This window comes from Ammospiza nelsoni, chromosome 21 (genome assembly GCF_027579445.1).
Source record: "Ammospiza nelsoni isolate bAmmNel1 chromosome 21, bAmmNel1.pri, whole genome shotgun sequence".
Taxonomy (NCBI): domain Eukaryota; kingdom Metazoa; phylum Chordata; class Aves; order Passeriformes; family Passerellidae; genus Ammospiza; species Ammospiza nelsoni.
Genome location: NC_080653.1, coordinates 1094965 through 1207806, shown reverse-complemented (window position 1 = coordinate 1207806; position 112842 = coordinate 1094965). Strand labels below are relative to the sequence as shown.

General features: G+C 55.5%; 6 protein-coding genes across 8 annotated transcripts; 4 read left to right on the top strand and 2 right to left on the bottom strand.

Moving 5' to 3' along the window:
• The first annotated feature begins 29660 nt into the window (after nucleotides 1–29660).
• METTL27 (methyltransferase like 27) lies at nucleotides 29661–32317 on the top strand. Its single transcript, XM_059486927.1, has 5 exons — nucleotides 29661–29825; nucleotides 29894–30022; nucleotides 30127–30262; nucleotides 30376–30468; nucleotides 30920–32317. The coding sequence occupies exons 1-5, from the start codon at nucleotides 29718–29720 to the stop codon at nucleotides 31156–31158; spliced, it is 705 nt and encodes a 234-aa protein (XP_059342910.1). The 5' UTR covers nucleotides 29661–29717; the 3' UTR covers nucleotides 31159–32317.
• Nucleotides 32318–32839: 522 nt separating this feature from the next.
• LOC132082657 (claudin-4-like) lies at nucleotides 32840–40595 on the bottom strand. Its single transcript, XM_059487023.1, has 2 exons — nucleotides 40569–40595; nucleotides 32840–33493 (listed from the first exon to the last, which is right to left on the bottom strand). Exon 2 carries the CDS (start codon nucleotides 33482–33484, stop codon nucleotides 32840–32842), a length of 645 nt encoding a protein of 214 aa, XP_059343006.1. The 5' UTR covers nucleotides 33485–33493; nucleotides 40569–40595.
• On the bottom strand, nucleotides 35761–37039 carry LOC132082632 (claudin-4-like). Its single transcript, XM_059486984.1, has one exon. The coding sequence runs from the start codon at nucleotides 37037–37039 to the stop codon at nucleotides 36410–36412; it is 630 nt and encodes a 209-aa protein (XP_059342967.1). The 3' UTR covers nucleotides 35761–36409.
• Nucleotides 40596–44439: 3844 nt separating the features above from the next.
• CLDN3 (claudin 3) lies at nucleotides 44440–45512 on the top strand. Its single transcript, XM_059486923.1, has one exon. The coding sequence runs from the start codon at nucleotides 44508–44510 to the stop codon at nucleotides 45150–45152; it is 645 nt and encodes a 214-aa protein (XP_059342906.1). The 5' UTR covers nucleotides 44440–44507; the 3' UTR covers nucleotides 45153–45512.
• A 782-nt stretch (nucleotides 45513–46294) lies between these two features.
• Nucleotides 46295–49243, top strand: ABHD11 (abhydrolase domain containing 11). The gene is made up of 6 exons (XM_059487070.1): nucleotides 46295–46375; nucleotides 47189–47324; nucleotides 47422–47595; nucleotides 48002–48172; nucleotides 48269–48450; nucleotides 48732–49243. Exons 1-6 carry the CDS (start codon nucleotides 46296–46298, stop codon nucleotides 48868–48870), a joined length of 882 nt encoding a protein of 293 aa, XP_059343053.1. The 5' UTR covers nucleotide 46295; the 3' UTR covers nucleotides 48871–49243.
• A 4210-nt stretch (nucleotides 49244–53453) lies between these two features.
• MTMR4 (myotubularin related protein 4) lies at nucleotides 53454–110005 on the top strand. 3 transcript variants are annotated; one of them, XM_059486899.1, is made up of 20 exons: nucleotides 53459–53498; nucleotides 68660–68749; nucleotides 73959–74037; nucleotides 84518–84607; nucleotides 87039–87155; nucleotides 87795–87877; nucleotides 88073–88239; nucleotides 90009–90105; nucleotides 95577–95690; nucleotides 100923–101119; nucleotides 101353–101481; nucleotides 102503–102614; nucleotides 103045–103240; nucleotides 103689–103874; nucleotides 104655–104825; nucleotides 104931–105085; nucleotides 105437–106649; nucleotides 106982–107092; nucleotides 107337–107425; nucleotides 107789–110005. In XM_059486899.1, the coding sequence occupies exons 3-20, from the start codon at nucleotides 74035–74037 to the stop codon at nucleotides 107964–107966; spliced, it is 3408 nt and encodes a 1135-aa protein (XP_059342882.1). In that variant the 5' UTR covers nucleotides 53459–53498; nucleotides 68660–68749; nucleotides 73959–74034; the 3' UTR covers nucleotides 107967–110005. The 3 variants fall into 3 exon arrangements, with proteins under 3 accessions (XP_059342881.1, XP_059342882.1, XP_059342880.1); XM_059486898.1 differs by lacking the exon at nucleotides 68660–68749 and having other exon boundaries at nucleotides 53454–53498; XM_059486897.1 differs by lacking the exons at nucleotides 53459–53498; nucleotides 68660–68749; nucleotides 73959–74037 and adding an exon at nucleotides 53938–54121.
• The last annotated feature ends 2837 nt before the right edge of the window (nucleotides 110006–112842 follow it).

Here is a 112842-nt window from a genome sequence, read left to right as displayed (position 1 = left end):
GGGACACCTCCCACTGTCCCAGGCTGCTCCAAGGCCCATCCAACCTGGCCTTGGACACTTCCAGGGATCCAGGGGCAGCCCCAGCTGCTCTGGGCACCCTGTGCCATGGCCTGCCCACCCTCACAGGATTTCTTCCCGACATCCAATCCCAACCTCTCCTCTTTGTCCTGTTTCTCTCTACCTGTGTTCAAGTCCCCCTCCCTCTATTGCGCTCTCCACGCAGGTGTGTTCCCGCTGGCTGCCGCCGCTCCCCAGCACATCCCGGAGCGATGCCCTGTCCCTGGTGCCGGCAGCGGCCGCCTGGCACCGCTGGGCAGTGTCCGTGGCTGCACTCACCGCCTCTCACCCGCTTCTGCAGCCGCCACAGCCGCAGCTTCAGAGCCTGCCCGCTCCTTCTGTGATCCAGACAGGCCCTGCTGCGAGGGAACAGGGGGTCAGGGGCCACGGCAACATCTGCAGGGAGGCGCAGCCCGTCCCGCACCCGAGGGGCTCCCCGCAGACCAGCAGCGCTTGGGGGTCAGGGGTGCCAGGGCCGTGGCCCGGCCCCACGCCGAGCCGGCCCCGAGCGCTCCCGGCAGCAGCGCACAGCTGGACACCGGCACCGGCACATCTGGAGCCGCTCCGGCGGGTCCAGGAGCTGCCCCCGGAGCGCACGGCAGCACAGGCAGGGCTGTCACTCTGCCAGGACAGGCTGGAGGCAGTGCGGGTGTCACTGCACCCCGCTAGAGCCACCCCAGGACATGCTGTGCCCACCCACTCCCTCAGAGAGAAGGCACACGAGGAGTGCCTGAGGTCACTTGGAATGTTCAGCTGGAGAAGAGGAGATTGAGGTCAGACCTCACCGGGTGCTGGAGCTTCCTCCCAGGGTGCAGCTCCAACCCCTGCTCCCTGTGAGCAGTGACAGCACCCAGAGAATGGCTGGAGCTGTGTCAGGGCTGGGTATCAGGTAAAAGTTCTTCCCCCAGAGGGTGCTGGCACTGTCCAGGCTGCCCAGGGAATGGGCACGGCCCCGAGGCTGGCAGAGCTCCAGGAGTGTTTGAACAGTGCTCCCAGGGATGCCCAGGGTGAGATTGTTGGGGTGTCAGTGCAGGACCAGGAACTGGACTGGATGATCCTTGGGGGTCCTTTCCCACTCGGGATAGTCTGTGATTCTCTGAAGCTTTGGTTCTATGACTCTTGCTCCAGACCCACAGGATCTCATCCCTTTTCCCCAGGGCTGCAGAGCCTGGCTGAGCAGCAGAGCAGGGCAGGGTGCCATAGGGATGCCATGGCAGCCCCTCAGGACAGAGGGAACAGGCTGCCAGCACTCCCTCTGTGCCCACAGGTGTCCTGGAGGAACAGATGGAAAGGGTGGGCAGGAACAAGGGGCACAGGCAGAATGAGTAGGGAGGAAGCAAGGCATGGGCACAGCTGGCTGGGAAAGGTCAGCCTGAGCAGCCCAGCTCTTGCTGGACCTCAGTGTTTGTTTCAGCCATCCCTCTGGACCTCAGGATGCTCCTCTCCTGCAGCCAGTGCACTTTTCATGAGATTCCTGCATAGTCCAAAGCCAGAAGCCAGGAAGATCCCAGGCAGGCTTTGGAGCATCTCCCGGAGATGGTGACCACAGGATGAGGGGCACCAGCGGAAGGAAGACAAGCCCCAGCCCCACTCCTGCCCAACAAATCCACCAGCAGCCCAGTGGAGAGTCTCAGCACAGCCCTTGTCTCCACCACCCCTCTTTAGGCACCCTGGCCTTTCCCCTTGCCAAGACCCCCGGCCAGGCAGGGTCTGCCCACAGCAGTCTCCACCAGAGGATGGAGCAGGTGGCACCTGGATGCTCTCCTGGAGCCTGGAGGGTCCATCAGCAGCTGTTGTCAGTGCCACATGCAGCACTTCTGTGTTAGACAGGCAAAGGCACCAGGTACACTGGAACAGGGCACAGACCCCAAGGTGAAACCAACCCCTCCCCTGCCCCTGAATTTTTCTCTCCAAGGAATGTCTGTCTGCTTTAAAGCAAAGGTTCTCCATCCAGGTGCTTTCCCCAAGCCACTTTGGGCAATTTCCATCCAGCTCCAGCCCAGGGAGGCTCCTGCCTGTGCACGTGTTGGAGTTTGTGCTGTTCACAGCTGGAGCATCTCCAGAGCATCTGCTGAGCACCAACCCCTCCCCAGCCAGGGGCGACCACCACTGCCCACCAACACTCTGGTGAGGGAAGGGGACAGAGGGAGTGGTGTCCCAGGGCTGGAGTCAAAAACATCACTAATGAAGCATCAGTAGCTCATCAGGGGAAAACGAGGCTGTTCCCAATTAGTTCAGATCTAGATTAGGCAAGAGAGGTGAGTAACAGCGTGGGCTGGACCCATGTAAAGTTGTTGGCTCAACTAAACTAAAAAATAAACTGGAAAAAGGAAGAAAAAAAAAAGAAAGAGAAGAAATACCACATTCAGGTCTGGTTTGTTTATTCAGAAATAGAGAAAATTAAAACATAAGTACTAGGACAAAATACGCCAGCTCTAAATTCTGCCTGAGATGATGATTTTATTAGCAAAGAATCTGGATCTCAAGTTATGTCTCAAAACAACACAAAACCAGATGCAGAGGTCAATACTCTCCTGCCTAATAACAATGCTTTCTGTGACATCCTTAAGAAAGAGATGGACTCATCAGCATTGTAAGAGACTTGTAAAACAAATTTGGAGAGCAAAACAACAGGATTTCACTCTTAGAGTCTGCAGTTCCAGTTGAGACAGATCATAATGGAAGCTCCATTCCAAACACAATCCCATGACATCATGAAGACTCAACAATTAACATCAGCTCATTCCCAAGTAGTTTGAAAAACGGAGGTGAAGTCATAACTCATCAGCTAAAGCCATCCCCTAAAGAAACCAGCAGTATTCTGAAAAAAGGGGGCTTGAAGTCTCAAACTAAAGCCATTTCCAAGGGGAATAATAGCAAAACTAGTAGGAAATAAAGTAGGTAGAGATAAGAGAAATGTCAAAAAAATAAAATTCTTGCAACAAAATCAAGTCCTGCGGAGAAAACTCTCTCGCTACCCACCAAGGAAAAGATATCCCGAAGGTCAGCAGGAGCAGAGCTCAACTTTCCAGGTCTGGAAGAGATTACCCAGCTCCAGAGAATAATGTGCACATGGCAATATGACAACAGCAACTGACAAAACCCTGGGAAAGTGGTGGAGTTACCATCCCCGGAAATGTTCCAAAAAACATGGGGATGTGGCACTGGGAGTGGTTAGTGGTGGCTTTGGCAGTGCTGGGGGAAAGGTTGGACTCAGTGATCTCAGAGAGCTTTTCCAACCTTAACAACTCTATGATTGTATGATTAAAAGGAGACACTCAAACAATAAAGCACAAAGACTGTCACAGAAAAGGTTAAGAAATCCTGCAAAATACCCCAAGTATGGGAGCACTGGGACCAGCTGGCATCTGTTATTTGTCTGAAAGTCTTCACTGCCCTCGTTTGTGTGCAAATCTCGAGTGTTTTGCATTTAATTGCAAAACATTCCAGGAAATCGTACAAGGGGGTTGCAAAGTAACACCCAGGAATAAAATGGGGACAGGGACATGAGACTGTGTGTCCATGGAGAGCAGTGGCTCTGTACAGGATGTACAACTGGACAACTCCATCATTGACCTGACGGGTGCGAGCGGCCCGTGAGCACTGTCAGCGGTGCTGCAGCTTGCTTTAACCCAAAACAGCAATTCCAACCCAAAACCACAGTCAGGACACAGCTCATAGCTGACAGAACATCTCCCAGGAGGACTCCTTGGCTTTGTGAGCTGTTGTCTGTCCTGGAGGAAAAGTTGATGAGATTCCACCACAAAAAAATGCCATTATCAGTTCCTGGCATTTGAGATCCCAGAGCAACACGCCACATACCAAGATACCAAGACCTTTTGGAGTTTGGAACAGACAAATATGGCACTAAAACCATGATAAAGGCTCCCAGAGGGAGTGGGAACAGAGTATCCAATGCCATGGGAAACCCTCTCTTATCTTTAAAGAAAGCTACAAGTACATGGCATTTGGCATTTTGGAGAGTGTTTATCAGCAATGCTGATGGCAGATAGAAGTTCTTTTAATTACTGAAAGACAAAAGTTTAAAAAACAGAGTTTTGACTTTGTACTCCCAGTCATGTTTAACATGCTCAGCTCTTCCACTCCAGCCCCTGTCCCAGGGGCCTGGCTTTGACAATGTCCTCTCTAACAGGAACACAAAACACACAGAAACCTTTTCCCACCTTAAAAATCCCCCCACTTTGCCTGGGGAGGGAAGGAGAGCCCAGAAGATGGGAGGTGACCCCTGTTCTGGAGGTACCAGGCAGCTGCAGGGCACTGATCTGTGCTTGGCACCTTTCAGATGCACCAAATTCAGGCCATGAGACCTGAACATGACTTGGACATCAGGGCCTGAGAGTGCTGTCCTTTGACCGTCGAGCCAGGAATGATCTCTTGGCATAAGCCCCTCTGTGGAAAGGCAGCCAGGCTTCCTACAGAGCAGAATCCAACCTCTGCTCTCTGCAATTAGTTCCAGTCATGGTCAGTGTTGAAATATGTGCTAATCCACACTTGAGCAGGCCTTGCTTTAACTCCCAGCCTTTGGGTCTCGTTATTTTAATTCCTCTGCTAAATAAAAGAGCTCCCAAGTACTTACTTGGTGTTTGGATTTTGTGAGGCTGATGCAATCTCGTGTCTGTCCCTCATCCATTCCTGATGTGTGAAGCAGGGAAATTTGAATGACAGCTAGTGGCTTTCTGAGGGAGCTTGTAAGGATTTGGGACAGGTCAGAAAGGGCTTGGAGCAACCTGGGCTAGTGGAAGGCGTCCCTGCCCATGGCAGGGGGTTGTAACAAGTTCATCTTTGTTCAGGCACCAGCTGTGGGTGAGGGTCCATAGTGACAGAGAGGGGTTTCATTGCAAAAACAGACTTTTTATCAGTTAGCTGGTTATCAGTTACATAGCTTTAAATCATAACAAATGTAATTCAACCAACCACCATACACCACAATGTGAACATGTAATGGTTATATAACTTGTTTTTCTACCCCTAATTCAATTTGCTCCTTCCCATAGTCCTTTTCTACTTAGCCAAAGTAACAAACCTGAGTCGGGATTTTACAAGGGCTTCCCTTGGTAAGGTTGTACCTATATGCAATACATCTTATGGTTCCTTCCAACCCAAACCATTCTGTGCTTCTGTAGTTTTTAATTTTTTTTTAATTGGGCAAATATGTGTCAGGAAATAAGCTCTACTTGTTTCTCTTCGTATCCATAAAATTACTTCAGGGCATGATGTGAAAAAAGCTTTCATTGGTGCCCACAGCTTTATAGAAGAGATGATCCTGAAGGGAATCCATTACTCAGACCTCCATTATCCCAGTTAAAATACTGACCCAGCAGGAGACATCCCCTTGGAGCTTTGTGCATGGAACAGGACAGCCCCGTGAGTTCCCTATCACCTCTGATGCACCATCCTGCTTCTTCCACCCAGCCCAGCCTCCTGGATCCAGCTGCTGCCTCCTGCTCCTCTGTGCGTGGTCCCTCGTGCCTTTTGCATCACAGGAGCCACTTGTACCCCAGGGATGGTCACAGCACTCGGGGCCAGGCTCTCTCTCTTCCCAGGACTCTGGTGCCAGTCTCCACTCCAGATCTGTGCATGCATCACTGCTTTTGCAGAGGGGGTTTCCAGGATAAACAGTTGGGATGAGCTCATGGAAATCTGGGGCTTGTTCAGCCTGGTTAACGACCCCTGGCACGAGCCGGGCACTGGGAACCCCTCGGGGACAGGGTGGGCTGGGGGAGGCTGGGGGGCACAGGGGCTGTGCAGGTGACCGGGCAGAGGGGCTGGCAGGGCTGCACGTCCTGTTCTCTAGCCCAATTAACAGCACCTCGGAGAATGAGGTCATTGAAGTGGCCAGACAGTCTGGGAAAACACTTTCACAGCTCCAGGAGGATTTCCTTTTTCCTCTTTTCAATTGTTCCTCTGTGCTGCCTCCCTCTGCTCCCCCCTCTCCATCCATGTCCTCAGGCCTCCTTTGCACTCGGGCAGAGGCGGCTGCTGGATGCTGCTCACGCTGCTCCCCTGGGCAGGCAGGAGGGGAAGGGCCCTGCACAAGGGCCACCAAGCTGCTGGGGGACCCTGGCTGCTGCAGGGGGCTCTGCTCTGCCTTTGCTGGCACGTGGCTGTGGGAAGGAGGGGGCCACAGAGCTGCTCCTGGAAGCCTCTGGCCAGCCCCAAGCCTGTCTCACTCCATGGTGGGTGACAGGGATTGCAGCTCTGTCCTTTTCCTCCTCTTGGTCACCTTTGGGACAGTGAAGTCTGCTCAGCATGGCAGGCAGGAGAACCTCTATATTTTGCCACCAAAAATATGGAAGTCTTTGAAGATGGAAGTCTTCAGAGTAAGTCTTTATCCAGAAACATCTCTTGCACCAGCTTTTGCCAGGACTGCAATGAGGTTCCCTTTGCTTCCCCACTGTAGCTCTAGACTTGTCTCTGCAGGTCCACCCGTGAGTCCCTCCTGAAGTCACCTCAGGAATCCTGTGACCACAGTTGCTGTTGTCCCCTCGGACCACACTCATCCTCCAGGCTCTCCACACACAGTGGGAGTGCCATCCTCCCCAGCCCCAGCCCAGCCCTGAGTCCTCCCTGCTTCACCAAAAGCTCCTGGGAGAGTTACTGTCCCGTGTGACAGTGGCCACCATGTCCCCCATCACACAGGGCATGTCCCTGCCCTGGGCAGGCGATGGGCAATGCAGGACCAGCCGGGAAGGGAAGTCCCTGGAGGACGTAAATTTATCTCACTCCCAGGAGAGAAATGGGCTGTTGGGAAGGAGGGAGGAAGGGTCAGGGTGTGAGAGATGGACTGGGTTGCAGAGCAGTACAGCAAGGCTGCCCACATCCCAAAGAAAGTTCCCTTTGCCCCAGCAGACCCGGATTGGGCACTTGGAAAGAAACCCTGCCTGATCCATCACAAACTTGTCCCTCAGGTTTAGGGCATGACACAGCACCCACAAAGTGTGGGCTGGCTGGTTTTGGGCACGGGAAGGACAATGTTTAGAGAGGCTGTGTGCCTGTGGCTTTCTCATGGATCAGTCTGGCTTTGGGGCACATCTTCCTTCAGACATTTAAGGGGAACATTGGTTGAGCAAGACACCAAATGAGAGGCAAGCTCAGGACTTGGTGTCTGACCCTGACCCTGGGCAGAGAATGCTCTGACACTCCTGGGCCAGGCTGCCCCTGGAGGGGGTTTGGGCCTGCAGGAAAATCCACTCCCCACAGTCACCAACTGATGCTCCACGAGCCATCCAGGGGAGGAAGGTCTCCAAATACGCTTTTCCAGAGGAGCTGCCAGACTCGTCCGTGGCTCCACCATGGCCCCAGGCTGTTGCACTCCCCAGCCACCGCTGCCTTATCCTTTCAGTGCTGCAGTGTTTATTCCTGTCAGCACCCACCATCCCTCCTGGCTTTGCAAACTGCTCCCATGTGCAGCATCACCCTCCCTGGCCTTCTCCACGCTCAGAGCAAGAATTCCAGAGGGACTTTGCCAGGCTGCCGTAGACATGACCTCAGGCCAATGTGCAACTTGCTCCAGAGGTGCCTGTTTTCCTCTGTGGGGAATCCACAGACCAGGGATACACAAACCCATCTGATATGTTCAAAGAATTACTGAGCATCTGCAAGGAGAGGGAAAGAAAAACAAACACATGGATAAAAGGATTCCTAGCACATGACAAAGAGGAAAGAAAAGGAGACAGGGATGAATAAGGCCACCCAGACAGGTCCCAGGCATTTCTGGGAGCCCACCATTTCCTTGATGAGAGGGACCTCAGCTCAAACCGTCCCTGCCTGCTTGTCCCCTTTGTTCCTCCTGCTGGGAACATGCAGTCAGATGGGACACATGGTGCAACTTCACAGAATCATGGAATGGTTTTGGTTGGAAGAACCACAAAGGTCAACCTATTTTACCCCCTGCCATGGGCAGGGACACTTTCTACTCTCCCAGGTTGCTCCAAGCCCTGTTAAACCTGGCCTTGGATGCTTCCAGGGATGAGGCATCACCAGTGAAGAGCTCCTTTCTGGAAAGCAGGGACATGGCTCCTTAACTCCCAACCTCTGCCCTGACCACTTGGAGCAGCTCATGGATCTGCAGTTCTAAAATGTGCCCCTTCTGCATCCACCCTGAGCAATTCCACTTAGTTTTCTTTGCATGAAACACGGCCCAGGGCAGGCTTTTCCTGCTCTCCTTGGCATCAATTACATCAGTCCTCCAGGGCTCACTCCAGAATTCAGACATTCAGAAGTCTTCTACATCATGTTAGTCAGCTCCTTTTCCCCGCCCCAATATCAAGCACATGGTTTCATCCATCAAAAAACCAATGTGGGCAACCTGTGATCTTCCAGAATAACCAGAGGAGCTGCAGCTTTCACTCTGCCCAAGGGGAGGATGCTGAGACCAGCTCAGATCCTGCAGGAGATGTTCAGAACTGGTTACACACTCCATGCTGCAATGCTGAGTGGCCAGGCAGGGATGACACCCAGTTCCTGGGCTGTGGTCCCCAGGAAGAAGCAGGGAAGGGCCTACTGGTCTCCAGGAAAGCCGTGTTTGGCAGCCTGAGGTCCTGCTTGCCCTGGTGGATCTCCCGCTGCAGCTCTGTCTTTCCAGGGAGCAGAAACCCTGCTGAGGGAGGGATGGCTTGAGGGGCATCACCTGCCCTCAGGTGTCCTTATCCCTGGGGTCTGAAGCCACTGCTGTTTGCTGCTGTGAGGTCAGGCCAGCAGAGAGAGACGTCTGGCTCACAGGAGAGAGGGATGAGGGAGGATGATCTGCTCGGTGCCCAAGACTGAGCCAGCAGGAAGCTCTCAGGACTGGTTTTCACTCTGGGTGTGATGAGACAAGGAGGTGCAGTTGGGATGGATGGGAACCAGCAGGGAAATGGAGCTCTCCAGGGAAGAGAGAGAAGCAGACCTTTCCATGGCTTCAGCCTCTGGACAAACCACAACAGGCCTGAGAAGTGTCTGCTTGGGATCCTGCTTGGACAGATGGGATTACAGGACCAGCACAGGAATTAAATTGCAGGACCAGTGCAGGCATTAAAACAGGAAGGGAGCAGCACCAGAGACTCTGGGACATGTGGAGAGCTCAGATGCCCATGTGCCATCCCAGGCTAATGTCCTGATCCAGATCCAGGCTCATGTCCATGCAAAGTTCCCCACACCCAGTTCCCTAGGTCCAGGTCTCTGCCCGTGTCCAGATCCATGCCCAGATCCCTGCCCAGTTCCCTATGCCCAGGTCCATGCCCATGTCCAGCTACTTCGACCTCACAAAGGTGAGGCCACCCAGGGCCCTCTCCTGGGAGGGAGAGCAGGAGGAGGAATCCTGCCCTGAATTGCCAGCACAGGGCACCCCAAGCACCCAGCCCTGGCTGGAATCAGGGCACAGCTGGCACAGGACAGGGAGTGAAGCTCAGGGGCTCTTGCTGGGCTCCACAAACATTCTTGCTGCTGAGTCCCAGGCTGAGCTCCGGGGTCAGCAAGTGCCAGGACCATTAATAGTGCAGTGACAGTGTTTAAATTGGAGCTGCCACCAGTGCAGACACAATAACTCCTGGTGCCTGAGGAACTGATTAGCAACGGCCCCGGGCTGCATTTTCCATCACCCTCTGCAGAGCTGGGGGGAGAAAGGGTGACAAGTGGACCCCTGGGACTTTGGTCCACGCTGCCATCACCAGGCTCTTCCCTGAGGCTGTGCCCTGTCCCATCTCCCTCATGTCCAGCTGCTGGAGCCCCTTGTGCAGAGCTCCAGGGCTGCACTGACACTTATTGTCGAGTGTTTACTGTCATTGCCGGGGAGACATTAGTTCAGATTATGTCAAAACAAAGTTATTCCAAGCTCAATCCTAGAGAAAAATATTATTGTAAGCACTGATTGGCGAGGGGCAGCATGTCCACCGCCAGCAGTCCCAAAGCCCAGGGGGTGGGGGGAGATAGGATCTTTGTTTTCCAGCCAGGCTCCCAGCCAAGAGCAGCCAAAGCCGAGGTAGAAGAGAGATGTTGTGAGGCAGCCAGGAATTCAGGTCAAAGCTTCATTTTCTCCAGAAAAAAAAAATCCTTTAAACTGTAAGGAGAAAGTCTTGTTCCAGCCCCAGCCTTGGCCAGAGAGTGTATGTGCCATATTGTCCAGGAATTGAATGTAAGGAATCCAGATATGCCATGTTATCCAAGAATCACATGTAGGAAATCCAGGAGTGACTTGTTATCTAGGAATCACATGCTGGGAAGCCAGACACAGCCTGTTAGACAGTGATTGTATGCAAGGAATCCAGATGTGGCACATCAGCTGGGGCTGGATGCAAGGAATCCAGATGTGCTATGTTATCCCAGAGCTGCAGGGAGGGGTGAGAAACAGGCAAACACACAGAGGCTGCACCCACTTTGGGAGTGCAGGTACCCAGCAGAGCCTGGCTTTAGCTCAGGAACAGAAGAAAAGCCAAAAGCAGGCTCAAAACCAAGGGCTGCAGTTGGGGACAGGTCAGGGACAAGCCCACAAGGTGGGGGACCTGGTGGCCAGCGAGGAGCAGGGCAGGGAGGACCTGGCTGGAGGTGGAGGTGGGCCAGGGATCAGCTCTGGGGACAGGTGTCAGCAGGGACAGGGTCATGGGGTGAGTGGCCTTTGTCACCCGTGCTGGACAATGGTCCCAGGGCCACCAAGAGAGGGCCAGGAGGCACCCTGAGCTGGCAGAGGGAAGGGGATGCACCAAGGGGAAGAGGACAAGATGTAAGGGTATAAATGAGCCCAAAGAGGTGCAAATAAGGACAGCAAAATGCAAACAAAGTCTCAGGAGAAATTCCCAGACCGTGAGATAGAGTGGGCAGTGGACACCTCTCCCGAGGCTGGAAGGGGATGGATGGGATCTGTGGAGCAGCTCCCTGGGGAGCTGCAGGGGACGGAGCTGGGAGCCCCAGCTGGGCAGGGGCCCAGGGCTGCAGCCTGAACCCCGGGGAGCTCAGCCTCAGAGGCTGTCACCGAGGCCACCCGGGGGCCTGAACCAAGCACAGCTCCCTCATCCAGGGACAAGGGCAGGTGGGGAGCTGCCTCCATGGGTGAGCCAGCACGGGTGCCACCACCCCCAGGAACCCTTCACAAACCTGGGACGTGCTGGGAGGAAAGGAATCTTCCCCAACACTTGTCCCCTGGGGTGCTCCTGCTTTGGAACTCTTCAGAGACACAATCCCTTCCAATGCCACCAGGACATCTCCCCACGAGCTGGGCAGAGCTCAGGGCAGCTGGTACCATCTCCTGGCACTCGAGGCTCCTCTGGTCCCGTCCCCAAGGGATAGAGGAAATAGGGAATGGGGAATGGGGAATGGGTCCATGACCCCAATGCTGGGGTGATTCAGTGCCAGCCTGAGATCCAGTGCTGTAGATCCAATGCCCATGATCCAAAGCTTCCCATAAAGTGTGCCCTGGGGCTCAGGTGCACTGTTCTGACACATCTCTTCCCCTCCAGGATGTGGTTTCTCATCTGGTCTCCTCTCAGGGTCTATTTTCATCCTGCCCATTGAAGGAGTGCCACGGAAACAAAGCTCTGGAGGGTTCTGGGGACCGGCCAAAGCATGAGCTGTGCAAATGGCACCAGGCAGAATGCCCGGCATTATTCCAGCATGGAAATGGCCTCTTCAGAGCCCCCACCACTTCCCCAGAGCCCCTGCAGGAAGAGGCACCCAGAGGGTGGCAGTGGGACATGCCCCAGCCACAGGGGTGTACAGAATCAGCATGTCCTCCCTTGGGTTTGGAGAGATGGAGCAGAGGAGGAGGGAGTGGGCAGTGGTGGGACTGCAAGGGTGCCCCCAGGCAGAAGGGCAGCAAACATCCAACTTCATCCTGGGTGTCCTGGGAAAAGATCCTGATCCTGCCCATGCCATCCTCTGGGTGACCCCGGGCAGGTGGGAGAACATTTCTCACACACAAAGTGAGCTCCTTCTGCAGACACACAGGTGGTGTCAGTGCCACCAGCTCTACCCTCGTCCCCTGCATCGTCCACCCCCCGTCTGCATGGTCACCCTTGGTGGCTGAGATCGCTATCCCAACCTCCATTCCCCTGCATCACCTTGTCCATCTCCTGCACCATATCCAGTGCTCACCACCGTGCTGGTTTCATGGTCCTCTGTGGGTGACCTGTGGTCTGAGCAGCTCTTTGCTGCTGGACATGGAACTGGACCCACTTTCCTGTGAGGACTCTGCTCTTTCCTCAGTTTGGTGCCCCCAAACTACCAAAGAGGAAAGCCCTGACAGAAGGGGGCAGTCCAGGGATGGGGATCAGGCTCTGCTCACAGGGAACAGGGACAGGACAAGAGGAAATGGCCTCAGGCTGTGCCAGGTGAGGGTCAGGCTGGATGCTGGGGAAAACTTCTTCACAGAAACAGTGATTGAACATTGGAACTGCCCAGGGCAGTGGGGGAGTCACCACCCCTGAAGGGGTTTGACAGATGTGTCAGTGTGACACTTGGGGACATGGGTTATGGTGGCCTTAGCAGCACTTGGGGAATGATTGGACTTGTGATCTCAGAGGGCTTTTCCAACCTGAGTGATTCAGTGATTCTGAGATTTTAAGCAGCCATACACGCTCCTGCTGGTTCTCCACAAGGGCCACAAAGGAATGGGAAGAACACTTTGATTTGGTCTTTGCCAGCAAAGCTTACCTGGGGAATTTCTCCTACAAACTTGGCCCAGAGCCTGACTCACAGAAAAACCTTGTGCAGCAGAGCTCCAGGCAGCGGTGGATCTTCCGAGGATCCAGAATCTCCTCCAGTGCCTGGTGACTCTCGAAGAATGGGGAACTGCAGCTTGTTTCGAGGCTGAGTCTGTCTAAATTAGATTTGCAGCCAGCGGGCCGTGTGTGCATTTGTCAACACTCCCCAAAGTGTCCCACACCAGGAAATATCTTTATGTGCAAGTACCTATAAAAACAGTGACATCACCACCCAGGCTCCTCAGAGCAATGGGGACCAACCACGCCCTGCATCCTGCAGCCCATTCCCAGCCCCTGGGAGCAGGGTCTGGGATGAGTGGACAGCCCTGTCCGGCTGCACAGACCCCCTGGGCCACCCCTGCCCCTCCTGGGCCATCGAGCCCTGGCTCATGGCAGGTGTCCCAGCACTGTCCTGTCTTTCCAGGACTTGTTCAATGTCAGTGTCAGCATGTCAGGGACTCTTCAGCAGCTCATTCCCAGCTCCAGAGTATCAGTGAACCGGGCCTGTTGGTCTGTGGTTGCACAGCCTCCCTTGTTACAGATGTAATTGCTTTACCCTGGTCTCCCTCATTACAGATTTAATTACTTTACCCAGCCAGGATTGAACGTGTCTGCTTTGACCCAGCACAGGGTGGAGTCGTTTGTTGAACACTGCTAGGATTAGGCCCCATTTGTTTTACGCAAAACTGGGATTTGGGGTTGGCTTCACTTGGGTGTCCTAAATATATGTTCTCAAAGGCCATCAGCCAGTGACAGCTCACTGATTTCTCTCCCCTCCTACCACCAGCAGTTCTGTACATTGCTGGAGGCCTCGCTGTTCCTCATCTCCCTGGCGTGCTCCTCCTTCTCCAGCCCATGCACAGGACCCTTGGGTTTTGACACCTACCAGGCTCTCAGCAGAAACCTTCTTTCTGTTGGAGTTGTCTCCTCCAGGACAGATGGAAGTGTCCCATGGGCCAGATGGACTCTGCTTGACTTGCCAGCCCTGGGTTTTCCATCACCACTCCTGCAGCCTTTTCCTGCCTCTGTCCACAATCTGCTGCAGCCACTCCCGGCTGGACAGAGACTCTGGGGGCTCTGCTGGGTCTGAGGCAGATCCCTCCCGAGGCCTTCACCAGCTGCCATCGTCCTGCTGTCCCAGGATGTGCCACCAACATCTCCTTTCCCATCCGATGGCCGCTCAGCTCCACACCACATCCTCCTCACCATGTGACACTGCCTGTCAGCATGAGTCACCCTCCAGAAATCATGGCAGAGGCAGAAGGATGAGGAAGAGGGGAAGGCACGCTGCCCTCTCCAAGGCAGCAAAACAAAGCCAACACTTTGGCCTTCGTTCAGTTCCTTGCTTCTTCCCCAGATGCTGGCCAGGCCCCTGCCTGGTTCCCACCTGCTGCAGCCCTTGGGCAGCCTGGTCCTCCCGCTGCAGCTGCAGCCACCACACTGACATGTCCAAACCGCCTCTGACAGCTTCCTCTCTGGGAAAATTATTTTGGGCTATGAAATCATGGCTTTTGGGGCACTGTTGAGATGTCCTTGAACGAGTCCCAGTTTTTGCTAACACCTCCCACTCTAAATTTACAGTCCCAGTCAGTCACGCCAGCAATTGTTTCGAATTTTAGCAAATTGACCTTTCAGATGTCCAAATAAACACTCTGTTCATTGATGGCCGAGACGGGCACAGCCGTGGTGCTCCCTGGTGCCTATAGATTCCCCCATCCTGAGCCCAGGAATTCACCTGTCACCAGCAGAGCCCCTCACTCCCTACCCTGACACTGCCCAGAGCTCTGTGCAAGGCCAGTTCTTGTCTGATTTGTAGAGACTTTGGGGAAGTTGTGCTGCTGACTGCACATCACAGCCCTAAAACTCTCTACCCAGCATCTCCAGGGAATGACTTTGCCTCCTAGAGCCTTTCCGGCAAGCTGCAACCCTGTTTCACCTAAACAGCCCTGTCTAATGAGAGAAGGGCTGCCTGCAGGGCTGTCTGTGGGATCCAGGACCATCAGCGATGTGTCAGCTCCTGTCCTGCCCCTGGGCTGAGCCCCTGCGCCTCCCTGGGCCGCTGCTGCCCGGGGTCACAGTGCTCACCCAGCCTCTCTTTGGGCTGTTCTGTTCTTGAACAGCCCTTCCTGGCAACAGCATTTCATTCATTCTTCATCCCATTCTCCCTCCTTGTGAGGCACTTAAAAACTTTACCTTTGAGGCTGGGCTTTTTTATTCATTATTCATCTCAGAACCCTTCACCACATTTTTGGCAGCCTTGTGGCCCCAGTGCCTCCCAGCCACCTTCATTCCTGAGGCTGATTTGTTTGCCGAAACTCACGCTGTTTCTGACCATAGTTTCACTGGACTCAGCTGCCGCTACATTTGCAACAAGCGTTGGGCAACAGCTCGAGCAGACTTCATGTTTCTAAACCCAGCTATTTTTGGGACTCGTGCATGGCGCTGCCGTGGCTGAGGTCACCATTTACCTCATGCACACACTGGACACACCTCTGCTCCTTCCTATGTAGAGGAGCACCTATGTAGAGGAGATGCTGTGGGACCCAGGCCCTGGCAGGCAGAGCCAGGGCCAGAGGACAAGGTCACCAGGGCTGTCCAGGCAGCAGAGGTGTCCGGGGGGCTCGTGGATCCCGACAGATGCCGGTGCCAAGCTGAGCCCCCCATGGATGCTCTGCTCCAGGTGCCCACGGTACCCCGGCAAGGAGCAGCCCCGGGCACCGCACGGGATCTCGGCGGTGCCGCCAGGGCCGGTGACTCATGGAGTGGGAACAGGCAGTTCCGCGGGACCGGGGAGCCCGGGGAGACAACAACAGTCTGAGATTAATTCCACCAAGCGGCCAGGGAGAAAACAAACCCGAGGAATGTTTATTCTTTTTCCTTTGTGGCAGGGAAATAAAGCCTGATTGTCTCTCGCCTGGAAACGCTGGCACCCCGGCTCCTCCGCGGAGATGGCTGCGCAGCTGGGCCCTCCCAGCCCTGAGTCAGGGACGGGGATTTAGGGAGCGCCCGAATCCCTGGGCCGGAGCCCGCTGGGAGAGGTCACAGCGAGCTGGGGGCACCTGCCACAGCCGGGGACACCTGGGCTCCCCTCCCGGCCAGCACAGCCCCGGGCTGCGAGCGATGCACACCCACACACACGCACACACACACACACACACACACCTACACACACAGACACCTACACACACACACACACACCCACACACACCCACACACACGCACACACACACACACACGCACACACACACACACACACACACACACACACGCACACACACACACCCACACACACACACATGCACACACACACACAGACACACACACACACACAGACACACACACACACACACACACACACACCTACACACACACACACACACCCACACACACACACACACCCACACACACACACATGCACACACACAACCATACACACACCCACACACACACCCCCACACACACACACACACACCCACACACACACCCACACCCACACACACCCACACACACACACACAACCATACACACACACACACCCACCCACACACACACGCGCACACACACACCCACCCACACACACACCCACACAGCCACACACACCCATACACACACACCCACACACACACACACCCACCCCCACACACACCCACACCCACACACACACACACACGCACACACACCCACACCCACACACACACACACACACGCACACGCACACACCCACACACACACACACACACACACACACGCACACACCCACACACACACACACACACGCACGCACGCACACACGCACACAGGCACACACACGCACACAGGCACACACGCACACACACACACACACACCTACACACACACACACACACCTACACACACACACACACCCACACCCACACCCACACACGCACACACACACACACACACACGCACGCACACACGCACACACCCACACCCACACACACACACACACCTACACACACACACACACACACACACACCTACACACACACACACACACGCACACACACACACACACACACACACACAGGTGCAGGCACACACACACACACACACACACACACCTACACACACACACACACACACACACACCTACACACACACACACACACACCTACACACACAGGCACACACGCACACACACACACGCGCACACACACACACACACACACACACACACACACCGAAGGGAGCCGCCACCCCCTCCCCAGAGCTGTGTGTCCCCTCCCCGTGCGGATGCATCAGTGGCAGAGCAGGGCTGGGACCTGCTCTGAGGCCTCTCGTGTTGGGCCCACACCTTGCACAGCGGCTGTGCTCTGCCCTGACATTCTCCCCCAGAACCCCACCCTGCCCTCCCCGGCATCTCCAAACCCCCTCCTGGCTCCAGAGAGGCCAGGCCAGGTAACACTTGGGGTCTCATTGGTCAGAGAACACCCAGGCCAGCCCAGACCCTCCGTAAGAGCAGCCAGCAGTGCAGGAGTGAGATGGGTGAGATGTCAGAGACCATGAGGACCAGGACACACCCAGCACTGTGCCAGTCACCCCACAGAGAGCACAACCCCAAAACCCAACACACAGCCCATCCAGATGCTCTCTTGTTCCTCCAACACTCCGCTCCCGAGAGCTGCCAAAAACGTGGGGACCACGCTCCCCAGCCTCCCGGGCGGCTGCTCCCGACAGAACCAGCACTGAACCATTCCCAGGGCTGCTCCCTCTCCTGGGAGCCGGAGCACCAGCCCTGAGCCTGGGGATGGGGCAGGGCACGGCAAGGGCAGCAGTGGAGCAGCAGCTCCTCAGCATTGCAGCACATCCCGAGCAGCCTGAGCCGAGCCACGCTGGGAGAGCCGGGATGGGCTCCCCCGAAGGAGGAGCTGGAGCCACTAAAAGTGGGTGGCAGGAAGGGGGAGCCACAAAGCTCCCAGGTGAGGGGACAAGGGACTGTGAGCCCCCCAGCAGCCTGAGGGCTCCCAGGGGTGGGCAGGGGTGAGGGGGCACTGCGGGCAGTGCCAGCCATGCCCCCACTGCAGCCACCCCCAGCTCATGTTTCCCACATGTCTGGCAGGGGCCCTGCTCTTTGATCCCGCCTTGCAAGATTTTCCAGCTTTGACCTCAGTCCCACTGCAGAACACGCAGCCTCTGCAGGCTCGGGAGGGCTGGAGCCCATCCCGCTCCCTGCCCTGTCTCACAGGGCCCAGCCCTCTACAAATCAAGAATGTTTATTTAATTTTATTTTTTTTAATGAAACAAAACCCCCCTCACATGCAGTTAGGGAAGCCCTGAGACAACAAACAAACATGAGTGTGATACTGAGCTTCAAAAGGGCAGGAAGAACCAGTCTGTGCCTCATAAAATAATGAGTATTAGGAAAAGATCCTTAAATACCACAGATAAAAAAAGCAAAAGCATCTGGCACAGACCATTTGCAAAGAACATCTCTTGCCTGAGAAACTTAATTGTTTTGTCAGGAAGAATTACTGGAAGAGGCCAATTAGAGCTGGATTTCAGTTCAGTGCCTGGCCTGATGGCCCCAAAGATTAGCACCCACACGCATCCCAGTGTCCCAAGCAGTGTCCCACCAGCTCTGGAGCAATGCCTGGGAACTGCCAGGGACACAGGGATGTGTCCTGGTTTGTGTAACCAGCAGCCATCCTAGGAGGGGTCAGGGTCCATTCCCAAACCCTGGGGACCCTGGAGCCAGAGGGGCTGGGCTGCTGCTGAGCAGGGAGATGTGAGAGCAGCCAAGTGAATCCCTGGAATCCTGGGATCCCAAGGCTGGTCTGTGGGGAACATCCTCTGAAGGGTCTGAGAAATCAGACTGAGGGGATTGACCCTGAGACCAGGAGAGGACAGTGAGGGAAGAGGAGTCCTCACCACGGTGGGCAGTGGGACCATCCCAGGGGCACCGGGCACCGTGTCTGGGTCAGTCCTGGCACTGGGGAGAGGATGTGCAGCTCCATCAGCTCCAGGAGCCAGGACCATCCTGGTGCCAGGCAGGGTGCCAGACCAGACCAGGGTCACATTCCAGGGAAATGTCCCAGCTCCAACCAGAGCCTGCAGTGAGCAGCTCAGAGCTCAGGGAGGTCAAGGTCCCAGGGTAAAGCCATTCTTCATCTTGTGCCCTCCTCTTCTGCAAACCTCCTTCATGATTTGGACCTTCTTTTACAGCCCTGCTTGGTGTCATCTCCCAGAGCCTCCAGCCCCTCAGGGACTGCCACAAACACGGCTGTGCTCCATCAGAACATTCCAGAATGCCTGAGGTGGGCCAGGCCCTGCAGAGCTGTCTGGTCCAGCCCCGCTCCCCCAGCACAGCAGCTCCAAGGCGATGATGATGATGATGATGATGATGACGATGATGATGATCCCTGGGGCCAGTCAAGTTCTGAACATACCCAAGAGCAAAGCCCCACCAACTTCTCCATTCCCACATTTTGTGACTGTCATGGGGGGAAACATTCCTTCAGGAGAAATTGAGGGGTTCCCTGTGCTGCCAGCCACAGCTGTCACACTGGCTGCTGGGACACTCAGGTTCAGGACTGCAGGTGCTTCCAGAACCTCTGCCCTGCAGTGCCTGGGGCTCAGGGCCAAGGGGAGTGCAGAGCTCAGCAAGGGCAGCATGGCAAGTTGGAGAGGGCAGAGGCAGGGAATGCTTTGGAACAGCCCTAATGGAGACATCCATTCACTCACAGGGACCCCAAGCATGAGTGAAACCAGGCCCTGGGGGAGAGATAATAGCACAATTACAGCCAAACTGGAATCCAGACCGTGGCTTGCCTGCTCTTGCTGGGGAAAAAAAGATGAAAAAATAACAAAGTACCTTTCACAAACACCAGGTCCTGCCTGCTGCACACAGCCCTGGGGAGCTGGTCTGTGGCAGCAGCCAGGGGCACGGGGTTGTGCCCACAACTGGATGGGGCTGGAGGCACTCAGGGTGGTTTGTGGGGTCCTTATGGCTCCTGCCAGCCTGGGGTGGATCCCACAGACTGGGGAGACAGGCCCTGGGGTCCCACACATCCCAGCACAGCCTGGGACAGGATGAGATGCTATTGCAGCCACGGAGCCCTGGCCAGATCCTCCCTGGTGCTTCCCAGCTCTGGCCTCTGGAGGGGAGCTGAGGCAATTCCCTCTCTTGGGCTGTGTCCCACAAGTGCAGAGATCCCTGCCTGAGCAGGAGGCTGAAGGCCCAGCCAGGAGGGAACAGGACACCAAGCCCCTGTCACTGGGTGCTGGCAGGAGGGGATCTGGAGGCATGGGGAGAAACACCGTGTCCCACACCCCACCCTCAGCCTCACAGCACCCAGGGACACAGCCCTGCCTCCAGCCTGGCTTGGCCTTCCCATGGGATGTCTGGGCATGAGGAAACCACTGCTCCCACCAATACCAGATCAAAATACCAGCAAACCCAGTGGCCATCATGTCTCCAGTGCTTGCCTTGCCCCCACTGCCGTGTCCATCCCACACCAGCTGAGGGCAGCAGGGACGGGCCCAGGGATGGCAAATCCCCCCAGGAACCGTGGAACAGGAGAGGAGCAGAGCAGCTGCTGGGCTGTGCTGCCCTCAGCTGCACATCTGGGGGTTCAGGCTCTCAGGACCTGCTCTGGGCCCTGCAGCCCCAGCTCAGCCCATGCAGCACAGCCTGGCACAGCCTGGCACAGCCTGGCACAGCCTGGCAGCCCCTCCGCAGGGCAGGACCCAACACACCAGCCTGGGAACGGGGCAGCAGGGGCTGCCAGTTTGGGATTATGGAGTGTAATCCTGGGATGTTGGACCCCGGCACTCTCATCATGAGACAGAAAACATAACAAATCCCTGGGAACGAGGGGTCCCTCCTGAGCCCAGACCCCGCTGGCAGCACTGGTGGGAGCTGCCCCTCTCTGCCAAGGCCAGGGCAGCTCCAGGGGGCACAGGCAGCCCCAGAGAGCCCCAGTGCCTCTCTCCAGGAGCACAGCATCCCAGGATGTGCCTGTCAGCAGCAGGAATGCAGGCTATAAATCACTGGGGCTGTGATGGGAGCTGGCTGCAGGCCAGGGCCGTGGCAGCCCCTCGTGCTCCCCTTGCCAAAGGGAACAGGCAGGGCACGGGGTGCTGGCGGCGCTGCCACCACACGCAATCCGTCTGCAATGCTGCAGCCTGGATCTGGATCAGAAAGGGCCAAAGGCTGGATGATTTAATTTTTTCATTTTTCCTTGCAGTACAGCAGGAAATAGCTGGGATAGTTACATACCTGGCGAGATGGCCGAGGAGCCAGGGGCCAAGAAACACAGAGGATCTGGCATGGCCCAGAGCATCTGTGCTGCACACAGAGCCTGCAGGCACCTGGGGCTGGGGGGTCTGCACACCTGGGAGGTCACAGCAAGGACCCGCAAGGCTCCAGGAACTGGTAGAGAGTGACACCAGCATGACCTGGGTGGCTGAGAAGCACAGAATCATGGAATGGTTTGGGTTGGAAGAGACATCAGAGCCCATCCAGGGACACCTCCCACTGTCCCAGGCTGCTCCCAGCCCTGTCCAGCCTGGCCTTGGGCACTGCCAGGGATCCAGGGGCTGCTCTGGGCACCCTGTGCCAGGGCCTGCCCACCCTCACAGGGAATAATTCCTAATTCCCAATATCCCATCCATCCCTGGCCTCTGAGTCATTCCCTGTGTCCTGGCATAGAAATCTTCTCTGACACTGGTAATTTGTGCCATCTTGACCCCCAAATCCTTGTTCTACCAGCAGAGCAATTGTCCTTCCCTTGCTGAGGCTGATCAGACCAGTTTCCTCCTGATCCTGGTCCTGATCCTGATCCTGCTCCTCCTTTCCAGCCTCTGTGGGGCTTCTCCAGCCCCTGCTCTCCACCAGGATCAGCCTGATTTTCCTCTTAAGGCATCTCCCTTAATGAGGTGGGTTGTGGGAGTGACTTTTTAAAAAATATCATTTCTTCAACAAGTCAGGCCCACTTTGAGTTGGTCCTTCAAGGTTTCTCACATGGCTGTGGATTCCAGGGTGTTGAGGATTGTGGGAACCACACCTGCACATACATTATAACAGCCCCAGGAAAGTCATGGTCCTGTGAAACAGCACCAAACCCCTTCCTGCAGTCAAGGGTCAGACCCATGTCCTTCCCAGCTGCCTTTCCAAGTGCTGGAGGAGGAGGTTCCCTGCCTTGCCCTGTTCTGAGAGAGTGGGGGAGCAGTGCCCAGAGCTCCCCTGCACTTCACCCCCAACAGCAGAAACCCAGCACCCACACAGGGTGACACAGCCTCAAATACTTTCCCAGCTTAGAGCAATTTTCATGGGCATCCTGAGCCAGAGCTGAGCCTTTGGCTGTGATAATCCTTGAGGTATTTTTCTTCCATGAACTCGAGCTGAACCCACCCTCTGAACACACGCGAGCTCCTAGTTTAATTGTTACTTGAGATAATCCACAGATGAGATTTCTTCAGATAGTGTTCAAAGTGCCATAAGACAAAAGTCCATCACCAGGCTTTTGGAAATGTGGGACTTACCCAGACTCCCTGTGCCTCCAGCCCAGCCTAGGCTGAGCTCAGCCCTGTGAGAGAGAGGACTTTACCTGCACTCCCCACTCAGCGTAGAAAAGGAAGGTGACCAAGCAGCCACCCCAGACCCAGGCATGGTCACACCTCCCCAGAACCACAGGGACCGCCCTGGGTCAGCAGGATCACCCTGGGTCACCTTCCCTTCCCTCTGGACCCTGGGAAGTCCATCAGCCACCCCAGCAGGCCGTGCTGCCTGTGCTCACACACTCCTGTTACCCTGTCTCGAATGATTTAAAGTTGTTTCCGCTGTCTGGGCTCCCCCTCCTTGTTCTTGAGATAATTCCCAAGATTTCCATTTTGCTGGATTCCTGGCCTCTCCCTGAACTTACTCCCTTGACTCTGTTTCTGCAGGAGCAGGACCCTCCCTGACCCAGGAGCTCCAGCGCCGCCTTTGCTGCTCTGCCTCCTCCAAGAGCCCCTGCACAGCCCCTGCAGCTGCACTGTCCCTGCACAGCCCCTGCAGCTGCACTGTCCCTGCACAGCCCCTGCACTGTCCCTGCACAGCCCCTGCTCTGTCCCTGCACAGCCCCTGCAGCTGCACTGTCCCTGCACAGCCCCTGCACTGTCCCTGCACAGCCCCTGCAGCTGCACTGTCCCTGCACAGCCCCTGCACTGTCCCTGCACAGCCCCGGCACTGTCCCTGCACAGCCCCTGCAGCTGCACTGTCCCTGCACAGCCCCCTGCTCTGTCCCTGCACAGCCCCTGCAGCTGCACTGTCCCTGCACAGCCCCTGCAGCTGCTCTGTCCCTGCACAGCCCCCTGCTCTGTCCCTGCACAGCCCCCTGCACTGTCCCTGCACAGCCCCTGCTCTGTCCCTGCACAGTCCCTGCACTGTCCCTGCACAGCCCCTGCAGCTGCTCTGTCCCTGCACAGCCCCCTGCACTGTCCCTGCACAGCCCCCTGCAGCTGCACTGTCCCTGCACAGCCCCTGCAGCTGCACTGTCCCTTCAGAGACACCCAGCACCAGCCTGCCCAGCCAGGCGTCAGCACAGGCTGGGGAGCGCTCAGAGCAGCAGCTCCAGCCACCAAACCCAAGGATGCAATCCTCCAGCAAAGCTGAAATGCTCAGCACAGGGAGGGCAAGCCTCAACAGCCAGCAGCAATTGGCTGGCATCACTTCCAAAACAAGCACAGATGCCATCAGGCTCTAGGATGGATGAACTCAGGGGTAGAGCGCAAGTTGGTCTTTAGGGTCACTTCCAACCCAAACCTTTCTGGGATTCTAGGAACACTCAGTCCATGGTCATCATCACCCAGCCCACTGACACCTTCCCACTCCATTCACTCCAAATCCCTTGGGTAACTTCTCAGCTTGCTTTCCCTGCCTGGGTGACACGGTCCAAGTCTGGTGATTTGGTTCCAGCTGGAATTGGCAAAGCTCAGCTCAGGTTCAGCTTAGCTCAAGAAGATGAAAATGGTTTGACCTCTTTGGCTTCACTCCCACAGGGGCTCCCCCTCAACTCCTCATTTGGGCAGGAAGGATGGGCAGGGGATGAAGCGGCATAGCGATTCACCATCTCTCCTGCCAATGGCAATCTGTTGGGCCCACATCACAGCTGGGGTTCAGGGATGTCCCTGAGAAAGGAAAGACTGGTCTCCAGGAAATACTACCAGAGCCTGAGGATAAAACAAATAGCAGCAATTGGGCACAGCAGCCCATCCTCCTTCCTGAATATCTATAGAGTTGGAAGTTGGTGGAGGAAGTTACAAACTGCTTTTTAGGATTCAGATACCCAAACACCACCTCAGCCCTTGTGCAGACAGAGGTGAGGTGGCTTGACATCACCAAAGGTCCAGAAGTGTTTTAGGATCATCAGGATGAGCCCGACAGGTAAGGTCCAGACTGCCCTGGGATCACCGACATCCCTTGCAGAGCAGCCAGCTTTCCCGAAACCACTGAGTCATCTTTTACAAGTCACAAGAAATCCTTTGTTTATTTCTAGCCACTAATCCATCCACTCATTAATTCCTGCTCCAGTGAAAGTCTGTACCTTATTGCTGGGCTGGGCTTCACCGCAACTTCCACCTCTGACACCTCACCCGCCCTGTCCCTCGTTCTTCCCAGAAGGTGGCAGTCACTGCCCACGGTGCAGGGACAAAAGAGGGGAGTCCTGGGGAGGAGATCCGGAGCGGGGCCCAGGAGTGCTCTGGGCAGCCAGGCTGGTGGCAGGGCAGGTGTCCGGGGGTATCTGGGAACATGGTGGGGTGGGCTTGCATCGAGCCAGGGACTGAGGGGCAGCCACGCCTGGAATGGCAGGAGTGGCAGGGATGTGACCAGTGAGTCACGTTGTGTCCCAGGGTGGAAACAGAGAGCTCCTGGGGTGGACCTGAGGACACTGAGTCACAAGGGTGCTATTCCACGAAGGACTCTGAGTCAGGAGGGTGCTGTTCCACAAAGGTGATGAGTTCCAGAGGTGCTGTCCCAGGAGGGACACTGAGTCACTGGCCTGAGGTGTGCCAAGGTGTCGGTGATGTCATTCCCACTGCCTGTGGGAATGGGAACAGGGAGGCAGCACCCAGGGAAACTCAGCTGGCTGCAGGAAGGGCTGTGAGGGACAGGAGGTGATGGGGTGTGACAGAGAAACGGGGGACGTGGGGTGCATGGAACCTGAGGTCTCTGGGTGTCTTGGGTATAGTCAGGATGGGAAGTCCCCAGTCAGGGGAAAGGAGCCGGTGACAATGGAGACAAGAGGGAACAAGGGGGAAGGGGAACAAGGAGTGAAGTCCATGGGCTGGGGGTGTGGATGTGGTTTGTGGGGCTGCTCAGAGGTGAGGAAGAGGCTGAGCTCAGCTATGAACTGCAGCCAGAGCACACAACTGTGAATGAAGCCACTGGCATTTGGGATGGGGATGAGGAGAAATGGGAATGTCACCAGTGTGGGAGCACCATGCCCCTATGAACGTGTGGAGCCGAGGGGCAGAGGGGGTGTGGAGCTCTGTGCAGCAGGAGCACAAAGGGAGGGTGGAGTCCATACGCTGGGAGTTCGGGGAAAAGGAGCATGAAGGATTTGGGACGCAAGAAGGATGAAAGCACCGCGCACTGGGGCGCGGGAGGGAGGGCAGCACGGCCCGCTGGGGCTGCAGGGAGGATGGGATGCAGGCGACACACGTGCAGGGGCTGGCACTGATGCAGGAGCAGGGGAGCGCTCTGATGCAGCCAGGGAGCGCTCCCAGCATGGCACGGATGGCCTCTGCTGCTGGCCCCGGGCACCGGCCATGGCCAGGGCCCTGCGGGTGACAGTCACACTCGGGGAATGGCCGGGACAGCCACACTCGGGAACAGCCGGGACAGCCACACTCGGGAACAGCCGGGACAGCCACACTCACCCAGGTCACTCAGGGAATGGCCGGGTCCCCGCGGGTCGGGGACAGCGTGGCCCACTGGAGGCAGCACAGCCCTTCCAGCTCCTAGAATGAGTTCCGTGAGCCGCTCCTGCCGCGCCACCCACCCCGATCGCCACCCAGCTCTGCTGTTTGTCACCTCCTTGTCACCTGCCCGGAGCCGTGCGGGCCGTGGGACCAGGGCAGGAGGGTTGGTGACAGCAGCCCCGGGCACCAGCAGTCCCAGCCACGCCGAGATTGCAGACTCAGAAGTCGGGCAGGAGCCCAGGGACCCAGGCGAGCTCATGTGTCTGAGTGGGGCCCTGGAACACCGCGGGGATGGGGGTGAGGGGAGGAGCGGGCAGATTGCAGTCACATTTGGATGCTGGGAAAGGAAAATGCTCCTTTTTCTAAGGATGTGAGTGCAGAGCAATCCCACCCAGGGTGTGTGAAGCCCCACCAGCCACCCTGGCCCTGTCCTGCTGTCTGTCACCCCCTCGGCCATGGGGAGATCACAGAATCACTAAGGCTGGAAAAAGCCCTCCGAGACCATCGAGTCCAACCATTCTCCCAGCACTGCCAAGGCCACCACTGCCCCATGTCCCCAAGTGCCACGTGCACAGGGCTGTTAAACCCCTCCAGGGCTGGGGACTCCACCCTGCCCTGGGCAGCTGTGCCAGGGCCTGACTGCCCTTTCTGTGAAGAAGTATTTCCTAATTTCCAACCTGATCCTCCCTCCTCCCTCTGTCTCCCCATGGGGGCTCTCCAGATCCCACCTGGCTGTCACCCCACAGGGTTTTCCTTCCCTGCTCTGCCCAATTCTGCACCCAGCAGAGCATTCCACCTCCACCTTGTGTGGCTCAAGTGCCCCATGGGATGGTTGTCCATGCTTTCCCAGCTCAGGAAATGCAGCAGACAGCTCAGAGGACCATGAAGGGCCCTTTCCCAGAGCTGGAAATGTCTTGGGATGCCCTGAAGCCATTCCCTGGTGCTGGTAGGCTCCTGCACCACCAAGAAACTGCAGTCAGGACCGATGCACAGAGGATGCAGCTCATGACCGTGACAGCCTCCAGTGACAGTTACCATGACTGTCCCCAAAGTCCTCTGAGCCAGAAGCTGCCAAGTCCACGGTTGTCCCCCTGCAAGCATCTGTCCCTTGCCCCGGGAACACCCACACCACAGCCGGACCCAGGAGCTGTGTGGGCCACCCAGGAAGTCTCTGAGGCACACAAGGCCACGGGGCTGAGCATTCTGTCACTCCAGCCTGATGAAGAAGCTTAGGGATATTCCAACATTATTGGGATGTCCAGGGGGACAGCATCAGTCCCACCCCAAGGGCCAAGGATGTGCCAGGGCTGCCCTGCACAGGCCCTGGGCCATGCAAGCCCACCTGCCCACGGTACCAATGCCACCACACTTCACCTGGGCATCCAGGAAGCCTCAGAGGGGGGACCTGCAGGCAGGTTTGGTGCCAGGTGACATTGCCCACCCTGGAGATGCCTGGCCCAAATGCAGCACAGGCCTGGCCTTTGCCAACTCCTGTCCCAGCTCAGTGGCAGCTTTGGAGGTGAGGGCCCCACCTAAGCTATGCTTCCACCCCTACAGCAACTCCTTGGGGAGGGAGGGCAGGAGAGGCCCCAGCAGAGATCTGTGGGCTCGGGGGGCTCAGCCCCTGCCTTGGGGGCACACGTTCCCCCAGGTCCCTTCGAGGGGCAGTGGGGACACTCCATCAGGGCAGCTGAGCTGAGCTCCAGTGTCCCAGCACCCCATCAGGGCACAGAGAGAGCCGTGTTCCCTGGCAGGGGACAAGGACAGCGCCCCAAGGAACTGCACCATCAGAGAGGAACGTCCTGTGACCCAGTGGGAGCCCGCCAGCACCAGGCCACATGTCAGGACAAAGTCCAGCCTCACACCGGCACCGGCCATGGGACGCTCCAGCCTGCCAACACCTGCTGCCACCTCTGTCCCCTGCCCAAGCAGGGATGGCCCAGGCCATCCCACGCTGGCAACAGGCCCTGTGCAGACCCCAGCAGGGCCATGCTGGGCCCCAGCCAGCCCAGAGTTGTGGGGGTGGCACGGGGTGCAGGTGTTTGCACAGCTGTGCTGTGACAGAGCCAGCCAGCCACGGCAAGGGGATGGAGAAAGCACCGGCAGATTCGGGGCTGATCTGTACAGGTCAAGGCTGCAGAAGGTGAGGCCCAGTGGGCCCTGGGGCCAGCAGAGCAGGGACAGGGGGTGCTGGAGGTGCATTCTGGCACTGCTTCCTCGAGGGAAGTTCACTTAGTGGTGGCAACCATGGCGAGACTGAGAGAGTCCTTGCTGGAGGCCACAGCCCTCCTAAGGACGCCAAGCACGAGGGACAGGACTGGGCCCACGCTAGTGGCAGCAGGGGGGACAAAATGCCCATGGACAGTGGCAGGAGCTGTCACAGCACCGCAGCCCCAGCCCGGGAGCCATCCCTGTGCCTGGGGTGGGTGGCACGGTCGCTGCTGTCCCGGGCCGAGCCCTGGGCGCCCCCAGCCCCGCGCTGCGCTCTGCGGCTCCGCCAGGAACCCCGAGCGCGGCCGCGCCGGTCCGTGCCGCGGGCGGAGGGCTCCCTCTCGAGGGTCCCGGCCAGCACTGACCGACCGACCGCGGGCTGAGCCGGCCCCGCCTGTGACACCGACAGGGCCCCAGGGAGGGACACAGGAGGTGACGAGGCCACCGGCGCGGCCTCGGAGCGGCCACCGGCTCCGTCAGGGCACCGCATTTTCTTCCCGTCATTAATTAGCAGCTGAATCCGTCACTAATTAGCGGTTGGATCCGTCTGTTTCGCTCTGGGAACAGCCGGAGGCGACGGGCACAGCTGTGGCTTGTCCCAGAGCTTGTCCCTCGGCCTCGCTGCGACACCAAAGGTTAACGGGGACTCCCGCAGTGACCTCGCCCTTGGAGGGATAACGCAGCTGGGTACGGAACCTCACAAACGTTGGGCACCTGCATCAGGCACTCCGGAGAACTGTGACCTGGAGGTGACATCCTGCCCCCGCCGTGCATCGCGCGGGGTCTCAGGGCTGTTCTTGCTCTGAGCCAAACCCCAACCTCACCCAGGTCACACACTGATGTCACCCCACGAGCTGCAAGGAGCCGGCCGCCATCATCAACCCAGCTCCCCGCTCCTCGCAGGAGCCAGCCCGCGCCTCTCCCTCCCCGCCACGGCCCGCTCCCGGCCCCTGTCCCCTGTCCCCACGGGGCAGCGCACCATGACCCCCGGCCCGAGGGGCGGCACGGACAAGCAGCAGCTGCCCGACAGTGCGTGGCCTCCTCCCCGGGGGCAGTCCCGGGTTGTCACTGCCGCACACGGTGCGACACGGCGGGCGCGGGGGGCCGCCACGCTGGGTGACGGTCGGAGTGGAGGAAGGAGATGCGGAGGCAGGATGGAGAACAGCGCAGCGCTGGGGCCGTGTGGGGCTGGGGCCAGGGCCCGGGCAGGAGGTGACCTGTCCAGGACACTGTCCCCGCGCCTGGGACACGAGTGACGCAATGGGCACTGACCCCTGCAGGTGACAGCAGCAGGAACAGGGGACACTGCTGGAGACAGGCGCCCTGGGGGCCCCGGTGCCGCTCCCCGCGGGGATTCGGTGTCACGGCCCTAGGGTATTTAGGTCACCATTGCTGGACTTGGCCAGCCCCCCAGGATATCTGACGCCTCCCTGGGCCATTGGTCACCACTCGGACATTTGGTCAGGTCTCAGGACACCGGGTCCTTCCCCCCCCCCGTTGCCCAGCGCACTTGGTCGCTCCCAACGCCCCGAGGGGCAGCTCCGGCTGCCAATGGAGCGCGGGGGCGTGGCCGGGGCGGGCGCCCCCAACCAATTGGCCGGGGCGGGGTCGCGTGTTCTGTGGGGCGGTCCTGGGCGGGGTCATTGTGGAACCTCGCTTGGGGGCGTGTCCTGGGCGAGCGGAGAAGCCAATGAGGCACTGCGGGCGCGTCGCGAGCGGGGGGCGGGGCCAAGTGCTTTAGGGGCGTGTCCGGGGCGGAGCCTCCGTCTCAATGGTGGCGGGGGCGGGCCCGGCGCGGGTCAGTCGGCCCGGACGGTACCGGGCGGTACCGGGATGGGGCTGCCGACGGCCGTGCGGGACCGCGTGGCTGCGGTGCACCGGGGCTCGGCGCTGCCCGAACGGCTGCGGCTCTACGACGGCTGGGCCGCCCTCTACGAGCAGGTACCGGGGACACAGAGGGAACGGGAACGGGGCCGTGGGTGTCCCCGCTGACCGCCGTGTCCCCGCAGGATGTGGCGGCTCTGGAGTACCGGGCACCGTATCTCGCCGCCGCCTCGCTCGCCTTCGCCTTCCCCGCGCCGCGTGCGGAGGCGCGGCTGCTCGACGTGGCCTGTGGCACCGGGCTCGTAGCGCGAGAGGTACCGGTGGCACGGGCCGGGGCTAACGGAACGGGACAGGGCGGGACGGGCTGGGGGTAACGGGACGGGGCGGGGCGGGGGTGACGGTGCCTGTGTCCCCGCAGCTGCACCGGCGCGGGTTTCGCTGCGTGGACGGCGTGGACGGCAGCGCGGGGATGATGGAGCGGGCGCGGAGCACCGGGCTCTACCAGGAGCTGCGGCTCTGCGTCCTGGGCAGGGAGCCGCTGCCCGCGCCCGCAGGTAACGGGAGGGGGCGGACCCCGGGACCCCTCGGTGACACCCACGGGTGACGGGCCGGCACCGGGCGGGGGAGCCCCGGAGGGTCCCCCCGGTGATGCCCCGTGTCCTCGCAGAGCACTACGACGCCGTGACGGTGGTGGGGGCCCTGGGCGAGGGCCAGGTGCCGAGCACGGTGCTGCCGGAGCTGCTGCGGGTCACCAAGCCGGGTAAGGAGGGGCCGCTTCCCCTCCGCGCCGGGACCCCCGGCGTGCTGGGATGGGACACCGAGCCCCGGTGGATGCGGGACCCCCGCCGGGCTGGGATGGGACACCGAGCCCCGGTGGATGTGGGTCCCTTGCTGACCACTGGGCCCGTGGCACAGCTGGAACACGGCCTTGTCCCTGCTGCATGCATGGGCGATTCACGGGGTCTCTGACCCTGCCCGCTGCCAGGGCTGGGCAGTGGGACAGGTGGCAGTGAAGGTGCTGGTGTGTGACAGCTGTGCTCAGGCGGGACATCCTGCCCATGCCCTGCCGGCCCCTATGCTGCCCATCTCTGCCTGCTGTCCTGCCTGTCCCCTGTCCGCTGCCCCGTCCGTGCCCGCTGACTCCGGGCAGGCTCTCGGTGCCTCCCCGTGTCCCCGCTCCGTGTCAGTGTTACCTGTCTCCTGTCCCGCAGGCGGCTTCCTGTGCCTGACGACGAGGAGCAACCCCTCGAACCTGCGGTACAAGGCGGAGCTGGAGGCCGCGCTGGGGCAGCTGGAGCAGAGAGGAGCCTGGCAGAAGCTGCAGGCCCAGGAAGTGGAGTACTGGGAGAGGGCCACCTCCGAGGAGGAGAGCACCCAGGGCACTGGCTACATCTCTGGGGTGGTCTACATCTACCAGAAGTGCCCTGTTCCCAACCTCGAGGAGGGCTGAGAGCTAGCATGGCTCTGGAGGGGGGGTGAGCACTTGACCCTTTGTAAAACAGAGCCCAGTGGCCCCCTCCTGCAGCACAGCAGCTGCTGGGGGCGGCAATATTCTGGGGGAATTTCCCCATTCCCTTCCTTGGTTCCTTCTCACCGAGGTCTGGGCTTGGTTGGGGCCCTCGTCTGCTGCACCGCACAGGGAGGGTCTCTGGATTCACCAGCGTCTCCTGGGTGCCACCTTTAGCTCTGACATTTAGGTATTGACCCCAACACCTCACCGTTCACCATGACATCTCACAGACCCACATGGCTGTTCTGAGGCATGTCCAGTCTGGGATTTCTTCCCACTTTCTCCATCTCAGCACTCATGGTCAAATCTGGATCCTTCTCCATCTCCTACCCCCAGAGTCTTTAGCTGGGGACTGCTGGAGGTGGGTCCCCGCTGCTGTGTCCTGTGGCCTCTCCTCCTCCCTAGGGACCAAGCCAGCCCTGAGGTGCAGGAGCCTCCATGTCCAGAGTCAAAGCAGCAACGCCAAGGTGACTCCCAGCTGGAGAGGCTTTCCAAGTGCCACATCTGCCTTGCATCCCACAACAGCTGCTTGAATCTCATTTTCCCACAGCTTTGTAGTTAATGTTCAGGGAGGGGAAATGAGTCTGGAAGGGATTTGGGGAGCTGGCAGCTGCTCCCCACCCAGGAGCCATCCAGCACTGCCTGCCCAGCCTGTTCCCCCAGCCCCTTGCTGGGCTGCCTTCACAATTCCTCCTCCACTGCTCCCTTGGGAAGTTTTTTACCCAAATCTCTTCCTGGAATATTTGTTTGTTTTGTTTTTTTTTCATTTTTCCCTTCCCTCAGACCTGTTCCTGCTTATCCTGTTCCTATGTTCCTGGAGAAGAGGTTGCATCCTTCCCCTCAGGAGCTGTTCTCAGTGTGAGGCAATGGCTGTGTCTGTCCCTGTTCCTCACCCAGGGCATCCCACATCTTCCACACTCACCCTCTCCATGGCTCTTGTCACCCTTCTGCTTTGTCCCCCATGTTCTGGGGTCCCTGTGCCCATCAGTCCTGCTGCTCCCTCCCCATTTGTCTCCAGCACTGTTCCCTGGGCAGCTGGGGGTTGTGGCTGTGCCCAGCCCTGCACTTGCCTGTTCAATAAAGCTCTGTCCCTGCTGTCTGTTGGCTGTGTGTTGTTCCCAGAGCAGTGGGAATGTGCCCCCTCCAGGGTGGGTGGCCAGGAGCTTGGGAGGGGGGATTCAGCCTTTCTCTGGGGTTCCCTCCCAGTCCATGGGGGCTCAGAGCACCTGGTGTCCCCCTGTGCCTCTCTTAGCTCAGCATCCTCTCCCTGCCTCTGTTTCCTGCTGCAAGGAATACCAGGAGCTGCCTGACTGCTGCTGATCCCCCTGGGAAGATGGGGATGTTGTAGGTGCTGGAGCACAGCAGCTGGCAGGGCACAGCACCCCCAGGACGCGTCACCATCCTCCCCACACCGCGCTGTTCAAAATGAGCCCAGGCAGCCTTGGTGGCACCAGGATGTTTATAGTCCCTGCCCTGGGGAAGGGCACATGTGGGGACCGTGCTGGGAGTGAGCCAGCGTGGGGATGGGCAGGGGGAGGCAGTGCAGGGGCAGGGTGTGGCACGGGGATGCAGGACAGGGACAGTGGTGCTCTGCCTTGGGCTGGCACCTGGGCACAGTGGCTCACACATAGTCCTTCATGGCATAGCCCATTGGGCCGCAGGTTTTCACTGCCCTGTACTTCTTGGGGTAGGGGTCCTGCTGGGACTGGGATCCTGAGCAGCACAGGACGCCCCCACCGAAGAGCTGCAGGGCACTGGAGGCCCAGCCGATGTAGAGGGCAGCCCCCAGCTCTCTCTTGAGGGCCTCAGGCACCATGGGGTTGTAGAAGTTGCTGACGATGCTGTTGGCAGACCAGGAGACAGGGATGAGCAGCATGATGCTGGCCATGATGAAGATGACGCCTGCCACCGCAGAGATCCTGCTCTTGGTGCCGCTGTCGTCCACGCAGCGGGTGCAGTCGGCTCCCGAGAGGGCGATGAAGAAGGCAAGGCAGGCCACGAAGATGGAGGTGACCACCAGGGCACGAGCAGCTTGCAGGTCAGAGGTGAGCTCCAGCAGGGAGTCGTAGGCCTTGCACTGCATCTGCCCTGTGCTCTCATAGACACAGTTCATCCACAACCCTTCCCAGAACACCTGGGCCACCACGATGTTGGAGCCGATGAAGGCCGTCACCTTCCACATAGGCAGGGCACAGGTGAGGATGGAGCCCAGCCAGCCCAGGGCGGCCATCATCAGTCCTCCCGTCTGCATCGTCATCATCGCCATCAAGAGCTCCTGCAGGGACAGGCACGGGTGTCACAGGCACAGCCCACAGCCAGGGACAGCGTGGGCTTCGTCTGGTATGCCCTGCTCCCCCCCAGGATGGGAATGGCTGCAGGACAGCATGGGGGACACGGGGACTTAAAGGGCACGGGGACACGAGTGGCATGGGGCGGTGCTGCAGGACAGGATGGGGACACATGTGGCACTGAGGAGCCAGGCCCCAAGCAGGAGCCCCCGTGTGTCACACTGGCCCCTACACTGTCCCCACAGTGCAGCACAGCCTCTGTCATCCCCCCTTTCCTGGCCATGGCAAGAGTCAGGGAAGGCATGGCTTATGGGGGGCAGGATGGGGGGCTAGGTGGGCCCATCCCCCAGTGCTGCAGAGTGCAAACCCCCCACCTCACACCCATCCCATGGCCTGCCCTGGTGCCCACCCCCTGGTGCCCACCCCATGTCCCACTCCAGCACGGGTGCTCAGCCTCCCCGGCCACAAGCCTCGTGACAGGGGCACAGGGAAGGGCACAGGGCACGGCAGGGAAAGCAGCCCCCCACAGCACTCAGCACTGCCTGCTCCCGTTCTGGCTTTGCCCTCACAGCCATCCCACAGTGCCCTTTGGACCCAGGATCTCCTCTCCAGGAGAAAAGGGAAACGGATCAGAGCTGAGCTCTGCCCCGATCCCAGCTCTGGGGCTCAGACCTTCTGTGATACCATCCCAGAGAAGCCCCAGGAGCAGCCCCAAGAGGGCAAACCCTGGTGAGGAGCTACAGGGTCACCACAGATGGCATCCCTGGGAGAGGGGTGGCTGGTGTAGGGACACATGCTGGGCATACTGGCAGCTCCACCATGACCATGTGTGACTGCTGTGGCCCTGGCTCAGCCCACATCCAGCTCAGCCCCTCACGGAGCAGAGTTCACCCCTGGGTGCCGTGCCGTGCTTGGCACGTGGGACCAGCCGGGGTTTTATGGCCCCGAGCTCAGCGGGTATCGGTTGTGCCTGGCACACCCTGCGGCTCCTGCCAGAGGTTTCACCATCATTTCCCCTGTCTCGGTTTTGGTTTCTCCAGCCTCTCCTCTCCTGCTGTATCCGCACTCCTTACCCCAGCACCTTTTATCCCTCAGGAGCCTGATGGACACTCAACACTGGCCTTGGCATCCCCCGGGCCATGAAAGACCCTTTGGGCCAAAACCACGGCCCCTTCCCCCGTGCTGCAGGCAGGCAGGGGCCGGGGTGGTGGGCAGCATCCCAGGCACCCTTCCCCAGCCAGCGGGACCTGGCCACACGAGACATCCCAAACAGGGCCCACGAGCGCCTGCAGGGGGACAAGTGGTGCCTCCACGGATCCCCGGGGATGCTCGGCAGAGCCTTGAGCTCACATTCCCACCTGCCCACTGGCACCACAGGGTTACAGGCATGTTTTCCACCATTCCCGCGCCCGTGAAGGGACTGAGGAGCTGGAAGCCTTCTAGCTCTCAGATCCAGAAGAGATACCCAGAGCTAGGCGGGGTCACCCCCGTCCCCCAAACCCCAAGGAAGGAAGGAAGGAAGGAAGGAAAGGAAGGAAAGGAAGGAAAGGAAGGAAAGGAAGGGAAGGAAGGAAAGGAAGGAAAGGAAGGAAAGGAAGGAAAGGAAGGAAAGGAAGGAAGGAAAGGAAGGGAAGGAAAGGAAGGAAGGCAGAGCAGAGCAGAGCAGCGCTTGCCGTGCAGGAAGCGAGATAGGCAAAGCAGCGGGCGCTGCCCACGCCGGCCTGGGGCTCGGGGATGGCACCGGGGCCAGCGCGCCCCGACCCGGACCCGCCCCAGCCGGCGCCCGCCGCCTTCTGCCGGCTCGGGTGGGGAGATCGCGGCGGGACAGGCGTGGGACAGCCCTGCGCCCCGTCCGGCGCCGCCAAGGCTCTGTGCCGCTGTCACCCTCGGGCGGCCCGGGAGGGGAACGGGGAGGGGACGCCAGGGCTGGAACAGGCGGCGGGGATCTCAGGAGACTGCGAAGAACAGATCTGGGTGATCTCTCAGGAGAGCCCAGGGCACAGGAGCACCGGGCTGTCCCACCACCGAGGCGGGTGTTGAGAGCGCAAAGAACACGAGGCACAGCGGGGTGAGAGCAGCTGCCGTTTAATGCGGGAAGGCTGAACACGGGCAGGGGTACCGTGAGACTGCGCTCCCGCCCCGGGCGCCCCACGCTGGGGCCATGGATGGGGTCGGGTCCGGGGGACGCCCCCCACCATGCGGGGGCACAGCCCCGCTCCCGCCCCGCCTCCCCGACCGGTTTTCCCAGCCCGGCTGCTGCCGTCCCACTCCCAGGATAATGATGCCCCCGCCCTGGGGAGCTGCCGCGAGAAATCACACTCTGTACGGCCGCTCCGAGCCCCGAAAGTAGGTCAAAGTCATAATTTAGAGAGCAGGCAGGTGACAGCCCCTGTCACCCCTCAAGACCCTGCCGGGGTTTGCAGAACCACTACGTCCCTGTGACCACGCGGGACAGGTTCGCGGTCCCTATCAGCACCGACACCGCCACCCACCCCGAGGGACAGACACGTCCCGGGGAGCTCCACGCGGGGAAAGAGAGCCCCGTGCCACCCGTGGGACGGGCTCCTGGGAGCTGTGTCACCCCACGGCACACCCCGATACCGGGAGCCAGCTAATGCTCGAGGGGGAGATCAGGTGATGTCTCGGAGAAGATGCCTCAGCTGGGCGCTCCGGGGGGAGCAGAGCCCCCACCGCGGACAGCCAGGACAGGATCTCCTTGTCCCCTGTCTCAACCGAGATTAGAGAATCGGCTGCAACCCCGGTGGAACAAAGGCGGCTCTGTCTGCCTTCCCTCGCACCGCCCCGGCGCCCGGCCAGCCCCAGCCCGGCCGGGGAGGTTTTGCGTGTCCTGGGAGGTCCCTGCGCCCTGGAGCGGCCGGGGGTCCAGGCAGGCGCGGCGGCTCCTACACGTAGTTGCTGGCTGGCAAGGAGCGAGCAGCCGTGAACTTGGCGGAGTAGGGCTTCTCCCCGCGGGGGGGGCAGGTGCAGCACAGGATCCCCCCCCCAAGCAGCAGCAGCGCCGAGGCCGCCCAGCCCACGTAGAGGGACGAGCCCAGGTCCCGCTTCTGCGAGTCAGAGACCAGCGGGTTGTAGAAGTCCTGGATGATGCTGTTGGCTGACCACGAGATGGGGATGAGGATGAGGATACCGGCGACGATGAAGATGATGCCGGAGAAGATCATGACCTTGGCTTTGGCGGTGTCATCCTCCACACAATTGGTGCATTTGCCGCCGGTGACGGCCAGCAGGGTGCCCAGGATGGCCAGGACGATGGCCACCACCACCATGGCACGGGCAGCTTGCAGGTCCTGCGGCAGGGCCAGCATGGAGTCGTACACCTTGCACTGCATCTGCCCCGTGCTCTGCACCACGCAGCTCATCCAGAGCCCTTCCCAGATGATCTGCGCCACCACGATGTTGTTCCCCACGAAGGCCGTCTCCCGCCACATGGGCAGCGCGCAGCACAGGATGGAGGCCAGCCAGCCGATGACAGAGAGGGCGATGCCCAGCACCTGCATCCCCATGGAGGCCATCGCTCGCCGCCCGTTCCCCGCCCGCCTCCCGCCGCGCAGTGCCGGCTGCCGGGACCATGGCAGGCATTTTATGCCTTTGCCGAGGGAGGAGCGCCGCCGCAGCCGCCGGCCTGCCGCCGGCACCGGACGGAGGGGTAGAACCAGTTTCCCGGGATTCTTCCACTTGTATTTCTCCCTGCAGTGATGACACTTAATATCCCGGTTGCTCCCACGGAGGAGGATGCAGGGGATTGGAACCAGGCCACCCAGGTGCAGGAGTGCATCCCATTGCTGTGGGCAGGCAGGACATCATGCCCAGGGCAGCACTGGGATGCTAAAGGGGAAGAGCCAGTGTCTAGGCACCAGGGTATCTCTGCCATCTCTGCCAGAACCCTCTGCTCCTTCACTTGGATGGGGTCCCTTCAGGCCTTCATGCCTCAACTTCCCTCCAGCTCATAGGCCAGCCTCTGGCCCCCCATGGCCCCATGCCGGGGGAGGAGCACATTGTTCCCTCTGGCTGCTGGGCTCCATGCCCGGCAGGACACAAGCGGCTCTTGTTTGCTCCTTGGCATCCATACCAGCACTTGCAGCCCTCCATTAGGCCTCGGGCAGGAGGTGCCACCGCCCACACCCACAAACCGGTTGGAGCGGCTGCCATTTCCCCACAAAGGAGAGACGGCACTGCCTGGGGCTACAGGGGGCAGACCCCAAACCCAGCTCACCTGTGCCCCAGTGCCAAGCCAGGGTTCACACAGCCACCCTCAGCCCCAGCTCTGCCCGTGTCCCACTGCCTGCGTGGTGGGGTTGGGTGGGTTGGGGCTACAAGGGGCAAATGCAGCCTCGAGCTGTCCCAGAGCCATACCCACTGATCCCACTGATCACATCCAGAGCCACACCCACTGATCCCAGTGCTGATGCCAGTACCAATACCAATACTGATGCCATGCTGATGCCAATACCAATGCCAACACTGATGCCATGCTGATGCTGACCTGTCCTCTTTAAATGCATGACTCCCACACGGGCTCCCTCCCTACTCCCTGCAAGCCCCTGTGCAGGCACAGCACAACACCAGACAGATGGCACAGACAGACGGACGGACATTGCACTGTTTCATCACCCTAGCTTAATCCTGGGCCCCAGGAAAAGATAAGAGGCAGTGCAATAATCTTAGTTTTCCTGAGCACTGGGTTACCATCACGATTCAATCATTTGTTCTTATTGCTTGGTGTGACGGACTCTGGAGCTGCTACTGCTCGTGCCAGGATGTCCCTGGGCATCATGTCCCAGTGTGGTGGGACAAGCCTGGTGGCCCATGCACTGTGGTGCCAGGAGGATGCCTGGGGACACCCACGTCTCACAGCAGACCCCAGCCTAGGGAGATGACCATAGTCCTGCCTGCCTGACCTGTGCCAGAGGAGCTGCCCAGGCTCCGTCCCTCTGTCCTGCTGGAACGCCCGCATTGTTCACATACCAGAGGGTCTACCCTGCGGCCAGAACCTTGTGGGCAAGGGCTCCCTTTAATCTACAAGGTTCCGGAGCATCCCCGCCGGGGCCAGACTCTGCCTGAGGCTTTCACCTCCCAGCCAGCTGCTGTAACCACCGCAGTGTTTGGGCTTGGAGAGAGGCACACGCCCGGGCGCGCGTGTGTGCGTGTGTGTGTGTGTGTGTGTGTGTGTGTGTGTGTGTGGCTCCCAGCGGCACGGTGTCCCCGCAGGCACGTGGGGACATGTCTCTGGGCTGGGGACAAATGGCAAGGTGGGGACAGGGACGGAGCATCAAAGCTTGAGCTGCTCATGCTCCCCCTCGGAGGCAGAGCAGGCGCCAGCACGGCATCTGACAGCCAATTACTGTAATTAATGCTGGAACGTGACATATATTCCACCTGGCAGTTGCCACGCAGGGGCAGCCCCTGTGCCCTTCCCCACATTCCCAAGTGACACACCCACCCGGACAGCACTGCTGGCCCCGTGTCCCCAGCACTGCCGGACAGACAGACACCAGCTTGGCATGGAGGAGCAGCAGCCGACCCCAGAGCCCTGAGGATGGTGGTGCAGCACAGGTGGGACCACCAAGTGCCTCAGGACATGCCATCCAGGACAACCACTCCACAGACACCAGCCCCACACGGACACCAGCCCCACAGCCCTATCCCAATGCTCATTGCCAGTGCATCCTGCAGGACCCCAGTCCCAGATTTTCCCAAGTGTCACCTGCAAGAACCCATGGCACAGGCACACGTCCTGGTGGGACCACAGCCCACTTGCCCAGCAGGAAGCTCCTCCACCCCAAAACAGGCTGCTCAACACACTCAACCCATCCTGAGCCTTCACCACCCAGCACCTGCCCCAGCATCCAGACAGCCGTGGATGCCCTGCCCCAAATGCAGTGGGATTTGCAGGACATGCAGGAGCCTGGGTTCCCATCCCTGTTACGCTGCACTAACAGGGTTTGTGAGGGCAGAGCTCCCGTTCTGGCACATCCATCAGGAAAACCTTCTGACACTTTTCCTGTATTCACCAGCATGGGGACACACTACAGCCCCTCAGCTGGGCAGTGAGGCCATTCCCAGGCAGGAAGGTGACATTAAACACAGTGCCACCACAATGCCAGGCACTGCTGGGTGCACAGCAGAGGCTGTGTCACCCTGGCCTTGCTCAATGTAGAGGATACCCCGCAGAGAGAGGGCTCGGGGCATGAATCTCCTGCCAAAAATGTCTTGGGGATACCTCCACCAAGGACATGAGTGTCAGTCCCACCTCACATAGCCCACACCACTGAGCCGAGAGCCCCTCATTCCCCAGGACCCACACATGGACCCACCAACCTGGCTACCTCAAGGTCCCAAAGAGGCAGGTGAGACTTGCCAGCAAATGATGATCCACCGGGATCTCTGGCTTCACATCTGCCAAGCAAGGCACGGCCAACAACCCTCCCACTCAGGCTGTGAGGAGCGGGGCAGCTTCTCCCCGCTGGAGGCTGAGGATTAGTTACCGACAGCCCAGAGACTGAATGTTCCCAAAAAACATCCTTGCCCAACATAAATCCCTCCGACCCACTCAAAAATGCACAGTCAGGTTGTTTGTCGCTGGGGGAAAGCAAAGTCTTATCGGGAGGGGAGCCGCACGCCGGACCTGTGGGGTCCCTGCAGGGAGAGAAGGGACCTTCGGCCTGAAGTCGCTCTGAAAGTCAAAACTCTGTCCAGTTTCTATGCAACAAGTGGCTCCCGACAGGGAAAACGCCCCTAAGCGCTGCCAGGGTGGTTGGCGAAGGGATGGGGGAGATGATGGATCAGGAAGGGGTCACGGCGGTGCAATGGGGGTGTCCCCACCGGCGACGCTCGGAGGAAGCGGGATGTCACGGCAAAGCCCTGGGGAACACGGTCGGATCTGTCGGGGTGGGGATGCCGGGGCACGGTCCAGCATCCCGCAGCGAACCCCCCGACACATCCCACCGGTCCGTGTCCCCGCCGCCCCCAGCCCCGAGTGCCGCAGCCGCCTCCCCGCCCCGCCGCAGACAGAGCTGCCATTGATGCTCGGAGCCGCCTCACCTGCTCCCGCCGCGCCGAAGGGGCTCCAACAATGGGCTGCCTGTGTGCCCTGGCCGGGGCAGAGCCAGCAGCCCCGCGCCTGAAATATAAGCAGCCGAGGCGGCATTTAGCGCCCCGGCCCCGCTGCCCCGGGGGAAAAGCGCCGGCATTCCCGACCGCAGCGGCGGGAACACCCCGGCCCCGCCGCACACGTGAGCGGGACGCGGCCCCGCGGCCCCGGGGCGGTTTCTGCCGTCACCTCCCGCGCACCCCCGGGTGCTGCGGGTGCGGGGATGGGGGATGCTGCAGTGGGTGCCCCCCTGTCAGCGCAGGTGTCCTTCCATTGAGGCCACCAAACCGGTGATGCTGCCGTGACCTTTGAGTCTGACATTTGTTCGGGGTCTCTGCATCACAGCGGAGAAAACCTGTTCCCGTGTCACCACAGAGTTCTTGCAGCCACCACACTTTGTCCCCATCCCGAGAGACTTGGATACTCCTCATCCCTCCCCAGCTGTGTGGAAGTGCAGAGGGACTGCGCTGGGGAGGGAGATGCAGTGCTTGGGATGGGGGTGCTCTCAGGAATCCCCCAGGGACGCTGGTCCTGCTCAGCTCCTCAGTAAACACCAGTGAGCTGGTTTGCTCACCACAAGAATGTGCCCTGCCGGGGGTGGCCAGCACCCCGAAACCCCGGTGATTTGCCCCTTCCTCCGTCGTGAGTCAGGCGGCGGCAGCTGCCCCAGGCCGGCACGACAGCGGGCACAGCCTGTACTTTGGGCAATTTGGGATGACAAAGTGGGGACGCCGTATGTGGGGCTCTGATTGCAGGCTCGGGGGCTGTGGTGTTTCACTGCCCTGTCCCACCCCAGCTCTGCCCCAGTAGCTCCTATCCCATACACCTGCCTTGAGTATCCCACTCTTCCCCTGCCCCACAGCCCTACCTAGAATATCTTCCCTGTCCCATATCCCTATCCAGAGGTATCCCTCTCTCCTATCTCCCACTCCTATGTGGGTTATCTTCCCTGCCCCATGCCCTGCTATTGAGTATTCCCATTGTTCCACAGACTTGGGGGTATAGCCCTGCCCCTATTTCTGTGCCCCACAGCCCTGTCTGGGGTGCCAACCCCCCTTCCTTATACCCCAGCCCTGCCTGGGGTCCCCTCCTGGCCCAGAGCCCTGCCAGGGGAACCCTGCCCACAGCCTCATGTGCACTGGGGCAGGGTGTGTGTGAGTGCACCTGTACCACTGCCTGTTCACCTCTGCTTCTGTGTCAGTGTCTGTCTGTGTGAGTCTGAGTCTGTCTGTGTGTGTGTCTCTGAATCTATGTGTCTGTGAGTCTGTCTGTGAATCTGTCCGTGTGTCTGTCTGTCTCCACGTGTCTGTGTGTCCGAGTCTGCCGCTGTGTGTCTGTGTGTCTATGTGTCCATATGTTTCTGTGCGCAGCTGCATGCCGGGGCGCTGCTGCCAGCAGAGGGTGTGTGTGTGCGTGTGCCTGAACCTGTGTGTGTGTGTGTGTGTGTGTGTGTCTGTGTGTGTGTGTGTGTATGTGTGTCTGTGTCTGTGTGTGTGTGCCTGCACCTGTGTGTGTGTGTGTGTGTGTGTGTGTGTGTGTGCCTGCACCTGTTTGTTTGTGGTGTGTGTGTGTGTGCTTGTGTGTGTGCCTGCACCTGTGTGTGTGCCTGAACCTCTGTGTGTGTGTATGTGTGCCTGCACCTGTGTGTTTGTGGTGTGTGTGTGTGTTTGTGTGTGTGTGTTTGTCTGTGTTTGTAGTGTCTGTGTGTGTGTGTTCACCTATGCACCTGTGTTGGTGTGTCTCTGCCTGTACGTGTCTCTGCCTGCACCCGTGTCTCTGTGTGCCTGTACCTGTCTGTGTGCCTGTACCTGTGTCTGTACCTGTCTGTGTGTCTGTGTGTGTGTGTGTGTGCCTGTACCTGTCTGTGTGTCTGTACCTGTGTGTCTGTGTGTGTGTCTGTATCTGTCTGTGTGTCTGTCTGTGTGTGTGTCTGTATCTGTCTGTGTGTCTGTCTGTGTGTGTGTCTGTACCTGTGTGTCTGTGTGTGTGTCTGTATCTGTCTGTCTGTGTGTCTGTACCTGTCTGTGTGTCTGTGTGTGTGTGCCTGTACCTGTCTGTGTGTCTGTACCTGTGTGTCTGTGTGTGTCTGTATCTGTCTGTGTGTCTGTACCTGTCTGTGTGTGTCTGTACCTGTCTGTGTGTCTGTCTGTGTGTGTCCAGCTGCCCATGTGCGCACTCCCGCCCCCCATGGCTGCAGACCCTCCCCTGCCTGCACCCATGGGCCCCTGGGCAGCCCGGCCCCCTGTGCTGGCCGCTGGCAGCCCGGCCCTGTGGCAGCCCTGCACCGAGCACACCCAGTCCGGGGTGCCCCCGAGGGCCGGGACCCCCAGTGCCCCCAGCAAGGGCACGGAACCCTGGGGGCTGCTTGCACGGGCTGGGTCTGCCCCGGGTACCCCCGGCTGGCTGTGGGGATTTTGGTGTCCTCGAGGGGGTGATCACAGTACAGTGGGGTGGCACAAGCTCACCCAGCCAAGTATAGGATATTTTTGGGATGCCGTGGTTGGCAGAGGCTGGAAATGGGGGTATTGGGGTGTCACAGTGTGGTGGAGGTCAGACATGGGGTGCTGCACCGGGCTGGAGGTCAAGCTGGGTGGATATGGGGTGCTGGGGTGACAAGGGGTGACAACAGCTGACCCAGGCATATATTGGGTATCAGGGTGCTGTGGGGTGACCCCGCTGGCTATGGGGTTCAGGGTGCTGCAGGGCAATAGAAGGTGACCCACCAGATACTGGGTATCAGAGCACTGTGTGGCACCCACACACACCCCTCTGGCTATGGGGTGTTGGCATACTCTGGGGGCACCCAACCCCAAGCCCTCTGGCTGTGGGACATCAGGGCACTGTGGGGCACAGCCAGGCATTGCAGGGTTCCCCCCATCCCAACTGCACGGCGCCAGCTGCCAGCATCCCACCGCGCTCTTGAGTAGTTAATAAGTTGTAGAGGAGATTTTTGGAGCAGGCAGGGAACAGGTAGGAGCAAGCCTGTGTCCAGCAACCACATTCCTGGGGGAGGGGGACTGGAAGCACTGGCACTACCCCCAGAATGCAAGGCTGGGGGGGGAAACATGCACCGCACAGCCATGGGGCTGTTGCTGTCAGGTCTGAAGGGATTGCTCATGCCTTGGGATATTTTTCCCTTTGCTGGGTGCCAGCTCAGGTTGTCAGGGTGATGCTGCTGGGCTGGTTACGTGCATTATCTGCTTCCTTCAAGGTCACAAGACTTGTGCAGGATGAGTAAAGATATTTATCAGTCAGTCAGAGGATCTCTGACTGTGCTCCAGTAGGGTGGGAACAGGAGGGGCCAGGCTGAAGGGATTCCTGCAGGGCCAGGAGCACCCACAGGTCCCCTGGAATGGTGACACAAACTCACGGCATGGCGGAGGGGTTGCACTTTGCACGGTGATGCAAAGGTGCCCAACGCTCACCGAACCCCAGTTAAACGTGAGCACTGACAACACTACAGAAATCAAACCCTGACCTGCCACATTTCCTCCAGGGGGGAAAGGTGAACCCTTGGGATTTCCAGGTTCACCAGACAGGGTTTGGTGGAAATGAGCACGGTGGTAGTGCTTCCTGATACCCATCGGCCGAAACCAGGTGATGGCCGTGGCAGGTGGCGTTTCTCCTCCTCCCGCCCTTCTCTGGTTACCCGGCGCCATCTCTGCAAACAAAGGGGAGGGTGTGGGACACAGGTGACGGTGACGGAGGAGCAGAGAGGAGCGTCCAGCAGCCAGCACCGAAACCCCACCCCGGGGCCAGCCCATATAAATAGCACTGCGCACAGGTGTAAGCCGATCCCCCGGCTGCGAGCGGCGGCGGGTGGTGGCGACGGTCTCGGTCCGTGGGTTCTTCTCCGCCATCGCCTGGAGCGCGTCACTGAACCGTCCACCATGTCGATGGGGCTGGAGATCGGCGGCGTGGCCTTGTCCGTGCTGGGTTGGTTGTGCAGCATCATCTGCTGCGCGTTGCCCATGTGGAAGGTGTCGGCCTTCATCGGCAACAACATCGTGACGGCCCAGATCATCTGGGAAGGGCTGTGGATGAACTGCGTGGTGCAGAGCACGGGGCAGATGCAGTGCAAGGTCTACGACTCCATGCTGGCGCTCCCTCAGGACCTGCAAGCCGCCCGCGCCCTGCTGGTGGTGGCCATCATCTTGGCCGTGCTGGGCTTAATGGTGGCCATCGTGGGCGCCCAGTGCACCCGCTGCGTGGAGGACGAGAGCACCAAAGCCAAGATCACCATCGTCTCCGGTGTCATTTTCCTCCTCTCTGGCGTCTTGACCCTCATCCCTGTCTGCTGGTCGGCCAACACCATCATCCGGGATTTCTACAACCCACTGGTGATCGAAGCGCAGAAGCGGGAGCTGGGCACCTCGCTCTACGTGGGCTGGGCGGCCTCCGCACTCCTGCTGCTGGGGGGGGGCCTGCTCTGCTGCTCCTGCCCCCCCAAAGACGACAGGTACCCCACAAGCAAGGTGGCCTACTCCGCCCCACGCTCCGCCGTCACCAGCTACGACAAGAGGAACTATGTCTGAGCCCCCCCAGGGTCCCCCGGCCCCCCTCGATATCCCCCACCCCACCCATCCACCCTGGGACCCTCATCGCCCTCCGTGGGGCCCGGGGGCGGCAGCGCCGGGGCGGGGGGGGGCGCGAAGGAGGGGACGGGGACGGCTGCGGGGTCAGGGCCGGGCTGTGTAAATAGAGACAGTTTCGGTTAAACACGAGGCAGTTTCGGGTCGGCGGGAGAAGAGGCACTCGGCGAGGTCCTGCCATGCCGGTGGGGCGGGATGAGGACGGGATGGGGACGGGGCCCTCTGCTGTGTCCCCCCATCGCTGCTGGCCCGGCACCGTCTGTCCCTGTTACGCGTGGTCTGTACCGGTTACATTTGTCAATAAACGTGTCCTGTTTTGGTACCCGAGTGTCCTTGAGGTGTGCGGCACGATCGAGGTGGGCACGGGGAGGGGGAACACGGCGGCCCAGCCCCCCAAGGCACCTGCTACGGCGGCACTCGAGTGGCACCGGGCCGGGGACAGAGGGCTCGGCCGCAGCGCGCCGGGCGTCCCCGCTCGGGGTGGAGACCCGTTGTCCCCCCGCATTCCAGGGGCAGCTCTCCGGGAACGGTCGGGGCGGGAAGCAGCGGAGGAGCCGCTGGATGCCGCAGGGACACTCCCTGCCCGCAGTCCAAAGTCTGGGGCCGCCGGGGGGGCCGCGAGGCGCTTCCCTCGCCCGGGAGCCGCGCTGGGGCGAGGCCGCCCTGCTCGGCCGCTCCCTCCCGCCCGCCGCCACGCTCCGGCGGCCAGGGACAAAGGGGCAGGAGCCGCCGCAGGAGCGCGGGGCCGGTCCTGGGGAAAGCGAGGCCGGGGGCGGTGAGTGCGGGGCCGAGCCCACCGGTCCCGCTGTGCCTCCGGGCGACAGCGGGCGGAAGGGCCGTGCGGAAGCGCCGCCGCCCGCAGGGACCCGCCCCGCCCGGCTCACTTTCCCCGAGCCCCAACCCCCGTGCCCGCTGCCCGCTCCGGGGCCCGCGGGAGCAGCAGCGGGAGCGGCCCCGCCGTGACCCTCCCCGTGTGCGCGCTGCCGCCGTTCTGCCGCGAGGGGGCGCCCGCCGCCAGCGGGGCGGGGCGACTCGAGCACGTCGCGTCACGGCCCGCGCGCCGCCGCCGCCGCCGCCGCCGCCATGATGCTCCGCCGGCTGCTCCGCGTCCCCGCCCCGCCGCCCCTCCCGCAGCCCGCCGCCGCTGCCGCCCGCTCCGTGGCCACGTAAGGGCCCGGCTGCGCGCGGGGCGGGACGGGGGCGGCGGGAGCGGTCCCGGGAAGGGTCCCGAGGGGGGATCCCGCGAGCAGGGGCGTGGCCGCCACAAGGGAGCTGGCCACGCCTCCCTCAAACCACGCCCCTTGCACCCCTTTCCCCACACGGGTGGTGGACGGGTTTGGCCCCTCCCCTGGCCACGCCCCCTTCCCTGCCTGCCCTTGGCCCAGCCTGGGCCGCGCTCTCAGTCCCAGCGGGCCAGGCTGTGCGGGGCCCAGAGGGTCCCCGGTGGCACCTCCGTGCTCAGGCAGGGCCATCCCCGAGCACAGGGCACAGCATTGTGTGCACAGGGCTCTGCAGGATCCCCAGTGCTGAGGGAGACTCCAGCCCCTCCCTGGGCAGCCTGCTCAGGGCTGGGCACTGCCCAGGGCACAAGTTGTGCCTCCTGGGCAGGGGCAGTGCTGGGCTCAGGCCCTGCCCGTGGCTCTGGTGCCGCTGCTGGGCCTGGAGCAGAGCCTGGGCCCTGCTCTGCCCCTCCCTGCACACAGGGACAGCCAGGCCTGAGGGCCCCTCTCAGCTGGGGCTCCTCTCCAGCCTGAGCAGCCCCGGCTCCCTCAGCCTTTGCTGGGCACAGAGATGCTCCAGGCCCTCCTCATCCTCACAGCCTGAGCTGGCCCCGCTCCAGGAGCTCTGTGTCTCCCTTTTCCTGAGGAGCCCCGGGCTCGACACAACACTCCAAATGTGCCTCACCAAGGCTGGGCAGAGGGGCAAGGCTCACTTCCCCCCTGCACCTCTGGCCATACCCCATTCCTGTCTCCCTGCAGTGCAGTGCCCCTGACCCACGTGGAGGTGGAAGGTCACAAGGATCGGCCACCCCTCGTCCTGCTCCACGGGCTCTTTGGTAGCCACAGCAACTTCCAGACGGTGGCCAAGACACTGGCACGCCGTGGTAGCGGCAAGGTGAGACCCAGGGCGTGGGGGGAGGCACAGCACACAGGGAGGGGTCAGGGTCATGTTGGGCAGTGCCTGGGCTCACACGCTGCTCTTGCCCAGGCAGGTGCTGACAGTGGACGCCCGGAACCACGGCAGCAGCCCCCACAGCCCCGTGATGACATATGAAGCGATGAGCCTGGACGTGCAGCACCTCCTGAGCCGCCTGGGCATCACCAAGTGCATCCTCGTGGGACACAGCATGGGGGGCAAGACAGCCATGACGCTGGCCTTGCAGCGGGTCAGCAGGCACGGGGCTGGGAGTGGGGTCACAGGCTCAGGAAGTTCCAGCGGGGGCTGTAGGAAGGGGATAGCACCTTCTGAGACTGTTCACCGGGGCTGGCTTTGCCCCCAGCTCCACAGGGACTTGTCTGTTTTAGGTGGGTGGTGTAAGCCTGGCTGCAGGAACAGGAGCAAATCTATGTCCACCAGGCCATGCTTGCCCTGTCCCTCCAGCACTGATTGTGAGGGAGCTTGGAGATCTGTGCTGAGGACAGCTCTGGGAAGGGCACATGGAGGTCTCTACTGAGACAGGAGGGAGCAAAGAGCCTCCAGGGAATCTGACTGGGAGTGGAGCCCTGTGCCTGCTCTCATTGGGGAGATCTTGGAAGATCCTGGCATCTGATCTCCCCTGCTTGTGTCTCCAGCCAGACCTGGTGGAGCGCCTCATCTCCGTAGACGTTGGTCCTGCCCCAACAGCCCCCGTGTCCGAGTTCTCTGCCTACATCTCGGCCATGAAGGAGGTGAAGGTCCCGGCGGGGCTGTCCCGCTCGGCAGCACGCCAGCTGGCCGATGACCAGCTGCAGCCCGTGGTCAAGGTAGGACATCCCATGGGAGATGGGGAGGATGGAGGGTGTCAGGACATCCTGTTTTGTTGCTCTTACTGAAGAGTGCATGATCCCCTTCCATGGCAGCTCCCACAGCTGAGACAGTTCCTCCTCACCAACCTGGTGGAGGTGGAGGGCTGCTACGTGTGGCGGGTGAACCTGGAGGCCATTTCCCGGCACCTGGCAGATCTCATGAACTTCCCTGTGTTCCAAAAGCCATATCCTGGTCCTGCACTCTTCTTGGGAGGGTCCGACTCGCCCTATATCAGGTGAGACTGGATAGAAGCGGTTCCAGGTCTGTGGTTTGACCTTTTGTGCTCTTTGCAGCTGCCAAGAGTGGGAGGAGCCCGTGGGATGAGGAAGGTTCTGAGCAAGGGCTGTTGCTCCAGCAGCCAGTGACACCGACACACTGGAGCAAGGGGGAACCTGGGGACCTCCTGGGCTTTCCCAGCAGGAAAGGAGTCATATCTGGGATCATCCTCTGCTTGGGGAGGGTGAGGGAAGACACCAGGAGGGACCTCTGGTCATGGCATGTTCCCTTGTCCTGCAGCTCCAGAGACTACCCAGAGATCGAACGTCTCTTCCCCAAGGCAGAGATCCAGTACATTAAAGGTGCAGGCCACATAGTCCATCAGGATAAATTTGAAGAATTCATCACTGCTGTCCTCAATTTCCTGCCACAGCTGTAGCACTGGGGACCAGGGTTTGTGCAAGGACCATGTGGGTCCCGAGGAGTTCTGGACAGTGATGCAGGGCTCAGGCTCTGAGGATGGGCTCAGCTGGGACTGGCTGCCCTCACTGCAGTCTGATCCTGCCTGCAAGACCTTCTCCCATCCTGATTCTCCTGCAGCCAGAGCAGAGAGGTACCTGCATCCTGCTGAGATCTCCTGCCACCTCTCAGGGAGATGGGGTACCAGTGGCTCAGGACTGTCCTGCCTGCACAGGGGTGTCAGGCACACGGAGGGGCAGGAGAGCTCTCTTGTTTTCCTGCTGCCAGACCCTCCCATGGATCTGGCTGTGACTTTGCAGAATGTGCAATAAAGCTGAATCCATGCCAAGGCAGAGCAGGGGTTGGATGTGGCCATGGTGGGCAGGGCATGTGTGGGGGGCATAGGAGGGGGTTCTCAGTTGGCAGCAGGGATGCTGGTGGGAGTTGACAGCTGGACTGGGCCCTAATGGGACAAGCTGTGGGAGCAGTGCACGTGAGACACAGGTTTGAAGATCTTTCTTGGCTTCCAGGGGAAATTGCAACTTTGCTCTATGCCTGGGGGAGTGTGAAGATTGGGGAGTGAGGGAATCTGCCTCCTGAGCAAGGAGCATGTTTGCCCAGGCTGTCCCAAAGGCAGGTGTTGTTTCATCCCTGTGCTCCCGACAATTTCTCCCCTCCCACCTGCTGTGCATCCCCCTGAGGCAGCATAACAGCCACCCACCATGGGCTGGAGGCAGAGGAGCAGGGTGTCTGCTGCAAAAATCCCTTTATTGGACAGCTGGTAAAGCCAGGGACAGGGCAGAAGTGACCATGGGGGTGACAAATTATCTCTGTCACAACTGGAGACACACTAACCATCTCTGCTCCAGAGCCAGGTGTCTGCTGCTCCCTGGGATGAGTCTGCTTAATTTGGGCTTGTTTGGAGGCCCCAAAAGGGAGGGAGGGCAGAAGACTGAGGATGCTTTATTCCAGGTCTGGCTGTAGTTGCCTAGCAGAGCAGACACCAGGGACTGCTTTGGAGATTTGCTGTGTTTCTGCAGAGCTGTTCTTGTCCCTCTCCCTCTCCTCTCCGGAACTGGGCTGCATTGGCCTTGAGTTTTCTACTATATTACTCTCAAATTCAAACACTTTTGCTCTCTATGTATTACTTTTTTCCTGTGAAGAATGTCAGACCAATAAGCTCCAGAGTCACAAGCTACTGAAATGAGGTCCTTGGGTGCCACCAGCCAGCTGGGGGTGGGGTCTGGCCCCAGCTATCAGCACACAAGACCTTTGGACTAAGCCACAATCTCTGGAGCCCAGGATCTGTGGGGGATTTCTCCCCACTCCTTCCTGCTGGCCAGGTACCAGGTTTGGGGCACAGACAGAAGGCAGCTACAAGGTGCAAGGTGAAGTGTCCCACCATGGCAGGAGATCAGTGGCCTGAGCAGAGGTAGAGCTTTCTAGAGGTAGAGCTACATTGTAGTCCATCCTTGTGATGGCATCTGCTGAGGGAGCATAGGGAAGCATTGTTGGACCTGGGGTGAGAGAGACAGCAGGGAGAAATGAGAGCAGCTCTGTTCTGCATGGGAAGGGCACAGGGAATTCAAGAGACATCCCAGGGGCACGTCCAGGCATCTGTCTGGTGGCACAAGGGATGCCATGGGCTGCACCAGCTCACTGGGCTCTGTGCCTGCCAAGTGTCAGGCTGCTGATGCCTCCAGAGATGCAAAACCAGAGCCCTTGCTGACAGCCTGCTCCCAAGGAGCCTGCCAAGAACAGACCTGTCCTGGCCGAGCTCTGCTCCAAGCAGGATGTCTGATCCTTGGCACAGCTGCAGTGAACCACAAACGCCACCTTTAGGATGACCTCTATGTGGCTGTTGCAGGCATGGCTTCAAAATTGCTCTGTCAGGCATTGGGTAGAAAAAGAGCCTGTTGGTGACCTGAGGGACACGGGATCTGGGGTGACAGATGTCCAGTGTGACTTCACTGGCGTCCCTCACTGCAACAGTGACTAATGCTGGGTGCCAGACCGGGACACTGGGGCACCTTCTCCAAGATCATTCTATTTGGCCCATCTGGCCAACAGCATGGAAATAGGACAGGGCATCCTAGGGAAGACACAAGTGATGTGAATATTTTCTTCAAACTTCTGCTTTCCTGTTCTCCCAGCAGCCACGATGGCCTGGAGCCATCTGAGACCCAGCAGGAGAAGCCAATTTGCACCGCAATGGTTCGCGGGAGAGATGGAATTGGCAGGAGAGGGAGAGCAGCAGGGCCGGGGAGGGTGGGATGGGGTGGGAGCCCCGCCTGCAGGGAGGGCGGTCACACAGCTCTGGCCCTGGTGCTGCTGCAGGGACGTGCGGGTGTCCTGAACTGCCGTCTGCCCTGCTCGTGGGGCTCCCTGCAGGAAAGGCTGGAATCAGTGACCTCAAAGATCTTTTCCAGTCTCATTTATTCCGTGATCTCCTGCCCTGCTCCTTGGTCGGCAGACCCCTCCTCCCCTCAGCCATGCCTGCTCCATCAGGGGGCTGGGCTGTGCTCCTGCCCTCCTCTCACCCGCTCTGCCCGCAGCATGCGGGCTCCTTCTGTCCCTGATGCCGCAGTACTCACTCAGGGGGTACTGCTGGATCCAGTGCTGGCCCTGGACGCCAGCGGGGGCTAAGGGGGCACCTCAGTGTTAGGAAAGGCACAGCAGAGGGCCCTGCAAGCAGAAAGCCCCTCTGTTACACTGGGAAGTGCCTGCAGCTAGAGGGGCTGATGCAGGGCAGGGCCCCTTGGGGGCTCCTGTTCAGGCCCAGGGAGGACAGCCACCCCCCAGAGCTCTGTCATCACAGGGTGGCACAGGGGTCTCGGGGCTGTGATACCCAACTGGCCCTTGCCTTTGAGCCTCAGGCACTCCCCAGGGCTGCTCCCGCATCTCACTGGAGGCTCTGGCCAGGAGCAGACCACAGCCCTTCATCTCTCACCTGAGCCAGCTCACACCCAGCTGCTCCAGCATCCTGAGGCTGTCACTGAAGATCTGGCTGGCCTTGGTGCCCTTTCTGGAGCACAGTGTTTGAAGAGCCAAGCCTTAACCACGTGCATCTTGCATTGATCCTGAACCTCTTCCACCTGACCGAGGCTCAGAACCCCTTGGGTCAGCAGGTTGTCCAGCATCCCACAGATCAGTGGGTTGCTCACATGCTCCACAAACTCTTTCTGCACATTCTGGAGCAGCTCCTCTTCAGGATGGCACCATCTGCCCCACACCATAGCTCCAGCTGCCCCACCACCTAGCTCCCTCCAGGTGCTGCCTCCTCCCTATCACCTCTCTACCTGCTCCACCGGCCCTATTGCCAACCCAGGGTGCTGCTCCCTTCTTCATTTTCCAGCCCAGAGGCTTTTCCTGCCATCAATCACCTCCCCCTTTTCCCACACAGTTTTCCCGGGGAAATTGCCCAAAGCAATGCATTTGCAAAGATTCAACATCTGCAGGACAAGGAGGCAGAGGTGCTTTTGCACCTCCCAGAGGCAGGCCCGGGACAGCCCCACTCACAGCTGGCACCAGGCAGGGATGGTTGTTCTCTGTCGAGGACCAACATCCCTTTGTCCACATCCCCAAACCCTCCAGATCCGTCTGAGGCTCATCTTTTCCAGAGGCTGCAGAGACACCGCCTCCGGCAGCAGCACCCGGTGCTGGGAGCGCTGGAACAGTGCCCAGAGAGCCCGTGGGGTCTCCCTCTCTGGAGACATTCCAAACGCACCCAGACGCGTTCCTGTCACCGCTCTGGGTGACTCTGCGTGGGCAGCGGGGTTGGGCTGGGTGATCTCCACAGGGCCCTTCCCGTTTCAGCTACTCTGTGATGCTGCCCGCGGGTCCTGGAAGGTAAAACTCGGGCTGTAGGAAGCCTGAGATTGCTCCCTGACCGCAGGCAGGCTGGGGATGTGAACGGCACAAGTAACGACACAGATCGGGAAACGCAGAGACGAGGCGAGGGGCAGAGGCCACCCAGCCCCGGGGGAAGCACAGCCAGGTAGAGAGAAGCAGCAGCTGCCCGAGGCTGAGTGGGGCCATAGAGAGGGGGGGCCTCACGATATCTTGACTATTCGGGGGCTTCCACAGAACGCGAGGCCTGGCCCGGAGGCAGCGAACCCGCACCACCCTGCCCCGGCCGAGGCACCGATGCTGTTCCCTGGGCGCTGCAGGCACCGAGGGGCTGAGGGCTCCGCCAAGCTCCGGGAGCCCGCGGGGGCTGAGGGGGACCCTGGCAGCGGGCGGTCACGTGACGGGCCGGCCCAGCCACCCCCATTCCCGCCGCCCGCCCACCCCGTCTGAGGAGCTGCGCCGCGCGGCCGCCGATTGGCTACGGCGGGACGCGCTGTGATTTCTCATTGGCCGTCGGGCGGCGGGCACCGCCCCCTCTCGTGTCACGGGATAGGCCTGGCGGGAGTGTGGGTAGGCGTGGCCTGGCGGCTGGTGGCGCTGGGCGGGGACGCGTTCTCTCTGCTGATTGGTCGATGGCGCCGGCGGTGCCTGGCACTGATTGGTCGGGCAGCGCGGGCGGGCGGGGGGGGCCGGGCGGGAGCTGCACGCGGCAGAGGCGGGAGCGGCGCGGCCGGAGCCGGGCGGGACCCGCCGGGACAGGTGAGGCCGGGGCTGTCCGGGACTCTCCGCCCCCGCTCCCGCTCCCCTCCCGCCGCCCTGGCGCCCAGCGCCGCTCCTCGGGCCGCCGCCCGCCGCGGCCCCGCTCCTTCTCCCCGCCGCCCGGTGAGCGCGGCCTCCCCGGGGCCTGTCCGTGAGGGGCGGCACCGCCCGGTGGCAGCAGCGCTGAGGCAGCGGCCCTGCGGGCCGGGCTGCACCGAGCTTCCGTGGTGCCGCCGGCGGGCGGAGGCGGGGTCACAGTCAGACCGAGGACCGGGCCGCGGAGCTCCCGCTGGGGCCGGCCCTGCCCGCTCCGGCCCTGCCGCGGGGCCTGAGCCCTTCCCGGGCCGGGGCTGCGGGCGCGGCTCGCCCGCCTCTCCCGTCCCCCCGCGCTGGGGCCGTGCAGAGCCCGCCTGGCAGTGCCTGCGGGTGGGAGATTCCTGTGCCGCAGAGATCCGGAGTAGCGGCTCGGAGCCGGTTCTGTTTCGCGTGCGGTGGGGTTTGCTCGGTGCCCCCCTGGAGGCCACGCACGGCCGCGTTCGGAGCAGGTGCCTCCCCTCCGTGCTGGTTCTGTGCTGGTGTGGAACTGTGGCTGGCTGAAGTTTGGTGTGGAGATGGTGATGCAGGTTTGACATTTATTTAGAACCTCCTCAGCTAACTGTATTGTAAACATTGCTTTCCCTAAAACAGCTAATGTGATGCCTTTGGGATTTCCTGCTGAATTAACTGGTGGAATGAGCTCAAAATAATCCATTGTAAAATGAGGGTCCTAGGACATTATTGGGCATGTTATGTTAACTGTCTCTAAAGATCCTGATGGTGATTTCGGCAATGACTTGAAGGAAGCTGACAGGTAAAAGCTGAGAAACTGCATGAGCAACTCAGAGTTCTGAGTAAAAAGGGGGAAATGAGAATCTGACACTTTGGCCTGGTTAGTTTGGCACTGAACTTTGGGGAGACCACATATGTTTTACCAGAGAAAGTAAAGAAGTAGACTCTTCAGGAAGAGTCTGAAATGGGAGCAGAGAAGCAAGGGAGGGAGAAGTGGGATCTGTCCTGGGAAGCAGGAATTTTTGCCTGGGTTCATGAATGTATTGAACACAGGGAGCTAGGCTGGAGGGGGTCTTTGGTACCTCATGAGGAGGAGGAGAGGGAGTGTTAACTCAGATCCCACAAAAAAGCTGGTGCAAAAGCTGCTGTGCTCAGCTTTGGTGGCTGTGTGTAGTTCAAAGCTGGTGGAAAGCTGGGCAGAGTTTGGACATGTATGAGGTGGGAATAAAGGTGAAAAAAGCTGCTGTGTGGTGCTGAGAGAGCTCCATCTGCATTCTCCAGCAAGAACTTGAGACAAGATCTGGCCAGTCTGCATCTGCTTGTGGAGAACAGAGGCTGGAGACTGGGAATTCAGTCTGGCTGGTCAGGGTATGTACATGGAATCCAAAATCTTTAGGTGATTGAGATGCAAGCCTGAGCACAAACTTCCCTAAGTCATGATGACTTTGTATTTGCTGCCAGCTTTTACATGGAGGCTCCATGTTTTTCTTTATTTTAATAAAAGCAGCTGGGCTCACAGTCCCAGGAGTTTGGGGGCTGCTCTGCTTGGGAGTCTGTGAGGTGGCTGTGGTGTCCTTAAGGGTGTTTGTTGGAAGATGGACATCTAAGTAAACTGGAAAATAAATGTAAACGTTTCACTTATACATTTCTAGGAACATCTGAGTTCCCCTTTTCTTTGCTGCATTCTCAGGAATCTGTTTATCTGGCTGTGACTGCTATTTAATTTTTTTGAGAGAGCCTTGACTGGGACAATTTCCTCAGAGGAACCCAAACTGCTGTGTGTTTTGCGGCAGGGTCCATCCCATCTGTCTCAACAACAGTGTCATTTACCTGTCAGATTTGGTTGTAACAAGCTAAAAGGAAAAAAAAACAAACCCAAAACCCAAATCAAGGGAAGCTTTAGGGACAGATCTTGCCACAGAGACTTTGGAGAATGCTGCTGTGCTGGCTTTTTATTATGATCTCAATCTGCCAAATATGCACTGGCCTGCTTTTGTTTTTTGTTTACATGGGGCTTCTCAAAGTGTCCCTTGTGGCAGTGCTGGGGAGCACAGGGCTGATGTGAGCAGCCTTTCCTCAGCCTGGTGCCCGTGTCTCGCTGGGCTCTGCTCACCTGGAGGAGGTGCCAGGCCTGGGGGCCTCCAGTCTGCCCTGTTGGTGAGGATTGCTCTAGGAATTGGGCCCTCTCCTCCAAGAGATGTTGTTTTAGTCTGTGCTGTTTGAGACAGAGCTATTTCCATCCCTCTTTGCTGTCTCCAGTTTGTTTCAGAGGCTGCTGTCAGTGGAGGGAGAGGGTTGTTCTCAGCAATACTTTGGTAGGTGAGGAAAAAGGAGGGTAGAGAGAACTGAGATTGTTTTGTGGTGTGTGTGGTTGCACTGAGTGTGTGCAGTGGTGTTGGAAATGACTGAGCATTGTTTCACAGGAAAATCCAGCAGTGTCATCTAACCAAGGTTATTTTTATGAGAGAGAAATGTGAACAGGAGGAAAGAAATCAGTGTTGCATACTTGCACATCATACTCAACTTTCCAGGACATGCTCCCACAAGGAATTAATAATTATCAAAGAGTTATGAAAGCTGATACCATTCCCTTCCAAGGCAGCTCCAGCCAGCCAGTTTCCCGTGTGTTTTTGGATTTCTAGTGGTCTCTTACTGTGAGACTTGTCGCTCTTTGCAGAACTAGATCAGGGCCCTTTTTAGATAATGATGAATGGAGATGGGAGCTATTTAAAAAATTACTTTGCTCTCAGCAAATTAGCATAACACTTTAATCCCTGCTCATAATCACTGCCTGTTCTTCAGGAGGATGCTGGGGCTGTGATGGAGCAGGGAGGAATTTTGTCTGCTCACTTGGAGCACGCTCTGGGCCGGTGTAATCGCTTCCCTCCTGTTCCTCCCTGACATTCCCGCAGTTCCACACACTCCCAACAGCCCCAAAGGGCAGGATTTCCCTCCGGAGAGATCAGCTGATTACCTTATAAATAGCAAATGCCTGCTCAGGCCTACTTTCCAGGGTGGTTTGGTGCCTGTTCTGTCCAAAGCAGTGAGTACAACTGCATCTGCACGTTGTGGCCCAGAGCTGAATCCAAGGAAAGGGGGATGGTGAATTCCCACGTGGAAGGAACTGCCCTGGTGCAAGGTGCTTTGGCTTTGCAGCCAGAGCCTCAGAGGGGGACTGACAGGGAGGCTCTGGCAGCAGCAGTGCTGCTGGATGTGCTGGCACAGCTCTAGAAACCGGCTGTTTTCTGGGAGTGTGAGCCGAAATGGATCTGAGACATGGTCAGTGGCTGAATCGTGTTTGAAATGAGCCTGTGCTCCTGCCAGGACACCTGTGCTGCTACTGGGGCGCCCTTGTATCAGTCTGAGCTCTTGGAGTCCTCTTTGAGCTGCGCACATTCCCCCTTACCTATTTCCTTCCAACTTTCTTCTCTTTCTCTCTAGTTTAGTCAGTGCTGGGCTGCTGAGACATTCTGACACACATGCTGAGGTTTGATGTGCAGCCTCTGGTCCCTCTGACATACCTAGTTTGCCTCTTCCCAGTGGGGTGGGCATGGTTTTCATGGGGTGTGTTTGCAATGTCCTTGTGCAGTGATCTGTGTGTGGTGGGTCTGGGAGCAGCCTGAGGTGACTTTCCACACAGAGGTGACTTCAGTGGGACAGAGCACCAGCAGAACTAATCGGACAGTTCCCGCTTTTAACAGCAGTAAGGCCTTTGTTGTTACTTATTACTTTGTATTGCTGTTTTTCAGCTGGGAGATGCCCTCAAATTTCTTCTTCAAGCGGGAGAAGCCTGCCCCAGGGCCTATCCCAAGAGAGGAGAGTTATGTGTCAGTATATTCTGTTTCAACATGTATCAAGTTTCTGGCCTCAGAGTTTTCCTTTTATGTTGTGAGCTTTTTAGGCTCTTTATTCCCTTTAGTCTCTGGTGGAGAGCATTCCTCATCTCCCTTCCCTCGTGGATCCTGTTGCTTCACTTCTAGGTGGAGTGTTTGCTCAGCAGCTGTGAGATAGAGCTGATCCCAGGCACTGCACACCCAGGATGGTCGGCTGACCCGGCCATGCAGGACAGAGTTCTGCTTTTGCCAACATTATTCCCTGGGGGACAGAAACACTGTGCTGTCTCTGGCAGGGGTGTGGGTCTGATCCTGCCACAGAGATAGGCACAGCACTGACAGGAGGGATGGCAGTTAGGATTATGGATTTCCTAAGCCTTGGGAATGGGGTTTGCTAGAAATAAGATAGGTGGGAATGTTCTGATAAAAAAGGACAGGCGACATGTTGGGTACCTCTGTCTGAGATGGAGCAAGAGCCAAATCTGGCTACTCTTGCTGAGGCTGCTGACCACTGCCAGCTCCTCCCTGCTTCAGAGGAGCCTGTGCCTGCAGCAGGGACAGAGGTAGACATGGCTCACAACTTATCTGCTCGGGGGCAAAGTCTTGTAGCTGAACTTAAGCCCAGAATTGCAGTGGGGTATTCTCTGGAGCTCAGCTTTCTGCCATTTCATGCTGTCAGAACAGCACTGGCTGGGAAGTGGAGTCCTTGTTCCTTTTCCAACTTGACCGGTTCTTCACTGCAAAATGGAATTGTGGAATTGTTCTCAGAACGTGCTTGGACTTGGCACTGCCTGTGAGTGACAGCTTTATGGTAAGGACCTTCAGAGCATTTCTGTTCTACAGTCAGTTCAATTGCTTGGGCTCTGCCAGCCTTTCCCTGCTGGTCCCTGCTGAAGCTGGGGATCGCTCCAAGCCAGCGAGGGTTGCAGTTTGCATTGTTCCTTCTGGAAACTTCAGAGGGTTTTGTTGGTTTGTTTTATTCTAGAAACTTGTTGAAGAAGATAGCTTCCCCCGAGTGGATGAGTGCCTTGTGGCAATCCAGCATGAATCTATTCAGTTGTCTCTGTTGTTTCAACTGTGCTGCCTGGATTTGCAATAATTTTTTTTTTTTTTCAATCTTTCAAAGGACTCAGCAGAAGTCTCCTTATAGCAGGAGCATGACTGGCACACAGCACTCAGGGACAGCAGTGTGAGCCAGGTGGGATCAGTTTCACTGTTCTAATGGGAACGAGAGCAGTGCTGTCCTGTTTAGTGTCTCATTTATGGGGTCCTACACCCAGTTTGGAGAAGGTCTCAGTGAGGGTGCCCTGGGAGAGCATGGCAGGCTGCCAGCCTGGAGCCTGGCTCATGCCCATGCTTCCTGCAGCTCAGCTTGGCTGCCAGCACCACCTGGCAGCTTCACTGCAGGTGCCTTGTGACCTGGGGTGCTCAGGAGGATGTGAGGAGCCCTGAAGTTGCTTCTCACCCCAGTCAGCATCGTTTGGGCTTGTATTCACTTCTGCTTTCCAGCCAGACAGCACCCCCTTCCTGCTCCCCCAGGTCAGGCCTGCAGCTGTGCCCATGCCAGAGGCACTTCTGCCTTCCTTCCCAAATGGCAGACTGAACTTCCCAAAGGCTAAAATGTTCTGTTCCTGCTGAAAACTTTGGAGCAAGCCCATGGCATCTGGACACAGGCCAAAAAGCCTGTGCTGCCCTGGAGTTCAGGCTTGGGGGAGTAGAAATGAGTCTCTTCAGGCACAGGGCCCAGGGACACTGAGGTTGGATGTGGGATGGAGCAGCCTGTATGTGCCAGGACAGTGTGTGTGCTGGGATGGGAGAAGGACAGCTGTGAAGTATTTGGAGGTTTGGTGGGAAGAAACACAGCGAAGTGGGAGTTGGTGAGCTCCTCTGGAAACACTAGAGACTTGTTTTTCAGGCTGCTTTGTGTGCCACTGAGGATGCTGTGTCTGTGGTACATTCCCAGTGACCTGGGGTATTAAACTTCCCTCTGGCTGTGCTGAAGTACAGTTCATGGTTTGTGTCCTCTTGTCAACTTTCCTGTGCCCTTGGGTAGGTCTGGACCCTTTTCAGCCATACATTCCCTCTCCAGTGCTGCTTCAGGGTTTCTTACAGCCCGAGACCTACATCCCCTCTATGTGGGATTTGTTTCCTTTGATGCCAGAGTCCAGTGCTGCTTTATTTTTTAAAAGCTGTGGCCCTTGTGACTTGGGGAAGTGCTGCTGACTTCTGGTGTGATGTCTGTCTGTCTGTGCTCCAGGGCAGCCATTTCCTCCAATCCCAATGGACTGCGTGGCTGCAGAGGGATTAACTCTGGCTCTTCTTTCTGGGGTATCAGCTTTTCCTTCTGTGTGTTTGGATCCTTTGTGCTCCTAAACAATGTGCCTGGTTCTTCTCAGTCCTCTGCAAGTATCTGTCTCACCTGCACTGGGCTTTTCATTACCTGGAGGGAAGATCTGCTGCTCCTGGAAAGTGCCAGTGCTTAATATTTTGTTATCAGGAAGTCTTGGCTTGTGCTTTTCATATCCACTCCTTCACCAGAAGGGGTAACTTCTCTAAGAAGAGAAGGTTCCTTGTGTCTACACCCTTCTCTAACAAACAGGTGATGTCTTGAGGCCGTGGAAGTGTGTGCAAACCCAGCCAGGGGCAGTGGGTGCAGTGAGAGGGAGTCTGGGCAATGAGAATTCTCATCTTGCTTGTAGCAAGGAAACATCTCCTCTAGACCTGGTTTCCACTGAGTGCCAGGGGCTCTGCCTGTTGCCCCTTTCCCTTCTGCAGAAAGAGGGAATAACACCATGTGCAGGAGCAGGGATAAGTTGAGGTCAGCAGTGGCTCTTCCCAAAGAAGCTGTAACCTAGCTGAGCTGATTGGTAAGCAGCTGATTGGGAATTTTGGTACTGATGCCAACTCTGACACTGCCAGCCTCGGTTGATGCTACAGCTCACACAGTACAGTGCCTTTATAAAGTAATTTTGTTACTATGTTGAGGGAGCTTTATCATACCCAGGATAACCATTTCCTTCCTCTTTGCACTCCAGCTCCCTCACTGCTGCCCTGCTCAGGGCCTTGCTGCCTCTCAACTGAGGTGAAATTGCATTGGCCTCTGAATGTTTGTTATTGCTGTGCCCTGAGCATTTGTGTTTGGAAACAGCTGCCTGGGAAGAGAAAGTCCCTTGATTTCCAAGGAGAACTGCTGGTTTGTGCTGTGAAGTCCCTGTTTGCTAGGGGATGTTGAACCTGTGGTGCATCCTAAAGGGCACATAATGACAAGAATAGAGGATCTTTTCTTTAGAACTGCTGTGGTGAGGGAAGGGGCTGTGGGAGACTCCCAGGCACTGGAGGGGGGTGCAGAAATCCCCAAGGGTGAGTCCCAGGCATTCCCTGCATCTTTGCTGGATTGCACCATCCCTCAGGGCCGTGGCAGTGGTCCCTTCAGCAGAGCTGTTGCTGCAGCAGCTTTGCTTTGTGACAGCTCCACTTCTGCTCCTCCTGCACCTGGGATCCTTGGAGTGGTTGTCCACCGTGCCCGGTGAGGACAACGGGGGTTGTTTGGGGCAGCGTCTTTCAAAGGGGTGACCTGGGCACAGTTCATCTCTGCCATAAACCTTCTACGGGGATGCTGGCTGTTTCTGTGTGATGTGGTGATACTGGGGATTATCACCCTGGAAGAGCAGATCCTTTGTCTCCCACAGCTGATTGGGAGCACAAAGAACTGTGTTGGAGAGGAGCTTTGCTGCTTGCTGGAGGTGAGGAATGAGTCTTGGTGCAGGAAGGGATAATTAGTAGAGCTGCCTCAGGCTGAGATTTGATGGATGTATGGAGGAGCAGGGGCTGCACAGAAACCTCTGCAGGACTTTGAGACAATACATGATTAGAAGAACTGAATGAATGGGCCTGAAGAATTGGTCACGTCCTTTCTGGTGCCTCTGGCTGACTCATACCCCTGAGTGTTCCTCAGGGAGCCAGTGGCTCCCAGCATCCAAGGTACTGTGCTTGTTACAGGGCAGCCTGGAGCCATATTGCAGGCAGCTGCCAGAGGGAATGCCACGGTAACGGCAGGCAGCCAGCACAGGCTGGAGGCAGATCCATGGGAAGTGGATGCCAGGGCTGGATGTGCCAGTGAGAGACTCATATCCCTCCCTGCTGTCCTTTGCACTTCCTTGGGCTGCCTCGAGGTTATATCTTCCTTACCCTGTTCTTTGCTCTTTCCCCTTTCTGGAATTGTAGAGTTAATCTGTCAGGGCTCTCCAGGGAGTGCCACTCTTCCCAGCATGCCAGTGAGCAGATGGATCCCTCTCTGCTGTCTCATGTCTGCATTTCCAAACCAAAGTGGGTAGCTAAGCACCTTTGGATCTGGCTAAGATGATCCTAGACAGAGCCGGTTTTGTTCAGCAAGGAGATCAAATTGAGATTATTTTTTAATGTGAAGCTCTTGAATGCAGAGGTTCTGTGCAGATTTAGGTCATTAGGAAACTCTGCAGAAAGCTTTTGTTGCCATTGCTAAATGAGGCAAAAGAGGAAGTAAAAGTGGTTCTGTGCTGTGAAGTGGATTAATAGTTTTGTTTTATAATAAACTACAGACTTATGGACAAGTGAATCCCCCACCTCCCTTTCTCTTTGTTCCACTGTGTTGTTCCTTCTTCAATAGGTGTTTTTACTAGAGGAATTCCCAGAAGCATGAGAGGAACTGTTCTTCCTGTGAGCTTGTCTTTTATTGAAATACAAGAGGAAGTTCCTTAGACTTCTGTGAAAAGGTTCAATAGGCCTCATGGCAGAGGAAGTCACATTTTCAGCATGTTTTACTAATGACAAAGCACTCAAAACCAAAGCTGGAATGAGCAGCCAGTTCCTCCTTGGAATTCCCTGGGGAGCAGCAGCCCAGTGGGTAGGATCCCACTGCCCCTGTGCTGCCACTCCTGTTCCTCCCTACAGCAAAGGCTTCATACTGGAGCAATAGGAGCTGGGATGTTTCACTGAGTGCTGCAGCCCCAGCTTTCCATTCTGCCTGTTCTCCAGAAGCTGTGGGGCTGGAGCCCAGGATGCAGCATGGGCTGGAGTCCAAACACAGTGCTGGGGAAAGCCTGGATTCAGCTGGAATTGCTGATAGAGCTGCCACTGGGGTTGGTGACTGTGGGGTTCCATCAGTGCATGTCAGTGATGCACTGTCAGGAGGAAGGGAACTGTGTTTGGGCAAAGATGATGAAAATCCCAGTGCTTCCTGAGATTTGTCTTTGGGTTAGATAAAGTCTGATGCATTGCAGTCTTGTCCTAAACCTTGTAGAGGTAGGAATTTGATCCTTAATGAGTTTTATTATAGTCAATTATGAAGGGGAAGAAATCTGAGGCTCTGTTCCCTCTGTGAGTTGCAGCAGATGAGACTAAATCCTCTGGTCCTCTCAGTACTGAGCTCAGCATGTGGCCACCTTCAATCCTCATGCTGCTGGAAGCAGGGAAGGGACAGGACAGCGTGTGTGAATTTGAGCAGCTCTTGCTGCTAGATAAGCTGGGCACTTGCTATATATATCAAATTGCCTTCTCTTCCCCTGTATCAATTGGCTGGGGATTTCCCTTTCTGTGAGTGCCTGTGGAGCAGCCGGCGTGGCCAGGGCTGTTTTTAGAAGCAGTTAAGCTCGTGCTTAGAGAGAGCACGAGATGGGAGCACTTAAGCTCAGCTGAACTTGCTGACCTGCCTACATCCTTTGAGGTGAGGTTATTAATGAAAGCAGGTCAGTGTGCAAGGCACTACCTCCATGGGATTTGACATTGCTGAAGTGCACACCAGTTTTGAAAGGCTCCAGATACTTGGAAATTGAAGACCAAAGGCTCTGATTTAACCTTCTTAAACTTTGGGGGCTTGGGGTGGGAAAGGGGAGTTGTTAAACACCAGGTGAGGTTTTGCTTGGTTTTGGGAGGGATGCCACCTCCAGAAAAGCTTCATGAAGGCCAAGTTTCCGAGTTTGAGCTCATTGTCTGGTTGTGAAGAGCAGCTGTGGCAACACAAAACCCTGAGAGGGTTCCTTGGGAAGGAGGATGTTCAGGCTGTAGACATAACAAACCACCAGGAGACAGTGCCTGCAAACTCAGGGTTTCCATGGGAGCAAACAGCTCTGACCATGCTCAGGTTGGACATGCAATTGAAAGTGAGCTCTTAGCTTATTAATAACTCTCAAGGGTTTTCATCTCTTCTTGTGGTCTTCTGTAGCTTGATGGTAGAAGCCCTGAGCAGATGTTCATTGCTCTGTTTGAGAGGTTCTTCCTGTGATGGCACAATTATTGCAAGTTTTGGGGAGCAACTGGCTTTCCCCCAGGAGTGGGGAGGGGTGTTCGGCAGAGCTGTGTGTTCCCAGCCACGTTTCAAGGGTCAAGTGCTGCAGGGCCTGGCACAGGATCCTCCTAGTCCCTTGTGAGGAGGCTGCTGGGGAAACTGGGCTTGGTCTGGGTGAGTCAAGAGAATAAATCCTGATGCTTCCTTGTCCTCTCAGACCTGCTGATGGTTTCGGTCACAGCTTTTTCACATATGTGTTTATGTGGGTTACTAAAAGATGCTTCATTTTATTGCTATGGAAGAAAACTACCCTTGGAGAACACAGGCTTTCCTAGAAATTTTGCCTGTGGTGAATGGTGGCACTGGAGCTCTGGCCTGGGGTCTGCCTCCAGCCAGCAACATGAGCTTCCAGAGCTGAGGAGCCTCAGCCGGACCTGAGTGTGGCTGTCACAGGACTGTGAATCACAGCAGTGTTATTGTGATCACCTGCAGTAAAAGCAGGATTTTCTGCTTTCAGACACTTTCTATTGACTGTCCCAGGGGAGATTCCAGATCCTTGCAGGCAGGCACCACATTGAATGCCAGAGGTGTCCTGACTGCCCTTTACCTGGTTCCCCCCATCCATCCTGTCCTCTGGCTGCAGGAACCTGCCTCAGAAACCTTAGGACTCCTAAAGTAATGCCACATGGGTGTGTTTATGCACATGTATAAAATAATAATAGTTACATTTGTTGTAATAATAACAGGGCTGACATTGTGTTGCTGCTGTTTGGTTGAAATTATTTTAAAGTACCCACATGTTGATTGCCAGGGTGTTGGACATGGGTGCTTGGAAAAGCCCTGAGCTTGGCTGGGAAAACCTGTAGTGGGGTAGGGAGGGAAAGTGGCACGCTTCAGGACTTTGTCTTTGGATTTCAGAGCCTTTTGGTGTGTTTGGTCACATATCTCAGGTTTTTTCTGCAGTCACAAAGATTGCCTTTCAGAAAAAACTGTGGCTGTTAGAGACTCCCCAGGCTGATGGGAGTTAAAGGTGAATTGTCCGTGTGCATAATGAGAACGGAGTGTTTGCATAAAGACCAGTTTAGACTGCACTTCTCTGGCCTGGCGACTTGGGATGTGACCTCGGCAGTGCAGGCACCGTTTCCTTGAAGCTGTTGCCGCTTCCTTGCTGAGGCTGAGCTGCAGTCGGTGCCCGGTGTGGAGGGAGGGCCAGGCTAGCGTGAGGGGGAGCCCGGCCTGCACATCCCTCCCTGCCGAGCCGCAGGACGCCGGGAGCAGGGGGAGTCAGTGCAGGGAGGGCCAGGGCAGCGTGAGGGGGAGCCCCGGCTGCCACATCCCTGCGTGTGGGCCTGCACATCCTTCCCTGCCGAGCCACAGGACGCCGGTAGCAGGGGGAGCCAGAGCACGGTGTGCAGGGAGGGCCAGGGCAGCGTGAGGGGGGGCCCGGCCTGCCCATCCCTCCCTCCCTGCCGAGCCGCAGGACGCCGGGAGCAGGGGCCTGGATGGCAGCTGCGATGGGTCCGGCTGCACTGCTTTGGGTAGGGACCAGGCAATTGTTTGCACTTGAATAAAGCCTTGAAATGTCCCAACTGCTTTTTTAAAGAAAAGCAAACAAAGCTGGAGAACAACAGGCTGGAATTACAGGGAACTTTGAAAATGTTTGCCAAAGCTGTGCTTCCTGTCTCTGTCAGTCCCTTGGTTATGGAGTTCAGCTTGGGGCCTTGGCTTTTAATTCCTTCTCTGGCAGCTTGGGATGGAAGGCCTGTAGGGTGGGCATGGCACGGGGGCAGCAGCGCTCTCTCGGTCCGCGGCTCCTCCAGTGCCCCCGTGGAAAAGGCCGAGGGCTCTGTCCCTGTGTGCGGTGCCTGGGGCCAGCTGGGATGGGAAGGGAAGGGAAGGGATCCGTGCGGGGATGGCAGCGCCTCCGCCAGGCTCTGCTCCTTCCGAGCCCGACGCGGAGCTGGCAGGGGACCGTGCCCGGTGTGCTGCTGCCACCTGGTGCCACCGGCTGCCCCAGCCCCGGGAGGAGAGGGGAGATGAGCTGCGAAACTCCTGCTCCTGCCTCTGCTTCCTTCACCGTCATTGCGGTCCCCTTGAAACTCCGATCTCACTGTCATTAATGCAAACAGCAGAGTCAGCTGGCAAGCAGGCTGCTGAAATTAATTATGCTTAAAACCATTGCAGAGATGGATAGCAGTGCTCGTTTGCTGGCAGAGTGCTGGGCTCTGTTCTCTTCCCTCATTATCCCATACACCTTGATGGCATCTGGGTGACCCTGCTGGACCCTGCAGCTGGGGTCTGTCAGAATCTGCCTGGGCACCCCCATCTCACAGACTCACATAATGCAAGGTTTGAAAAGGACCTTAAAGATAATTTTGTTCCATCTTGCACATGGTATAAACTGTTTTCTGGCTCGTGTGTGTATCCATCTCTCCTGAATCCTGGCTGAGCAAGATGTGGCAGAGGAAAAGATGGGGCAGACAAAATGCTGCTGGGAACATGGTCCTGGAGCTTGGATGCACCATAAGGATCTCCCCCTCCCCGGTTCCTTCACTCTTCTGCAAAACAAGTTGTCATTACACTGCTTTGACAGTGTCCCCCAGCTAAGCTGTCCCCTGAGCCTGACACAGAGTTGGCTGGCAGGTCTTGGCTCCAGGTGTATCCCTGGCCCAGCCTATCGAGTTCAGCATTTTTTAAATTTTAGTGGTGTTTTCCTCCTCTAAGATCTAGTCTTGTTTGCCTGTTTCCCCCTCCAGCTCTTTCCACACCCTCTTCTACATTCCTGCATCTTTCCTTCCAAAGCTTCCACTGTTCTTCTATCCTCAGCAGTTCTCAGTCCTACACTGTTCAGCAGCACAAATGCCAAAACTGCCTGTACCCCCGTGCTGCTCCTGCTCCAGTGGTGCCTGCCCAGCTCAGTGACCGCTGTTCCCACCAGCAACTCTGCCCCAGGGTCTGCATTGTTCTTCCCAAGCTCTGTGATTTTCAGCTACCTCATGTGTTTCCATTTCCAAAATGACTCCTGTTCATTCTCCCTTTTGGCAGTGGTGCATCCATGGCAGCTCTGGGGTCCAGGCCTGCCTACAGCTGTGCAGGCTCAGAGCTCCTGGCAGAGCTGCTCTGGGTTTCACTAAACCAGAACTTTGCTTTTATTGTGCATTAAGTCTGTGGCTGCTCCAGGCACCTCTCTGATTTCTCCAACCTTCTTTCCCCTTCTTTTTTACTGCAGAGGACCTTATTTCTTTAGAGGGGGAAGGACAAAATATGGTGTCAGCATTCCGTCCTGCCTCTCTGCATTCCTCCTGGCACTCTGCTCTTTTCCCTGCACCAGGCACAAGTTCTCCTCTGGTTTGTCCTCTGATCTCTGCCCTTGTGCTGTCTGTTCCTCCCTGTTGCACTATTCTTCTTGCCCCCTTGCTCGGTTTCTCAGCTGCCTCTGAATCCTTCTCCATGCTGTGTAGCTTCTCCCCTGTTAAAAGCAAAGCTCACCTTTGCTCCTGCTCACCTCCTATGCCTATTTTTTTTCCCCACTTCTATGATAAGTCTCTTGGACACAGCCCAGTCAAAGTGAAGTCCCTCATCTCCTCAGCTGGAACTGCTGCTGCAGAACCCTGAGCTTGGCTAAATCTCCATGTTATTCTCCCCACCTTCACCATTTGGGAGATTTGACTCCATGGCAGTTGTGCTCCTGAAATCCTGAACTCGCTCTGCCCATTCTCTCCTTTGCTCTGCTGCTCTTCCTTGGGGATTTGCTGTCCCAGCAGGGCTCTGGTTTCTGTCCTGTTGCCCTGTGTAACCTTATCCTCACACATCTCCTGCCCTGCTTTGCAGCTGGCACAGGCATATTCTGTCCCTGTGTGCCTGGCTGTCAGCTACAGGCCTGGATAATCTGTCCCTGTGTTCCCTGTGTCCCTCTGTGGCTGAGCCCAGCCTCCAGCATCCTCCCTGTGCAGCTGTGTGTGCTTGCCCTGGGCATGGGCATGAGGAGCAGCCCAGCACTGGCCACATGTGGGTGTTTTTGAGGGCTTTTCTCCTGCAGGATGGTGCTGTGCAGTCAGGAGCATTCCTGGCTATGGCACCTTTCCCTGAACCCTGCAGTCCTGCAGAGAGCTGATTTATGTGTCCTGGCCTGACCTCTTGGGAACAATTCCATGTTTGAAACCTGGATGTTCCCCCTTGGAATGCAACTGAAGCCTCAGTAGCCTTCAGGAAGTCATGATTAGTTTGAAATAGGAAGAAAAATGCTTTCAGGGTATTTTAATCATGACCTGACTCCTGGCTTGGACGACCAGGAAGAGTTTGCAAGTTGTGACCTTCTCCTGGTGGCTGTGGGTGAGGTGGGTGGGATGTGGTTGTGTGCCATGGGCTGAGTGAGGCAGTGGCCTTGCCTTGCTCTGTGTTGGCCTGAGGTCATGCCCTGGAGCTCAGGATGGGCCATGCAGGGTAATGGCAGGTGGCCTTGTCCCCTGGGGTGATTCCTCTTGTCCTCCCCACATCTCCCAGGTAGGATAACTTTGAACATGAGAGTCAGTCAGTGAGCCCAAGTCACTGATCCTGGGAACAGGTGGGTGCTTGGGGTGTGCCACTATGGGCAGCTCTGCTTACCCAGAGCCTGTGGAGATTCGTGTATTCAGACCTGGATTAAACCAGCTATTTCATGGAGTTTTAAACACTCCAAGCAATAAAAAGGACAACTTTTCCCATAAGCTTGATGGAATTGATTCCATTCTGAAACTTCATCTACCAGCAATTGGATTGAGACCTGTACTTGTCAGCAGGACCAATACTTAGCATAAACACTGCAGTATATTGAAGAATTCTTTTATTTTATTATCATTGGGTTTTTAAGCTGCGTAGGTGAGTTGGTTTTGCTTTGGATCAGTATATGGCATTGTTCTTCGTGCTCCAAGTGCGCTGGCTGAGCTCTTGCAGTTGTAGCCATGGTCCCAGCAGTGCTGGGGACAGAAGTGCCACCCATCAGTCCCCTCTCTCATCACTGCTATTATATATTTTTGCAGTGGGCTTTTTGCCAGTTCCTGCTGAGCAGCTCATGTGGGGATGCCTGTGAGATCCGCTGATCTGGACTTCCAGCAGCCCTTCATCCATGGGTAATTCTTCATCCTGGAATTCAGCCCTTCCCCCTGGTTAGACCATATATTATAATCCCTCCATGCTGCAGAGCAATCTGAATACTTTGGCAACTTGTCACCATCATCTGGTAGTGCTGTGACATTGGGGGGCTCTGGTAGCCCAATCTTTTCTTTTTAATAGTTGTTCAGCAGTAAGAGTTTTGTTGTTGAAGAGCAGCTGGTCATGGCCATCATTAGAAACAACCTTCTTAGCTGTGATTTTGTTTAAAATAACAAAGACCACCCCATAAGATCTGCTTTGCGTGTAACTGTGGGGTCTGACAATTACATTTTTAGCCTCTAATTAGTGGGAGGCTTGAGATGGCTGTTTCTGTTTCACTTGGGATCACAGTAAGGCTAATAGGTTTCCTGGTTTTTCCCTTCTAACGCCCCCTGTTTAATATTGGACTTGTTCTTCCCCTTTAAGTGTACCAGGACCAACTCTACCATTTTAGCTGAAATTAAAGCAAAAATCTCTGCCTGGGGCAGATGCTGAGTGCACAGAGCTCTGCTCCAACTGCAAACAATGGCTGGAGTTTTATGAGCAATTAAAATTGAGTCTCCTAGCAGGGAGTGAGGAGCTGCCAGGGGCCACCCAGCTCGCCTGGGGCACCCATGGCACTCCTGCAACCAGGAAGCCTTAGCCAGCTCTTGCTCCCTTTCCCAGCTTCCCACAGCTCCATGTGTGTCCTGTGGGTCCCTCCCTCCTCCCCACAGGACCCTCTTGGTGCTGTGCTGGCAGTGATGGCAGGGAGCTGTTCCTCAATATTCTGTGTTCCCCACACTTGTTCATCCCACTGTGCTAGAGGCAGGACTTTCAGCTTTTTCCAAAGGTTCCTATAAATTCTCAGCACTGTGCTTTCGTTGCAGCTCCGTGAGACCTGAGGGATAGGAAGTGATTCTCCTGGGTTTTGACAGCCCAGTTGTTTGTGGGGATTGCTGCAATTCCCAGTTCCTGTCACATCCTGGCTTGGACTGCAGCTGAGAGGGGACCTGGGTGCTGCAGGCCAGAGCTGCAGTTTGGAAAGGAGCAGTCCTTTCCTGGTGTGTGTGTGACAGTCTGGCCTGGGATGAGGGCTGAGCATCCTGGAGGATGCAGGCAGAGCTTGGTGGTCCTGGCCAGGTTCTTCCAGCAGCATCTTCCACCTGCAGGGAACGGGGCCAGAGGTTTCCACACTGCTCCAGTCCCTCCCTCTCTGTTTCTCAGCAGGAGGGCCAAAGGTCCCTGGAGGCAGCAGAGTGGTTGCATAAGGAAGTGTGGTGTGAGTCACGCGAGCAGCAGAGCAAATGAAGAGTTTACAAGTGTTCTCAACTCTGACACGGCTTTGTTATCTGAGGGTTTGTCTCCGAGACTGAGAGTTCCAGAGGAGGTTACAAGCTATAAAAATGCTCAAGAGAAATTAATTATTTTCTCTACTTCCCGCAGCCCAGCTGTGTCAGGTGGCATCACCTTACCAGCCCCACCAGCAGCACCAGTGCCTCCCTCCGGTGAGCTGTGGGGAGGGCAGGCAGCTGCTGGCCCCATGCTCTGCCTGTAACTGCACAGCAGCAGAAAAGCCTGAGCCTCTGGGCTTTGGGGTGACTCAACATGAAAAAACTCGACATGACCTATTGGTGTGCCAGTGACAGGACAAGGAGGAATGGGCTCAAACTGAAAGAGGAAATTTAGGTTCGATGTATTGGGAAGGAATTCTTCTCTGTGAGTGTGAGCAGGCCTGGCACAGGGTGCCCAGAGAGGCTGTGGCTGCCCCTGGATCCCTGGAAGTGTCCAAGGCCAGGCAGGATGGGGCTTGGAGCAGCCTGGTCTTGCCCATGGCAGGAGCTGGAACAAGATGACCTTTAAGGTCCCTGTTAACCAAAAGCATTTTGTGATTAAGTGATTCTATCTGTGTGTGAAAGGTCATTGTTCTCTTTTATCTTCTTTTTAGTGCCATCCTTTTTGTCTTGGCTTTCTCTGTCCCTGGTCCCTTCTTCATTTAATTCTGTAGCATCAGCCTCCACCTTGGCATAGCAGGTGGCCATCCCCAGCCCATCCCATCACCAGGATTTTAAGGAGAGCTTCTATCCTGGATTTTAGGGTAATCCAGCCTCTTGCATGCGAGGCAGCTCCTTGAGCAGGTGCCAAACCTGACTTCCACAGGAGAGGTTGGTGAGTGCAGCCCAGAGAGGTGTTGGACACCATTGCTGGGTGCAGAGCTAGCACCTCTCTCCCAAGGGCTGGAGACCCTGGCTAGAGGCCACAGGCGCAGAGCCAGCAGCCAGTGGGACACAGCAGCCTGTGAAAGGAAGATGGCCATGGCCAGCCCTGAAACAGAGGGATGCCTTTGAGATCCAGCACAGGAGCACCTGGAACTGCACAAGTGCTGGAGCAAGACTGCCTGGTGGCCTGGGCTGGGTGTCATTCGGGTTGAAGGCTAGAGGCTCCCCAGAGGTTCCAGCAGCACTTGGATTTTTGTGCTATCTCCTGGCTTTTGCTCGCATCATTAATCCTCAGGAACCCCTTCAGCTCTGCCCCTGCTCCCAAGGAGGAGGAAGGCCCTGGGGACACAGGAGCAGCAGCATTCCAGCAGGCTGAGCTCATGGGGCCAGGAGTCCTGCTGCCATGGATTGCCTTCCTCTTGGGCAGCTGGCTGTCCAGAGAGCTGGGGGATGGCAGTGAGGAGGAGCCTCCTCAGTCGTGACCAGCCTCAGTTTCAGTTTCTGGTCATTACTCACTTGTACGAGGAAGGAGCTGAGAAACTGCCCTGGCCATTAGCAATGATTGCATGCATTGGTCCAAAGCACACTGCAGGAACAGTACTCCTGTTGTTCAGTGTTGGCAATAATTCAAGTATCTTCAGATGTAGTGAAAAAAAGCATATTTAACATTTTTCTTTCTTTCTTACCTACAAACTGATTGTGCTTCTCACTTCACTTGCAAGTCACTGGCTGGCAGTGACTCTCCTGGTACCTCCTGCTGGAGGCTCTTTCCTCTGTCAAGTCTGATATGTGAGATTATTTGCTAAGTAGTGGGAAAAAAGCCTTTATAGTTCTAAAGAGCCAGACTGATCTGGGTTTGAAGGGTGATAGTGCACTGCTTGGTTTTTTCTGTTTTCATAGGAAATTTGATTCCCAATGTGTGGGAATCACAGTTTCATTGTTTCCTGGAACTTGGTGATCTGCTTTTAAATGTAAGGTAATGTGACAGAATGGTTTGGGTTGGAAGGGACCTTGCTTACCATCTTGTTCTACCCCCTGCCATGGCAGGGACACCTCCCACTGTCCCAGGCTGCTCCCAACATCCAACCTGGCCTTGGGCACTGCCAGGGATCCAGGGGCAGCCACAGCTGCTCTGGGCACCCTGTGCCAGGGCCTGCCCACCCTCACAGGGAACAATTCCTGATTCCCAACATCCCATCCTGGCAGTGGGAAACCATTCCCTGTGTCCTGTCCCTCCATGCCTTGTTCAGCTCTCCTGGAGCCTCCTCAGGCTCTGCAAGGGGTTCTGAGCTCTCCCTGCCTGGCTCCAGTCCTGGAGCAGCTCCATGGCCCCAGAAAGATAAGAATCAAATGCAGAGATCTATTGCACAAGACTGGAGTCCCTTCTGACCTGCCATGCCTTTCTGCTGTCCTTTCCTGTCAAGCGCATGGTGGGATGTGAGAGATGATCTGAAAGGCCAAGGATAACAATTCCAGCCTGGCACTGCAGGGTGGGAGCAGCTGCCTCACTGTGGGAATCACATCTCAGCAATGACTCCTCCATGCTGGCATTCAGCTTGGCCTTCTGATGTGTGTTTGACACCCGTCAAACCTGACTGAATTATGGGCTGGGAAGGAAATCCCTGAGCAAAGGAAAGCCTTGGGCAGGTATTCAGGGCTCTTCTGTAGCCAACACAATTCCTGAGTGGTGGAAGGAGGGGGATTCCCAGCTGGGATGTGTTGTGTGAGATGTTTAGATAATCTCCAATTGCACATTTCTTGGCATTTGTATTTCACCTGAGGAGGAGAAAGGTTAAAATTAATGGTGGCAAAATTTATGGAAGACTTTGAGCATTCCAGGAGTTCTGACGTGCTACAGGGAACTGGCAGAAGTCAGGTTGGGTTGGTGAGCTCTGAGCCATCCTTAACCCACACTGAAATACTGAAGATCCTGTTTAAAATGTTGTATTTAAAAACATTGGGACACACACATGCAGATTTCTGTGCTGTTTCACAGAATCCCAGAATGGTTTGGGTGGGAAGGGGCCTAAAGCCCATCCCACCCCCTGCCATGGGCAGGGACACCTTCCACTATCCCAGGTTGCTCCAAGCCCCATCCAGCCTGGCCTTGGGCACTGCCAGGGATGGGGGCAGTGGGAGGCTGCTCAGGCACAGGAGTACCCAGGGCTCAGCCCATCCCTGGTCCCAGCGTTTTATTGTAGATAATTCCATCCCCTCTGGGGGGCTGAAGAGCAAAACAGAGGCAAAATGTGGGCAGATGAGAGAGATGTTGGATCAGTCTCCAACTGATCTTGGAGACACCTGAAAGCTTTGAGGAAGGGTCTCTTCCTCCATGGAGTTCCCAGGATCACTTGTGGGAACTGTTGGAAAAGATCTTGGAGCAGGACCTTGTTCAAGTCTTGCTGCTTGGCTTTCCTCTTCCTACAGATGGCCCCCTGTGACCTCCCTCAAGCAGGGCAAAGCTGGCAGAAGGACTTGCTGGTTTTTCCTGGTACTTGGGGTGCTTGCATCCTGCCCCACCTCCCAGGCAGGACCCAATGGGTTTTAGAGGTGTTTTCCTCCCAGGACCACAGTGATCTTCTCCAAACACTCAAGTTCCCTGTGAAGGATCTTCCCCAGGTCCTTGAACCACAATGACCAAGCCTGTCTTCCTTCAGCTCCCTCCTGTGTTTCCCCCAAAGTGGGGGCTTTGTGCTTGGGGGGCACAGGCTCTTGTAGGCTTATGTGACAAGTCCTGGGTGCTGTGTGAGTGAGTGACCAAAAGGATTTGGTGGCTCCCCCTGATGCTGAATCTGGTTTCCAGCAGCTCCTGGAAAGGGCACAAAGCAGAGGTTGGCAGGGATAGGGAGAGACTGGGCACTGGCCTCGGGGGGCTTGATTTTTTTTCCCCTCTGTGTTCACACTGAAGTACCATTCCTGTAAATTAAATTTCTTAACTAAATTCGTGTAAGCTAAACTTCTGCTCTGGGTTGTCTCCTCTTTGGTGCAGGTGAGGCTGTTGCTGTGGAAGAACAAGAAGAGACTGAGCTGTGATTGAACCAGGAGGGTTTGGACGGTGTCTGAGGATGGTGAGTCCATGTCCTATTTCATCTCTACAGGATGGACATTGAGGAGTGGGAAGGGCCTGGAGCCCCAGGAGCAGCTGAGGGAGCTGGGCAGGGGCTCAGCCTGGAGCAAAGGAGGCTCAGGGGGCCCTTGTGGCTCTGCACAGCTCCTGCCAGGAGGGCACAGCCGGGGGGTCGGGCTGTGCTCCAGGGAACAGGGACAGGAGCAGAGGGAACGGCCTCAGGCTGGGCCAGGGCAGCTCAGGGGGGAATTTGGGGGAAATTTCTCACTGGAAGGGTTGTCCAGCCCTGGCACAGCTGCCCAGGGCAGTGTCAGTGTCTCTGACTGGAGGGGTTTAACAGCCCTGTGCATGTGGCACTTGAGGACATGGGGCACTGGTGGCCTTGGCAGTGCTTTGGGGATGGTTGGACTCACTGATCTTAGAGAGCTTTTCCAGCCTTAATGATTTCATGGATCTGGTCTGCCTCTGTCCTCTCTGGGTGGCCTTGTTCTTTGTGTGTCCAAATCTTGTACTGCTGCTAAATGTAGGAGAAGAAATACAAGAATGGGCAAGATGAGTGCAACAGTATCGTGTATTATATACAATAATATAATAGAGGGGATTTATCACTGTCATCAAGATGCTGTTAACAGGAAAAATTTATTCCTAAATCTCTTATTGGAATATACTGGGGAAAAAAAGTAAGACTGAAACCCCCTTCTGTCTCCCTGTACTACTGACATAGTCATCCAGTTTTTGTGGCTTACTGATTTATTTTTCCTTTAAAACTTACTGCTGGGGTTTCTCATTGTGTTCCTCTGTCGCCTCTCAGTGAAGGATTTCACACCATGTTAATAACAGCTCTGGTGCCACCAAAGAAGCAGAAATTTCACAAGAATTAGTCACAGAAAAATGTGGTAGCAAAGAATCTGAACCACAGCCAAAGCAGCCAGATTGCTGATAAACTTGGATAAAGGGCCTCTAATACCACCAGCAAGAAATAACCCAAAATACAAGGGATCTGCTGGGAGGAAAAAGCTGGAGACTGGGAATGCTGAAAGATGTGCTGGGAGTGTCCTGAGGAGGGTGGTTTGAAGAGGGGTGATCTGCTTGTGGGCTGTGGGTGGGCAGAGCCTGGACTTGCTGCAGTGACACAGACCAGCACCAGCTTCGTGTTGATATGGGGTGCTGAGGAGAACTGCAGAGACAGACAAAGGGCTGGAAATTCACACTGAGGACATGAAAATTTAGGTTAAACACATTAGAAAAAAAAAATAGATAAAAATCTGGCAGAGTGCTTGAGGAAATGGTGACGTGTCCTGAGGGATTGTCCGCGATGTATTTTGTTAACAACTGGAATAGGAAAGGAAACGTGCTCTCTGCCTGAGTTAAGCTCTCAGCTCTAGTAGCTACACACTCAGCATTTTTGCTGCAGCCCCTGTGCTCATGCTCCCTGGTGCTGCCTCAAGATCTCCTGTGCTTCTGCTGGGAGAGCTGATCCCCACACTGCAGGGTGAGGAACTTCGTCTGGGCTGGGGAGGTGAAAGTCCTCATCTGTCAGAACCTGAGAAAGGCCTCACACTTCAGCTTGGAGCTGCCCTGGTGTCACCTTGGAGACCTGAAACCCAATGTGAGGTGAGAGGGATGCAGGTGTAACCAGATATGAATGAAAAAAGGGGAATAAACACATGGAAAATGCATCAGAAATCTCCCCAGGAAACACGGAGAGGCCAGACCGAGTGCCCTGAGGGGCAAGGCTGGTCAGACACCTGAGTGACAGGGCCCAGTGAATGCTGCAGGGGTTTGTGACTCAGCTGTGTGCCCTCACCTGGCAGGACCTGCAGCTCAGGGACTTGGTAATGCAGAAACTATTTATTGATGTTTTATGAGCCCTTGGTAGGTTTTCCTTCCATGAAATCATCAGGCTTTTAAAAACCAGGTGAATATTTTCAGCTGTGTCAGAGTTGTGCTGCCGAGCACCTCTTGCTTTGTTTTGGAACCAGCCCCGTGTTGTTTTGACTGGTTTTGTATTGGGAATAACAATAAAGTGTTGTGCTGCCTGTGAGCATCTCCTCCCCTTTTGCAGATCTCCACACATTCCCCATAGACATCTGAAGAGCCTTTTAAATTCATTGTAGCAAAGCCATCTTTAGTTCTCATCACCCCTCCCTTGACCTGTGGTTTTTTGGGGTTTTTTTGGGGTTTGGAGTTTTCTGGGGACAGGGGTTGGGTTTGATTTGCTCGATTGGATTTTTGTTGTTTTTCTTGTTGGTTTTTTGTTGGGTTTTTTTGTTTGGTTTTTTGAGTGCAGAGACTGGAATTTTGGATTTACTAAAACATGAAAGTTTTGCTTTTCCCTGAACTCCTTTCTTGTGTCTGGACACACCTTACCCTGACCTGGCCCTGCCCACCCTTAGGTGTAATCATTGTTTGATTTCTTCTGCATGAGAGGGTTTCCTTATGTCATGGTTTGTGTCATGGTTTGACCCTGGCACAATGCCAGTGCCCCCATGAGAATACCTTCTCCCTGGTGTCTGCTGTGAGATGTGACCAGGAATAAGCAAAGCAGGCTCCTACTTAGAAATAAAGAAAACTTTATTAACTAAATTACAAGAAAAGAAAAAAAAAACCACAAGGAAAATTAAAACCTTATTAAAATCTGAACACCTGTTGGTGGCCACAGCATATCCAAAAACAAAACCTACTTCCTGTCAATGTCTCAAACCATGACACCTTATCAGTACCCTAAGATAACTTTACAGTTTCAAAGGATCTTCTGAGAAGGTTGGTTTTGTTTTTTTAAATATTTCATTAAAATGCCCCTGTGATTTTTTGAAAATTATTTTTTCATTTTGGAAAAAATAAACCAACCACCAAAAGCCCCTCCCATTTCACCCACTGTTTTGGGAAGAGACCATGGGCTTTTTGTCTCCCATGGCAAGGGAGAGAAAGCGACTTGTAATTGCAAGCTGTAGAAATAAGCACTTACCTTCAGCCCCTTACCTGAGCTTCTGCCAGCAGCTGAAGGCAGAGAGCTGATGGAAACTCCTGAGAGCCTCCTTGGAGTCCCTCTGTGACCTCTCCAGGGGGCTGTGGCTCCTCAGTCAGTCCACACTGAGTGCTGCCTTAATTCCCTGTGCTCAGGGCAGGCTGAGGGCCACAGCACCAGGGTCCTGTGGTTAGCAAGGGCAGGCCCAGAAGCTTTGCCCTTACTCAGCAGCACCCCAGATGTGCCTCACCACCTGTTCTTCCCTTTCTGCTGCTCCACATTCGTGGTCTAGTGTTAACAGCTTGGATTGCATAACTCTTCCCACTTTTCCCCAAAACCAGCTGCTGATGGGGATGACCTTGAAGACAGAGATCAGGTTTAATCCTGATCTCTGGCTAATGGAGCCCCAACAAGCACTTAGTACCTTAATCCATTACTGAAAAGGAATCTGGCAGGTGGGTTGGTGCAGGTGCTGTGCTGGCACTCAGTGCCCAGCTCCCAGAGCAGCATTCCCTCTCCTGGCTGCTGGGATGCTCCCAGAGCAGCATTCCCTCTCCTGGCTGCTGGGGCACTGGCACTGTGTGTGTCTGGTTCTTACCCTGTGGAGGGCCCATGACTCACCCGAGGGGGGCGTTGGCAGCCACCCCTCATCCCCTCGTGCTGCTGCATGGAGTTGACAGCCCATGGCTTGTGCCCTTTTGTCCCTCTCCTCAAAGGTTTCTTGCTGCATATTCAATTCCATGCTCACCTCTGGGCACCTTTCTGAATGCCAAATGCAGTATTACAGGTCTATAAATTATTCTATCATCCTATCCAGATTAAAAGATGACACCCACCATCCTAGTCCTGATTTATGGGGTATAAAACAGTAACTTCTCTTTGCACAGGTTTAAGGGTTTGTTTACACCTCTGGCTCAGCAGCCTTTCAGTTCACCCACAAACCTCCCTAGCCTTTGAGGAAATTAACTATTTATGTAAGGGGACCTGAAACAAAGATGCCCTTTGTGCGACAGAAGCAGGGGAGGCAGAACAAGAAGTGCCTTTGGCCACAGCTCATCAGTCTCAGCATCAGCTTATGGAGAGAGAGAAATACATGTCTGAGGGCAGCTCATCTCACCCAATGTAGGCATCTGCCAGGCAGAAAGAGAATAAATTTTAACTTTTAGAATAAGATAAATGATGCAAGTCTCTCCAGTCCCCATCTTGCCTGGAAAAACAGATCTAGATAACCAGTTCCTAGTTTGATCTTCACTGAAAATAAATATTCAGACCTGGAAGGATCTAAAGTAGAGTATGCTGATGGCCCCTGTGCTGCTGGTGCCCCTGGCTGTCAGACAGAGCTACCCTGGCTCCCGCTGACTTCTCATGTCCTGGAATTCCCTTTCCAGGGCAGTCTCCTCCTCCTGCCAATTTTTCTGTCGGTTTTCTCCAGCTGGAGGCAGATCAGGGCAGTCTGTGCAGTGGATGTGCTACCAGGGACAGGGCTGTGCATGCACATTCCTGCCAGCCCTTGCCTTCCCTCCCCTCCATCTGCAGGATGATGGCCTGTGCTGGGGTGAGAAGAACCCACCTTTAATCTATAGAAGTGGTGGGTGTGGTGCCTTCTAAGAAGAGAGCAATTTTATTTGTGGTGCCAAAAAGAAATAGAGGATAAAGCTACGCCAGGGCTGGGAAGGGTGTACATGTCTGTGGAAGGCTGAGTCAGGTGTGCTGGCAGCTCCCTGCAGTGAATGGGACCAGTTTTTCTCTTAAAATCATGGAATGGTTTGGGTTAGAAGGGACCTGGCCGGGTGGGAATTAGCTACTCCCTGCCCCCCACTTTCTTGCAGAAAGCTGGAGCAGCCACTGGCAAAATGATTCATTTCAGGATGCTGACTGGCTCCAGACCACAAGAGAGATTTCAGCATCCTGATGCCTATCCCATGCTCCAATGCAGATTCCTTGGGCAAGTGGGAGCAGATGTTCCCTGTGAACCCTGTGCATGTAGGTGTGTCTCCATGAGGAATATCCTCTCCTTTGGAGGCTGCAGGATGGCCCCTTGAGTGCCAGTCCTATCTTTGCCAAGCACTGTATCATCTCCAAGCCTCTGAATCCCTTTTGGGACCTTCAGGAGAAGGCTGCAAGCTGTTTACCTGCAGCGTGGACCCAGGGATGTCTGGAGGGGTGGGAGGAGCAGCACAGGAACAGTGGGCATTGCTATGGGAGAGAAAAGGGGCAAATCACTTCCAGCTGCCCTTAAGAACATGCTGCCCACATAATATTCAGCTCCTCTTCCTCAGAACTGAGAAACACTTGTAAGGGTGGTTGGGAGATGATGAAGGAGATTTCTCTCTCTGCCTACATGAACACACACACACTGAGAACACTCAGAGGAGCCCAGTTCTGTGAAATAACTTTCTCTTCCTCTGTGGCAGTGGAGAAGAGAGCCCAGCTGGGGTGGCATTTAGGAATTCCCTCTGGCTAAGCCAGCTAAGGAGTCTGGAGCACTGTGCTGGGCTGCCCAGCACCACTCCTGCCTTTGCCTGGGTCACTGGAGGGAAAGGAGGGCAGGTACTTTGGGAACTCTTGAAGGAAGTGAAAGCAGAGTCTGAATCAAGTTCCTCTTGAAAGTCTGTGAAGCCACTGAACTTCAGAACAAAGTTTCTGCTCTGCAGCAGGCTCAGTGCTTGGGCAGAAGTTTCTAAGTCGTGTGTGAGTCTTTTTCTGATACTAAAAGTGCAGAAATGTTTCAGTGAAAGCAGAAGTTCTATTTGTGGATGTTCAGGTCAGCTTTGGTTGGAAATTCAGAGTACTGATCTGACGAGAAGCCCTTTAACTCTGCACAGCTGCAGCTTAGGGAGGTTACAATGCAAACAATTCCTCTGCCAGGCCCTGAACTGAGCCTTACCCCTAAAAATCTTACTGTTGGTTGGAGCAAACCTCTTACCTACCTTGTCAGTGATTTTGTGTGTTACAGACTGGTCTTGTGCTGTGTGTGCTCACGCTCTGCCCAAGAGACTCCCAGACTTCAGCTGTTCCCCGAATGTGCTGCGTTGCTTTTCCCCTGATATATGTCAAAACCCCAATAAATATTGGCTTTACAGTGTTTCTAGCCACACTTTCTCTCTAGTATAAACGGTTCCTTCAGCTTTAGCTGCTCTGTCTTCTCTCAGCATTCCCTCCAGTGACCAGGCAAAGGTCACCTGCAGGGAGCAGGGCACCTCGCCTGCCACTCACTTTTGGCCAAGACAAATCTGTAACCTCATCCATAACCTTCTGTCCTTATGTGTAATCCTCTGTTTGTGTCCATAACCCTCTGTTCTTGTGTTCTGGTTTGTGAGTGCTGGCTGGTTCAGATGCCCGAGGATGAGCAATGCCTACCACCCACCCTCTGTGCTCCGTGTAAATGGTGGAGTGGGGCAACACAAGGGTGAGATGGGATTTCATGGCTTATCTGCAGCTGTGGCTGTGTGTTCCTCTAAGTCTTTAATCCTAAGTAGTGAAACTAGTGTAACCATGTGAGTCTGTGGGATTGTTTTGTCAGCAAGGGAGTTCATGGAACTGAATTTTGCTCTGCAAGGGACAGTGGGCAGCACGTCTGGGTGTCACAAAGCTGTCCCTTTAGCCAAGGCAGCTCTGAGTAATCTAATCTTGAACAATTTTGCAGAGAAATGCTGAAGTCTTTTATCTGAGTTGAGAAAAGCTCTCTGAGATCCCATTGGTATTGCTGGGGAGAGCTGTCTGTGGTGTCTGTGGGGCAAACACATCTAAGAGGAGCTCAGTGGCTACAGGCTGTGCTCTGTTTGGATTTGTGTTTTGGGAGCAAAAAGTTGATGTGATTTGAGCCAGATAGTGGGGCCTTTGAGGACTGATGAAGGATCAGGTTTTAATTTTGTGTTTTAACAGAGATTCTCCCTCTGGCTCAGTGGTGGGGGCAGAGCAGCAGCTGATGGTAGAAATGAATATGGGTTTGCCCAAGAAGCTGCTTCTGTGGTTCCTGAGATGGACTGGAACCTGGGAGCTGTTTGCTTCTGGGCTTGATGAACGGCAGGTAGTGAAAGTGAGCTCGTAGGGAGGGGGGCTGGTGTGGGGAGGTGGGTGCTCAACCACAGCATTTCCTATGCCCGTGGCCTTACCCTGTGTCTGTGAGCATTTCTGACGGGAGCTGGGGAAACTTCACATGGGAGCTAAGTGTCCAAGTGGTCAGCAAGAGGAGCCTTGTCCACTCCAGAGCACAGGCTCCAGCACACAGGTGCTGGTGGGAGCTAGGCACATCTGACTAGTCTCTGTGCACATGAAGCTCCTGGAACAGAGGACTTACAGTCTTGGGAGCGTTGAGTGGTGAGATGCAGCAGGCAGCCCCTTTATCCTCATCTCCCGCTTCAGGCACGGAGGGCTGCTGGAGGAGAGCAGGCTCAGGGGTGCAGGGGCACATCCTGGCTGAGCTTCTGGGAGCAGGGCCGGGGCTGAGGGCTTGGCATTGGAGTGCAGGGCTGCGGGCAGAGGGGTCAGTGCTGGTGCCGAGGCCTTGGGGCCAAGGGCTTGATGCTGGGGTGGAGGGGTCGGCACAGGGCTGAAGGGCTCAGGGCAGAGGGCACAGGGGTGGGGCCGAGGGCTCGGAGCAGAGGGCGCAGGGCTGGGGCAGAGGGCTCGGAGCAGAGGCCTCAGTGCTGCTGTGGAGGCGTTGGTGTGGGGTCAGCGGGCTCGGGGCAGAAGGCTCCGTGCCGGCATGCCCGGGTGGAGGGCTTGGGGCAGAGGGCGCGGTGCCGGGGCACGAAGCAGCCCTCCCGCTATTGTTCCCGGCCCTCCCGGTGCCGCCATCCGTGCGGCACGAGGCAGGCGCCGGCGGGAGCAGCGCCATGGGCCGGGAATTCCCGCCGTGGAACGGGCAGCGCCCGCGATCCCGCCGCCCGCTCCATTTTCTGTCTCGCCCGTCACGGAGACGCTCAGATGGCAGAGCCGCGCTCGGCGGCCCTGGGAGGGAGGTGGAGTCTGCCCGTCCTCCGCCCGCCCTCCCTCCATTGTCGGCGGCGGCACCGGCACCTGCTCGGGCCGCCGGCGGCCGGGATGCTCCTGCCCTTCCCGGCGAAGCGGGGACGCTGCCGCAGTGCCGGGGCCGCAGCTCGCAGCCGGAGGGAGGAGATGCTGCTTGTGCTTGCCTGGCCCTGCTGCCGTCTCGGAAAATGAACATGAGTCTGCCAGGCCGCGTCTCCTGCTCCATGCTCAACTGCTTTGTAAGTGCTGCTTTTTATTCCCCTTCTCTCCTCCATGGAAGGGGGCCATAAGCCAGCTGCGCTCTCCAGCTCACATGCCGGTGGAGGCATCCTCTGCATCTGCCTGGGGGGAAGGGGGATCCCCTTCCCCTGCTCCCACATGCCGCCGGAGGACGCCGTGGGCCGTCCCCGCTGCCCTGGCCGGGCCCAAGGGCACAGCCGTGCCCGGCGCCGCGGGCTGAGCCCCGGCAGGCCCTGGCCGCTCTGCTGGGCCCCTCAGGCTCCGCGCCCTGCCTGGAGCTGGGGAATTACCGTGCGAGAGCGGCCGAGCCCCGGGAGCTCCGCGCCCCCTCCCTGGCCGCGGCTGTGCGGGACCCCTCCGGTGCGGTGCTGAGCTGAGCTGAGGGCTCCTGCACTCGGTGCGGTGCTGAGCTGAGGGGTCCTGCACTCGGCACCTTTAATACCTTCAGCGAGGGGGGGTTCCCTGCGCTGACCCTTCCTGCAGACCCACCCTCCACCCCTCAGGGCACTCCTGGCCTGATGGGCTCCGAGGGCTTGTGAAGAGCGCAGGGCGCTGCCCCCCGCCCTGCCGGTGCCGGGGATGGGGCTGTGGCGGGAGGGGATTCTCGGCCTCCGCCTGCCCTGTGCTGCAGGCGAGGAGGGACTCAAGGACACCCAGGCGGGGGGAGAGCTCGGGCCGCCCTGTTCCAGTTCCTGCTGCTCCCTGGGATTTCTCTGCGAACTGCAAAGTGAGGATGCGAGAGGATCTCTGCTTCCCGGCTGCTGCACCGGCACACGGGCATACACCTTCCCTTTGTGCTCCCCTGAGCTGGTGCCTCAGCCTTGGAGGGAGCCACTGGCAGGAGGGCCCCGGGCCCCCCGTGGTCTCCAGTGAGCATTGGCTGCTGCTGGAGCTGGTGCTGTGCCCTGTGTTCCTCAGAGCGTAGTGACAGGACCAGCGCCTTTCCCTCATGTTGAGTTTTGTGAAGGCTCTAACAGCATGTTACATGTGTGCAGGTTCCTTGGATGTGACGTGGGAGGGGTCTGGCTGCCCCTGTCTGAGGTCCAGGGAGCGCCTCAGGCCAGGCTCTTCTTGCAGGCACTGAGGTTTCAGGCCCTGTCAGAAACACAAGAGAATTCAGCATAATTTGAAATATTCCTGAGCCAGAAGGATTGGGATCTCCTTTTTTCAGGTTGAAATTGGGATTCTGGCTTGGGTGACATACCCAGAAAGATTTTTTATTATTCATTTTAAAATATTACTCAGTGCTTACAGAACACATTGTTTCCTGGTAAATAGTAGAGCCTAGAGCTAGAGAGCAAGCAGCCTTCTGAAGAAAACCTTCCCACACCAAATACATGTGGAATTAGCAGCATCCTGGACTCCCAGCAATGAGCATCTGCCGCTGAATGTCTGGGTGCCACTCCTTTGGCAGCAGTTCATTGATGTGACAGGGCCTGGGTGAGGGCTGGTGAAAATTGTTACCAATAGTTCACACCAGAGCTCAAGGAGCATTGGGACAATGCTCTGAGACACGTGGTGGGATTTGGGGTGTCCTGTGCAGGGCCAGGAGTGGGAATTGATGATCCTTATTCTTTCCAGCTCAATATACTCTGATTGTATCAGTGCATGGAGATTCTCGTGTTCCAAACTGAGACATACTCTCCACTTGTCAAGGATGGGATGTGCAGGTTCTGTGTGACCATCCTGAAGCCTCTGTGGGTTTTTTTGGGTGTCCATCCGAACAGGCTGGACATATCCACCTGCCCTGGCCTTGGTGCTGGCACCAATCAGTAGTGCTTGTAGTGAATTATGTGTACTGGGGTGCAGCTGTTATAGGATTTTAGGTTGTTCACAGTTGTATCTTCTCCTGCAGAAGATTCAGGCTCTTCCCAGACTTCTTTGGTGTGAGAGTGAAAAGAAAACTCCTAAAGCAAAGCAGTCCTTAAGAGGAGGAAGAGTAGGCTGACACTGGCCTGTGGATGGACACCCTCTGTGTCATGGTGTGTCTGCTCTGGTGCCACGTAACGGGAACAGCTGATGTGACAAGTTACTGTCACATCAGTCCCCCGTGGCCAAGGTGTATCTGCTTGGCTTTCCAAACGCCACTCAGCTGGAAGAGGTGGCACTTGGAGGCTTCAGCATTTCACTGTGCTGTGGGCACTCTGAACTGCTGGGGCCTGGAGGAAGAACAGGCATTTCCATGCACAGGTACCCCCAAGCTCCTGGGCTGCCAAGAGTATCCAGCAGCTTCAATTTTTGGCTTTCACAGCGTGCTCTGGCCAAGGCTGTCTCACTGTGTGCTCTGTTTGCAATGCAGGGTGAGGAAGGCCCTCCCAGTTTGGAGTACATCCAGGCCAAGGACTTGTTCCCCCCGAAGGAGCTCATAAAGGAGGAGGAGTCACTGCAGGTAAGGAAGTAAAAACACCCAAACAGCTCTGGGATGTGGCAGGCTGGGCCCTGCAGAGCAGCTCTGCAGCCCAGCACGTCCTGGAGGCCCCGGGCTGGGGGCACACTCGGGGCAGCAGCTCCCTGTGCGTGGGGGCCAGGCCGGCTGTTCCCTGGCCCTGGCCCTGGCCCTGGCTGCCCAGCCCTGGCAGGATGCAGCTGGAGCTGCTGCAGTGCACAGCCAGCCCTGGCATTCCCTGGGGGAGGTGCTGCTGCCTGCCCTTGCCCTGCAGCGTGCATCCAGGGAGATTCTGGAACAGGGAGCTGTGCTCTGTGCAGCTGCACTGCCTGCTCTCCCCTCGAGCAGCTTGCCCCTGGCGTTTTCCTGCTGCATGGTGGCTGGAAGAAGGAACCTCCATACGGTGCCAGCCTCCTGCTGCAGAGAGCCCTGGGAAGAGCCCTGGGTGCTGTTGCTGCTGTGCAGCAAGGGCAGCATTCCCTCCTGGGAATTGGTGCTTCCTTTAACATCCTCTGCTCACCGTCCTGGGGCTGGAGCCAGGCTCACCTTGTTCTTGCTGCTGCAGTGCTTTGAGTTTGTTCTGAGACTGTCACTGCCTTGGCAAACAATGCTGGGGAAAAGGACTGAGAGCTGTTGGCTTGAAGGAACAGCTGCAGGCTGGGGGGTTGTGCAGGGTCAGGCCTGCAGGGCTTTGGGGGTGAAGCTGCTGAGGCGACTCTGAGCTGAGACTTCTGGAGAAGAGCACACTCTGCCTTAGTTTGCTGTTTGGAGAAGTAAAGTTCTACCCTCCCAAGAGTAATTTGCCTTCAGTAAATTGTTAATTTATTGTAAAGCAGAGTGTTCTAGACCAGCTTGGATGGGACTTGGCACCTGGCCCAGTGGAAGGTGTCCCTGCCCATGGCAGGACTTGGAACTGGATGAGCTTGGGTTGGGATGTCACTCCCAGCCCAAACCATTCCAGGATCCTGTGGCTCTAGAGGGATGCCATCAGTTGATAACAATCTGTATTGGGGCACCTTCTGGTTTATTCCAGGATTTCCCTCCCTTACCAGCCCCTTCCTGTTCTGTCTCCTTCTGTTGCTGTGTGAAAGAGCCACGTTAGCAGGAGAGACACATGCCAGATAAAAACAGCTCTGGCAAGCCTGCAGAAATCAACTGCAGAAATAAAGAGAGGATATTCTCTTAGGCGAATAATTAATATTTTTCAAGAGTGTTCGGACAGATGCCAGGCTAGGGTGGTTATTTTTGTACAAAGAAAGGAGAAGTTGTTAGTACACTTGTCACTTGAAGTTTGAAATTCAGGTTTCTATACCCAAGCCATAGAAACAACTTCAAAATAAAGAGAAGGTGGTCTGGCTTGTACTGGTTACAGTGTAGTGGATTGTGTCATCAGCTGCCCTGTCTGGCAGGTTTCAGCTCTGGCTGAAATGATAAATTGTCGTGACATTTTGGGCGTAATTGGGTACCAACATCACCTGGTGTAGGTGGCATTCAGGGAGCAGGAGGAACCTGATTAGCTAAGGACAAAGAGGCCTGGTGAGTTTTAGGCTGTTCTGCCTTCTTTTTTTTTTAATATAAAAAAAGTCAAACTTGACTGTCTGCCAGGATCCCATGTTTTAAAAACAACTATGACGTGTCCAGACTGATGGGGAAAAACAGATACTTGATTATGGAGGTAACTTTAATGAAGCTTTCTTGCAGTTTAATCAGGACAAGCTTCCTCAGTCATATAAATAACTATACACAGAATCCCTGAGAGCCTTGTTAGCAGAAACTGGGTACAGCTTTGGTTCATTTGTTTACCTGGATGGTACTACTGAGTCTCACAGGGCATCTGAGGGCACCCCATGTTTAAATGGCACAGCAGGATCACTGTGTGACACTGCCCTGGGACAGAATCCCAGAATCACTGAGGCTGGGAAAGACCCCCAAGACCATCATGTCCAACCTGTGGCTGATCCCCACATTGTCACCCTGCCCAGAGCACTGAGTGCCACATCCATTTGTTCCTTGGACACCTCCAGGGATGGTGACACCACCACCTCCCTGGGCAGCCCCTTGCAGTGCTTCCCCATGCAGCTGGCCTCTTTCAGGAGCTGTGCAGAGCACTGCCCTCTTCTCTCTGAGCTGTCCTGCCGTCATGTCCCTCTCCACGCCTCTTGTGCCAGGGCTGGTTTCCCATCTCTGAAGAGCAGTTGTCCCTCTGTGCCCTGGCCCCCCTCGCTGCCAGGTGTGCCTGGCACACAGGTGATCCTTCAGGAGCTGCTGCTGGCTCTGTGTGCGGGGCTGGGCAGCGGTGCCCGTGCTGTCTGTCGTGCTCTCAGGGCATGGGGGGCACTTGGGAGATGCACTGTGGAGGCAGGGGGAAGAGTGGCTCTGGGAATTCAGTGCACAAGGTGCCTGTGTGACCTGACTGGTGCTGTCTCCCTTGCAGGTGCCATTCACTGTGTTGCAGGGTGAAGGGGTGGAGTACCTGGGCCATGCCAACGACGCTGTGATCGCCATCTCCAACTACCGCCTGCATATCAAATTCAAGGACTCTGTGATCAATGTGAGTCTGGCTCTGCCTGCACCATCACCTCTCCCAGGGTTTCAGAGCAGGGAGGGGTGGGAATACCCCGTTCCTGGGGGCTGTGGCACAGGAAGGTGCCTCTTGGAGGATGCCAGGCCTGGGTGTGCTGTTGCTGTTTGGTTACTGTATTTAAGTGTGAGGATGGGGTTTTCCTTTGGATAGTAATGAGGTCTTTCCTTTGGTGTTTTCTTTAAATTCAAGCAATGACTTTGATGGTTTTAAGGCTGTTGAGGTCTCTTGCAGGCTAATTTTAATGAGACATCTCACCAATGCAGAGTCAGACAGTGGGAGCTTGAGGCTTTCTCTTACTACCTTGATTTGCTGTCCCTTACTGCAGCTGTTATTTGGCTCGGTTACCTGTGCTTGACTGGATGTGGTTGAGTCAGGAACTGGCCCCAAGTGGGAGATCACCAAGGGAGAGAACAGAAATCAGAATAATAATCATGGAAGAGCTCTGTGCTGACTCATGGAGCTCCATAGCCCTGGGAGTGGGATTGTAGTTCACAGAAGCAGCTCGTGACTGGTGGAACTGTCTGCAGCGTGAGGAGCCTGCAGGCACGGCTGCTGGGGCTGCTCTGGCCTGTGGTGTCATGCCCTACATCTGTCCCTCCCTTGCAGGTGCCTTTGAGGATGATGGAAAGTGTGGAGTGTCGGGATATGTTCCAGCTTCACATCATCTGCAAAGACTCCAAAGTGATCAGGTATCTGGTTTATTGCTGTGGTGCAGCTGCTGGTGCTGCAGGCTGGGACCAGCTCTGGTGGCTCCCCCTGTGATGCCTTTGGAACTGAGCTGCCCTTGGTCAGGGTTCTAAGGCTTGGGGCCGTGTTCCTTTTCCTGTCTCAGTCCTGGCTGGGTAAATGTCCCCACTAAGGGTGATTTGCCTTTGGGTTTGCAGGTGCCATTTCTCCACCTTCAAGCAGTGCCAGGAGTGGCTGAAGAGGCTGACTCGAGCCATTGCCCGCCCTGCCAAGCCTGAGGACCTCTTTGCATTCGCCTACCACGCCTGGTGCTTGGGGGTGTGTGTGGATGAGGAGGATCAACATGCACATCTCTGCCGTCCTGGTGAGCTCCTGGCCTGGCCCTTCCTGCACTGCAGTTGAGCTCTTGTTCATAAACCCTGTCCAGTTTCAGATTTGCCTCCCTGGGTCATCCTGTGCCTGGCCTAGAGATCCAGCTTGATGGCCATATCCTGCTGGATAAGAAGCATAGTTAAAGGAATTAGTAACAAACACAGCAAAAAACTTTCTGAACCAGCAACACAGAAGCAGCTTCTCCCTTTCTCCTTGAGAGAAAACATCCCATACTTAGGTTCTTTAATCACAGTGATAGAGACCTCAGGAAGTCTGTCCTGGAGTGGCAAACAGCATCAGTTTTGAGGCAGCCTAATTATTATGAGCCCATCTGCATCTCTTCACCAACACCCAAAAATGCTGTGACATTGCCAGGATCAGGTCGGTGGAGAGCTCTGGCGCATCCTCACACAGGATGAGTCCATGAAGAGAAAATCAAAGCAAATCAAAAAAGCTTAAAGTCCATTAAGAGAAAACCAGAGCAGTGCTGGTGCCCTCGTGTGGACTGGGAGTTTCCCTTCCCTGGAACACAAAGTTTGCTTGCAGTTGCTTTGTCTTATCGATGATGAGGGTGTTTAAAAACAGAATTAAAATGAGTGAGAAACCTGGCTTTAGAGTGAAAAATGAGCTTATCCTAGAGGAGAGCAACAGTAGCCTGAATCAAATGTCCAGAGACAGGTGAGATGGAGGGGTGGGGTTCAGTAATACAGCTATTCCAAGAGAAGCTGATAGAGGAAAGGTAAGCTTTGTCTCCTTACCATACCCCAAACCCCAGCAGAGATATTTGCTGTGTTTCCTTTAGGGAAAGTGTTTAGTGTAAATAAACTCACTGATTCAAGTTGTTGCTGCAGGATATGGTTGAGGTAAAGAGCTTTGCAGTATTTATTTATTAACCAGATTTGACACTGGAGCAACAAAGACATCCAGAATTAGTGAGGCAAGGCTAAAACATGAGAGAGGAAACCTTGAGTCAGCGTCTGAGAGCAGTCTGGAGGAAGGAACTGCCTCAGGTGGGTGCTCAGTGCTCCTTGCCATAGGGTTCCTGACACCCACTTTGGAAGCTGTCTCTGCCAGATGGGAAATTAACCCCCCATACACCCCCTTGACATGGAGAGGCTGTTTATGTGCCCTGAGATTAGACCTGTCTGACTTGACAAAACAAGCAGAACTTGACCCCGTGAGGGTCAAGTCTTCCTGGCTTCTGAAACACAATTATTTCTGCCATACAGTTGCCCATGAGTTTCTCCTTGCCAAAAAGATGCTCCCAGGGCTGGAGCTCCTGTGCTCTAGAGCCAGGCTGAGAGAGCTGGGGGTGTTCACCTGGAGAGGAGAAGGCTCCAGGAGAGCTCAGAGCCCCTGCCAGGGCCTAAAGGGGATTATAAAAAGAGGGAGAGATTTTCTGTAAGGGTGGGTAGTGACAGGACATGGAGGAACAGTGTTAAAGTGACAGAGGGCAAGGTTAGATGGGATGTTAAAAGGAATTCTTGAATCAGGGAATGGAGAGGCCCTGGCACAGGGTGCCCAGAGCAGCTGTGGCTGCCCCTGGATCCCTGGCAGTGCCCAAGGCCAGGCTGGACAGGGACAGTGGAAAGTGTCCCTGCCATGGCAGGGGGTGGAACAGGATAAGCTTCAGGTCCCTGCTGACCCAAACCTTTCTGTGGTTTTGTGCCTCTCTCCAGCCTGTGCCAGTTGCTGTGGAGTTCCACAAACAGATTCAGATTCCTGTGTGCTGTCAGTAACCTCCTGTGCTCTGTTCCCCAGGGGACCACGTGAGGTTCCGCTTTGAGATGGAGCTGGCGAGGATGGGCTTCGACCTGCAGAACGCCTGGCGTGTCTCTGACATCAACAACAACTACAAGTGAGTGTTTGTGTTTCATCACAGCCCCTCCCGCTCTCCTCTTGCCTTCCTTTTCCCTTGGTAATCCCCATGCGGAGCAGTGGGTGAGGCAAACTCCAGCTAATCCTCCTTCCTGGCCTTGACAGCCCCCAGGCTGATCACAGTATGAGCTGGATCCCTTTTCTTTCTGCCTTTCACATCCTGGAATTGGACAGGGAATACAGTCCAAACATCAGAGCTAGCAGGAACTGTAAATGCTGACTCAGGTAGTTTATCATGTGGTGGCTCTTCTTCCTCATGGAAAACATTTGGGAGTCTGCAGGTCCATCCATTGTGGGTTTGTCTTTCTGGTCAGTCCTCCTCTCTAAAATGCTCAGTTTGACATAAGAGCCACAGTTTTCATACACTCAGGCAGATGTTCAGCTCTGTGAGGGGCTGGTGTTAGCCAGTGGAGAGCTGTTGCAGGCTCAGGAGTCTGGGAATGAGCGAGGCTCGTTCAGTCAGAGCAGGAGAAGCTGAAGGGTGATCTGCTCCAGCTGCTGGCAAGGCATTCCCAAAGGGCATGGAGTAAAACTTCTGGCAGTGGCACATGGCAGAACAAGAGGTGGCAGTCCCAAAGTGCAGCTTGGGAGCATCACAATGTGGAAGGGCAAAGAGCATTCCCTGGGAACATGGTGGTGTGCTGGGCACGTCCCACACGGGGTTCTCCATCACTGTATGTCACATTTTGGTTGAGCCAGTGTTGAAAGTGTTCCCTGTGGGCATTGGGGTGGAAATCTCTGCAAGGTTTTCCCACTCTCACAGTGGAAGAGACCTTTTGCCACTAATCAGTGTTTCCAGCCTGCCTTCTGTTCTGGCAGGAGCACAGGACTCTTGGAGAAGGGCAGCTGCACTGTTTGCAGCAGGTGGCATTAAGCCAATGGGATTTCAGACTTTGATGGACGTACTCATTTGTGCATTTCCTATAATCCTGTTCTTGAAACCACTGGTATCCCTGAGCCTTTCCTCTCTGTCCCAGCCAGTCCAGACATCCCCATCACCTATGGACTGGACAGTTCTAGGTCACTGGTTTCCTGTGGAGACCATGAGAAATCTCAGACACACTGGACTGTGGAAATCCCAGTTTTGGAGCTTGCTGCCTCTTCTCTTTTCCTGAAGAATCCAGGCCACAAGCACTAAATTTGGGGGGTGATTTCCATTTTACCTCTGCCCTGCTGACCACATCATTGCTTTGGGACTGTTCACATGACTTTGCTGGCATTTACACAGTTTCTCCAAGGTTGTCAAATAAAAGTTGTTGTCCTGAACGCGTCTGTTTTGGAGTGCACAGCCTGTGGGTTCCTGCCCTAGACAGAGTCTCTGTGTGTAGGATCTTCTTCCCTGCTGGGTCTTGGGGTGTTGTTCCCTCTGACTATTTCAGGAAGTTCAGCTTCCATTGACCATCTGTGCTTTGCTTCATGGCCAATAATCCACAGCCATTAACCACCTTCTCTGAAGACAGGTGTTTGATTTCCAACCAAACCAGGGAAGAAAGGACTTAAAACAAACCTCAGCAAGCTGGGTGTGGGCCTGGCTTTGCTTCCCTCCACCTGCCAAGTTCCTCCCTGGAGATCCTTGCAGGTCCCAGCTTCCTGCAGACATCCCAGGATCTCAGGGGTGGTGCAATTGCCTTGTGCGACTCAAACCAGTTCTCTCTTGCTGCTGGGGGAGTGTGGCTTTAAATCCTGCCCTGCCTTTTGATCATAACCACCTGCCTCTATTCACAGGAATCAGGTTACTTTTTAACTGTTTATAGTCCTTTTATCTTTTATTTCCCTGCATTGGCAAAACAGTGTTGTTAAAGACAGGATACTCCAAGGTAATGGCTTTGTTCCTTGTCTTTCAAGTCTGTTCTGAGATGTCCTTATCTGGGAACTATTATCTCCTTCCTGGCGACAGCCCTCATAAAGTGAGAGCAATACAAGCTTATAATAACCATTCCTTCAATCTTGATAAAAGTCTACAGTGATAATAAAATTATTACATGGTCTCTCCCTGGCTCTCACATCTTCAGGGGTGTTATACCCAGGGAAATGGGATCACACCAGCAGTACCCATCTGGTCCACACAGGCTCTCTGAGGCAGTTGTTTCATATCAGCCTTAGCACTGGTGTGTTTGGTTCACATGTAGTTCCTTCAGAAAAAGGAAAACACCAAAACCACTTTGCCTCCAGTGTTGACGCTCGTTTTTAAGTTTCATCTTTTTACAGTTGTGATTTTATTTAACTTTTGAGTTTATGAGGAGAAAGTTTGCCTGGAGTTCTGTTACTGCTTTAGCCAGATGGTGTTTCCTACTGGTCTCTGAGACTGCTCTTAATTCAAATTTTGTCTTTTTTACACTTCTCTATAAATTTTAATAGTATCCATACCATTGGAAAGGGATAATTGCTGTCCCTGCTTGGATTTGCCACAGGAACACGTGGACAGTAAGTCTGTGAGGACTGTTAGTGGCACATGTGTTTGCCTTCTGTGAAACAAGAACTTGGACAAGGCTCTCAGGGACAGGATGGGCTTGTTGGGGTGTCCTGTGCAGGGCCAGGGGCTGGACTCGATCCTCATGGATCCCTTCCAAACCAGAGTATTCATGGTTCCTCTCCCTCATTGTTATCTCTGTGCTAAGAAGGTTCTGCATCGATCCCCATTCACAGGTGCTGATTCCTGTGTTGTTCCAGCTGCCCTCTCCTGCCATCAGACCTCACAGTTCAAGGCTGTTTCCCTTTGTTGTCTGGCTCAGGCTGGTCCTGGGGCTTTCCAGGCCACCCCGCTGCAGGTGGTTTCTTTAGGACTCCCATTGTGGTGAAAAATGATCGTTGAGCTTCTGAACTATTTTTTATCTTCTCAAGAGCAGCTGTTTCCTAAAGGAGCATTCTTCAGCTCTGTGGGGACATACCTGTTAAAAAACACAGGCACACAAAAAATTTCAAACAACCCCTTCTGAAAATCTAAATTTGCCCTATCTGTTCATTCACTGATGTTTCAGGTAGCTCTCACACATGAGGAGTGACCTCCCTCCCAACAGCCATATTGACTCAAACCCCAAGTGCCCTAAACTTGACCCTTTGTGTTGTTGTTGCTGTTGTGGGAGCCTCATCCCCTCTAAAAACATTACTGAATCTACTGAGTGATGAATGCTGTAACAAAGGGAATTTTCAGTTATTCTGCTTTGGAGCAGCTTAGGTCCAAAGGAAGAGTCAGAGACTTGATGATTTTACTGGTAGCACCAAGAGACACCTGGGTGTGTCTGAAAAAGTCACCTTTGGTTCAGACCCGTGTGGAAGCAAAACAAGTCTCCCATGGGAATTTCTGCCCTTGCAGCATTTCTGCTTCTCTTCCAGCCCCTGTGGATGCCATTACTGTCACTCCAGGGGTTGATAATGTTGCCTCAATGCTGTCCTGTTTCTCTTCAGGCTTGGGATTTGATCTGTGCACATTCTGGTGGATGCTGGTCACTCTGAGTATTACAGTGTCACTGCCACCTTCCCCTGGAAGTTGCCCACACTTTGTTCACAAGCTCAGCCTATTTAGGCCTTCCTATAAAGCTTGTACCCTGAAAAGTAAGGTGCCACAGATATCCTTCCTTGTATCAGTTTATAAGATACTGTTAAGCCAACAGAATTGCTTACCCTGGGTTTTCACTTCCTCTACTGTATTCCTCTGGAATTCTAGCCTAGAAAGACATGTCACTTTGTCTTCACCTTATTCCCTGTTTCTATGCACCCTGCTTGAATTTGGCTTCACTTCTTAAAGATGTCCTGTTTCCTACCTGAATTTTATTGATTTCTATCTTACTGTTTCCCTAAGGCTACAGAGTTTTAGTGATTTAACTCTTGGAAGATACACTCCTGAGCCTCTTCTGGACTACCACTCCCCAGTCTGTACTTTTAAAACATCACCCATGTTTCATCTGAGGTGCCAGGGAACTGTTTGCACTTCAGCAGAGCCTGTTCATGTATAGACTCAGCTATTCCAGAAGTTTCTCCAGACCTGAACAGGTGCTAACCCTCTCCCACATTCCTGCATCTTCAGTCATGCTTCACTGCTTCTCTAATTTCATGACCACCTTTACTTATGGAATCTCAGGCATTTCAGAGATGTCCAAGCCCAGACGTCCTACCACAAATAACCTGGACTTCACCTTCTAAACTGACAGCTTTAATTTTGCTTCCTGAATTCCTCATCCTCACCCAGTTGTTTTTATTCCTTAGCCACCATTGCTTTCTGCCTGGGGCTCTCAGAGGAGCTGTCTAGACACTGGAGTGCCATTTTCCAGCGTGGCAGGCAGTTCTTCACTAGCTCTATAAACTAATACTGAACTGTGCTTGTTGCCATCAGCTGGAATAGCCTGGGCTCAGGAACACCACACCACCCTCTGGAGCTTACTGGCTGGATCCTTTCACCCTCCTCGCATTGCTCCCCATCTGCCCTGAAACATTCCTGCTAAATGATGTGGGATAACCTTGAGCCAGAGCTGCTCTTTGATGTTCCTTGCCATGTACTCTCCTGGGCCTGCCTGGCTGCAGGGGCTCAGCTGCTCCAGCTCCCAGGCCCTGCTGTGTCTGAGCCTGCCCTTGGCCTGTGCTGGGAGCAGCAGGGGCAGGGCAGGAGCTGCAGGAGCCAGAAAGCCCCCCCTGCACTCCTGGAGTTTTGTGTGTGCCACAATTCCAGAATGGTTTGTGGTGGAAAGAACCTTAAAGCTCATCCCATTCCACCCCCTGCTATGGTAGGGACACCTTCCCCTATCCCAGGGTGCTCCAAGCCCTGTCCAGCCTGGCCTTGGGCACTGCCAGGGATCCAGGGGCAGCCACAGCTGCTCTGGGCACCTGTGCCAGGGCCTGGTCTCTCCACTCTCAGTGAACAATTTTCCCCAATATTCCATGTCACCCTGCCCTCTGGCAGTGCTCTCTCCTCTCACTGCTGGTGCATGTTCAGATAACTACAAGAATTTGACTTCTGGCACCCAACCAAACAAGCTATGATGTAGATCTCACTCCTGCAACTTTATTTGCATACCCCGAAGTCCCCACTGCTGAATTTCTGGGCAGATTTGTGTCTTCCTCACTGAACAATGTATCCTGTTCTCTCAGGCAGAAAGTGGTTGGCTATTCTTTACCAGAAGCTCTGTGTGTACCTGCTACAAGAAAACAAAAACTTAATGTAAATTATTGACTATTCCCCTAAACCCTCATGAATTCTTAAATCCAATTGTTGTTCCAAAGGTGTCCTGAGAAGTACTAGGATACTTAGTATGAGGCCAGAGATGAGGCCTGGGGTGAAAGGAGGCTGTCTTCTCTCAGCTCATTCCTGACAGCACATTTTGTCTCACTGTGCTGAGACAGATATGAGGAGGAAGAGACAAAATCCTGCAGGTTGAATTTGGGGAAATGTGAGCTGCTCTGGGACAGATTTTTGATTGCTCAGTCCTCATCTTGCCTTTCATGCTTTCTCTTCTCCAGACTTTGTTCCAGTTATCCCCAGAAGCTGCTGGTCCCTGTCTGGATCACTGACAAGGAGCTGGAGAATGTGGCTTCATTCAGGTCATGGAAAAGGATCCCTGTGGTGGTGTACAGGTAAATGCAAACCCAAATTCCCTCCTCCAAAGCCATGACAGCTGCCATGTCCTCACAGTCTTGCAGGGGCTTTGGACAGGGGTGGCAGGAGAGCTGTTTATCCTTTGCCTCCTGCAAAGGAGACACTCCCAGGGCTCCTTCTCCCAGCACCATCTGCAGCAGGGTGTTTTCCAGAAGAGAGAAGCAGTGTTCCAGAACTGTCCTTTGCTGTTCTAAGTCAGATTTGAAGGTGTGGGTGACTTTCCTCCTACGGGAGATGTTGCAAGATGAGGTCAAATTAAAGTTCTCTCAGAGTTTCAAAATCTTTCCACACGTTGGTCCTTGTGTGGCTGCTACTTTGAAAAGAAATCAGAGCCAAAATGAGCCTGCTGGGTGCCTGTGCTCAGCAGGGTGTGCAGGCCTGGACAGACCTGGGAATGCCCAGATCTGCAGCTTCTCACAAGGGGCAGTGGAGGGGCAGCTCTGATCTCTGCTCTTGGGTGACCAGGGACAGGACCCAAGGGAATGGCTGTGTCAGAGACATTTAGGCTGTGTCAGAGATTAGGATCTCAGGGCAAGGTTCTTTCTCCTGAGGGTGCTGGCACTGCCCAGGCTGCCCAGGGAATGGTCACAGCCCCGAGGCTGCCAGAGCTCCAGGAGCTCCAGGGATACCCAGGGTGGGATTGCTGGGGTGTCTGTGCAGGGCCAGGCGTTGGACTGGATGATCCTTGGGGGTCCCTTCGAGTTTAGAATAATCTGTAATTCTATGAAATATTCCCTGACCTGCCTTCCAGAAATAATCTAGAGGGGGTGCAGGAGGCCACACAGTCAATGGAGCAGGGCTCTGCAAAGTAGGGGCTGGTTCCTAACCCTAGCCCTAACCTAAATGTATCTCCCAGGAGACTGATGTGTTTGAAACCAACAGCAGGCTGGTGGAAAGGGGCACCCAGGCAGTTGTGCTGTTGTAAAATGTACATTATGGTTTGTAGCCTTAGACTGTGTTAGCAGTCACCAAATCCAAATATAAAAATACCTTAAAAGATCAGAGCTCTATTGGAAAATAGGAAAGTCAGGAAGCAAAACCAGTGAATTTACAGGTACCTCAACTCTGCATCAGCACACTTCTTGGCTTGCTGTTGGATGTGGCCAAACACTGTGTGGTCCTTCTGGAGCTCAGCTCTGCAGCAGAGTGGGAATGAGCACAGCTTATCGGATGGAGCCTTTCCCTCCTTGTAGCCAGCTCAGCTAAGAAGTTAATTGTATTTGTGATTCCTTCTGCTAAAAATGGCCTGGTGCTGGAGCTTGTCCCACTGTGCCTACCCACCCCAGGGCAAAGCCATGTCTTTTTCCTACTCCAGCAATTATTTTGTTCCTTGCTTTACATCTCTGTAATGGTACCCAGTAATTTATGAGCTGAGTACAACCCTTTGCAGCCTGAGATCAGATTAGAAGACGCTGACAAGTGATGTTACAAGATGGGGCAAGTGCTTGCCCATGTGTCTCTGATTTTCATGCACTTTTTTTAGTCTTTGCCCTCAAGATTGAAGTCTTTGGAGCAGGAGGGTCCTTGAGGGTCAAGGCTGCTTTTGCAATGCCTTGTGCTGTGTGGAAATGAAAAGCCTGACACTCAGCTCCTCCTCCTCACTTGGAGCTCAGGAGAGAATGGATGGGTGCCTGCATCCCAAGGGACTCTGACAGACCTCAGAGCTTTTGGATAAGATTGATCTCACTGGGTCACAGTCAGAGCTGTAAAACATGACACCAAAGGTATCCCATTATCAGATTTCTTGAAAAAAGTATAAATTAGCTATTAAGTAAAACAGAAATTCAGGTCTCCATCTCAGTCCTCAGTGGAGATGCACAGGAGAGATGCTGAAGCCTCTAGGCACAATCCACTTCTAAAACAAGGCAAAGGATGCAATCAATTATTTAGCTAAGTAGAGAGGCAGACGGGCACGGTGTGGCAGTTCTGGCGGTGTCTGCTCAGCCACCTTGAGGAGACCTTGGGCCTGTGGCAGCAGGAATGCTCCACCCAGTGCTCAGCATCCCCTGCCAGGGGACAGCGGGCACTGCTCCACCCCACGGCTGAGCCTCGCTCTCGGGCTCTCACATCCTGCCACAGTGAGACAGGAGTTTATCCCAGGGATGTGGGAAATGGAGCATCTATACACACACACATCTCAGCTGGGAACCTTCAGGCTCAGCTCAGTAAACCCTCTCCAGGCTCTTTCTTGTGCATTAAGCCAAGCTCCTTGACTTGTCCAGGAAATAACAAAGGTACTTGGGAGATAATAGAATCATGGAATGATTTGGGTTGGAAAGGACCTTGAGAATTGTCTACTTCCTGCCCCCCTGCTGCTGCCTTCCACTAAACTATGTATTAATCCATTGTGGAGGATTGTTGGAGGTTAAATGGCATGTGCTGACAGTATCAGATGTGCTCTAGCCTTGTGCTCAGAATAACTCTGTGAGGAAAAACTCAACTGATAAACTACAGAGGCACTTCATATTGCAGCTTTGGACCATGAAAGGGTCTTGAGTCATTTAGTCAAAACTAAACTGAGGATCCCTAAAGAATCATTTGCTCCATATTAGTTAAAACACTCTGGCACTTTCTGACATTCCAGTTTCAATAAAGAAACTTTTTCCTTTGAGAAAAACCTCCCCAAAACTCCCAGGTAAGAAAAGGCCTTAAATGGTTCCTGTGCTGGGGAGATGTGCAGGGAAGGCAGAGTCAGGTTCTGGTGCTCCCCTGTCCTGGGAAGCTCCTTGCAAGCTCAGCTGTGGTTTTGGTTCCTCTGCTGGCACCTGCTGTACTTTCTGCTTGCTGGTGGCTTCACACGCGTTGGTGCTGCCACATTTCCTTGTTTACTGGCAGGTCACCGTGTCCCTTGAAGGTCCCCAGCCGTTGTTCAGTGCTCAGAGGTTTGTGTTACCAAGAGTTTTGTGAGTTCAGTGCAACCGTGGTGACACGGGCAGCTTTGCCCGGAGCAGCTGCAGTGCCCGCGCCCTGTCCTGTTCCCCAGGCTGCCTGCTGGGAGCAGCCCCTGGCACAGCACCTGCCCTTCCCAAAAACGTGCTCAAGTTGTCTGGGAAAGTGTTGCTTGGCACAGGCCAGGAGCTGTGGGTGGCTCACAAACAGGCTTGGATGATCACAGGCTGGTGCTTAAGTCCACACCTTGGCTCTGTTTCATTTACTACTATAAACAAAGCCTTTGCTGCTCTCTGTTATCCATCCTTGAGTGATCCTGAAGGCAGGAATAGATCTCCTGGGAGTGACTGCTGTGCAAGTCACCTTGCAAAACAGAGCAGCACTTCAAGTAAAGGGTCCCCACGGTGTTTTGACTTGGCCAAACATGAACATTATTTCTTTGGAAGGCTTCAGTTCAAAGTCTTCGTTGTTGTAATCTGTGAGATGTCATTAAGGAAGCTACATAAACTGACAGAGGGCAGGGTGACATGAGATATTGGGCAGGAATTGTTCCCTGTGAGGGTGGTGCGGTCCTGGCACAGGGTGCCCAGAGAAGCTGTGTCTGCCCCTGGATCCCTGGCAGTGCCCAAGACCAGGTTGGATGGGGTTTGGAGAAACCTGGGACAGTGGAAGATACCTCTGCCCATGAAGGGGGTGCAATGGGATGGGCTTTAAGGTTCCTTCCACCACAAGCCATTCCTTGACTCTGTGGTCTCCAGATAAATGCTGCAGGAGGGGTGGTGGGATGGTTGAGAATGGTTGGTGTGTGGGTCTGGTTCAGGGCTGTGGAGTTCATTTTTCCATCTCCAGGAAGGACCAGGCAGCAGGAGCAGCACCTCAGGGTGCTGCAGGTAACAAACGAGATTGGGATGCAGGTGCTCTTTCCTGGGGCATCTTCGGAGCATCTGCTATCTTAGATTTCCTACACCCATTTGGGAGAATGGGTGACTGTCTCATGGTCACTTGGTGAACCTGCCACCAAGTGTTGGAACCAGTTGGTAGTTCCGCGTTGCACTGTGGCTGTGAGTCCACTCTTGGTTTTGTTTGTTGTCTAAGAGATACTTGTGTTTCTGAAACATGGCATGGCCATTCCAGTGCTTGCTTGTGTCTGTGCCACCTATCTCTGGAGCTTGGTTTAACTACATGATCCTTTTTGAGAGGAGTTTGTGTCATTTTAGGATGGTTAAGATGTGAAGCCATAATATTTTATTTCTTATTCCTTTCCCAGTAACTGTTAGCACATCCTTAACCTTCATGCTTCTCTTGAGCACTGAGTTGAGGCTTTTGAGAGCTTCCCAGTGACTTCAAAGCCTTTGGGATCTGCACCAAACTGCTCCATGTCACAGCTGGGGTTATGCTTTGATCATCTGTAAATACTCTTCACTTGTAATGCTAAATTTCACACTCTCTGGGTCATTCTCTATCAGCAGCTTTGTCACATCACAGTCCCTTCCCTTCCCAGGCCAGTTGGGAATGACTTGACCAGTGTGTTCATGTGAGAAATGCGCTGATTCCTATTTCAGATCTCCTCGTCAGTAAGCACAGCCAGGGTAGGGTTCACATTTAGGGGTTGTTGATAAACACCAGCTCAGGCCTCCACCCAGAAACTCCCTGGTCTGATGCCAAGTGAGCTCATCTTCCCAACTTACAGGTGATAAGTGAAATGGTTTAACAATGGGTCTGGAATTGGAGGAAGGAATAAAAGAAGGAGAGGACAGAGCAGCCTTAAAATCAAGTGGAAGGTGTCCCTGTCCATGGCAGGGGGGTCAAACAAGATGATCTTCAACCTCCCTTCCAACCCAAACTATTCCATGATTCTATGAAATAACATACTTTCCCAAAAAGTATTCCATTCTATTTCACAGAATGGAAAAGACCTTCAAGATCCCAAGTCCCATCTGACTTCTATTTATATATATTAATATATCTTGTAACCTATAAATATATAAAATAGATATTATTCTATATAGATATGACTGTATTTATAAACCAGAGAGAAGAACTTAAAATCATTATGGTTTAATTCAAGACTTGGGATCTTGAAGATCTTTTCCAACCTAAATGATTTTATATTATTGTAAATAAAAGTATGAGGCTGGTTTAGCCTCTGTGTCAGTGCTGAGGTGATGAAAAATGGTTGTTTTCACTCCTCGATGAGAGTCAGTGCTGTAGATGGAGCATCTGCAGCCAGGAGAGCTCAGCTGTGGCTGTGCACAGGGAGCTGTCCCGGGCCGGCCCCGCGCCGCGGGGGCTCAGCGGGCTCCGTGTGTGTGTCCCTGCAGACACGTGCGCAACGGGGCGGTGATCGCGCGCTGCAGCCAGCCCGAGATCAGCTGGTGGGGCTGGCGGAACGCCGACGACGAGTACCTGGTGACATCCATTGCCAAAGCCTGTGCCTTGAACCCCGGCGCCAGGGCGGCGGGCACCGCACCGCAGGCTGGGAGCAGCGACGGCAGCGAGCCCTGCGACGCCGACTTCGGTGAGATGGCTCCTGCCAGCCCTCCTCAATGGGGACACGGCAGAGGGCTCCTGCCAGCCCTCCTCAATGGGGACACGGCAGAGGGGCTGCCAGGGCTGTCACAGGGCAGGGCTTTACCCCAGTGTCTGGGGGAGAACCTGGGCCCCATTGACTGTGGTGTGTGCTGGGCTCTCTGGGCTCACGGTGGCACTGGGGGGAGGTGCCAGGAGCTCAGTCCTTGTGTGTCCCTGCAGACTCGTCCTTGACAGCGTGTTCAGGCGTGGAGAATGCAGGGACCCCTCAGAAGCTGCTGATCCTCGATGCCAGGTCCTACACGGCAGCCGTGGCCAACAGGGCCAAGGGAGGCGGCTGCGAATGCGAAGGTACCAAGGGCCAAGAGCATCCCAGAACATCTTCCTCTTGAGCCTGGCAGTGGCTCTTAGGGCACAGCTGAGGACTGGGACAGCATTTTGGTGCTTGGTCTCTGGGAGCATGTTCCCACACGGGGATCTGGAGGGGCTGGATCAATATGCCAACGCCAGTTGGATGAGGTTCATTAAGGCCAAGTGCTCGGTCCTGCATTTGGTTCACAACAGCGCCACTGAAATGTTCCAGGCTGGGGCAGAGTGGCTGGAAAGCTGCCCAGTAGAAAAGGACCTGGGGGTGCTGGTTAGCAGCAGCTGAACATGGGCCTAGGTGTGCCCAGGTGAGCAGCAGGTCAATGACACCTGAGCTGTACCAGCAATAAAGTGGTCACAGAGCAGTGACAGTCCCTCTTATCTGGCCACTGGGTCAGTTTTGTGCCCATTAGGACAAGAAAGACCACAAAGAGGGAATGGAGCAGAGAAGGGTCTAGAGCACAGGAGCAGCTGAAGGAGCTGGGGAAGGGGCTTAGCTTGGAGAAAAGGAGGCTCAGGGAGGATCTTCTGGCTCTGCACAACTCCTGACAGGAGTGGGCAGCCAGGTGAGTCAGGCTCTGCTCCCAGGGAACAAAGCACAGGATGAGCAGAAGTGGCATCAAACTGTGCCAGGGGAGGTTTAGGTTGGATATGGGGAAAATTTCTTCAGTGAAGTGTTGTCAGGGCCTGGCACAGCTGCCCAGGGCAGTGTTAAGAGTCCCCCTCTGTGGAGGGATTTAACAGGTCTGTGGATATGGCACTTGGGGACATGGTGGCCTTGGCAGTGCTGGGAAATGGTTTGACTCAATGACCTTGGAGGTTTCTCCCAACCTTAGTGACTCCATGAACACCAGGGGTGGTGTGGGAGGGGTGGCTGCACTGGGGTGTGGAGGCAGTTGCTGCAGTCGCAGCAGAGTTGGATTTGATGACCCTTGTGGGTCCCTTCCAGCTCAGAATGTTCTGTAGCTCCCTAGCTCTTTCTAAATGTTCCTGTCTCTTGTATCAGAGTATTATCCCAACTGTGAAGTCGTGTTCATGGGCATGGCCAACATCCACTCCATCCGGAACAGCTTCCAGTATCTGCGTGCTGTCTGCAGTCAGGTGCCAGACCCCAGCAAGTGAGTGACTCTTCTCTAGCTGAGTTTGATGCCATATCTGTCAGTGACCTGGGGGGGGGGGTTTCCACTCTGTTTTCCTTTTTTTTATCCCAGGTTTCTAACTAAGAAAATGGAGGGATGGGAAAGTGTTCACAGTGCTTGAATGCTGCTAATTTCGCTCCATTAATCCAGAAGGGATTGTGGCACTGTCTCAGTGTCACCTGCTTGTGTGTATCCTCTGGGGGTTTCTAAACTGTGGGTGAATTTGAGAAAAATTAAATTTGGGGTTGGATTCTTTGCCCTTCTTTCCAGGCTCCCTGGGTCCTCTGGGACATGTTTTAGAAAAGATTGATTTTTGCTGAGGACTCCAGGAAAACTGAAGTTAAAATGGATTTTTTTTTTCTTCAATAGAGAGCTAAGCAACCATTCTTGCCTTTTTTCCCCTTTGCAGCTGGCTTTCAGCCCTGGAGAGCACCAAGTGGCTGCAGCATCTGTCAGTCATGCTGAAGGCAGCAGTGCTGGTCTCCAGTGCCGTGGACAGGGAAGGGCGTCCGGTGCTGGTTCACTGCTCCGATGGCTGGGACAGGACCCCGCAGATTGTGGCGCTGGCAAAGATTCTCCTGGACCCTTACTACAGGACCATGGAGGTAGCATTGTGTTCTGGTGCAATGCATGTCTGTTCAAAGGCAGCTTTTATCTTGGAATCCCCGTGGAAAGGAGCAGCACTGCATTTGGGAATAAGCTTAGTGGTGTTTTTGAGCTGCTGTGGTGGGTGTCGAGTTTTCCCTGTTCTCTTCCTGCCTGTTTTGGGTGAACTGTTCCTCATTCCTCTGCCCAGCCTGGGGAAGTGCCGTTGGAAATACCATCTTGTGCTCAAAGTTCAGCTGCTTCCCTACTCTGAATTCTCTGAGCTGGTTACTGCATAGACATAACAACTGTTAGTTTGTGTCTGGAAACCTTCAACCCTGGTGAGCTTTGCTCCCAAACCAGGCACTGCAGTAGCCTCCTTCCCAGCCTTTACGGGTGCATGGGGCTTGCTTTGTCCTGCCACATGTCCTCGGCAAAGTCTCTGCAGCTGTTTTTCTTTAATCACAGGGCTTCCAGGTGCTCGTTGAATCGGACTGGCTGGACTTTGGTCACAAGTTTGGGGATCGCTGTGGACACCAGGAAAAGGTGGAGGATCAGAACGAGCAGTGCCCAGTTTTTCTCCAGTGGCTGGATGCTGTTCATCAGCTTTTGAAGCAATTTCCCTGCCTCTTCGAATTTAATGAAGCTTTTCTGGTAAGAAATACATATGAGCAAAGACAGAGGGAAGGTCGTTATGTTTTACAGTACTGGAGTTGAAAGAAAAGAGATCTGCAGAACCTGGGACATCGTGATGTGATCACAGAATCCCAGAATGGTTTGGATTGGAAGGGAACTTAAAGCCCATCTCATTCCATCCATCCCCTGCCATGGGCAGGGACACCTTCCACTGATCCAGATTGCTGTCTCCAGCCTTGGACACTTTCAGGGAAGAGACAGCCACAGCTTCTCTGGGCATCCTGGTCCAGGGTCTCACCACCCTCACAGGGAACAGTTTCTCTGTAACATCTCATCTAAATTTGTTTTCTTTTAGTTTAAATCTGTTCTCCCATGAAGGGGTGGTGGAGGGTTTGTATACTCTGGTTTTCCTAAATCCCTTCTCCAGTCACTTTCCACCCCAGGGAACTCAAATGCCAGCAGCAGCACTGGTTTGATTTGCATATCTCAGAGCTGTATGGGTCTGAAATATTTTTTAAAAAATAGAGGAAAAAAATTAATCTCTGTCTTACCAAAAAGACAGGACAAGGTTCTAAAGAGTCATTTGGTTCTAGAGGGATGGGTTTGGTATCAGCTGCGTATTACTTTCCCTTCATTTGAAGTGATCCCTGTACTGCCCAGTGTGGAAGCAAGGACAGCAGTGAGGTCACCCAGGGTAGGCAGTGCATGAGTCATCCCAGAGGAGGGGAAGATGTCTCCTGCAGGCAGGAGCCCCCTTTTCCCCGTGGCTCTGAGTGTGGCTCCCCCTCCCTGCCGCAGGTGAAGCTGGTGCAGCACACGTACTCCTGCCTCTACGGGACCTTCCTGGGGAACAGCCCCTGCGAGCGTGAGATGCACAACATCTACAAGCGCACGTGCTCCGTGTGGTCCCTGCTGCGGGCTGGCAACAAGAACTTCCACAACCTGCTCTACATGCCCGGATCCGAGCAGGTCAGTGGAGCTCCTGACCCTGCTTTGCAGGCTTTTCCCCTGGCAGGCACTGGGGAGGGGCTGAAGGGGTTTCCGAGGCGTCGGGCTCTGACCACGCTGTCGCAGGTGCTGCATCCCGTGTGCCACGTGCGCGCCCTGCACCTCTGGACAGCCGTGTACCTCCCGGCCTCCTCGCCACATCCTCTGGGACAGGAGGACATGGACATCTACATGCCCCCCGGATCTCAGAGCCAGGACTTCAGTGGCAGGTGTTTGGACAGGTAAGAGCTTAAAGCTTCAGGCTCAAGGTGTTGCATACCCATAGATCTTCCTGTCCTTCTTGTAGTTTCTTGTAGTTTCTCTGTTGTTGTTCTCATCTTCCTTGTGGGAGCAAGAGCTCTGTAGCAGTGTTCCAGCCACTTAGAGAAAGAGTTGAGGTCCCTGCTGCACCCCAAAGGCAGGAGGCCACACTGTGGTGTTGTGCATTTCGGCTCCTGTAGCTGCACTGCCCATCTCCACCGACTGCTGGAGCTGTAATGAGGAATATTTCCCTGTCCTCATCTCAGTTTTGAGTGAAACCAGGGAAGTTTTGGGGGGTTTATTGTGAGATTTGCTTTGGTTTTGGGTTCTAGATTACCAAAGACAAGATCTATGGATGACCTGCTCTCAGCCTGTGACTCCAGCAGCCCTCTGACCCGCACATCCAGTGACCCCAACCTGAACAACCACTGTCAGGAGGTGCGGGTGGGCTTGGAAGCCCGGCATGCCAACACTGAAGGAGGTGAAGGTGCTGCAGTGACCACAGGAGAGGCACAGCCCAGGGAGGAGGAGGAGGAGGAGGAGAACCCTTCCCTGCAAGGCAGCAGCCATGCTGAGCATGAAGGACCGAGCAGGCAGCTGGGTAGCCAGTCTGCTCTGCCAGCCAGCAGTGTCCCTGTGGAGGTGGAAGAGGGAAATGGAACACTCATGGAGGAACTGGATTGCAGAGGTCCAGATCCTAATCCTTCTGGACAGGAAAACAGTGACAAGGTTTCCACCAGTTCTGGAAGGCATTTGGAAACCTGTCCTCAGGAACCTTTGAAGGCTGCTGGCACTGTGTCCAACAGAGGAGGCTGTCCTAAAAGAATCACCACCTGCCCAGACATTTCCAGCCAGGAGTCCCTGGCACCAGGCACCCATTCTCAGGACATCCCAGGCCCTGCCCTGGGTATCGCATGCCCAGATGCAGACAAGGGCAGAGGTGATGCTGGCCAGAGCATGCCCTTCGAGGAACCTGGCCAGCCGGGGAGGGTCCTGCTGGAGCAATGGCGCAAGCCCATTTCCCAGAGCCAAAGCAGCGAGTTCTCCTTCCTGGGGTGCAATTGGGACAGTTTTCAAGGCATGGTGACATCGCTCCCCAACGGGGAGCCCACCCCCAGACACCTCCTCTCCTATGGCTGCTGCAGCAAGAGGCTGAGCAGCAAACCCCTGCGGGCCCCAGGCCTGTGCCTCAGTGGGCCATGGTCTGGCAGGGAAGGTGGGAAGCCCTCGGCCTGTGCCGGCCATGTGAGCACACATTTCGGGAAGCCCAGCCGTTTGTGGCTGCCCTGTCACCTGAAACAAGCCTCTGGTCCCAAGCACCTGCCGCCAAAATGTCCCTCTCCCGTGCCTCCTGTGTACCCGGATGACGACGGGCTGCCCTTCCCCACGGATGTGATCCAGCACCGGCTGCGGCAGATCGAGGCCAGCTACAAGCAGGAGGTGGAGCAGCTGCGCCGGCAGGTGCGGGAGCTGCAGCTGCGCCTGGACATTCGCCACTTCTGCGCCCCTCCGGCCGAGCCCCCCATGGACTACGAGGATGATTTTGTGAGTACAGGCCGCTCGCACCCCACGCCGGGTCCCTGTACCTCTGTACACCTCCCTCTCCAACCCACAGCTCTCCATACCTTTTAGAGGGGGTGGGAAAGATTGTTCCTCTGTCAGTCGTGTCCCTGTCCTGGCCATGTCCTCCTCCACCCAGAGGTATCTCTGCTGCTTGAGGACTAAACTCCTACACACTCATGGATGCTTTGCCCCATGTCTGGGGGCTCGGGAGCCACCTGGGTGCCCCTCACCAGCGCAGAGTGTGTGGAGCAGGGCGTGCCCTGGAGTGTGTGCCCAGCAGCAGAGGGGATTGGTGACCTGGTCTCGTTTTACAGACGTGTCTTAAAGAATCAGACGGCAGTGACACGGAGGATTTCTGTTCGGACCACAGTGAGGAATGTTTGTCAGAAGCAAGCTGGGAACCTGTGGATAAGAAGGAGACTGAGGTATGTGTCCCATCATGGAGCTGTGATGCAGTGGGAGGGAATGTTTTTTGCAGCTGACCTGGGTGGGCACAGCTGCAGAGAGTGGTCTGGAAGTAAGGCAGTGAGCATGTCCTTGACACATCTCTGCTGCTAATGGCTCAGATGGGGTAGGCTCACTGTGAGGTGTGGCCCAAAGCCACCCCGAGTTTGCCCAGAGCTGTCACTGGGGGGGTTACAGATGGGAGCTAACTGGTGTCTGCCCTAGGTCACGCGGTGGGTCCCAGACCACATGGCCTCACACTGCTTCAACTGTGACTGTGAGTTCTGGCTGGCCAAACGGAGGCACCACTGCAGGTAAAAATGTCAGCGCTCTGGGCCCGGTGTCACAAAATGCCCCTCTGCCAGGTCTGTTCCCTCCAGCTCCCAGGAGAAGCTTTTAGGTCTTTCCACTACATGCCAGGCCTCATCAGTTCCCTGCAGAGTTCCATTCTACATTGTTCTTGTTTCTATTTTTCCAAGGCCTTTGATCCCTTTCCTGGACAGCAATGAGTCCCTGTCAGCACTAGCAGTTTGCTTGCACTGCTGACCACAGTATAAAAAACACATTTACAATCCTCAGTCAGGCTGGTGCTTTGCCCTGACCTGAACCAGAACTTGCTGAAGTTCTGCTGTGGTGGTCTCAGCTCTCTTCTCACTGGTTTTCTTGCTCCTTGACAGGAACTGTGGGAATGTGTTCTGTGCTACCTGCTGCCATCTGAAGCTGCCCATCCCTGATCAGCAGTTGTACGACCCTGTCCTTGTTTGTAACTCCTGTTTTGACCATATCCAAGTGTCTCGTGCCAGGGAGCTCATGAGCCAACATATGAAGAAACCCATTGCCACAGCTTCCAGCTGAATGCCAGACAAAGGACCTGTCTAAGCCCAGCCTTTTCTCTCATGGGTTTGAAGGGTGACTCTGCCTCCAGCGTAACTGTGAAGGCCTTTGGTGCAACACTTGAACACCAAGCTGGAATGCACTGTCTGCAGCAGCCTCGCTGCCGGGCTGGAGCAGAGGAGCTCAGATCAAAGTTTGCTGTGTCCCCACCCCGGAGCTGGTGGGCCCGTGTGTTGTAGCCCTGATGGCCTAGGGCTGAGAGAAGATCACAACCTCTTCCTTTTGTGGTCTGGAAAGCAACATTTTCACAGCTGTTTGCCTGTGCAAAGTCCCCCCAAAGCAATAGAAAGGCATGTTTAGAACCACCTCCCCCTCCAAAGGCAGGCTGCTGTGTGAGAAGGAAGAGGACAAGCTCCCGATGGTCCCGTGGGCATTGGAAGGGCCTCAGCCTGGAGCAGATCTGTAGATTTTCTTCCCATGAGTGTGATTTGCGATCAGCTTGGTGAACAAGACTCACTAGCCATCACTAATTGATTTTCTCTCGGGCTCTGAAGAGAAATTCATTCCAGCTGAAAAGGGCTGAGCAGATCGTGCCCATTTTCAGGCTCCGCTGGGATCAGTGTCGCACTGGACTTTGTCCCTGCCCCCAACACCACGGGGCGATGGGAGATTGGCTTTTCACTTCTGCTCTGCCCCTTTGCTTTGTCTGCGGTTGTGCACAGCCTGGTGCTAACACAGGAATGGCACCCTGATCCTCTCCTGGCATGGAAACAGAACTCATGTTCCTGTGTTGCTCCTCCTCCCCTTTTCTGCCCTCAGCTCTCCACTTCCTACTGCTCTTTATCCTGAAAACTTGATACCTTGAGGGTATAGGCCATAATGTGTTGTTTTACCTCCTGGAATGTGCTGTCTGGTGTATGTGAGGGTTTCAGTCCAAATGCTGCTATATATTTCTGTGCACTTAATGTAACCCGAAGAAGGGAGAATGAAGCATCGATACCAAATTGGGGGTGGGAAAGGGTACTGGCTGACATAGACACTACGGTCTGTGCTTTTCACTTTAGGATGTACAGCTGCAGTGAGAACCATGACATGTGGCATTTGTTCAGTGGTGGAAACAATCTCTCTGACTTGCCCCAGTGCTACCTGAAACGCCTCTTGAATTTGACTTCTTTTTTTGTCTCCTTGTGCAGTGGTCAAAGTTCAGAGTTGCCAACTTGTAAATGCCTCTCTGCTTCTTCTTTAAACTAGAGAGCAGGAATCCCAACTCATCCTAAGGACAAAGAACTGGGTTTAGAAAGGAAGAATGGTTTATAAAGTGGGCTTCAGTGGGCTTGTAAGGGATCCCTGGATCCCTTGAGGAGCATCCATCCTGCCTCCTCTGTAAGGCATCTGTGGATACTAGTCAGGAAGAAGAGTTTGAAAGTGGAGCGTTTCTTTGCAGAAATGTAGGTTTTCTTTCCAATATATTCTGCACTTCAGGAGCTGAGACTTGGTTTGTGGCAGGGAGGACCTTGGTCTGCTAACAAGGCAAAGGACTTGACTCTGTTGTGATTTCCCAGATCTTTCAGTAATGGTTTGTCATCTCCATCAGAAGGAATGAAATAAGGACCCTTTCCTGCACTTTGACTTGTCAGCCTCTGGTTTTGTGTAAGTGAAGCTCATCATCTGAAGACCCTGTACTTAGACTGTGCTTTTTTTCCATACTGGGAACAAACAACGTGGCTCTGGGACGAGAAGGCACCTTGCTTCAGATTCTCCCCTGCCTTGTACCTTGCAGTCATTGCTGAACATGGAAGTGTGACCATTGGCCTGGCAGAAGGAACTTGGATTTGCTCCTGTTTTGCACATGTTGGAATGACTGCAAGTGATGAGGAAGCCAGAAACCAGGTACTGCTGGCCCTCCCATTCAGGCCATTAGTCCAAACTGCTTTTAGCTCTTGTGAGTCTCAGCGTCACAATGTGCTGGCCAAAAACTCCAGTCAGTTTGATGGCATTGTGACAAACAAAATGTGCTGTACAACTCGATACAGTCGAAATAAAATCTCTATATTAGTGCTGCTGGGTTTGGCCCCTTCTTTCCTCTGTGGGGGGAGTTCTGCTTGCCCAGGGGATTTCAAGCTGCTTTTCCCTTGATTAAGGTGCATTAGGGATTTAATATCCCTTCTCACAATCAGAATCACAGGTAGGGCACACAACACCTCTGCCCTCTTCCAAACAAACCTGCAGGATGTCCTTCCCAGGATAACCAGGGCCTTCCAGCCTCTCCTGTAAGAACTCAAGGAGTTGTTTTCTTTCTAAGGAAGCATTGTTAGGCAGGGTTCCCTGCTATGAGGAAAGGCTGAGAGAGTTGGGATTGTTCACCTGGAGAAGAGAAGACTCTGGGGAGACCATAGAGCCCCTTCCCGTGTCTAAAGGAGCTCCAAGAGAGGGACTTTGGACAAGGGGCAGAGGGACAGAACACAGGGAATGGCATCCCACTACCAAAGGGCAGGGATAGAGGGGATATTGGGAATTAGGAATTGTTCCCTGTGAGGGTGGGCAGGCCCTGGCTCAGGGTGCCCAGAGCAGTTGGGGCTGCCCCTGGATCCCTGGCAGTGCCCAAGGCCAGGCTGGACAGGGCTTGGAGCATCCTGGGACAGTGCTTTGTCAGCTGGATGGTGCTGCAGGTCAGTTATACTTTGTGATGGAGCCAGAGAGAATCTCCTTGGAAGTCTGTCCTCAATTCAGAGATCCGGGGATACTGAAATTCAGCAGATCCCTGGTAAACTACTCCCTCAATTCGGCTCAGGTGTTCCTGTCAGACAGGTGATACCTAAAGGCCTCGTATCAGAAATGCGGGGAACAGGACAGTTTGTCACATTGAAATGTGAACCATTGTTCCTCACATGAGGTCAGCTCAGGAAACTGCTTTTGCTGGAGATTGTAAAACTGAGAGAAAGAAGGTGTTTAAATGAGATTATTTCTAGAAACCAGATAAATCGGTGAAATTATAGCCCTGCAAACACTTGAATACAGATTTGTGATGTAAAATGGAATTGGTACTACCCAACTGACATGAGAATTATGAAGAGTTTAGAGGGGCGGCCTCTATACGGAATGTGCAGTCACTGCCCCGCGGAGGCTTTGAGGAAGTCCCCCAGGCAGCTGCTGACCCTCAGAGAGAATCCCTGACTGCTGACCCGAGGATGACACTGCTGACCCTCGGCAGGGCTCCAGCCCAGTCCAATCTGATTTGTGGTCAAACAGTCACATTAACCATGGCTGGCCCACATCTACCTGCTGCCCACCACAGCCACCACAGGTGTGACAGGCTGGTCACATTGAGACTGCCTGTGGCAGGACACTTGTTGGAGGTGCTGGTCCCAGCTGTGGTGGGTGCTCTGCCACAGCAACACTGCTCAATATTAGTCATGACCAGCATTTTTGCAGGAAAAGGCCATTTATTATTAACTTCCATCTTTAGCAGTCCCAATGTCATCTGGAGAGGCTGACTGCTGGGACCTGTTGGCTTCTTATCCCCAGCAGGGAAAATACCACAGCACAATTCCCCCATGCACAGTTAAAAGATAAATCATTATTTATAAACAGTATTTATTAAGTAACAAGCTGCTAGGACACTTGTGGCTAGTGTCACGTCAGCCTGGCCACCCCAGCGAAGGGCACTGAACTCTCCTGCTTATTAAGCATGGAGGGAAGTGTTATCACTACAGGAACATATAGCCCTCGTTGCCAACACGTTCAACCTGAGGTAATCAATATCTGCCGAAATGAGTCTGAACCCAGCACAAACAGGGACATCAAAGCCTTCCCCATCCATGCACCAACTGCCAGGAATCCTTGGTGAATTAACAACTGGGGCTGCGTGTGATGTGCCATGCTATCTCAGCAGCCACACAACAAAATAAACACACATTTCAGTGTAGTGACAAGCCAGGTCAGGCTGGCAAGGGCTGGGGTTACTCAGGTATGTTAATGGGTAACACTGAAATGGCCGGGGATGTGGAGGAAGAAGAGGAAGAGGACGGTGATGTGTGGCCTTGTGAACTCTGTGAGTCCTGTGCAGGAGACAGTTCAAAGTGAGGGACACAGGCAGGAAGGATTTCCGAACTTTCTGTAGTGTGTGTCTGTTTTCAGTGATAGTTCACACATTTCTCTCCCAAAATCTTGGGCTTCTGTGAAAGTGAACTTGGGGTGCTGCCATTTGTTTATGGGACTTCTGGTGTCTGTCTGTCCCTAGATAAAATAATTGTCTGTAGATTAAAGATGCTGCACGCATCCTGCAGTATGTTTAAAGTTATCATAATTTGAAACAAAAAAAAGTTGACAAAAGCAGTGCACAGCTTCAGCCTCACCAAGCTTAGGCTGCTCATGCAGCTTCAGAATCACAGAATAATTAAGATTGAAAAAACCCTCTGAGATCACTGAGTCCAACTGTTCTCCATCACTGCCAAGGCCAGCACTGACCCATGTCCCCAAGTGCCACATCCGCATGGCTGTTAAACCTTTTCAGGGGTGAGGACTGCACCCCTGCCCTGGGCAGCTGTGCCAGGGCTGGACAGCAAATTCCAGGAAGGAATTTCCCCAAAATCCACCCTGAGGCTCCCCTGGCCCAGACTGAGGCCATGTCGTCTCCTCCTGTCCCTGTTCCCTGAGAGCAGAGCCCGACCCCCCCGGCTGTCCCCTCCTGTCAGGAGCTGTGCAGAGCCACAAGGGCCCCCTGAGCCTCCTTTGCTCCAGGCTGAGCCCCTCCCAGCTCCCTCAGCCGCTCCTCATGGCAGCGCCCGTTTCCTGCCATATTACCTCAGCCCCACCCTCAGGGCGCTGAGCACCCCTGGGCCTCGGCCAGCGCGGGAGGGCGATGTGGCCTGAGGGGGGCTGTGAGGGGATGGCGGGG

Bases quoted from the DNA above. Each gene is read 5' to 3' on its own strand.
- LOC132082632 (XM_059486984.1), bottom strand. From the start codon at position 37,039: ATGGCCTCCATGGGGATGCAGGTGCTGGGCATCGCCCTCTCTGTCATC.
- LOC132082657 (XM_059487023.1), bottom strand. From the start codon at position 33,484: ATGGCGATGATGACGATGCAGACGGGAGGACTGATGATGGCCGCCCTG.
- MTMR4 (XM_059486897.1), top strand. The intron at 107,093-107,336 runs GTATGTGTCCCA...TGTCTGCCCTAG, and splicing joins TGGATAAGAAGGAGACTGAG to GTCACGCGGTGGGTCCCAGA. The intron at 107,426-107,788 runs GTAAAAATGTCA...GCTCCTTGACAG, and splicing joins AAACGGAGGCACCACTGCAG to GAACTGTGGGAATGTGTTCT.
- ABHD11 (XM_059487070.1), top strand. From the start codon at position 46,296: ATGCTCCGCCGGCTGCTCCGCGTCCCCGCCCCGCCGCCCCTCCCGCAG. The intron at 47,325-47,421 runs GTGAGACCCAGG...TTGCCCAGGCAG, and splicing joins CACGCCGTGGTAGCGGCAAG to GTGCTGACAGTGGACGCCCG. The intron at 48,451-48,731 runs GTGAGACTGGAT...CTTGTCCTGCAG, and splicing joins TCCGACTCGCCCTATATCAG to CTCCAGAGACTACCCAGAGA.
- METTL27 (XM_059486927.1), top strand. From the start codon at position 29,718: ATGGGGCTGCCGACGGCCGTGCGGGACCGCGTGGCTGCGGTGCACCGG. The intron at 30,023-30,126 runs GTACCGGTGGCA...GTGTCCCCGCAG, and splicing joins CCGGGCTCGTAGCGCGAGAG to CTGCACCGGCGCGGGTTTCG. The intron at 30,263-30,375 runs GTAACGGGAGGG...GTGTCCTCGCAG, and splicing joins GCCGCTGCCCGCGCCCGCAG to AGCACTACGACGCCGTGACG.
- CLDN3 (XM_059486923.1), top strand. From the start codon at position 44,508: ATGTCGATGGGGCTGGAGATCGGCGGCGTGGCCTTGTCCGTGCTGGGT.